This window comes from Tasmannia lanceolata, unplaced genomic scaffold, assembly GCF_043159265.1.
Source record: "Tasmannia lanceolata isolate RefF3 unplaced genomic scaffold, GAP_Taslan_0.1 ptg000023l, whole genome shotgun sequence".
Taxonomy (NCBI): Eukaryota; Viridiplantae; Streptophyta; class Magnoliopsida; order Canellales; family Winteraceae; genus Tasmannia; species Tasmannia lanceolata.
In genome coordinates, this window is record NW_027518700.1 from 2460000 (window position 1) to 2603070 (window position 143071).

General features: G+C 37.6%; 10 protein-coding genes and 1 long non-coding RNA gene across 17 annotated transcripts in view; 5 read left to right on the top strand and 6 right to left on the bottom strand.

Moving 5' to 3' along the window:
* The first annotated feature begins 6282 nt into the window (after positions 1-6282).
* Positions 6283-13642, top strand: NRPB7 (DNA-directed RNA polymerase II). Of its 2 annotated transcripts, none has more exons than XM_077366477.1 (7): positions 6283-6434; positions 6547-6677; positions 6789-6954; positions 7062-7112; positions 11481-11546; positions 12197-12265; positions 13378-13642. In XM_077366477.1, exons 2-7 carry the CDS (start codon positions 6562-6564, stop codon positions 13441-13443), a joined length of 534 nt encoding a protein of 177 aa, XP_077222592.1. In that variant the 5' UTR covers positions 6283-6434; positions 6547-6561; the 3' UTR covers positions 13444-13642. The 2 variants fall into 2 exon arrangements, with proteins under 2 accessions (XP_077222592.1, XP_077222593.1); XM_077366478.1 differs by having other exon boundaries at positions 6294-6434; positions 6555-6677.
* A 2463-nt stretch (positions 13643-16105) lies between these two features.
* LOC143856459 (protein RETICULATA-RELATED 1, chloroplastic-like) lies at positions 16106-24013 on the bottom strand. Of its 2 annotated transcripts, none has more exons than XM_077366685.1 (5): positions 23471-24013; positions 22648-22717; positions 22374-22453; positions 19139-19203; positions 16106-16547 (listed from the first exon to the last, which is right to left on the bottom strand). In XM_077366685.1, exons 1-5 carry the CDS (start codon positions 23515-23517, stop codon positions 16429-16431), a joined length of 381 nt encoding a protein of 126 aa, XP_077222800.1. In that variant the 5' UTR covers positions 23518-24013; the 3' UTR covers positions 16106-16428. The 2 variants fall into 2 exon arrangements, with proteins under 2 accessions (XP_077222800.1, XP_077222801.1); XM_077366686.1 differs by lacking the exon at positions 23471-24013 and adding an exon at positions 23090-23262.
* Positions 24014-25480: 1467 nt separating this feature from the next.
* Positions 25481-51231, top strand: LOC143856084 (ARM repeat superfamily protein). 4 transcript variants are annotated; one of them, XM_077366136.1, is made up of 33 exons: positions 25481-25844; positions 26179-26240; positions 26735-26827; positions 27653-27824; positions 27948-28063; positions 28191-28277; positions 28388-28504; positions 28631-28694; positions 28813-28955; positions 33029-33076; positions 33196-33264; positions 33667-33742; positions 34771-34901; positions 36018-36077; positions 36270-36339; positions 36438-36502; positions 36588-36649; positions 36862-36985; positions 37068-37125; positions 37506-37618; positions 41751-41828; positions 41911-41973; positions 42134-42229; positions 42329-42438; positions 43463-43652; positions 45118-45232; positions 47241-47353; positions 47430-47507; positions 50163-50228; positions 50317-50445; positions 50560-50616; positions 50709-50789; positions 50891-51231. In XM_077366136.1, the coding sequence occupies exons 1-33, from the start codon at positions 25721-25723 to the stop codon at positions 50939-50941; spliced, it is 3081 nt and encodes a 1026-aa protein (XP_077222251.1). In that variant the 5' UTR covers positions 25481-25720; the 3' UTR covers positions 50942-51231. The 4 variants fall into 4 exon arrangements, with proteins under 4 accessions (XP_077222251.1, XP_077222247.1, XP_077222249.1 ...); XM_077366132.1 differs by having other exon boundaries at positions 25483-25844; positions 26179-26827; positions 36438-36505; XM_077366134.1 differs by having other exon boundaries at positions 25483-25844; positions 26179-26827; positions 27657-27824; positions 36438-36505.
* A 2132-nt stretch (positions 51232-53363) lies between these two features.
* On the bottom strand, positions 53364-61219 carry TAFII15 (TBP-associated factor II 15). Its single transcript, XM_077366673.1, has 6 exons — positions 61027-61219; positions 60872-60936; positions 55854-55916; positions 54253-54310; positions 54093-54143; positions 53364-53708 (listed from the first exon to the last, which is right to left on the bottom strand). Exons 1-6 carry the CDS (start codon positions 61108-61110, stop codon positions 53628-53630), a joined length of 402 nt encoding a protein of 133 aa, XP_077222788.1. The 5' UTR covers positions 61111-61219; the 3' UTR covers positions 53364-53627.
* Positions 61220-63453: 2234 nt separating this feature from the next.
* On the bottom strand, positions 63454-72015 carry LOC143856199 (sarcolemmal membrane-associated protein). 2 transcript variants are annotated; one of them, XM_077366332.1, is made up of 5 exons: positions 71862-72015; positions 66004-66607; positions 65193-65329; positions 64977-65092; positions 63454-64200 (listed from the first exon to the last, which is right to left on the bottom strand). In XM_077366332.1, exons 2-5 carry the CDS (start codon positions 66585-66587, stop codon positions 63757-63759), a joined length of 1281 nt encoding a protein of 426 aa, XP_077222447.1. In that variant the 5' UTR covers positions 66588-66607; positions 71862-72015; the 3' UTR covers positions 63454-63756. The 2 variants fall into 2 exon arrangements, with proteins under 2 accessions (XP_077222447.1, XP_077222448.1); XM_077366333.1 differs by having other exon boundaries at positions 66004-66603; positions 71862-71985.
* Positions 72016-73780: 1765 nt separating this feature from the next.
* LOC143856552 (uncharacterized) lies at positions 73781-81647 on the top strand. The gene is made up of 7 exons (XM_077366803.1): positions 73781-73851; positions 74706-74848; positions 74959-75092; positions 77217-77418; positions 79300-79869; positions 80434-80610; positions 81318-81647. The coding sequence occupies exons 1-7, from the start codon at positions 73818-73820 to the stop codon at positions 81495-81497; spliced, it is 1440 nt and encodes a 479-aa protein (XP_077222918.1). The 5' UTR covers positions 73781-73817; the 3' UTR covers positions 81498-81647.
* Positions 81648-83026: 1379 nt separating this feature from the next.
* On the bottom strand, positions 83027-91628 carry LOC143856544 (protein CHAPERONE-LIKE PROTEIN OF POR1, chloroplastic-like). Its single transcript, XM_077366797.1, has 5 exons — positions 91472-91628; positions 91245-91327; positions 84252-84634; positions 83442-83518; positions 83027-83343 (listed from the first exon to the last, which is right to left on the bottom strand). The coding sequence occupies exons 1-5, from the start codon at positions 91534-91536 to the stop codon at positions 83193-83195; spliced, it is 759 nt and encodes a 252-aa protein (XP_077222912.1). The 5' UTR covers positions 91537-91628; the 3' UTR covers positions 83027-83192.
* Positions 91629-95201: 3573 nt separating this feature from the next.
* On the bottom strand, positions 95202-96617 carry LOC143856457 (uncharacterized). Its single transcript, XR_013238210.1, has 2 exons — positions 95690-96617; positions 95202-95592 (listed from the first exon to the last, which is right to left on the bottom strand). It is a non-coding gene; the product is annotated as an uncharacterized LOC143856457 (long non-coding RNA).
* A 9759-nt stretch (positions 96618-106376) lies between these two features.
* LOC143856804 (protein trichome birefringence-like 19) lies at positions 106377-110103 on the top strand. Its single transcript, XM_077367089.1, has 2 exons — positions 106377-106880; positions 109294-110103. Exons 1-2 carry the CDS (start codon positions 106377-106379, stop codon positions 110101-110103), a joined length of 1314 nt encoding a protein of 437 aa, XP_077223204.1.
* Positions 110104-125814: 15711 nt separating this feature from the next.
* LOC143856760 (protein trichome birefringence-like 19) lies at positions 125815-129458 on the top strand. Its single transcript, XM_077367033.1, has 2 exons — positions 125815-126470; positions 128469-129458. The coding sequence occupies exons 1-2, from the start codon at positions 126003-126005 to the stop codon at positions 129264-129266; spliced, it is 1266 nt and encodes a 421-aa protein (XP_077223148.1). The 5' UTR covers positions 125815-126002; the 3' UTR covers positions 129267-129458.
* Positions 129459-134265: 4807 nt separating this feature from the next.
* The window catches only part of AAE17 (acyl-activating enzyme 17), a 16471-nt gene continuing 7665 nt past the window's right edge, over positions 134266-143071 (bottom strand). The window contains exons 5-14 of the mRNA XM_077367032.1: positions 141985-142025; positions 141767-141892; positions 140172-140245; positions 137768-137988; positions 135864-135958; positions 135484-135700; positions 135238-135363; positions 135067-135165; positions 134758-134970; positions 134266-134660 (exon numbers count right to left, since the gene is read on the bottom strand). Coding sequence (XP_077223147.1) covers positions 134625-134660; positions 134758-134970; positions 135067-135165; positions 135238-135363; positions 135484-135700; positions 135864-135958; positions 137768-137988; positions 140172-140245; positions 141767-141892; positions 141985-142025 — 1248 coding nt within the window. The 3' untranslated portion in view covers positions 134266-134624. The remainder of the gene's footprint in view (positions 134661-134757; positions 134971-135066; positions 135166-135237; positions 135364-135483; positions 135701-135863; positions 135959-137767; positions 137989-140171; positions 140246-141766; positions 141893-141984; positions 142026-143071) is intronic.

Sequence of the window (143071 nt, forward strand, 5' to 3'; positions counted from 1 at the left end):
GTGGGCTGAGGATGAAAGAGACAAATGGATGATGGTGATTGAAAGAACATGGCATAGCTTCTGGAGAATTCTAAAGCAAAAAGGCCATCTAGGTCATTGATGGTAAATGGACGGCTCAGATCAATTTTTCAACTTAGGGTTAAATAAAAACCCAAAATGCAATTAAAAGATGAGACTTCTACGGTTTGTAAAGAGAAGAGAGGAGAAAGGAGGAGGCTGAGACACCATCTTCGGAATTCCTTGGTGCCTCCAACCCCACCAAAATCCACCGCCGCCCCTCTCCACCTTCTCATAGTCACCTCCATCACCGCCAGTCACCTCCATCTCTAACCCAATCCCCATCCCCATCTCCATCCACATTTCTCTTCATCTTCCACCATCAGTACTCCCACTTCCCCTATTCAAAATAGCCCAAACCCATTCCATTATACCAACAAAAAAAAAAAAAAAAAACCCAAAAACCACTATCAACACCATCATCTATTCCCACAGCCTCTCTCTCTCTCTGCCTTTGTTTTAAAAGGAAGAAGATGATCTCATATATTTTAGGGTTTGAGAATTAATTTTGTGAAGAGAAGGTAGAGGTATGGTTTTAGGATTTGGAAAATTCATTCGAGTAAGAATGAAAAGAAGATAAAGTGCTGCAATAAAATGTTCGAATTTATCGGATAAACAGATACAGATAATATCCGAATTCGAACAATATCCGACGGATACGAATTCGGTAATAGATATTAAATATCCGTCGAATTCGGATAGTGTATACTGTAATTGAATTTGGATATAGCCATATCCGCTTCGAATTCGATCCGTTTACACCCCTAGATTCTAGCAAACAATTTCCTTCTCAATCTAGGGAAAAACCAAATGAAATATTGGAATCACTAATCCATACCTTTTATCACTCCTAATAATTTCGCTCCCTTTTAATTTATACCAAAATTTTCATCAATTCATTATTACCATTTTTTCTATGGTGATGTGATAGATAAAATGGATGCCACATCTATAATACTTTTGTGACATTTTGTACCAATATTTTCATCAATTCTTTATAATCACTTTTTCTGGTGATCGATAAAAAAGGATGCCATATCCATATTACTTCTGTGATCTCTATGCGGATTGCTCATTTATGTCTATCAAGGGAATTAGTTATATAAGTTAGGTTAGGGAGTTTCTCAAGGGAGACATAATGGAAGTATACAGCAATGCATGAAATAAATATGCTACAGTTCTTTCATCTCCTCTCCACTTTTATTTCTTTTCATTCTCTGTTCCTCAATCTTTTAACTTGGGAAGCACTATAATTTTGGAGATTCATGAGTAGTCCCTTTTTTTGGTTGGTTAGCTAGAATCAAACTTGCGACCTCAAGGCTGAAAAACAAAGCCTCAACCATTGAGCTACAGGCTCAACCCCAGATTTATGTGTTCTTGCCAATGAGAGATTGATCCTGTTTTGAAAACTCAAGGTTGCCTCAGGCGATTCAGATAGTAAAACTGAAAAAATTGAAGAAAACTAAGAAATGTCTATATAAAATGGGGGATTAGTGAAGCTGCATGTGAGGTAATTATGGAATTCATCTGTACAGTTACAGCAACTAATCATAGTAAGATGTCATATAGCATATTTCTTCAGTTATTTGATATTTTTCTTCTTCCCATTTGCAGTTTCAATTGTTGTGTATTATTTGCATAAAGAAGGAACAAAATTCTGGCTTTGTTGCCATCAGTTTAAAGTCGGGGTTAATCATAGCGGTCCATTCCCCTTGCTCCAAATGGAGCATTTTATTTTGGGTTTCAAACAAAGCCAATATCATCAAGATAACTGCATTTTTTATCTCCTTTGAAGAATATTTTTTCTGTTAGAATATTAATTGTTTTCAAAATATAGCATTGTATACGGATTTCGTACTTTGCATCGCACTGGTTTTCCTTTAAGTTGATCTTGATGAGAACTGCTGTTTTTCTAAACCAATTTCCAAGCCTATATTCTATAGTCTATACCTTTCTTTCTCTATCATTCACACTGTGCATCGTGCATCGCACTGTTTGGTTTCGCTAAGAAATGTCTATATAAAATGATGATAGAAATTCTCTGTAAGTTTGGTTTCGCTAGGCTCTCTGTAAGTTTGCGTTGCTGCTCCAATGTTTATCTTTATTAAAGTAAATTTTCTAGGGAAATGATTTCAGTGCTCCAATGTTTTGATAAGCATGCGCACAACATGTTTGCCATGTAGTATTTAAAGGGCTTTTTGAGATCCTACTACACTATCAAAACATTCATTTCCATTTTTCTAATGGTAACAAATTTCATTGAGGAGCTCAAAACTACAACAAAAGAGCCTAATCAAGGCGATCATGTTCCCATAATTCATAGTCTAAGGCAATTACCAATAATCAAATGAAGAAATCAATGAAATCGAAAAAAAAAAAAACAGACCTTGCTACCAACCGGTTTACCACTTCTTCCTCTCCAAGGTCGCGGTATTGGAATCCTTTTTCATTCCCTTCCTACAATTCCACCAATCCATATATGACCATCTGATCATATGCCTATTACGCCATCGCCAGGTGGTGATTGCTGTCGACGGTGGCTACAAATCTTAAATTTGGAAGGAGGAATCCACCAGATTTGCTTATTTTCTGGTTGCCTACAAATCCTATTTACGGAAGGTGAATGCAGCCAGATTTGCTTCTTTTTTCTGGGTTGCCATAAATCATGGATTATTGATGAGATCTAGTGTTTTCTAAACCCATTTCCTAGCTTTTCTTATCTACCACGCGCTTCCTGATTTTAAGGAATTCTGTTTGTTTATGCCTTATGAAACGAAACGTTCCCCTCCAAGAGACATTTTACCTATTTCTTCTTGGTAAATGTGAACCAAACTCCAAAAAAAAGGATCAGAGAGTGGTGATGGTAGGGGTGGCAAAATTGGCCGAACCGGAACCGAGCCGACACCGAACCGAAAATTCAGTTTTGATTTGGTTAAACCAAACCGATTCAAATTTCGGTTTGGTTTGGTTTGGGGATCAAACCGAACCGAAACCGAATATCTCCAATAATTATGAGTAAGGGGTGGTAAAATTGGCAGAACCGAACCGAAACCGAACCGAAAATTCGATTTTGGTTCGGTTTCGGTTTGGTTCCAAACCGAAACCGATTCAAATTTTGGTTCGGTTCGGTTCGGTTTGAGGGTCAATCCGAACCGAAACCGAACCATTGCCACCCCTAGGTGATGGTCATACGTAAAAATCTGTTGTATGTGGCGTCAACACCTTCTAAATATAACCCTTCTCATCCGCATATAGAAAAATAAACCAAAACCCAGCAGCATGATTTGAAAAAAATTACTCAAGATGGGATAGGAAAAAACCACCAAAGCCAAACAACCTATTGACAGAAAGAGTGAAAGATTAACAAAAGTTACTTGGCAAAAAAAGTTACCTGGCAACTTTTTTTTCTCACGTTAGAGATAGAGGGAACTGGGAAGGAGAGATAGAGATTGAGAGAGAGAGATGGGGGTGGAGAGAAATAGAGGGAACTGGGAAGGAGAGAGAGAGAGAAGCCGAAAAATCGTGATAGAATTGCTAAAATTGTGGAACCAAATCTCTAAAATCTTGCAATTTTGGAAAGAGAGAAGAATTTTAAGTTGTGATTTTAAGGGTTTAGTATTTAGAATTAGGAATGGAAAAGGGGTTAGAATGTAATAAGTAGGTTTCCAAAAGTATCCCATCTCTCTCTAGCACAAAATCAGCAAAGAAATCAGGGTTGGATTTGGTTGTCTTTTCTACTTTGCTTCTTATTTCGTGGGATATACGGGATGTTATGGAAAACGAAAATTTTGAGTTGGCTTCCACGTAGATCAAACGTCGGATGGGGGAGCTGTCGACGCGGGCGTGAACAGTGAAACCCCCATCTAGCTATATTATAATAGATAATAGATATGAATAATTAATCAGCTCCTATTGACGAGGCTAGCTCCCTTTGGATAATTGAACAAGGGGTGCACTTGGTCGGGCTAAACCCGAACCCGATGGGTTCAACCCCATTTTTGGCTCGGGCTGGGTTATGGTTAGGGTTGCGAAAAGCCAACCCGATTTAATTTCGAGTTGGGATAGGGTTGAGGCCTTGACAACCTGACCAGCCTCTGTCCTCTAATTTTATCTCTATTTTCTTTTGAGTTATTACATTTTTTGTTTGGCTCTTGGTAAACTTGGACTCAACCCAACACCCCGACCTGATTTTGGGTTAGATGGGTTGGGTTAGGGTTGAGAGATTTAGAGGCGGATTGGGTTTGGTTAGGGTTGGGGAAATGCTATCTCGGGTTGTGTTAGGGTCGGCCTCATCCCGATCCAACCAGACCAGAGTTGCACATAGGGGTGCAACTTGGGTCGGGCTCAACTCGAACCCGACGGATTCAACCCGATTTTGGCTCGGGTTGGGTTGGGTTGGGTTAGGGTTGGGAAAAGCCAACCCGATTTAATTTCGAGGGTTGAGGCCTTGGCAACCCGACCTGATCCGAACCTGACCTCTATCCTTTAGTTTTCTCATGTTTTTCTAGTATTATGTTTTTTTCCTTGTATTTTTCTAGCTGTCCCAAGATGAACCCGACTCAACCCGAGCCGATTTGGAGGCGGGTTGGGTTAGAGTTGACATCCTCAACCTGAGGCTCAGGTTGGGTTGGGTTAGGGTTGGAGAATGCTATCTAGGGTTGGGTTAGGGTTGGCCTCAACCCTACCCGAGTTGCACACCCCCTCTACTGCTACTCCTAAGTATACTAGAGGGTGCTGTCCCAGGCAAAAAAGTAGGGAGGCGAATAAATCACTTCCCTTGAGAAGGGTACGCTCTAGGAATTAGACTCGGCAAAAAGTGACCCGGTCCCGCAGGTCCACCCGGCGCGCCCGTAATTTACGGAGTCCGGGTCACTAGTTAGTGACCTTTTGAAATTTGACCCAACCCGTACGGGTCACGTCAAAACTCGGCCGGGCCGACCCGCGGTGCCCATAAAAACCCAAGTGATTTAGATTTTATACGGTGTAAGGCATTATAATCCGTATTTTTCAGATTGTCATTGTACTGTACGGACTACATCTTAGGATGATCAAAACAATCCATCAGATGAAACAAAACTTCAATAGGCTGTGCCCCAAAAATCATTTACTTAGGATGATCCTAGCCCTCAGAGCTATAGAGGCTTCCATAAATAATAATATGTGATTCCTACATAGATCAGAGGGCTAGGATCATCCCATGGAAATGATTTTTTGGGCTCAACCTACTTACGTTATTGCATATCACAGGGGCAGTTTGGGTCATCCTATTATAGTTTGGGAATAAAACAGCAAAAATAAAAAATAAAAAACAGGGTGACCAGTCGGTCCACCAAGCCTGTACGGGTGGGGGGTCCGGGTTCACCAAATTGTGATCCGTAAAATCCCGTAACACGCTGACCTATACGGGTTGGGTGAAACCCGTCTACTCATAGGCTCATAGCTCATGACATAAGTTGAGGGGGTTGTCCAAGCGAAAAAGGAAGGGGGCGAATCGAAGAATTGACGTACAGCGGAATGAAAAACCACGCTTTCTAATAGGCTCTGTTCACTTGCCTTCTTGAGAAAGGAAAGGAGAAGAAAGTACACCAAATTTTCCAGTGATTGGACATGATTTGACATTATCCGCCGTTCACTTGTTTTCTCGGAAAAGCGGAATTACACAGGTGGAAAATATAAATAATGGCGTGGAAAACCAACTTTCTTGCACTTTTCCTCTAAATTTTCCCACCAAAAGGATGAGAAAATCACTTTCCTGATAAAACTACTTTGCCTACATACTTTCATTTCCTTTCTCGGCAAGTGAACGACGAAATTTTCTCACAAAAAGGAATTTTCTCAAAGTTTCTTTTTCTTTCTTTTCCAGTTTTCCACGTCAGCTTATTTTCCTGCAGCTAGAAAACATGTTAACAGAACCCGGCTCTGTTCACTTCTTTTCCCCGGAAAGGAAAGGAAAGGATTTCATTTTCATTTCCTTTCCAAGTGACATGGCAGAAGGAAAAGGAATTCAGGGAAACTGTTAAGGAAAAAGTTTTGTTTTCTTTGGAAAGCCTCTTTCCAATATATTTAATCGGAAACCAAATATCGAGTAACAGGAAAAAGTCAATTTCCACATCATTTTCAGCTTTTAAATAAGAAATTCCACATCTGATAATATTTTTCCTTGGAAAAGAAGTGAACACAGAAATTCTTTCTTGTCAATGAAAAAAAAAGGCTGTTTTTCAGGAAAAACAGCACCAGGAAAAAGAAGTGAACAGTACACGGCTTCAAAGTTCAAACCCTCAGTCTTTTTCTGTGAGAGAGGGACACAGAGTTGCAGATTCAGCAAAACGAAAAGAAAATCTTCTAAAAGAATAAACTCAATTCGATTTTCAGTTCAGGTACTTTTCCATTCACCCATCTTCTTGCTTCCCCCCCCCCCCTGTTTTCTTCTATCCAGATTCCCAAATCTCTAACATGCGCTTAGGTATTCCCATCTCTAACGTGCGCTAGGTGTTCAGGGTTAAGATGTTCTTCCACATGGTGTTGAACCGGAACATGCAACTCCATCCTCGCCACTTTGGTCCCAATCTTCGTGACAAGTTAATCGCAAAGCTCATGAAAGACGTCGAGGGCACTTGCAGGTTCAATTTTTTTTTAAACCTAATTAACAAACCCTAACTTCTCAAAACCCAATTTCCCCTTTTCTTTTTTACCAAATTCACGAACCCTAAATTTTTTTCTTCTCATTGCAGTGGCCGGCACGGATTCGTGGTGGCGATAACTGGCGTGGATGAAGTTGGCAAAGGATTGATTAGAGAAGGAACGGGTTTCGTGACGTTTCCTGTGAAATACCAGGCTGTTGTTTTTCGGCCGTTCAAGGGGGAGATCTTGGAAGCTGTAGTTACCATGGTTAATAAGGTCTGATTTATTATTATTAAGATCCTTATCTTTTATTCCTTTGAATTTTTGTTTTGTTACATTCGTATGGAAAATCATTAGTAATGGAAAATTGGGAATTTCTGCAGATGGGTTTCTTTGCTGAGGCTGGACCTGTCCAAATATTCGTTTCTAATCATGTGAGTACGAGTTGTTCTTTGGATTTGCACTTTATTGGATTCGTTTAGATGGAGTGAATCAAAGTGCTTGTTTATAAGCTTTGGTTCAATTACCAATCTGATTTATTTTCATGCTGATCATCATGGATAAACTATGTTAGTTTTTTTAATGAAAATCTGTGATGCTAGTACTCTTGGGTGGTGAACCTTGATTGTTGTGTTTATGCTTAAATAATTTGTGATTAACCACACTAATTTGTGATTAACCACACTGAATGGTTGAGAACTGAGAAGAATAGGAAGCAAAACAAACATAATCACTACACAATCACCGAAAATAGAGAGAGAGAATGTTAACACCATAAAATGTAGGAATCCAACACAAATAATGGAGAATCCAGTATTAAAAAGGAAAATTAAAAGGACACACTAAAGAGAATGAGAGTATGTGACTTATCTAAGGGTTTATAGTTGGTTCAAGGCTTTTTTACTGGGATTTCTAGGACTTTGAATCACGGAAAGGGTTAAGGAAACAAAGATAATCAAAGGATCTAAAAACTAAATTTTTAGGTTAGAAAAGAGGTTTTTTTTTATAAAAAAAATAAAAATAAAATTGGGCCTGAGGTTCTGCAGAGATCCAACTGTTGGTTCCTTTTAAAATGACACTATCTGAACTGCAATCAATGTTGAGGCGAAGGCATCTTTATAATTAAAAAAGAAAGGCATCTTTAGGAGCCTATTTGGTTTCGGCATCTTTAATTGGCGTCTAGAGGGGCAGCACATTATGGGTTGATGGTGATTCATAAAATATGATCAAGTGGGTTTTGCAACATAGCAATGATCCTTGGAGATTGGCATACGTCTTAAATGAAACTCATGGCATTTTTAGAGATTTGAACGTCTTAAATGAAACTCATTGCATTTTTAGAGATTTGAACGTCATCTTTCTCAGTATTGAGGGATGCTAGTTGACAACCTGATGCAGATATTAGGATTTATTTTTGTATTATTTAGTTTCTAGTATTTTTATTTCCATGTTATTAGTTTCTAGGATTTTATTTTCCATGTTTTTAGAATTAGGAAGTTTAGTCTTTTAGGGAATTCTTATTTTGGAAGGTTTCTATTTCTTAGGTTGCTTATTTGCCTATATATAGGCCCCTCTTTAGAGCTTTATTGTTAACTTTGATTGATATTGAATAAAGATTCTTCTCCCTCTAATTCTGGTTTTCTTCTTCCTCTTCTGATTTCTTCTCCTCTCCCTAAATTCGTCTATTCTTCTTCTTCTACTTATCCCTAAATTCGTCTCTTCTTCAGGTTATTTTCGTCTATTCTTCCCCTATTCTTCTAATTCTATCCCCTTTCGTCTATTTCTCTCCCCTTTCTTCTATTTCCCTTCACGGTGCTGCATCACAACCTTTCCAAAGAGGGTAAATGGAGAAATGATGATGCAGGACTAGTAGGGAAGATACTACTGCCATTAAAAAAATTGAGTAGAAACTAATAACTAGTTATTGTTGAACTAATTATCCAATATTGATTCTTTTTGCTCTGATATCCAATATGATGTAAAACTTATAGAGGAAAGCCAAATCCAATCTTTACTTTGACAAAATTATGGATCAATATTGAATGGAAACTAAAGAATTGAAGTCTTGTGCATGTGAAAGTGATTTCCCCCTTGATCGCGGGTTTGATGCAATAGACCCAACCATTGGAATGATTACATTGGTCCTTGGGAGTGACTCCATAGCTAGTTAGTGGTGTGATGCCGTAGTATATCCCATTTATAAGTAATCACTTATCCTGATTCCTCTCTTCCACATCTATTTTTTTTCTATTACCAAATTCTCCATCGTCTCAATATTGTGGAGAAATAGCCCTAGATCTGGGCAATTTTTGATCTCTCAAGATTCAACACATTTTTATGCAATTGGGAGAGGAAATACACTCTATATCCACTTCTCTATCTTTCCCTGGACCCATTATCCTTGGAAGACAAATGTTGAAAGCTTGATCCATGTAGTCGTAATTTCCACTCTTCCTTCTTTTACCTCTACTCAAGACATTCATGAGCAGTAAGAGCGAGAGAGTTGCTTTGTGTAAATTCGATTTGCGCCCCAGATCAAGCGAACTCCTTTCCCTTTCACTAGTTTGGGGCACCTCTAATACCGTGTTGGCAACTAAATTTTCACTTTTTCATCATATCCGAAAATTTGTCCATTTATCTTCATGTAAACAAACTTCCTTTAACTAACTTGAACTCCTCCTAGTCAAGCTGTTACAAAAAATCAAACTAAAACAAGGCTTCTAAAACTAGAAAATAATCTGTGTAAAATAACCCCGAAATCCCACTTTTGTCTTAACCCGTCATTATCGTCTATTCCTTGCCATCATTATAATCCTTTTGTATAGACATAAGAACTTCTAAACTGAAATTAGGAATTAAAACAATTTAAAATCAAGACTAAAGTGGTTTTTTATGGAATTGTTTTTTGTGGAAATCGACCAATCCAGTCGCCGTTATTCTCAATTTCTGGAAAAAAAAGTTAAGAAAGTCTCCAGAAATGACAACCAAATTTTCACTTTTTCATCATATCCAAAAATTCGTCCAATCATCTGCACATGCAAACAAACTTCCTTTAACTAACTCAAACTTGAACTCCTCCTAGTCAAGCGGTTACAAAAATCAAACTAAAACAAGGCTTCTAAAACTAGAAATTATTCTGTGTAAAATAACCCCTAAATCCACTTGAGTCTAAATACTTCATTATCGTCTATTCCTCGCCTTCATTATAATCCTTTTGTATAGACATAAGAACTTCTAAACTGAAATCAGTCAAAATTTCATCATTAATACCGTCACAGAACGTTGGCACGTATTTTAGGTCCCAAATTGGGGTATCTTGTAAAATAGATAGAAATACTTGTAGATCTTGAGCTTCAAAACAAGCTATAAATTTCTTAAAACCGGATATTACTTTGAGAAATGATGCCTTTATGAAGTGTCTGCATCAATTCGAAAGAAACCTTGTTTTCTAAGTGCATTACATCCAGAATCATTGAAGTTTTTAGGATATCAAGTTGTTCCATGTCTCTTAGATATTCTTCTTTGATCACATTATATGACAGCTATGCAATTCTCCAAACAAATACAGTTTAGCCTCCATCAACTAGTGGCTCGAGGCCATTTCAATATCAATTTCATGACATTAGTTGACTATCTCTCATATTTTTGGGTAGTCTTAGCCCTGGTACTGTACTAACCATAGTTAAACTCCCTTGCATCATCGTCAACCCCCTCGCGTCGCGTCATTTTTTTGGTTGGTCTAAAGTATAAACGTACTTTACTAACTAGTAGATATGTCTAAGTTTCTGCAAATGGGTTATAAAAAAGAGGTAAAATAGTGAAGGAAAGTGCATTTGGATTCCCTTGCCACTTGTTCTTTTTTACTTTTTTCCCTTGTAGGACATATTTCTATCTGCAAATGAGTCACCATGATATCCGTCCCTCAACAGTGAGTAATGTCCTTAAATGCTAAACACTTCTCCTGGGAATTTAGCCCCCTTATGTTCCTCCAAACTATCTTCATGGATGCGAAATGATGGTTATAGTTAAACCCTTTGACTGGCCCTAGGCCAATCTCCTTAATTCCCTTGACCCCTTACCTTCTCCTTTCCTTGTTTCAATTGCATTCAGCATTCTCCATGTTTCATTCTCGGTATCTTCAAATAGAATACCGGGGTCCCTACCCAGTTTTGACATGACTACTTCTTCGGATTGAGGTTGATCTCTGTCTAACGATGATTCCCTGCCCCCTTTGTTAAGTGCCGTAGCAACGGATTCCCTCAACTGTACCTCCAATGAGTCCTCTTTCTCTGAATTCTTACCTTTCCTCCTCTCTCACATTTGTCTGAATTCATACTTTGTAGCCTCTTATACGTCAAAAGTTCAAGACATCTACTGCCTAATAATCTTCCTTACCGAACGATATCTTTGATTGTAATATGATATAAATACCCTTTTCCCTAATTTACATATAATTTTTCTTTCTCCTTATTGATAACAAGCTTTCTTCAAGTAATAGAATCAAAGAGAACAAGGGAACAACCCAAGCCCCACTCCCCAATGCAAAGGCATCTTAAATCCAATGGAAATCTCTGCCTGTTAGACCTTTTAGCCAGGTATTAGTTTGCTTTTTGCACTTTATATTGATGTGTCCCGCAGGGAGAAGATATATGCATTTTCTATTTTGAAGTGTCTGAGTATCATTAGCAATACCTTCCTTCCAGTCCCATTAATATTAACTAACAGAGGTTCAACTGTATTGACTTTGCTCATTTCTATTGTAAATGTATTTGTGTTCTCTGATCTTCTTTTCCATTTTGTAGCTAATCCCAGATGATATGGAGTTCCAGTCCGGCGACATGCCGAATTATACAACATCAGATGGATCTGTACGTTTCAGCTCTCGACTTCTTTTCATGTCTATTGTTTCCATATATTACATATGACATGAACAATACAATTTGATATCAATCTCTCTTATTTGGCCATTATGTTGAATCTGTGCAACTAGGTTAGATTCTTTGATGTGAAGTCTAATTAAAGGCCTAATCAGTTTCTGGTTGTGGAATTGTAGTGGGAGTAAGTCTAGGTACTTTATCCTCACTTGACACATCAGCAGTGATGGATGTACTATCAGCACTCATATTTGTTTTCAAATTTCACGATCTTAAATGGTTTTGCAGAAACATATGGTGACCAGGAAACTAAGTGAATGCTACAACACAATAAGACGTAAAAGAAACCATAGCTAGGACCAAAATGAGGATAAGTATCACTATACATTTTCCTTGAAAAACAGTTCATCCGGCATCCGTTTTTAACTCGTTTGATATTGTTTTTAATTACACTAGAATGCACAAGAGTGTGTGAGCAAATTTCTTGTTTTTGAGAATTTGTATTTGCATCAGTGAATTGCCTTTTTCCTAGAAAAGAAGGTTATCTTTTTGTTATTTGGCATAATGTTTATTTTTGGCATAAAAATGTGAATTCTTTCCTAACCAAAGTTGAAGTTGTAACTGATATTTTGGACTATTTGCAGGTGAAGATTCAAAAGGACAGTGAAGTACGGTTAAAGATTATCGGGACTCGTGTCGATGCTACAGAAATTGTATGTACTTTGGCCATTTCTTATCTGTCACAATGTCCAAATCCTATGTACTAATTGCTCTATAGTGGACCATAACCTTTAAAAGTACTATGGTGCTTGTTAAAAAAATTAGGTTCAATCCCATTTATATTCAATATAATGTTTAGCTATTCACTTATGTTTTCTTTGCTTTTCACTGAATTGTTTCTATCATTGTTTAAAAAAAAATCTACAGCCATAATGAATATAAATAAGCAACGATTCAAAATATCTCATTTGTGGTTTTAGCATCTCCATCCGTAAGTTTGAAACTACCGTGAAGTGTTTTCTCTGCATTTTTGGGATCATTGCCTCTCTAATGCATGTGTCAAGCCTAATTGACTTGTATCTCTTACGATGCGGTGCAAGGTGTGTATATGAGGTGCATAGGCATTTCCAGGTGCTTCAACTGGAACCATGACTCTTGAGTTATGACAATAGAAGCTTTAATGGAGCCTAGAGTTTGGCATGTTTTCATGTACATTAAAATGCCTCCCTCTTTCATCATATGGACATGTTGAAAGAAGAAACAAGATAAAAGAATAGGATCTTAAGGGACTGTACTTATTACGCCTGCGTGATGCTTATAAGTTATAAACACCACTGAAATGTCAGTTGGTGGTCCCACTGTGACATGGAACAGCCAAAAGTTGAAGTAGCTAATTTTTTTCATCATTGCAATTTAGGGAAGTTATTTAGAATTTGGTGCATTGTTTTAAATTTCGGCCGAACTGACTTAGAGGGCAGTGTGTATACTGTGCGGCCACATTTTGTTTCTAGAATCGACCTTCATTTATTTCATGGTGGAGTTAAATATCTACATGGTACATATGCAGTTCATCCACAAAGTCTACTGATCCTTATAAAATCCTTGCTGTATGTTTGCCAATTTACTAGAGACCCTTCAAACTTTTCGTCCTCGCTCGAGCCAAACCTCACCGATTTTTACCTGGAACTGGAATGACCCGCATCATTTGATTCTTTTGTGCTTTTTGGCACACATGGCTCATTTATTTTGTAATGTTACCTTCATATCTGTAGAACTTCCGTTACTCGCCATACTTTTTATTTAACATTTTGGCTTTGCTGTGCAGTTCTGCATTGGTACCATAAAAGATGATTTCTTGGGTGTAATCAATGATCCGGGTGCAGCTTCTTAGTGGAAGACATAGTGACCAATTTTACTTTGCAAACATGCTGCATTTATACTGTGCACTCCAATTCCTCTTTCTGCTGTTTGTAGTTTTATTAAGTTAATTAATGGATTGCATCTTCAATTAGATGATGCCATTGTCCTTTCTTGTGGGCTAAATCTCACACTGCTGTACCCTTCATTGGAAAAGGTACAATCACACTGCATACCTGCTCCTTTTTTTCCTGAATAGTAGATCCTTTAAAGGTGACCCAGATGGTGAAGTGTAGATCGTTTCAAGGGGTCCCAGATGGTGAAGAAAATGAGATTTTATATGCTTTGTGGCCATATAATCCCGAATTTTTTCTGAAGGAACTATACGGCCCACTCCATAGGATGATCCAAACCGTCCTTTTGTTGGGCCACAACTTAAATAGTTTGTGCCCCAAAATCATTTCCATAGGATGATCCTAACACTCCAATCTATAGAGGTCTTTGCAGTCCCTTGGAGGGTTAGGATCATCTATGAAAATGATTTTTATGGCACAAAATGGACGGTTTGGATCATCCTATGGAGTGTGCCGTACAATATTTAAAAAAAAACGGGACCACACACCATATAAAAACTCCAATGGAAAAGGCATAGCACAACAAAAAAAATTTCATGAGGCTCGAATTGACTAAGCCTAATCCTGACATTGGTTGGGTTCGTCTCCGTGGATCATTTTCTTCCATTCTTTCCTATCTAAGGTCATGTTCTCTGTTATGTTCTTAGCCCTCAAGTCTTTCCTCACTGTTTCTACCAAGTCAGGACGACGGAGGAGGAGACGAGGGTTGGCATTAGTTTGGCAGCTGGCAGTAAACTTTACCACTTTTTTATGAAATGAATCCTATAGAAACGTAAAAAGTGTAGCTATATACACTATAGGGTGGTGGCCCAAGGAAGAAAAATGGGGCAGATATATCACTTCCCTTTTGAGTGATGTAATCTCAACCAAAGCCAATGAACTGGGCGGTTTAGATCAATCAAAGGTGGGGTCCACTATCCTCGTTCAGTTACTTTTGTAGGCATATGCAGCCTAAACATTAGATAGTTGGCCAATGTCTCGTGATAGTCTAACAGGATGGCCCACCAAACAATGATAAATTCGCACCCCTCTGGCTTGAATCCACGTTAAAAAGCGTTAGTCTGCCGCATACGGCCCTCCTCTAAAGTTTAAAGGGTGCGAATCATCCTACATGGGGTGCGAATTTATCATCGCCCTAATTAGAGCAAGATCTCCACGTGTATCATGAAGACCACTCGAGTAGAGAAGCACGTGCCTAAAGCGCAGTACTTGTAGGTGCGCAGCTTAATCAACTGCGCACCCAGCGTAAATTATGACTGACCGTCTAAAAAACTCAGCGATTCATACCATTTTTTTTTTTTTGGTATGAATCGCTTTCGTGCACTGCGCATGCTTACTCTAGTACTGATAAAAATGAAGTATCTCATTTGTTGTGCCACAACATATATAGACTGTAACCCATAGATCATCTCCATAGGATAATCTTAACCCTCCGATCTAAAGAGGTTATCCTATGTATGATCTACGGCAGGGGCGATGGCACATGAAAGGGAAGGGGGATAATTGCCCCCCTTAATTTTTTGGAAGAAAAAAAAAAGAGGAAGTCTAGCGTTTTGGGACTCTATTGGCCAATAGGGAAGGGGGACAATATGAAGCTATTCAGCACTCTATTGGCCATAATGTGCCTTGTTGGCTTTCCCTTCTAAAACTACAATTAATACATCGCAAAAAAATCGCCCATCTCCTCTTGACGCTAAAACTAAAAGGCCAGCATCATTTTTGAAATAAATCCTTCTCTTAAATACCATCAATAGAATCCTAAATAGTCGGCATTTTCCTCACAATCCAAACCGTTGATTTGTTGCGCCCTTGCCTATAAAATCATCTCCATTGGATGATCCTAACTCTTCAATCTATAGATATTTCTAAATGTAATTTATCTACATATTAGAGGGTTAGGATCATCCTATGGGGATGATTTTTTCACCTGTGATTCCTAAATCAAAGTGTACTAATAGGACACACGCATAATCTAATATTTGCACTCCATTTAATTGAAAGGGCTCAGATCCCTTGAGAGTCATCTTTCAAAAAGGGAGATTATATGATGGCCGGTCATGTATGAGGGTGCAGCCCAAACCCACCTTATTTGGGTGATCCAAACCGTTCATTTGTTGGGCCCTAATGTATATAAGATGTGCCCCAAAATATCTTCTCCATTGGATGATCCTAACCCTCCAATTTATGGAGGTTTAAAATTGACGGTACAATATAGAAATCTGCACATAACAGAGGGTGAGGGTTCGGATGAACAGTATGGAGACATTTTTTTGGGATACACCCTATCTACATCCACGTAAGGCCCAAAAATTAATGGTTTGGATCAGCCAAACGATCCGGGGCGGCCACCATATATAATCTCGTTAGAGAGGGGTTTTTTTGTTGACTCAAATAAACCCCAACAAGTTGACAAGTGATAAAATAGAAGTCTCAAGTAACTATATTTACTCCGTCAATGCCTGTCAAGAATAATGCTATAATGAGAAAGGCTCATTAAAGAATGGAGCATGGCCGACTATTTTGACCGATTTTTTTGCCGATGTATTAATCATAGTCAGAAAAGGGCAAACCAGCAAAGCGTATTATGGCCAATAGAATCCCGAGTACAAAATAAGTTTTAAATTTAAATTTTACCATTTTTATATCCCTTCCTTCTAAAAAATATCTTTTTCTCTTCCCAAGTGAGGGTTTTTCCCTTCCTTTTAAAAAAAATATGCCCCCCTTTTAGGAATATAAAAGGGATATAACAATGAACATATGAGGGTTCTTCATCCGGTACGGGACTATCTTTTCAACTACACTTCTACATCATTTTGTAAAAGCAAATCTTTCCAAGAAAACATTTTTTTTTCCCAAACGCTTTTGATAAAACATTTTCCAAAACACTAAAACATGCAAAATACATGATTTTGAAAATCCAAAATCACTAACAATGCTTCCACAACGCGTTCCAATCCATTAATAATTTGGTAACGAGTGTTGGAAGAAACTCCGAGAAACACACCTGAAAGTCGTAGGGAAAACCCATTAGTGAAATGATGAACTACAAACATGTACATCTCTTGATAGCAATCAATTTCACAAAAAAAGAACGAAGAAAAAAAAACCATCTTCCCTTGAGCAATAACTTCTACAAAGCAGCTACGAAATGCTAGCTTAGAGTAAGAGATAAACACGATTTACCAGGATTATTTTCCAAAAATCCTACTGTTTAACAGTATGGTATAGATCATGAATGGTCTATCGGAAGATGTTTACACCTAACCCCGTTTGACCAGCAGATTGATAAACAGAAAACGAAGAGAAAAATGGCAATAGAACAGAACTATAGCGACAAAATGGCAATAGCACCATTGGTTATACCGTCTCAGAATCAAATAAAGATGGAGTTTGCCAACTAGAATTGACGTTAATTGACATTTAATAACTAAACGTGTAGTATAGTAGTGTGGTTGCTAGTGCAAAGCAACGGATCTCAGTACAACACTTACGGTTTATCTTAGGTAAACCCAGATTAAAGGCAGTTATTATAGCATTCTTACCATCACAAAATGGAGATCAGTAAAATAATGTGACTACTAAGATTGACTGGAATATCATGAACCCAGACTGTATGTGTATAGGTACTAAACAACAGCTACAAATAATAACAGTACCGTAGTTCAAGCCATACCCAATTCGTCCTACAAATGCCAACCCAGACTGTTATGTTCATTTGAATTTGCAGTTGCTACTACTCTTTTTTGTGATGCTTCAATGAGGCAAGCTTCCTATCTTAAAGCCATGCTAAGATTATTTATTTTCTTTGAATGGTAACAAAATTATACAAAAAGAGCAAATGCCGCAACAAAGAAGCCTCAACCAAGACTTTATTATGATTCATGATCATTTTCTGTTAGGAAAAGCTCTCCATGAAACTATTTTGAAAGGCAAACCATAGGATAAACATTTGTTTTACAAGAGAAATTACAGGAGTGGTTTCACATCATTTGGATCAGATTTGAATGTGCTAGAAGCAAATCTATTAAGGTATTTTGACATTGCAAGAAACCATTTTTCTGTTTTTTAGAAGAAGATCAATTATTATTAGGTGAAAACTGTGCTTTATGTTTGGAGGCAGGAGAATCTGCATCCCCTCTTCTTCTCCATTGTAGAGTGGCGAGGGGCGTGCGGGAAAACCTTCTTAGTCGGTTTGGCATCCATTGGGTCTTTAAGGAAACTCTTGCTGTGTTGGTCTTTGTTCCCTTGGAGGAAAAAGGGAAGATATTGTGGCATGTTGCTTTGTTAGCTACATTTTGGGTATTATGGAAAGAAAGAAACACTAGATTATTCAAAGGATATGCTAGAGGAGCTAACTTCCACTTCATAAAGGTGTTAGCTCTAACTATTTCTTGGGTGAAAACCCTTCCAAAGTTCGCATTTGTTATCAGCGTATGCTTTGTGGGAAGGTTGGAGACATATGCATGAGTACGGAATGGAGGCGAAAGGTAGTACAGAAATGGGATTCCCTGCCTACGGGCTTCCTAAAGCTAAACTTTGATGGTTCGAGCTTTGGGAACCTGGGTCCGGCTGGCATAGGAGGGGAGCTAGGAGATGATCATGGAAATGTTATTTAGGCCTATCCGAGTCCTATTGGGTTAGGGGATGCTTCTGAAGCCAAGGTTGGAGCTGTTCATCAAGGAATAAATCTATTAGTTTCAAAAGGTGTTGATCAAGTGGTAGTAGAGAGAGATTCTCTAAATGTCATCACTTGGCTCCAAGTTCATCACAATAACCCATGGAGGTTCATCAGATTCTTTGATGAGATCTTTGAACACTGCAAATTTTTTACTCTCTTTCTCGCATATCCGGAGATCGGCAAACGAGGTGGCGGACAACTTGGCTAGATTGGAGGTTTCGAAAGAAGCTTTGGCTCTTTTTTATTCTTTACCTCCATAATGTATTCTTTCTTTGTTTCTACCTTCTTAATGATATGTCCCCCCTTTGTACCATGACAACCTCAGTCCTCTTGTTTTAATAAAATTGGCGATCATTCAAAAAAAAAAAAAGTTTCCACCTAAATTGAGGATCCCATGGATAACATGAGCTAATTGCCAGATTCCTAATCTACAACAAAGCATCCAAGCAAATGCATTCGAGGAGTCAGCTTCCACAAACGGGCAACCACCTAACTCTATGAATAATGCAAATGCCGGTGAGAGCACAAACATCCACCTTGCTCGAACCCTTTATCCAATAGGTTTGAAGGATGCCTTCAAAATCTCCCCTGGTCATTCCCAAACACTCCTACCATACCTAAGTTACGAAAGGAACTCCTGCGAGACTAAATTTGACCACATTGGTTGTATGAGTGTCCAGTTCACATTTTTAACAATCTTTGGAAGGCAGCTAAAATTATATTAAGAATGAGAAGATTTTCAAATGACAAATAGCTAAAGACTATCAGTAGATCCCATTCTTAGAGATCACTCAAAAGAGAACCAGAAGAATATGCATGTTCCAGTGAGCTAGTTGAAACCAATACTTACTATAAGTAAAAAATATAACAAGTTCAAATACTTAAAAAGGGATTATGAACACTGGTTGTATACATACCACAAAGAACTGCACTTTTCACAAGAGGTGGTACAGGTATGTCTCCTTCAGATTTTTTAATGCTCCTGAAACCATGGAAATAATATTAAAAAATAAGCATAACACAGTAATAACTTATAAGAACAAGCATAAGACAGTTATATAGAGGGAGCATAAGCATAAGATAGTTATATGGAGGGATAGTGCATTGTTCACAAACGATAGAATCAGAGCCTATCACAAAAGCGCCACAAACCAAAACACTGTGTATGATCGATAAGATAAATATAGAAGACTTATATTAAGCAATCATACATTTAAAAAATGAAATGATGTCAAAATGTAGCAGGTATCATTAAACATTGATAACAAGTCATGCATCCAGGATCCACCCAAGAATCAATTTCTGCTCGTCCAGGATCAGAAAATTCCATAATAAGTTCTATTTGTGGTCATTTTAGACTTCCCAAAATCTTCACAAAAGAAATGTAGGATCAATCGACCAAAGCACACATAGTAAGAAACACAATTCATCCAAAAGATAACCTACAACATGGACGTTTAGATCAAACTATCCTTTCATAAGCATTCTGGGGAACAGGATCAAGATCCATCCAAGAATCAATTTCTGCTTTCCCAGGATCAGAAAATTCCATAATAAGTTCTATTTGTGGTCATTTTAGACTTCCCAAAATCTTCACAAAAGAAATGTAGGATCAATCGACCAAAGCACAAATAGTAAGAAACACAACTCATCCAAAAGATAACCTACAACATGGACGTTTAGATCAAACTATCTTTTCATAAGCATTCTGAGGAACAAAACTCAGCTTTCAATCGCTGGCATAAGGATAGGCTTGCATTTTTTTCATAAACCATGCAGATTTAAGCGGCAAAACAAGACTAGCGGCTTTTGTTGCAAAGAAAAGAAACCAACAGAGAAGAGAAGGATGTTGTTTTACTCTAAACAACAGGTGATTGTTTCAAAATTTAGTAGCAAAAAATATTCATTTAAATTAATCAAGGGTGTTTTGGTTTTAATGATATGGTATAGAAATTTCATACTGTACATAATTTATTAAACAGAAGACATAATGGCAAATTTACTCAACTATAAACAAGCCAAATTTCACGGTTTAAGTTGACCCTGACCATGTAGAGGAAAGAGCCAAATTTCTACAACGTTGTTTGGTCACATGAGCAAAAAAGTGATTCTCAAGAGCGGGGCTGAATGGGTGGGCTTCTGTTAAGCGGGGGGTGTCGGAGGATTTTCAGGTGAGTAAATACAGTGATGGCCAGGTTACGATGATATGCCCCTCTTATCGATGGCGGACGAGATTTCGCCCAACGTAGATGTCGGTAGAGTATGTCTGATACTGAAGCTATCAAAGTGTGAGGAGGAAGACTCAACTCAACTCAACTGAGCCTTTTGTCCCAAACTAGTTGGGGTCGGCTAATGAATCCTTTAGAAAATTTTAAATTTAGAAGGTGAAAGAAATCTGTCCGGCTCAAATTGACTAAGTCTAATCTTGACACTAGTTTGGTTCATCTACATGGATCATTTTATTCCATTCTCTCCTATCCAAGGTCATGTTCTCTGTTATGTTCCTAGCCATCAAGTCTTTCCTCACTGTTTCTACCCAAGTTGTTTTCGGTCTGCCCCTACCTCTTTTTACTCCATCAACTTGGCACGAGTCACTTCTTCTCATTGGAGTATCCAAAGGCCTACGTTGGATATGCCCAAACCATCTAAAGCGATGCTCTCTCATCTTCTCCTCAATTGGTGCCACCTCCACCTTTCTACGGATGGCTTCATTTTTAATTCTATCTAACCTTGTGTGGCTGCACATTCATCCAAGCATTCGCATCTCCGCTACACTCATCTTATGCACATGCTGCTTCTTCGTGGCCCGACATTCTGAGCCGTACGGGATGGCTGGACTCACAGCGTGAGGAGGAAGACTGAAAGGAGAAAATAGTCAAGATTTTCACTTTGTTTTTATGGGCTCACTCTACACACATTGGAGCCTAAAGATAATCAGGGTTGTCACCTAGTACTTTCAGTTCTACGGGCTCCCTCTACACATGGGGACCTGAAGACACTGCTTGCCCTAGATGAATGGATAGGGATGGTATTGGGGGTCAACTTCAAGTTGACAAGTGACAAAAAACTATAACCTGCTAGTCTAATTGTGGATACCCGCCACTTTGGGCAAATTTCAACATCTAGAGCAGTGGAGACTGGTTCCGACGAGATCACGGTGAAGGTGGTGATAAAATGGTGTTCATAGGTGCCTGGAGTGATGTCAGATGAAGGAGAAGCTTGGATGTGGAAGAAACCCCCGAAACATTTTCGGACTGTGGTTGAAGACGATAATGGGGCCCCAATGGAACCAAACCTTGGGAAGCGATGGGCTAGGCAGATGCTTGGTGGACCAGTTGAACAGTTAAATTTGGGCTAATTGACACATTTACAAGCACTAACGAATTTGATTTTTCTGAAGTTAAATTATTATATAAATTGAGGACAAACTTGAAGTGCTGCTAACAAGAGAGAGTATATCACTCAATTCTATACAATGATTGAATTGTGCATAAATATGCTTCTAAGTTCTAACTTTGTGGCAGTGTATCATGCCGATAGGCTGGAGGTTCAATCCCAGCTTACCTACCAAAAAAAAAAGTATCGTGCCGATGTATTATGAAGAAAATATGATGCAGCAAAATAGAGGCTGGATGGTTTTGGAAGATATGGATCTTCTAAAAATTCAATATTTTTTAATATTTTCTTAACATTTCAAAAAAATATAGACAAAAAATAGATGCTATAATTCATTTCATGGTCAATTCAGGGCGGCCATCATACAACTTTATGACTCAATTCTATTAACTTCGCATTTTGAGAATGTGCTAGTTCAGATACATCTAGGAAACACAAATTCAATACAAAATTACATCATATTTTCAGCAACGAATGAAGTCCAGAGTTGTAGCCAATCTGTCCACTCAAATATGCTTCTTACCGCAGCCATCACTTTCCAACTATAACTAAAATGTAAAAAGCATAACACTAAAAATAAAATTGAATGCCAATAATCAAATCAAGAGAGCAAAAAGAAGCTTCGTAAACCTCACATATCCATAAACCTCAAATAAGCAACACGAAAGGATATGAGCAGTACAAGATCTAATAAACATGGTAGCCAATTGCATGAATCCAGAAACTGATACAGGACAAGTAAAGATGTAAGTATACCTTTTGGCAGTCATTATCAAATTTGCAATTCCTTGTCCTATAAGTCCACAAGCAAACCCAACTGATGCATACAGAACTCCCTGGATGCAGATTGTGTAAATAAACTATTTCAACTATTATGAACAATAAACAATGCCAAGTACTCGTTATAAAGCCACATAATTATTAAGAAATAGAAGAAAAAGTCAACAAGAAGACAGTTATTGTTCTACATATTGCTCCAAAAGGTCAAGAAAAAGTTTCATATTCAAAAGGGACAAGCAGAGCATGATACCTTGTAGAAGTATGTTCCAATCCGTTGATCGATAGAAAATTTGCATCCGGGCCTTTCAGCTTCAAAAACACTGCATAAGATAAGTTGGGACATTAAAGAGAATTCCTAATGATCATTTCAAGTTCTAAATGAGAAGAAAATGGAGAATATAGCCAACAACGAATACAAATGGCACTGACAATCACCAATAAAGACATTATGATTGTCTTCCTACACAATGCAACATTGGTACCCGATATAAATAAACGATTCAACAGTCAACAATTAATTAATAGAAAACAGTTTAGGCCCTGTTCCGTTTGAGATTGTGGCAACCGATTGTAGGCCCCAAACTGATTACAGTACTCAAAATTCAACGTAATTTTGAGTTTTGAAATCTTTATGAAAAAGGTTTCATGGAATTTCTAGAACTTGTTTAGGTGATGGTAAGGTTGCAACTTACCCTAAGTACTCTAGTTCAGGTTTAGAAATCATGGTTTGGTTTTCAGGTTGAAAAATAAGACCCAATCTGGGGTTGGCTTTAAAGAGAAAAAAAAACGAAAACTTGGCCCCATCCAAGCTTCATAAAAAAGAAGAAGAGGGCAACCCAGTGCACGAGGCTCCCGCCATTGTGGAGTCTAGAAAGGGCTAGATGTACGCAGCCTTATACCTGTTTCCGTGACTCAAACACGTGACCACCATGTCACAATTGAGCAAACCCATCCAAGCTTCATAACATGAAAATATTTCCCCAGTAATTCGTTTTTTTTTTTTTTTTTTTTGAATGGCTTCCTCACTTATTCGTTAAAACTTAAAAGATAAAACCCCAACACACTCCTCTTACTTGATAGCTAATGTCCCTCCACTTCTTCCTTGTTCAATCTCCTTCATTCCTCCAAACTCCAAAGTGAAAAGTATTAGCCACAACAAAGATGTCTTTATGAGAGAAGCATGTTAAAACCCAAAATTGTTAGTTGAATCCGCATTTGAACTATCGCTTCATGGCACATCATTCATACCATGCATTACTTGAGATAGTTTCTTGGGTAGGGTAAGGTTCCCCAAAACCTAAGAAACCATCTATCTCAGCAAGTAGTATTCACGGATTTCTATGAAGAATAAATCAATATTTGGATTGCTAGTAGGATCCACAGATTTCAATAAAAAAAGACCTAAAAAGTGGTAATGTGCCTATCGTTAAGGCCATGTTTGGCTGCTATGAATTTTTTTTCCATGGAATCTTACTTTATCAAGTGGTGAGAGTGGGATAGGGAGGGTGGAGGAGAGACTAGATAGGGCATGCTTAAGGAAAGGGTGAAAAAGGCTGAAGAACAAGATAAATAAAAACTCAAATCAAACATTTTACTTTTTCCCTGCTTTCTAGCCACTTCTTACCCTCTACTCATATAATCTCAAATCTCTTCATCCCCCACCCTGGCCGAATGGTAAAGTGGTAAACCCGATTCTGGATTTGTTAGAGGTTCTTAGAGAACATGGGAATCCCATTGTTCATGGGAAAGATTACACATATTATCATGAGTAGCCAATCTAGAAAATGACACCTTCCAGTTCAGTGACTAGTTCACCTGAACCTGGCAACACTGGCAGAACAGAGCAACTCTGGTTTGCCTTTGTCCCAAATTAGTCGGGGTCGGCTAATGAATCCTTTGCAAAAATTTCATGAGGCTCGAATTGAATAAGCCTAATCCTGACATTGGTTGGGTTCATCTCTGTGGATCATTTTCTTCCATTCTTTCCTATCTAAGGTCATATTCTCTGTTATGTTCCTAGCTCTCAAGTCTTTTCTCACTGTTTCTACCGAGGAAGAGAGGAGGGTTGGCGTTATTTTGGCAGCTGGCCGTAAACTTTACCACTTTTTTTATGAAAAGAATCCTATAGAAACGTAAAAAGTGTAGCTATATATACACTATAGGGTGGTGGCCCAAGGAAGAAAAATGGGGCGGATATATCACTTCCCTTTTGAGTGATGTAATCTCAACCAAAGCCAGTGAACTGGACGGTTTAGATCAATCAAAGGTGGGGTCCACTATCCTCGTTCAGTTACTTTGGTAGGCATATGCAGCCTAAACATTAGATAGTTGGCCAATGTCTCGTGATAGTCTATCAGGATGGCCCACCAGACAATGATAAATTTGCACCCCTCTGGCTTGAATCCACGTTAAAAAGCGTTAGTCTGCCGCATACGGGCCCTCCTTTAAAGTTTAAATGGTGCGAATTATCCTACATGGGGTGCGAATTTATCATCGCCCTAATTAGAGCGAGATCTCCACGTGTATCATAAAGACCACTCGAGTAGAGAAGCACGTGCCTAAAGCGCAGTACTTGTAGGAGCGCAGCTTAATCAACTACGCACCCAGCGTAAATTATGACTGACCGTCTAAAAAACTCAGCAAAAGCATTTGTAGGTAGGGGTGCAACTAGGGTCGGGTTGAGGCCAACCCTAACCCAACCCTCTCCTCAGGTTGAAGATGGTCAACCCTAACCCAACCCGCCTCCAAATCGGGTCGGGTTAAGTCAGGTTCATCTCGAGCCAAATAGAAAAATACAAGGAAAAAAAAGCATAATCCTAAAAAAACATGAGAAAACTAGAGGATAGAGGTCAGGTTCCGGTCGGATCGGGTTGCAAGGCCTCAACCATAACCCAGCCCGAAATTAAATCGGGCTGGCTTTTCCCAACCCTAACCCAACCTAACATGAGAAAATGCTAATCCAACCCAAGCCAAAATCGGGTTGAACCCGACCCAAGTTGCACCCACTTGTAGGCGTGCAGCTTAATCGGATACGCACCCAGCGCATGTTAAAATAGACCCTTTAAAAACCCCGGGACTCCACAGGGCGCCAAAAAGCCATGTCTCCCACGCGTCCTATATAAACCCTAATTTAAAGCTCTCTCTTATTCCAACCCGAGCTCCTACCCAAAGCGGGAAACCCTGTTTCTTCCATTCTGCCCCGTTGGAAACCCTCATAAACCGGGAAGTTAGGGTTTAGTTTGGGTTTTTCTTCCTTCAGTTCTATTTTGTTGATCTTGTTCGAGCTTTATTAAAGCTTTTCTTCTCTTGCATTAGGGCTTTAGATGGCCATTCCTGTTGATCAAGATCAGCAATGGCTGCTCAACTGCTTGACCGCAACACTCGACACCAATCACGAGATCCGATCCTTCGCAGAAACATCGCTTCATCAGGCATCTTTGCAGCCAGGTTTTGTAAATTGTTTTTTTTTTTTTTTTTTGCCTCTTTAGGTTTCTTTTCTTGGATTGCGGTTCTGTTTTTCTTGATCATTTTCTTGTCCGATTAGGTTGAAATTTCTCAATTCTCATTAATCATATGCGTTATGGATCGGTTTCGTGACTTAGTATTACTTTGCGTCCTATCTTATTCATTTTTTCAATGCTTGACGCTTCTCATTTGAGAACATCGACGGATATAATTTCAAAGAAATGCTTTCTGGTCATATACTCATTATCTTCTGTTATGATGTCTGTTAAATAGTTGTATGTACTAATGCCAACATGGTGTGTTTTTTTTTCTGAAGGTTTTGGAGTTGCATTATCGAAGGTCACAGTTAACAAGGAGCTTCCATTTGGGTTGCGCCAGATATCCTGAATGATTACATTTATCTATTTTCGAAGAACAATTACCTGAACTCACATATTACTCTGTTATTGACTAATTGGTATATGCTGTGGAAATCTTGTGTGCGCGTGTGTGTGTGTGTGTGTGGGCGTGCTAGGTTTTAAATTTCGGTTTCGGCATCGGTTTCGGTAGAAATTTCAGCTGAAATCTTGTAAAATTAAGTGAAAATCTTGTAAAATCCTAAAATTCAGTGGAAATCCATAAAATTTTGGTGGAAATCTTGAAAAAAAGGCAAGAAACGAAATTTCGGTTTAGCAGGCCGAAATTTTGCCGAATCTGGTAAAAAACGATTCCACGTGAATTTCGTATCAGTTTTTTTTTGTTTTTGTTTGAGACGGTAAAGAATTTCGTATCAGCTGAAATTTAAAATCTTGTGTGCGTGTATTTGTGTGAGGTAGGTAGGTAAGCTAGGGTTGCAAAAGTATGATGGCTTGTGAGACTTAACATTTTTTTACCTTGCAGCTGTCATACTAAAGCAGTTTGTTAAACAACATTGGCAGGAAGATGAAGAGAATTTTATACATCCTGTTGTGTCAACCACGGAAAAGGTCCATTCTATATTCTTTAGTCCTTATACATCTGCACCTGAATTTTGAGTAGTGATCTGCATGGGTGACACTGTATTTGAAACATAATAGCACTCAACTGTTGAACTTTGTTCAACCGTCTTGTACTATCCAAGGGTATTAATTATTTTTGATGAAAGATAACAAGATTTATTAAAACAGCATAAAAAGATTTAAAAGAGAGATCACTGTGCAGAAGATGCCCAGTATACACATGTTGTCTTGATCATAGTTTTAATACTCTCCCGCCTCATCGTGGACTCCCCGAGTCAACTCCTTTTCACCTTCGTCACGCTCCGCATTTTGCCCTACAGAGCCAATAAAAACTCCTTTGTCTTTACCAAATTATGGCCATGTCAACCGAGTACTCAGCTGGGTCAACTGAGTACTCGACCGCATCGTGCTGAGTCGACTAGGATTTTCTTTGGGGGCGTTCCGCCGCATCCGCGTTTTGAAGCACTGGTCTCTTGATGCTTCCTAACTTAGCCAACTTATCGGCAAGGTTGCACTCCTCGAAATTATGCCAAAAAAGATCTCCCATTCCCCACATAACTCTGATGTTCCATCAATAAATCTGGCCAGCCTCTGTGGTGCCAAATTATCCCCCTTGGGCCCGTGATGTCATGCTTAATGAATCTCCATCCACCTCTAATCTACCCTCATCTGATTGAAAAATAGTGAATAAAAGTGGACGCTTGTACCTCAGACTTCAATTTTTGTTTGTTCGAATGCCATGATTTTTTGAATTTTATTTTAAATGTCATCCTTATGGTGTTTGCACTTATTCTTTCGAAGTTACAATGTTAGGCAGTTATACGTGACCTTCTGCTCCTGGCTTTGGATGATCCTCATGGAAAAATCTGCACAGCAGTTGGCATGGCTATTGCATCCATTGCACAATATGATTGGCCAGAGAATTGGCCCGACTTACTGCCATTACTCTTGAAGCTGATCGGTGACCAAACCAATATGTACGGAGGTGAAGTCATAGGCTCTTTAAATATATCTTACACATATTGTATTCATTCTGCTTATTTTGTCGAGCCTATCCTGTAATTTGTCTGCGTATAAAATAGCCATATCATTGTCCCATTTTTTGCAGTTCGTGGAGCTCTAAGATGCTTGGCTCTTATTTCTGGTGATTTGGACGATAAGTTGATGCCAACATTAGTGCCTGTTTTATTCCCGTGCCTATATAGAATAATATCATCTCCACATGTTAGTGTGTATGCTTTATTACCTTTGTTTTGCTTATTTTGTACAAGAAAATTTTGGCTGTTTGAATGGTATGACTGCTTAATTGTGTTAGTATCTCATCCCTTTGCTACTGGATTTCATTCCCCAGATATATGAAAAACCTTTGCGGACAAAAGCTCTTTCTATACTTTACTCCTGCACTTCCATGCTAGGTGTAATGAGTGGCATATATAAGGTATCATTGGGCCATAATTCTTGGGCCATAATTCTTCAATATGATTGGATTTCTGTACCTTTTGGAATGTGATTCGAGTTTTGTTGACTGACCTAGCTCTGTTGGTTCAGGCAGAAATCAACGGATTGATGATGCCAATGCTTAAATTGTGGATGGAACAGTTCTCAGTTGTTTTACAACCTTCCGTGAAGTCTGAAGATCCTGATGACTGGAGCATCAAGATGGAGGTAGGTTTCTCTCGTCTGGTTTGCAGAAATCTTTCATCGAAACACACAGAAGTTTTGGATATGAAGAATAGAATAATAGAAAATTTGGGCATACATTGTTTCAGATTCTGATTCTTCCATCCTCAGGTATTGAAGTGTTTGATCCAGTTTGTTGTGGTTTTTCCAAGCCTTACAGAAGCCGAGCTTTCTGGTAAATGTACCTCACTCATAAAAAATATGACGTGCATTTTTCTTAGTTTCTAGATGGGCTCATTGATGTTTCTGTGCTACTTCAAAAATGATCCTATTGATATCCTATATTTTTCCAGTCACCCTGGGACCTTTGTGGCAGACATTTGTATCTTGTCTAGAAGTATATCAGTTATCATCAATTCAGGGTATAGATGATCCGTATTCAGGAAGAGTTGATTCAGATGGTGCAGAAAGAAGCCTTGAGTCATTTGCTATACAGGTATACACAGCTACTGGCAATGGGGGTTAACGACAATGGTTCTATTCCATATCTATTACTATGTCATTGGTTATCCAGAATAAGAGTGGAACATGTTTTAAAAATCCCATGTTCATCTTTACTCTCTCTCTCTCTCTCTCTATATATATATATATATATATATATATATATATATATATATATATATATATCAATCATATGTATGCATATATTTATACATACACACGGTTTAGGCAGACCAAAACTTGACAACATGGGACTAAATCCTGTGACCTTCCCTTACTATTGTGAATCTGTGATGCTCTTTATGACTCAAACACTGAGGACATTTGCATTTATAGTTTCTGCCGAAACAGAAATAGAATAATGATCACAATTTTCAACTTAAATTCAAACCCAAAACAAAATCGAGCACATCATGTGACTAATCCAATTTAAAACAGACCCAAAAGAGGGAGAGGCATAACTACTCACGTAACTTTCATTTTTCATGATATTATGAGACCAGTCAAACTAACCCTTATGTGAACCAAATACTTCTCCTATTGTGACCTCAAAATCGTCTCAAACTAAGGATTTCTGTTCCTAGACACTTTCCAAGTTTAAAACATATCCAAAAGACTTTTAATATAATTCATATTCTAGCTACACTTAAAAATACAAAAATGAAACCTAAAATTAGTCCCTAAATCAAATTGAGACTTTCTAAAATTCATAAAAATCCAAATAAAGATCAGAAATAAGCCGTTATGCTGACATACTAGTTAGGTGTTGGGCTGGCAACATCATAATCGCAATAAGGGTCTTGTTCAACCCCTCTTCTTTCCATTTTCTTGGCTAAGACTCCCCTTCTTGGGTATTAGGTTGGGACAACATCAATTCCCCTCAATTGAAAAATAAATAAATTACTTTGACAAATTAGCAACTGGCTTAAAAAAAGACAAATTGTCTTCAAGTTATCTTTGAAATATTTCAGATGGTGGATCATCTGCGATATCACAAGATGTTAGTTATTGACCACTTTGCCCTGTGTATAGGGGCAAGCAAAACGGTGGATCACTTTTGTCTTCATTGTAGGTTGGCCAAGGAGGTATGGAGCCTCATTCTAAAGAGATCCGGGTTGGTGATTCTGCTGTTGGATGTCTTAGGAAGGCATAGTGGAAGGTTGCTGGAAAAATTGATATGCAAGGAAAGTTCAGATGTTGATGGAGTTCTGCGAGATATTGGAGGAAGTTTGTATACAGTCTTTTATATTTTTTCTTTTGGGATCATCATACTATGCAATTTCTAGAGGGACTGCTGGTCCCCATGTATATTTTATGGTATGAATACATGGTCACTTTTTAGAGAGAGAGAGAGAGAGAGAGAGAGAGAGAGAGAGAGAGAGAGAGAGAGAGATCCGGGTTGTCGTGGGTGTTCAAGGCTCAAATAATTGATCTTCTCGCTTCTTGGAGAGAGAGAGAGAGAGAGAGAGATCCGGGTTGTCGTTGGTGTTCAAGGCTCAAATAATTGATCTTCTCGCTTCTTGGTCTTTCGACCCCTGGAGTAGGGGGAGGATCTTGTGGAGAGTCGTGCTACTGGCCACGATTCGGGTTATTTGGAAGGAAAGAAATGATAGTCTTTAGATTGCCACGAGATGTGGAGAGTCGTGGTACTGGCCACGATTCAGGTTATTTGTATAGAAAATCCATCTCGCTTACGATTGCCTTGGTTAAAATCCTCTCCGTTTTCCAGTTCATCTCGAGTTCTGATCTTTGGAGCTGTTAGAGAAAGGTTTGTTTTCCAAGGGAGTCGAAGCAGATTCCATCTTCTTGTTGGTCTCCTCTTGAGTAAGCGTTCTTGAAGCTCAACTTTGATGACTCAATCCTAAGTAATCTGGGGCCAATCGATGTTGGAGGAATTCTTAGGGATGATCAGGGATTGACTGGGTGGACTTTTTCTTGCCCCATTAGGAAAAAAATGAGGTAATATTGAGAGCGGTCCTGCAAGTTATAAGACATACAAAGGAGGTGGATTTAACCAGCTTGATTGGAGAGGGAGATTTGCTTAATGTAATTAGATAGATAGATGGTAGCTAGCCCCACCCTTGGAGATTTGCCGATATGGTTGACAAGTCGACAAGATTCAGGAGCAAGTGGCAGAGTCCCAAATTTTGTTTGGGCACATCTATAGATTAGCGAAATGCGATGCAGATAGACTTTTCAGAGCGGGAGTTAGTAGAGCGGCCTTGAAGATCTTTGATTTTCTTCCCCCATGAGGACCGATGCGTTTTTCCTTTAGCTACTGTCTGTTTTATCTCTTGTTTTCCAGACCACCTCGGTTGTGGGGCTTTCCCCAACTATTTCATCTAATAAAAATTTTTAACATTAAAAAATATATTTTTGAAATATAGTTCCATCTAGCTATTGCGATAAAATTATTATAGGGGTGGTGCCCATTTACATTCATGGGTACCCCCTTGCGCTAAATATTAAATATGATGTAATGGGAGTGGAGCCCATTTACGTTAAATGGCCCCCCTGCATTAAATATTAAATATGATGGAGTGGGGCCCATTTACGTTAAATGGGTCCTCCTCCCTTTTTGCTTTAAATGAAGTTTTCCCTTTTTCCACGATATGAATAAAAGAAGGTCATGGGTTGTGCTTCTCACAACCTCACGACTCATTTCGTATTCTCCTCTATTTTCCTTTTCTCAATTCCTTTCTCTACTCTTTCTCCTCCTCCTTCCTCCTTTCTCATAGTTTGATCTCTCTAACCTATATCAACTTGCCAAAGGGATTAGATCTGCTGTGCACATCTCCGAGCAACGCGTGGAAATCAAATCTACCAGTACCACCATGTGAAGATTTTTTTCATTGCCGATTTTATCAATAAGGATCAAATCTAATCCAGGTTAATAGGATTTATTACTGGTTGGTAGGATCCGATTTTTCTCAATCTTGTTATATTTGGACTGTTTTAAAGGTGTATGAGATGCTTTAAGAGTAATCGATAAAAGATATCTGAAAATACAGATTTGCTGTTTATCGATTGACAGTTTGGAAGATAATCATTTGAGTTTTTTCCCTTTCAGATCATTATTTATAAGTTAATGTATGGGCCTATTTTTTATTAGCATCAGTGGATGTTGTCTGTCTGGAGATTATACAACCCTTTATTTCCCGTCTTAAAGCCATTTTTTGATACATTGGAGTACATAAATGGTGCCGAATATAGTGGTGAAATGTGCATAACATTTTGATGTATGCTGAACATAAATTTTTTGGTTCTATGGGATTGATTCATGTACAACAGTCCCTGTTTACCTCTCGTTAGCCATTGTCGGGCTTGTTCATGGTGTGTACCGGTCCCTTGTTGTATTAAAGAGGCGATATGATCTATTTTTCCTTTGGAACTTCTCCAAATTCCAGCAAATCCTGAAAAATATTCCAGAAAAACAAGCCATCCTTTAAATCTTTTGAAAATACACTCCATACTGTAAATCTTTTGGAAACATTGTATTTTTTTTATCATCCAAATACCCTACTCCATCCTCTGCATTGTAGCATTTCCGTTGCCATATATCCCGCACTGTACGAAAGTAAGTTAGCATTGTGAGATATTTGGTTTGTTTGTTGCATTTAGGCTCATCCTCTTTCAAATCTGAACATTTTTTAGCCATTGCATTGTTGTGTAGGAAGTTTGTTTGTTTCTCTAACGAGTCTCATGGATTTGAGAAGGAATTTCAAAGCGCTATACTATATAAATCAAGTAATTAACTATGCTTTTCTTGTCGGAATTATCTTGTGGTCTGCAACACGATCACCCCAATTATGATCACTATTTGCTCCAATCTTATATTTTATCTACTTGAAATTGTGATGTAACATCTGAGTTCATCATTTTTAATTTCTAAAAATGTTCATTACATCCTGGAAGTCATTGATCCTCTATTGGTATCGTGGAGCCTTGGATATTGATTGAAAGATACCATTGACAAACTCTAGTAATTTCATATTTTTGTTGGTTTTAATGCTTAATTTTTCTGGCATTCAGATAAGAAATTTCTCACATATTATCTCTAATGTACAGTTATTTGAGTTTTTATTGACAATCGTGGGCAACCCCAGATTGGTAAAGGTAAGGCTACCTGCATTGTCGCTACCTGCATTGTCTCTCTTTCTTTTCATAACTTTATGAAGAGTTCTGTTATTTATGTTTGTAAATTAATTTCATGTTTTAAAATATGGTTGTTCTAGGTCATCGGCGGGAACTTTAAAGAGCTGGTGTATTATACTATTGCTTTTCTGCAGATGACAGAGGAACAGGTACGCTAAATAGTTCTTTATTCTTGTTTGATGAGTAGTTGCACAATGTGCAGTTTGTGATTTATAGGATCTTTTTTTTTAATGATAGATTTATAGGATTTATCTTACCTAATCGATAGTTATGATTAGGTAGGAATGCTAATCTTGGATCAAGTTTTTGGTCAAAGAACGTATATTTGGTTGTTTATAAATTCGACCCTTCTTTACCATATATGTGTAGATCATTTCTCATAATTCATCCAGTTGTAAACATGGCCGCATCTTCGATATGTATTTCATAATTTCATGGATTAGTTTTTATGTGCAAATATCTATGAGTATTCTTCATAAGTATTTAAATCTAATAGATCTTTTTTTCTTAAAAGTTCTGATTTTAATTTTACCTTTGTGATTTTCATATAGGTCCATACTTGGTCATTAGATGCTAACCAGTATGTTGCTGATGAGGATGATGCTACGTATAGTTGCAGGGTCTCAGGTTAGAAGCTTCTAGACCATATCACATGTTGGTGTTGCTTAGTTCATATAATACAGATCTGGGTATCTTTGTGACACAGGAATATGGTGGCCCATTTGGACATAATTCAGATATTTTCCTGCAGTAATTGGCCATTTCTTGGGAATATTAATGCTTGAACCTTATTTCCTGTTAGTTGATCTTTTTTCTTTATCATTACGTAGTTGGCCTAAAGTAGTCATATCAAGGGCATGCTAATGTCTTCGATAGAATCGTTCCTTCCCCTTGCTTTTAGTTTTGTTTCATGATAAGGTTATTTTTTTTCTTCGCTATATACGTCTATTTTACATTTCTTAGGTGGTCTTTGGATCTTGGGAAAATTTTATGGAATTTTTTTTACACAGTATTATTTCATGGAAAATAATTCCAGGCTCTAGTAGGTTTTCAACTTTCCTTGAATTTTTTCGAATTTGGAAAAAAATTCCATGGAAAATAAGTTTATCAAATGCTGGAAAATTAATTTTCCATGGAAAAAATTCCATACATTCAAACAGCCTCTTAGTTTCTATTAGTGATCTTTTTATTTCTTGATATGAGAAAATTCATCTCATTGTTGGCAACTTATGTAATTTTTTGGTCTAGTCTTCAAGGCATCTGCATGTTGGAATTCAAAGCAAGCCCTTTCTAGACATTTCATGACTCTTAGTTTACTAGCCTTTGGTTCATCTTTCTCAAACTACAATTTCTAATTAATTGCATAGGTTCTAGCTTCCATGCTTGCCGTATGGTTTGATGCTTTGTTGCATTAGTGCTTCAAACACTCTTGTATCGTGTCAGAGACTCAGACATGTATTGGTTTTGGTAGCTGGTTCTACAAATTTTTTTATTGCACATGTTTCCTAGGACTTAATAAGCTGTGAGATCTCGTGTGACGATTTGGATCTCATGTTGAATTCACTCTCGACATTTCATGCTTTTGGAGCTTGCTTTGGATGGCTGTATAATCTTTTTTTAACTCTTATGTCATCTATAAATGGAATTACCTTCAGGGATTTTGTTACTAGAAGAGGTGGTTACTGCTTATGGTGCTGAAGGAGTTGATGCAATAATAGAAGCTGCTCAAAAGCGATTTAATGAATCTTGTCAAGCGAAAATTGCTGGCTCCACAGATTGGTGGAGAGTGAGTATACTAGATTAAATTTTTTTTCCCCAAATGATCTAATTTGATTTCTCTGTTCTGCTGAGTTCGAGGTTCCCTTAGTTTGATTGTTGCTAGTACACTATAAGTCTGTTTTGTATTGTTTCTAAACAGACATTCCAATTTAAAAAAAAAGGTTTCCAAAGCACTACAATCATACAGTTTACTCCAATGCTAGAGTAGCGAGCTGGATAAATGATTACCTTGCCTTTGGCAATGCTTTGGTAGAGGTTCATAGGTTATTAGCCTGTTAATCTTCATGGTAATGTTGATTAGGACGCAAAGAAGAGAGAGAAATTGAAAATATATTGGTTAATCCCATTGAATAACCCAATTAGGTTATATTTATGTATTTGAGGTAAATAATTTTAATTCTCCTAAACATAAATCTAACATTGGTTAATCTAGCTCTAGCATTGATTTTTTAGTACAATGAAATCTAGTATTGATTATTAAGTACAATGAATACTTTTTTTCCTAATCTAGTAATAAGCTACAGCATGTACAACACCACCTTAACAGTCACTAGAATGAGATAAAGTGATAGTTTGTTTATCAAAAATCTACATGAACTGAAATAGGCCATTGATTTGGTTCTTCCAAAGATCTCCCCAAAGCATGTTTGGTTGTCATTTAGACCTTTGACCACTAGACAACTTCTAGACATCATTATTGCTTTTTATCCTAGGTGGCGCCTACGTGGCGGAGATGTTCCTCCCATAATCTTCTCCCCAAATTTCACCATTTTGGTGGAATTTGGGATCGCAAGAAGTTCTTGTCTTATTCTCTGTTCTCCCTTTCCTTCTCTTTCCTTTCTCTCTCTTCCACCCTTCATTTTGGTAATGTTACCTTACATCTTCCGCTAATCTTCTCGCGGATTGCTGCATAACCAAACACCACCGTACCAATCTTCGCATTTCTTCTCCCAATCTTCAATGCTTGTCTTCTCCCCTTTGACTACTTCTACTAATCTCCCACCCAACTTCAAGCAACCAAACAGAGCAATGGGTAAACCCATCTTACTTTGCCGCTGTTATCTCACTTATGTTGTCTTATTTAAGCTACTTTGTTTCAATTGCAAAATTTTCATTGTTGCAGTTGCGGGAAGCAGTCATTTTTGCATTGTTTTCTCTCTCCGAATCATTGTCTGACGGACTGGTATGATTTCTTTCTTTTTTATTGATAATTTTTCATTTCTATCATGATGTAAATTTTTATTCCTTGTTATTAAATTTCACTGAAGCCTGTATTAGTTTTCTATGACATGGGATTTCTCTGTGAGTCCAATAATGCATTTTTTTTCATTGGTAATTTGGATGGGTATTAATGTAAATTAGTTACATTTTACAGTTTCCAGAATCCAGCAAAGTCATTCTAGGAAGCTTTCTAGAGCAAATGCTCATTGAAATTGCAGGGACAGGTGGCATTTGTATTTCCTGCAGGTTTTCAGATAATTTTTTTTTCTCAGATAAATTGTTGATCCCCAGATTAACTGTCTGGTACCATTATAATGTGCAGGGGTGCATGAATATCCCTTTCTTCATGCCCGGGCATTTTCGGCAGTTTCCAAGCTTTCATCTGTGGTAGCTAGCATCTTTTCCTGTTCTTCTTTCATATCTTGACATCATTTTGTGCGCTGTATAACTAAGATTCATGGCATCTCTGCAGATCCGTCAGGAAGTTCTTGAGCAGTTTCTCTGTGCTTCTATTAAGGCAATTGCCGTAAATGTGTAAGCACTGCCTCTCCCTATGAAGACATTTGGTATCAAGGCCCTGTTCGTTTGAGATTGTTGCAGCCTATTATAGCAGCCAATTGTGATTATTTGAATCAAAATTACATTAATTTTGAGTCCAATAATCACAATTGGCTGCCACAATCCCAAAAGAACAGGGCCTAAGCAACAAGAAAGTGATTGGTGTGAATGGATTGTCATGTCAACAGGCCCCCGCCAGTAAAAGTAGGTGCCTGTCGGGTCATATCCCATCTCTTACCAGAATCAAACCAAAGTATTCTTCAGTCTCAGATATTGAGCTTGCTTTCGTCACTAACAGATCTTCTGAAGCAGGTAATGTATCTCTTTCTTAAAACTTTCCTTACCTAATTAGATTTAAGTAAAATTTAACGGGTGCAATAATTGTGCTTCACAGGCTTCCGATGAAACGCTACATCTGGTACTGGAAGCATTGCAAGCAGCAGTTAAGGCAGGTTCGTTTCAGGATAGTAGTTTTGAGCAAGATTTAAAATTTTGGTTTTGGTTTCGGACATAGCCGAAACCGAAATTTCGGCCGAAATTCGGTAAAAAAAGAAGAAGCAAATTTCATTATTGTGCCGAAATTTTGTTAATTTCGGCCGAAATTTTTTTAAAATTACTTCTTCCCGAAATTTCAGATTTAGGTGGTTTCGGTGTCGGTCCCAACTGAAATCCGAAATTTCGAAATTTCAGTATTTCGGCCGAAATTTAAAACCTTGGTTTTGATCGATTCTAGATCATGATTGTTGAAATAAGCTACTGAGTTCTTCTATGTTTTTTTTCCTATGTTTCTAATAAAAATATATCTTCTGATACACTGCTTGCTGAATCTTAGGTCAAGAAGTATCAGCATCTGTAGAGCAAATTATCTCCCCCATTATTCTTAACATGTGGGTAGAGCATGTTTCGGATCCATTCATCTGTGTTGATATTGTTGAGGTTTTGGAGGTAAGGATTTAGGGTGCATATGCAAATGGTATGTGATTGCGTTCTTGTATTTTCCATATGGGCATTGTACATACAAATATCCCTTACTACCTGTGCAGATTCATACATTCACAATCTATGCGTGTTGTTTACATACATAATGTATTTGTTGAAGTATGTGCACTTTTGTGTACAGTGTACATATTAGTTTTTCATATGTTATGAAATGCCATCTTAATAACTGTATGGCACTGAGTGATTTTAACTTGCCTTCCTCTAATCTATATTTCAAACAATCACCATGTTTACTTACAATGGGGGCAACATAGTATGAGTAGGGATTGGGCCTCTAGCTCAATGGTCAAGGCTTCGTTCTTCAACATGGCGGTCGGAGGTTCAATCCCAGGTTTCCCAGCTTATTTACTCATAAAAAACATAGTATGAGTAAATAATAGAGATTAATGAATAATGTTCCCTTTATAATAGTACACACATATACTAATACAAGGTTAAGTGTTCCGGTCACATTTTACAGTGCCATGACATCTGATATGCATGGAAAAAAGAGGCTAAGGGCCGTTGATCCTTTGGGGCCCTCTCCTTTGAATTCGAATTTCAAAATTCATTGCTCAGTTGAAGTGTCAGGAAATCTACAGGGTGAATTTCCTTCCCCCCCTCTGTTTCATTCTGTGCTTGAAGGATGTGCTTTGGGATCATTAAAAAAAAACAATCTGGACAAGAATGCCCTTTAACCACTATATCGGGTCCCACTAAAGAAGGTTTCAGGTTGAAGGGTCTTCATCCTAAACAATCACCTAGGCGTGCTAGGCGTACTAGTTTTGCACATATATTGATCCGGAAGGGTAGGGTTGCGAAGCCAAGGAAAGCTTTGGGAGTCACTAAACCTGGGACTTCTGGGCTATCTTTTACCTGGGCATCTTTAGGGTTAAACTCCAGATCTCGAAAGCTGAAACCTGGCTTTGCATGGAAGCAAAGATCCGAAGTGGAAGTGTCCGGCCGTCATGGGGGGTACCCTTGTGGAAAATTATCTATAAAAAAATCGGATGCTTCCAAGAAGCTTACTTCAGGGCTGAAGAACATAAAGAAAAATATTGCCACGACCCTTGTGAGCTATGGGTGGGCCTCCCAGCTACCCAAGGCATGTGCCGCTTGCGGATGAAGGTTATCTGGGGTCTCCCTAGCCCCTGGCTTGGGAGTTTTTTATGGTGCTTGGGATTGGGGATTGCATCGAGGAAGGTTACATTTAATATTTTTTTACTCTGATATTGGTACTATTGAGATGGTGCTACACGGAGGAATGATCACCTTTATTTAAAGAAAGGAAGAATTGAGTTTTCCGTTTTGGGATAAGCACTTGAGGCATTTTAAAATATTTTGATTAAAGTATTCAATTTTTGATGACTTTAATATCATGGGAAGTCGAAAAGGTCTCCTCGAGTTGGGTTGGATGGCAATGAGTAATACGACGCCATTAATGCCCATTTATGGCAGGATGAGATTTTTCGCCACAATGAGTGTGAGTATGGACACCTGGTCCTTGGTCAGTGGTCAGTTTGAGGCGGTGAATAAAAAAAGTAGGAATAGCCACCTTTCTCGTCTCGTCGCTTCCCTTGCAAATAGTAAGAGTAGATGAAAAGAAAACATACAAGAATACCAGATGGAAAATTTTAATGATACTTCCTTAGCCCGGTCCTCTTCCTCAAGTACTATGGTGTTGAGTCGGAAGAGGAAACGGACTGTGGACTTAATCGAGATGGAGGAAACTTTGAGCAGGATAAAGGTGATGGTCTACAATGAAGAGTTGGCTTCCAAATTATCGCCAACGCCTAGAGAAGTCATTAGGGACTTCTTGAAGAGACAATTGAAGCTCTTTAAAAAGGCGGCTAACAAGAGGCCGGAAGTATTTTTTAGTGTAACTGGGTCGCGCAATATTAAAGAAACTCACTCACCTATGCATAAACACCCCATCTTTACCAAGGTTTTGGTGGCTGAAAAGAATTTGAAGCTTCTACGATGGGAAAGAGATAAGGAGTCGGGATTCAGAAGTTGGAGGCTATGATCAAACGCTGAGGAACTCTCGGCTATTAGTGTCGACGAGGAGGTCTTTGCGTATGAGATTGAACGACTTCTGTCGGGCTTACAAAAATGCTCATCTTAAGGGGAACTTATTCAAGATTTTTAAGAGAAGGTTGTATAGGTTTTGACAAGTATATACTAAGGTTTTGAAAGTTTTTTTTTTTTTTTTTTTTTTTTCCAGGGTTCTTGGAATGGAGGTATTTTGTTTTTTGGATGATGATAGCTTTAGAATGATCTAACTTGATGGAAGGGATGATGCTGAAGTGACTCAAGGAATTTTTGGTTTTTCTTAAGGCTGAGTGGTGATCCCCTGGATCCCATACGTTGTAAATCAGAAAGTGACTTATGGTCCCTAACCTCTGTAATTCTCATATGATTTATAATATATGTCATTTTTCAACAAAAAAAAAATGCCAATTTACCTACGTTTCAAGCATCAGGCATTCTCATTTCCAGTTAATCTATGTTTATTCTTGATTATCAATCTACTTTAGACGTTTTTTTTCTGATCTAAATTAGGACTTTATTATTTATTTATTTTTTTGCATGATAGCCAAATTTTATGGCAAAAAGATTGATATGGTCAAATACAAGAGATACAGAATACATAATAGATAAAAGATAATCTCTATAATGGCAAAAAGAAATCAGGGCGGAAGGACTCGAACAAAACCAAGGCTTCTTTAGAAACCCCTTCCCTAGCTAGACTATCCGCCACCTTGTTGGCAGACCGACGAACATGCTGACACACAACAGAAGAGGAAGCCACCCAATCGTGCATTTGTCGAATAACCTATCAAATTGCCAAGGGTGCTTTTGAGAACCTTTGAGCTACTGAATGAGATTCATGGAGTCTCCTTCTACAACCACATTATCTAGACGATCTCTCTCCAATAACATTAATCATTGGTGGACAGCCCGCACCTCAGCTTCCGTAGCATTCGCCTCCCCTATGGGACCCACAAAGGCCCACGTCACCTCCCAAGATCGTTTCTAAGGACTCTGCCGATCCCAGCCGGACCAGGATTCCTCATGCTAGATCCATTGGAATTAAGCTTTAAATAACCGGCTCAGGGGGGACCCACTCTTGGACAATTTTTTGCTTATCGTCCACACTACGACACACTTCTCTCCAACCTTCCCAAAGGTCTTAGGCGGATACAAAATTGAAACATTGGAGAGATTTCGCCCATTAAATTGTCAAGACTACTACTTTGATAAAGAGAAAAGTAGGGCTTTTTGAAGTCCCTTTAAAAACTCTGCCATTCCTCTCTTTCCAAATCACCCAAATAGTAGCCAAGAATGACACATTCCATAGGATTTTTCCTTTTTTCCTCCAAGGTACTAAAGACCAACCTTAAAGACTAATCCTATAGACCAACCCTGAATTATACTTTATTCTGAATTTTCTATTCATATCTGCCTGAAAGCTCATGAGGTACCTCTCGAAAGAAAAAAAGGAGAAGGTCATTGATGGTATTATATTTGCTAGATTACAGTCCTTCCAGTTGCATACTGACTTGATTTATAAGTGTATACAAACGAGCCTTTTAAATGTTTATCCTCATTTGTGATTGTTTTCTTGGGCATTTTATTATCAGCTGACTACCAAACTGATGTACAATTTTGGTTGTCTTAAATTGATAAAATGTGTTGAATGTTCTACTGAAGTTTTTAGAATCGAAATAAGCTGCAAATCTACCATGTTTGATCAGCATGAGAAGCAATTACTATGCCAAATGAAAGGGTGAACTGGAAGCAATTCAATAGAAAATCACTCGAATTTTCAATAGTCCTTTTTATTTCTCATCAAAGAGTTTTTATGTGGTGCCTGACCATCAATTTCCGTGTGGGCGTTACCACTCGATATTTGATAAAAAACAGCTCACTTTTTAAGAGGCTGCTGTTTTTAATGTTTTGGACCTATTTGAAGCACTGAAGTACATCATAAGCAGTCTGCAAATTTTCACCCAGTACTTGTGATCCGAAGGGCTAGTGCCTGAATCAACTGTACGGATCATCTGTCTAACAATGTTGTTCCTTCCTATCTTTTCAGGCAATAAAATATGCTCCTGGATGTATGCGGCCTCTCATTTCTCGCATTTTACCTTATATTGGACCTATACTTGAAAAAGTAAGCCATCCTGAATAAAGTTACATTGTTACAAATCTTGGCAATTATATTCTATGGGTTACATCTTGTTGGCATGTATCAGCCCCAGCAGCAGCCTACTGGATTAGCTGCCGCATCATTGGATCTCTTGACTATGCTATTGAAGGTATGCTCTCTAGCTGGGGGTCTGTAATGATATTTTTCTTTTTGAAGGTTTTACTTTCTAAGTTTCAATTGAATTACATCAGCATTCATTCACATGACATTATAACACTGTCACCAGTTGGGGGTTATACTAATGCCATTTCTTGTGCACTATATTGCAGAATGCTCCTATTGATATTGTGAAAATAATGTATGACGTTTGCTTCAATCATGCTGTCCAGATAATCCTCCAAAGTGATGATCATAGTGAGATGCAGGTTGGCTTCTTATAATATAACTACATATTTTTATTTTTATCTTTTTTGTTTTATTTTTTGCTATTTTTTACTTTGTTATATACTCTGTGCTTCTGCCAGAATGCAACAGAATGTTTGGCAGCATTTGTGTTGGCAGGAAAACAAGAGTTGCTTGATTGGGGTGGTGATCCAGGGTTTACAATGAAAAGTCTTCTCAGTGCAGCTTCAAGGTAGGTTTTAGTAACTTGCTAATCTTGTATCCTAATATGCGATTTTTTTCATATGCTTAAAAACCATTGTAGTCTATGTAATGCAATAGAGATGCGGTGTGATTGCTTCTCTTTCTTCCCCACCTACCGTTTGTGCCTGATGTAGCATTTTCCTTGCCAATTGCTGCATGAACATGTATGGAGGGTAGGTCTAACGGGTTTTTAAAAACTTGTACTTAGACAAGAACTCACCAAGGTAAAACCGAGTAGACTCGGGCATGTCAATGTGCTTTTAAGCAGTGGGAAGGTTTAAAATTTCGGTTTCGGTGTTGGCTGCCGAAACCGAAATTTTGGCCGAAATCATGTAAAATTTGGGGAAATAATTTTGGTATTTTACCAGATTTCGGTAGAAATTTAGGTAATTTTGGCAATTTCGGTGGAAATTTGCCGAAATTTTGGCAAAATAATGTAACAGTTTGATTTTAGGTAAAATTTCGGCGAAATCTTGTAAATTTTCTTCTTGCTTAAGGTCTCATCATAATTATGGGAATAAAACCATGGATTTCATTGTCATCTCCTGGAAACTCATTTTGTCCCCTCTGTTCTTATTCAACTTGTAAGAGACGAGGGATTTTCACCAGTATAGTATGCCCATTGAAGTGAACGGCTACTTCAGCACCCTTTCCTCTCCAATTTTTCCCAATTTTGATCTGATTGGTTGCCATTCTCTCATTTATTTGAACTTTTGGCATAGTACTTTCAACAAGAGAACTTTCTTGTCTCGTTTCTTGTACTTATCCTTTGACCACCTACGGAGATGCAGTCTGATCGTATTTTTCTGTGTGCGATTATTATTGATTTTTTTCAGTGTCTTGTTATCTTTGTATACGTACTGTTATGTCATATATGAAAGTGGTCTTAAATGTCTTATGTTGGCTGTAATAGAACTTCCTGAATTTTTTCTAGACCTGATTTCACATTTATATGCTGGCTCTGCATATACCTGGTGGTTTTAGGTGCTAAATCTCGAGCAATCTACCTGCAGGCTTCTGGACCCTAATATGGAGAGCTCAGGATCACTTTTTGTTGGCACCTACATTCTGCAGCTTATTTTACATTTACCTTCACAAATGGCACATCACATTCGAGATCTCGTTGCTGCTCTTGTTAAGCGTATGCAGTCTTGTCAAATGCCAGAGTTGAAAAGTTCACTGCTACTTATCCTTGCTCGACTGGTAATGTTTTATTTTTAACCGTTTTCAATTGTGGGAGGGTAACTCAAAGTTTCTCTGGGGCCAGCTTGCAAAATGTTCTAAAGATTTGTCACTATTCACAACTTTCATTCACTGATTTTTCTGAATTTTGGCTTTTATATACCACGTTGGAGTAATTCCTACCATTTCTTTGGATGTTGATTTACCAATATTTTCCAGTTTTTTTTGTCTATTTATGAACTTTTCTGTATGACTGCTTTGGTAGTGTTTACATTGATGTTGCAATATCTCCTTGATTGATAAAACTATAGTGCTGTAGAAGGCAAATGGAGGGCAGAATACACAAAATCGAATGATGCGAACATGTGTTCACTTACTATTTTTTATCCATTTTTGCTGCATGTGCCTGTTTGGGCGAGAGAGTAATTTAGTTTCATGTATTGTTACATATGCACAATACATGAAGAAGGTTATAGAGCTTGCGGGCGTGAAAATTTGTTGACAAAATTAATCAGGCATGATGCTAAAATCAGATAACTGAATTAATGGGTATAGCTTTTAAATTGATACTTAGAAGTTAATTATTAGAAGATTATGTGATTAGTCTTTCAGTTAATCAATTTATTTCATGGATATAGCTCTCACACAGTCACACTTGGAATTAATTCAACTATATTATTTTGACTATGGCATGCTTGTTGGGTTAGTGCTTTGAAATTGGGGATTGGGAAGCAAATGCATAGAGCTGGACATAAGCCATCATACTACTGAAAATAGGATACTAGTCGTCAGAGAATTTTTTTAATAGGATATTTATAAAGATGCTCTAAGAAAGATACCAGTTGTCCTAACCGAAAGTAAACACTTGAATTTAGAGTGATCATTCTTTGGATCTTTTGCTATTTGGCTTGGCGCACAAATGGCATGTTAGAAGTAGCACTGAGTGGGTAAACAAAATTTTATACTGGGCAACCGAAGTACCATGCTTAGTCCACTGATTGTGGGTCTTTAATTAGAGCAAACTCTGATAATTTGTGGCACTGGAACACAACTTACTCTATAGATTATAGGGATGCAGCTTATAAGTTGCTATAACTTTTAAAAAAGTCTTCGTAGGTGCAGTTTAGAGATTGGTAGATCTACAGGCTGAACCGTAGGATGGGCCATGCACTACTCTATGTAAATCTCATAACATGTCTATAGTTGTTATTCACAATTAATGGAGCTTTAATTTTTCTATTTTTATTGGTTGCTCTGCTATTATAATTTGGGTGATGATATTTTCACTCCCCCTGCTGTACTTGCACACCCCCCTTATAACGTGATTTGACATAAAGTTGCCCACTTTTCATGTCAAATCAGGTTATAAGGGGGGTTTGCACGTAATGCGGGGGGGGGGGGGGGGGGATATCATCTCCCTATAATTTTTGTACCAATATATCAGTATTTTCATTTGTTCTTTGTTCTTTGTTCTTGTTGCATCTAGGTTCATCTCAGTGCCCCGAATGTTGGACAATTTGTTGACTTGCTCATCACGGTGCCTGCTGAAGGGCATGAAAATTCGCTTTCTTATGTGATGTCAGAATGGGTCAAACACCAAGGTAAGGATTCAGTTTACAAATTTGAGTCGAATACTTCTTGCTGTTGTCGTATTACACCACAATATGGCAGTTTTTTACCTTGGCACATTTGCAGAAGTTTACTGGAGATAAATGCGCTCAACTTGATTATAAATTTTACTCTTAATTGTGATCTTTCATTGTTTAATTGCTTTGTGTGCTCATGTTTGTGTCCTGAAGTGTCAGAATCAGGTGGCCAATTGACAGGGGGAAGCAAATAATAATAAGGAAAAACAAAAAAATAGCAACATAGCTGTGTGCTATCACCGATGCCAGTTTCCATGCATCCACTTAATTTGACCCACCCAACGGAGTCTCAACACGTCTATTTGTATAGGCATTCCCACTCCTTTGTGCTCAGTCAAGCATGTGGCTTCTTATAGTTGTGTTGTCCTCACATGTTTGCAATCCTAATTACATTTCCTGATTTTTTTGGTTGTTTTGGCTGCTGTCAAACATATGACCATGGTTTTAAATTTCCACCGAAACTGACACGAAAAGATCGAAATGTTTCCATTTCCATCTCCACTGAAACGAAATCTCAATGGATTCCTTCAACTCCATTATTTCTATCAAAATTTCGATAAAAACTTGACCGAAATGGTCGAAATGACCGAAATTCGATTGAAATGGTCGAAATTTCAACCGAAAGTTTCAGGCAAAAACTTGTCGTTGCCATCATTGTCACCATCTTTTCTTTAACTCGTTGAATTTATAGATAAATTTCCATTTGGATGTTGGTGCCAATACCAATTGGAATGGTAGAAAAACATTTAAGATTTTTCATCTTTGTCAACATACTTTGTGGATCCATCCTAGTTGAACCAAAGGTGGGGCCCACTTTTCATGTTAATGTGAAGAGTCACTAGAATTTCATATTTCAAAACCTAGCATCATATAAATGATGAGTCTCTGACAAAAAGCATAGAAAGGGGAAATGTTTTTTTGTAAGTCATTCTACTTTACATTTCATTTCATTTTATTGATGAGAAGAATGATAGTTGGTAGGCTACATTATTGGACTGCACAACAAAGTAAGAATATCTTATGCATAGGATGTCAGATCGGCATGGGACCAATACCACCTCGTAATTCTTTATGGTATTGACATAGAGTTGGGGTCCTTGGAGGGATTACTAGCCGTTGTACTTTCTTATACGTAATCACATTGTACTTCTTTATTAACTTTTCTGTCCGAGACATGTGTGACAACGCATGGCACTACCTGTTGGATGTGATTGCGCCATTTTGAATGGCTTTCTTGCTTACCCGATGGTTTCTAAGTGTGTATTTGTACTTATTCAAGTGTTTCGAAGTTTCATCTCAAAATTTCATATTTTGCATATGTTTTCGTGATTTTACAAGATTTCCACTGAAATTTGCAACCTAAGCCAAAATGTTTTCATTTCCGTGCTGACCAAAACCAAAATTTAAAACCTTGCAATGACCCTTGGACACTACATGTCTATTGGTAATATGTGTACTGTGGGCTAGTCTTTGTTGCAAGCCTTCATCACCTCTAAAGCTTTTGTTATTTTCTGAGACCTTTTGTTATTTTCTGAGATATTTGAATTAGCTTGAATCCGTTGTCAGCGTTTCATTGGAACTGCATTCACTATAACTTGCACATTTGTTGTTGATTTTCTTTTACAACAGCGGTTGATTAAGAATAGTTAAGTAAACCTAATATACCAGTCCACACAACCCGCACACACCACTTTCCAAAGACAGAAAAAGAAAAGGTAGAATTCTGCTGTTGTTGATGGCTTTATCTGTTTATCCTTTTACCCTTTTGTATCATCAACTAGATTTTGGGTCATTAGTAATGTTATCTATGCTTTATCTTCTGTTTTGTTTCTTGTGTTAATGGGGATTGATTAGTTATTAAGGTGTGAGGTGTTCCAATAGCATGTCTCTTTCTTGACGTGTAGAGGAAAATTATTAATTTTGTTATTTATGGGAGTACTATCCTATTGTCATTTGAGTGCAGGGGAAATTCAGGGAGCTTACCAGATAAAAGTTACGACAACTGCTTTGGCTCTATTGCTCTCCACGCAACATGTAGAATTGGCAAAAATTCATGTGCAAGGACATATCATTAAGGTTCACCATTACTACTTCTCTTCAACTAGTGGAAATTCACAGAAATCCTTTGAACTTACCTTGTCTGCATATTCAGACCACTGCAGGTATAACCACTCGTTCAATAGCTAAACTAGTTCCTGATCAATGGACTGTGATGCCGCTTCCTGCAAAGGTATATTTTGAATAACGATATTTTTATGAACCAACAGACTCAAAAAACACTCTAATCTTATAGTTGCAGGATGTGCATTAGGATGGGAAAGAGAAATATCTGGAAACATTTCCATTCGGTTTCCCTAATTTTGGTGAAATCTCTTGGAAATGATGGGGAAATGCGTGAATTATAGGAGAAAGCTAGGAAACCAAAGGAATTGAAAGATGAAAAAATTGCGAACAGTGGGCATTGGAGGATGGAAATGTGGGTATGGAGGGAGGGAAGTCAGTACAGAAACTTGCCCTTCGCTTTTGTTTCCTAAGAAATACAAAAACTGTTTCCTGTGAAACGTACTCTGATGAGAAGAAATCACTGGAACTTACCTTCAGTGAAGTTCCCACTGAGGCCTTTATTAACTCTCTCAAAAATCTGCAGCCAAAATTTGCACCAAAATTTCCTGGACCTCCTGCTGTAATGACCCTATGTTTTGTGAGGGGTTGTATAATAGGGTTTTAATGTTTCATAGTAGGGCCTTGATTGCATCCTTGGAAGGAGACTTACGCGTGGAAACTCTTTTTGGTATGCTCTGCCCATTTCTGTTTCTTAAAAAACCCGTACCCGAACCTGTTTCCTGAAAATACTAATGAAACACATCCAAAATTTCAGCAAACCGTTTCCTACTTTCCAAAAACTCTTTCCCCTGTTTTCAAATAACCGTTTCTGTATTTAAAGAAACCAATTTTCTTTGACTTTTTTCTTTCTTCAACTTAATTTTGTAATCCTTTGAATTTTTTGCTTGTAAAAACTGATGAAGATAATATTATTTTATTGATTTAATTGTATAGTTATTTTGATTTGCTACTCGACAAATAGTTGAGAATAGTAGATTTGGTAGTGTTAATTTGACATTAAAAATTAGGAATAGTACTTTAGATTCTCCAGTTGATTGAGTACAAGGGACAATGGTAGTAGAAGATAATAATACGAGTACAAATTCCATTGTGCATGTATTTTATAATTTATGTGTATATTTTGAATGAAGTTATGCTCCTATTTAAAAAAAATGACTTAAACCTAATGCCATACCAGAAATTTAATTCGGGAGCTTGTAGCTGTTCCCAGTTTTGTTTGCTTGTGGGTGGGCTGTCATATAGTGCCTGTCCCTAGGGGATCTATTTGTTTTGATCTGAGAAAACACTCAATAGAGAAACTTTGTTAGGGTTGAATCTTATTATCATTCGGTCAAGCTCACACTGTGACTGTTGATGGCCCACATTCCATCGTCATCCAATCCTGTTTGATAATGATAAAATTTACCCATACTGGGGAATGTTCCAGTGTGGGATAGAGATAGTGAAGCCACTGTTGGGGCATCCAAACAGTGAACATATACAGGGGAGAGGAAGGCTTTAAATTTCCACCGAAACCGACACAAAAAGACCGAAATGTTTCCGTTTCCATTCACACCGAAACAACCGAAATTCATAAACTGAAATAGTAAGTATAGTATTTGTATATATAATTATATTTATACAAATTGCATGAAAAATGTGTTGCATGCATTATTTATAAATATTTATATGAATTACATATGAAATTTGGTAAGTACTAAATTGTCAGAGATGCCGACGGTGCATGTCATTAGGTGTTTGATGTTTTTAAACCATTATAGATGGTTGACTTGCATATATGATGGTTTCTAAGTGTGTTTGTGTGCTTATTCTATCATCTCCGGAAGTTTCATCATTAAATTCTATCATTTTCATATGTTTATTTTACAGGATTTCCACCAAAATTTCCAACTGAAACCGAAACGTTTCCATTTCCATGGTGACCGAAATCAAAACCGAAACCGAAATTTAAAACCTTGCTGGCAACTATACTGTTATCCAAAAGAAGGAAATCTTCTGGTCCACTCAGTTTTGGATTATAATCTTATGGCTAGTTGGCTAATGCTCAATATCTGAACATTTGTTGCAAAATTTAAAACGCTCCTTGACTCAATTTCTTAACATCTGTTCTTTTTGGGTTTTCGAGCTTGATTTAACTGAAGCATAAAAAATCCCTGAAACACCGTTTTGTACAAATATTTGGCCAGATCGATGACTTGAATTATATATATATATATATATATATATATATATATATATATATATATATATATATATATAGAGAGAGAGAGAGAGAGAGAGAGAGAGAGAGGAAATGGTTTCTACGCACATGTGTAGACAAGTTATCTACACACTAGCTTAAAATACAGTGGAGGGCATATTGTTTGGGTGATCCAAACCATTCATTTGATTGGCCCTCACATAGATAGGGCGTCCATAAAAAATCAGCTCCATAGGATCATCCCAACCCTACGATTTGTGGAGGTAAAATGGACGTGTATAAACCTTCACAAATCTGTCCATTATTTGCCTCCACGGTTCGAAGGGTTAGGATGATCCTATGGAACTGATTTTTTGTAGACACCCTATCTATGTGAGGCCCAATCAAATGAATGGTTTGGATCACCCAAACAATGTGGGCCTCCAAAGTATTTTAAGCTAGTGTGTAGAAACCGTTTTCTCATATATATATATGTGTGTGTGTGTGTGTGTGTGTGTGTGTGTTAGTGTGTGTTATATCATTAGTTTCTCTAAACCTTTCTTGTTGGTTTGGGTCTTACAGATCCTTGCATTAGTGGCGGACATGTTAATTGAAATCCAAGAGCAAGATTTGGATGACAATGATGAGGTAGTCCATATCATTGTACCTTTTTGTCTGCCTAACTTGAGATATTGGGATGAAAAATCAGTTTCCTTCACGCCAATTGATGGTGCAGGATAGCGACTGGGAAGAAGTTCATGACACTGATACCGACCCTCACAACAAAATTCTATATTCAATGGGTTCCTCAAATGCCAGACCTACAATTGAGCATCTAGATGCCATGGCAAATGCTTTGAATGAGGTCCCTAAAATGGACAATTTGTTTCATTTGTTTCATTGTGAAATGCCATTCTCCCTTTAGAACGACTAACACCATCACTTGCTTCTTGCTTTTGTTCTGTTTATCAATTTACAGAGTGAAGATGAGAATTATGGAGATGACTTCTTAAAAGGGAGTGATCCTATTAATGAGGTCTGCCCTAAACAATAAAATCAACTACTTACATTCCTATGTGAGATATAGTTTAGGTTTCCCCTCTAAACATTTTATATCCTATATTGCAGATTAATCTGGCGAAGTATCTTTTGGATTTCTTTGCAAAGTTTTCTAATGGCAACAGAGCAGTGTTTGATCATCTTTGCCATGTATACTCTTTTAACTCCTTTTTGTTTAGCCTGTCTATGTATTCTATCTTTCTGGTATTCTCATTTCATTGTCTCATGAATGGAATTTTTTGAAATTGCAGAGTTTGACACCGGCGCAACGTAACGCCATACAAACAGTTCTGAAGCAGTGAGCCTGTCACTATTATTTTTCTCTCTCCAAATCATTTTTTATGTGTAATTCAATTCTTTTCAAACCTGCCTTTGTGTGGTGTGTTAAAGGCTGTTGAGTTGTAAAGCGAAACCATTGTTTTTGTGCCCTTGCTGCCATCCGGTTCTTCCGCAAGTGTACTTTGTTCTCTGTATTATTTCTACAATTTTGTTTCCATAGTACCGGGCTAAGCGTACACTGCGGATTTATTTCTTTCCCCATAACGAGGGTCCTGTACACAAGGCACCCATGAGATTTACTGTTCATTTTATAGACCAGCCATGGAAATCTTAATAGACCAAACATGGTTTTAATCTACCTTCTCTAATACAGAAGCCCCTGTAAAATCATATTTTTTTGGATTATTTTTAGGGAAGTGTATTCTCTCCTTTTCTTCCCGGGCCACCATCCACCACTGTATTTATGTTTACTCTTTTCGCACAAGGCGGTGAACCTGGGAAGAAAAGAGGGGGTGCATATATCATTTTCCTTATTTTTAAATATCAGTATCAATCTAGTGTTGGAACAGATTATCTGGGATTTTGTGCTTGGAAATAGTCCCAAGGACTCCTATTTTCAATGGTAAAAAGTTCTATTAAAGTGTTTTTTAAAGAATGTGAATTGCACATTTTGGGTTTTTCTCCATCAAAATTTTATAGTCCAATTATATGTAGTGTAATGTTTAAAAGATGACTTAATGTTGATTATTGGCCTTAAAATCATGTTCAAATATTAGGAAACCATGTTATTTTTCCAACATAGTTGGTGAAATTTGAAGTACATTAAAGACTTTACATGCTAAGATCTTAGGAAGTATTAGTGGAATGAGACACCATGTTATTTTTTCAAAATAGTAGGTGAAATTTGATACGCATTATAGACTTTTACATACTAAGATCTTAGTAAGTATTAGTGGAATGAGACACCATGTTACTAGACGAATGCTTGAGTCATCCCCATACTTGGAGATTTGTGCATTGGGTTGATGAGATTGAGGACTGTGGGAATTTTTCAGTTTCTTTTAAACAGGTCAGAAGATTAGCTACAAGATCTTAGTAGGTATTTGAATAAGGCGAGGAACACAATAAAAAAAAAAGTGCAGAAAACCCTTTTTTGTTAATATCTTGTAGATTTTTAATTTTATGATGATATATTGATAATCATGATATTTATTACCTAATAATAGCCTTCTATCGCACTATAATTTTTATTTGGGAAGTGATATTTACGCCCCTTTCGATCACTAGGGACACCCGGCGTTAGTGTATCAATGGCAAAAAAGGGGCTAATGTACTTCGTGTTAGAAAAATCCAATGGCTTTGATTGCAAAGTACACTGGCAAATGGGTGTCCCTGGTGATAAAAGGGGCGTAAATATTATTTCCCTTTTTATTGGATATTTAAAATGCTTTAGCCAATAGCAAGATCAATCACTCCATATATTTAGAAAAATTAACATTGACCAGTTTAGATTAATGCCCTAGTCTTTAATTCTATAGCTCAATCAAATGAAATATTTCAAATTTCTATTTGATGCCAGTTAGAACTGATCCAAATGCTCACACTTAGAAATAAATCCATTAGAATATAAGTAGTCAGATGGTAGTGAGTATTTATGCCATTTCTTGAAAGGGAAGTGATATATTCCTCTCTTTTTTTTCCTTATGGGAGAAGTTGATCGTTGAAATGATAATTGATACGACAGAAGTACAAGCTATCAATTCTTTTTCCATATCCGAACCAGATCCAAATCTTTAAAAGAAGGCTATGGCCTTATAAGGATGCTTGTCCCTATTTTTACTCCTGTACCGGGGATCACAATAGGGGTACTCGTGATTGTGTAGGTATAGCCCGATAGTGTAAAAGAGTAGTCATAAATACACTAGAGAGGGCTGCCCCAAGTAAAAAAGAGGTGAATATACTATTTTTACTCCTGTATCGGGGAGTAAAAAAATTGGGATGCTTGTCCCAAGTAAAAAAATAGGGATGCTTGTCCCTTTTTTTTACTCCTGTATCGGGGATCACAATAGGGGTACTCGTGATTGTGTGGGTACAGCCCCGCTAGTGTAAAAGAGTAGTCATAAATACACTAGAGAGGGCTGCCCCAAGTAAAAAAGAGGTGAATCTACCATTTTTTCTTCTTGAAATCTCTTATTCAAAATCGTGGCGTATCACTTTTTAGACTTGGGACAGCCCTCTCTAGTGCATTAATGACCACTCTAAGAAAACAGAGTGGGTAGAAGAGTAGCCATATAAATACACTCAAGTGACTAGAAAAACATGTTGCCATAGTAAACCAGACCTAACTTTCATCCCTAAAAACCACATTAATAATTATTTTCTAATGAAAAAAATACCCCTCATTCTTTTGATAAAATGATAAACCACTAGACATTATGCCTGCTGTTTGGGACAATAAAAAAACAACATTTTTTTTAAAGATAAAATAACATTCTCTTAGAACAGAACGGTAGTGTACACAAAAATAACTACTAAAACTAGGAAGTATTTCAGACATTATAGTACAGAAGAATCATCCATGCTTGTAATGCAGTAAGAAACAGTAAAAATCAAAGTTCACTGCTGATCATCTCATCCCCCATATGATCAACCAGTCTCTGTCCAGATTTCAGCCATTTGGAAGCATTTTGTCCATTTGAGTCTTCTTGGCTATTCATCTCTTGAAGTTGGATCCATCCCTGTTGTCGGGCTGTCCGCAAAATATTCTTGGTGTTTCACATTGACACCATACTGTTTATAAAGGGAATTGTCAATTATCAATTCAATGGGAAAAGAAAATGCAGAAATATTATTAGGGTGCAACTTGGTTCGAGTTGGGTTGAGCTTTTGCTAAAAAAATGAATTTGAATCAACCCAAACCCGGCCCAATTTTATAGTAAAAGCTCGACCCAAATTCCCAATCGACCCAAGTTGCAACCCTATGAAATAATGAAGACCCCTCGGAAATTAGAATCTCTATTGCTTCCCATGCTTACTATGATATTGCTGTAAGCATAGGATGATAAATTTTACATTTACTTCTCTAAAATTGCCACTTCTTGAACTTGAACCAGTTCCCAACAGAAAATTAAACAATTTCAAGCATTGGAGGATGGAGGGCCTTAATTTGCTCACCTCGCGCAACGCCTTAGATAGATCCTCCATTGTTAAGATCAAGCGCTTGTCCTGTTGTCAATTTCAGGTAAGAGTATATACATAGCTGTCTAAAAGTAAAAAAAAAATTTAATGGTTCTAAAAGTTGCCAAATACATTAATGAAATGATGGTTGCTGCACCTTTTGTTGCTTATCTCTCTTTTCTTTAACTACTGCTGACTGCCTTGCCTTGCACTGCCTGTTCAGAAGTACAAACAGTAAGCTTCAATCAATGCTAAGAAGATGAAGGAGAGACGGTAATGATCTACATAAATAAATTAACTTAATTGAATGGCTCAGCTGCATCAATCTTATAATCTACATTAACACCTTAGCTGTAATTACAAGGGAAATCCTAACACACCATGTCACAATGCAGCAACATAGTTGGCACATCAGGATAGCCTTTCTTCAATCATGGGCAGGTCTATCTGTAGTGTCACCACCAGAACAGTGTCTGGCTTCAATCCATTTGAAGTTTGAACTGAAGTGTATGTCTATAACTTTATGATTTGCATTTATTATTGTCAAATATTTTGGCCAAGAAAAAATATGAGGGGGCAAAGCACAAGTGGGGATTTTACTTGTTCAACGATCCAAACCATTTATTTTCTAGGGCTATTGATGAGACATGCACCAAAATCTACCCCCATAGGGCTATTCCAAGCCTTCAATTTGTGGAGGCTTTCCTGATGGATTTCAGACTCTTGCTATTCTACTTCCTAACCGTCCATTTAATGTCACAAATGGGAGACTTAGAATCATGTGATAGGGGTAGGTTTTGGCACATTGGCGCATGGGCCTTGCACATAAATAGTTTAGATCATTGAGAAAGTGGACAACTTTCACTCTTTTTTTTTTTGGGAAAAATATGCACATGTGTGACATAAGAACACTTGTTCTGTTACATGAAAAAAAAAAGGGCGGCCCAGTGCACGAGGCTCCCGCCATTGCGGGGCCTGGGGAGGGCTAGATGTACGCAGCCTTACCCCTGCTTTGCAGAGAGGCTGTTTCCATGACTCGAACCCGTGACCACCAGGTCACAATGGAGCAACCTTACCGTTGTGCCAAGGCTCACCCTCTGTTACATGATAGTACAAATAAAATTTGTTTTGTCTGCAGAACATGGGATACTGCACGCATGAGAAACACAGCAGTAGATCAATCAATTTAGCCATGTTTACTACAAACTAGCTCATGCAGATGAGCTAGATATCCCACATGAAAAGGGAGAAGGTTGACTGCTTACTGTAATATTTGTCACTATAAAATTCATGATTTCTAAAACAAACTCTATCAATCAAAAGATGTAAAGTTAAAAAAGTTTTACTTACCACTTCAAAAAAATAAAAAGTTTTACTTATAGGCATGAGCTATTAGCGTGAGACATTTACTCAACAGTATTGGAAGGGTATATTCATTTCTTCAACAAATGAAAGGTAATAATTGGAGTTCTTATTGAAACAGGATCTCATTGGAAAGAAAATGGATTTATAGGTAGAAGTAGAACCAATTCTACAGAAAAAGAAAGTATCAATGTGAGTTCAGTAAGTGCCGTGATGTGCTAAACCACACTAGCCAGTCTTCATTAAACATGCATATATCTTCATATGAGAATGTTTTAAAACTTATGGTCAAGCTTAGCAATAACAATGATAGATGGGTAATATTGTTTGGACAATATAAAATATGGACTTCACATATATAAATGGAAATTGGAAATAGAACGAGATGAAACATACTGAAGAGCATCACTTGCAACCTCGGCAATGAACTTTTGCGTAGCAACAGCTACCAGCCTTGTTCTGTGAAGATAAAAAAAAGAGAGTAACAGATAAATCCAGATGGAAATTTACACATGGAAAGCTCACAGGCAAGTGCTCGTCAAATCCAAAGGAAAGCACAGGGGAAATGCCAACAGAAACACAAGGAAATAAAAAAAATTAAATGTCGTAAAATTATGACTACATTGATGTGTGAAGAGAAGGAAGAGAAGGAAGACGGAAATAGAGACATCAGAAAGCTAATTCAAACCTGGTGAAAATACTTGTAAAAAATACTCCGGTAACAGAAATATAAAATAAATTTGGACTGAGGGTCTGAACTCTAAACACTCCCCAATTAGCCAAAGAGACAGCCTCCGTGGAAATTTTCACTTCTCACCCATTTGATAACATGGATCACCCTTGATCTCAATTGGCCCTATAAAACTGAACAGAAATCTAATATTCATTGTTTTCTTTTCAGTGACAATGAAAAACTTTATTGAGTAAAACAGAAGGTACAGCTAGAACGGGCTGAGTTATTCCAAAAGCAAAAAGCAAAGATGTACAGTAAAAAAAACCCTATCTAAAGCTGCAATACGATAGGTTGAGGCTTTCTAATGGATGACCATTCTTAATGGAATCAATACGCAAGATAGGTTGATAGCGCGACATTTTCATTTGGCGAACAAATGTTATATCTTATATGTGTGATTCGGATGAGGAATCAATTCACATATTTTCATCCATTGCAAAACGGCTTCATTCATTTGGGGTTAAGTTCTCATATGGTACGGGGTTGATTGGGTTTTCTCTAATTCTGTTCGAGAGTTACTTGTGGAGTTGGAGAACAACAGTCCTCAGTTCGCTTATGGCATCTCACACCTTTTGCTATCATCTGGATTATGTAGAAGGAGAGGAATTCCCGTATCATTGAAGGCAGAGTCTCATCTCCCATACGAATGGCTTGGAATATCAGATTTACAGTGGTTTCTTGGGCTCTGCAACAAGATTCATTTTTCAGCTATTTGGCGGACATCATTATAAGAAATTGGGATGCTATTTTGATAGGTAGCATACCAAAATCAAAAGTAGTAGCTAAATGGAACACCCCCCCCTAAGAAATGTCATTAAACTCAATATTGACGGTTGCTCCCTTGGCAACCCAGGCATAGTAAGTATTGGTGGCATTTTTAGGAATTCCATAGGTGATATTATTTACTCTTTTTCTGGACCTATCGGAACCGCTGATTCTTCAGAAGCCGAGGTCTGAGAGCTCCACCGGGGATTATCCATCTTCATTAACTAGATGGAAGAGAGTTTGGAAGTGGAAAGTGATTCATCCAACATTGTGTTGTGGTCAAAGGGATTAAAGACGATCCGTGGAGATTTTCCAATCTATTGAATGAGATTAGAGATCTTTGTATGCATGGTGCTTTCTCTTTTTCTCTCATACCTAGAAGTGCCAACAATTTGGCTGATTGCCTGGCTAAATTGGGAGCTTCTAGAGATACCTTGTATATGGGGCGGTCTCTACCCCCTGAAGTTGTAATCTCTTTTATTTAATAAATATTATCTTTCTTCAAAAAAAATCTAAAGCTGCAGTAAGCGGTGGTCTACATTAAATTGTATTGTCAATAGTCAAGGTATCCCTTTCCTTACCCTCTCTAGCTAGGCAGTCCACCAAATCATTTGCTGATCTTAAAAATACAAATAAAAGATGAGGGGTTTCCTGGGTGAAGTAAAGCATTTCCAAAATGAAACTCACTGGTCTTCATATCCACGGCAATAATCTATTAGTCCACTCCACCATATCAAATTCATCTGATCCTCTTCAAATATCAACAATCAGATAATTCCTCTTTGAATAAGCGCGGACAGGGAGGGTCCTCAATTCAATTTCACTTGAACCCACTATTCCAATTGGTCTGGATATGTTTATGATTCTCTCTGGGTCCAGATTACCATGAGAGCATCCATTAAGGTTGAGTTAAATGGATTTATGGGGAGGCGTGCACCATCTAGGATCCATTCTTAATATAGTTACTTTACTCATGGTTACCAACTTCCGATTTCTAAGGATATCCTCAACTTAGAAGCCCCAAAATACCTCCCTTGTACTAGTGCATCTAAAAATATTCATTGTGGAAGAGCTTCTTATTTTTAAGGATATCCTCACTTAAGAAGCCCCAAAAGATCTCCCTTGTCCTAGTTCACCCAATAATATTCATTGTAGAAGAGCTAAAGTTTTAGCTTGCATGAATCCTTAACACCAAGATACCAGAACAAACCAATATAATGTTGCCCATACTATCTCAAATAATTCCTATATTCCGGTCAACCTGGATCAATAAGTCAGCATTGATCGAAGTTTGAAGTTAGGATCCAACTTGGTGGACACTTCCAAGTTGACTTTCCAATACTTTAAATATCCTCACTTTTAATCTCATGAAATTCCTTCAAACCACTACCCACCATATGTTCCTAAAGTCCTATACTTGTGTTATTCTACTCTTTTCAAATAGAACACAAATTTGTGACCAAGATGAAGCAAAATCCAGCTCTAGATGGGGCAGACCACTTGACGCCCACACGGCTGTACCACACCAAATAAAGGGAGGAGAGAACGACACAATTTGGCTGCAAAAGAACAGAGGATGAGTGGATGATCCACCAACATTTAGTAGACAAAAAACATAATATGTCTGTCCTGAATAAAGCACAAGTCACTGTCGTGGAGATGATCAATTGTCAATTCTTATTCAAACTTGCAACCCAGAAAATGCAATAGCTGTACCTCAACACATCACAGATCCTAGATAACTAGTCATATTACACATACATCCTATTCCTAATCAGCTAATCCCTTTCATAAAGCAAGACATCACCAACTAAGTGCCATATAAAAGTGATATTGAAATTCAGTATCGCCTGGCATCATAAAAGGATGAATCGATATGATGAGAGAATGTATGAATAAGAAACAGGGGAATAGTATAGGAAAGACAAAATAAAATTTTATAGGGTAAGGTGCACCAATTAAGATACCATCTATAAGACAGTAATTTTCCCTCCACAAGTTTCCCAATAAATGCATGTGCACTCTTGAAAATTCTACCAAAGGATATAATAGTATAATACCCATACTCAAATATCAATTTTTTAAAGAGTGCACTCATAAACCCTATACTTTGAGAGACGTGCTGGTGCCCTTTGGTACCTCACACGACCACCTCGATGTATCTTGCATTTTTTTTATGCTGTCAGTAATTCCTGACAAAGAAGTTCAGTTTACTCTCTTACGTTAAACTTTTCCCCACCTATTTTATATGCAAAATAAAACCAGAAAAGAAGAAAGGCAGAACCTAGTTTTCGTGTAAGCAGTGAATACGGATGAAAGTCGTATGGTGATGAAGGAAAAAAAACTAGAGGGTGCCGATCAGCTGCGGGTCATCAGTCACGGCTGAAGAGGATAGTGTTTCTAGGTGCAGCCTTGAGAACCAAAAACTTAAAGAGGTTAATGCAACGAATGAGGTGATTTGGCCGTTCGATTCTTCGGCAATAGTATGACCAGTTCCTTCTCCGGTGAGGAAGTCAAAGGAACTCAAAGGCGGCAATAATCTCTTGAAAATAAAGCCGGCAAAAGAACCGGATGCCCAAATGCTCTGATACCACTATTTTTGAAAGGAGAATAAGATGATGGTTTAATGGGGGCAATGCTTAGCTGATTTTAGGGAGTTTTCTCTTAGATGATTTCCTTAGGTTGATCTATTGTGTGTGTGTATATGTGCTAGCCTATTGTTTCACCCCCCACTTTGCCGCATATACCGCAACTAACTCTCTTTCTAATGCGGGTGCTTAAGAGGGAATAAGAAGAGAAATTAGAAATCAAGAACACAACTTAGAGAGAAGAAGAAAATGGGAGCAAAGCTCAACCCAATTGATATTCCATGAATTACATAAGTTAATCAACATCCAAAATCCCCTTTAAAGATGGTTTCTAACTCTTTAAATAAAAGAAAACCAAAGCAAATTCGTTCAAGCTCCTCCACTAGCTAGCTTAGGGACTAACATAACATTAATTGCATTGAAACTCACTAACTTTGACTGTTTTGGGAACCCACAGACACAGTCCACAAAAACTGCAATAACTTTCTACCCTCTTGTCCAATTTTCGAGCACAAATACTTGTTGGAAAGATCTAAAAGAGACCTACAACTTTGTAGTTTGCCACTTTCCATAATTTTAGCATTTAGAGGTCCAAAAAAGAGATTCAAAAACAGGCCAGCAATATTACTGCAGGAATGCACCTTGGAACTCCACCAAAAACACCTAGGCTTGACATGGCTGCCATGTTGGCACTACATCACTTTCCAATCGTGAGAGGCCATGTGGCCACTACTCAAAAGAAATACACTTAGCCAATGACCAGGTTAGATTTGTATGTTCTATTTCCGCTGCAAAACTAAGACTATCAACGGTATGGGAGCCCTCCCTCCTACCTAAAATCAGTTCTCTTCTCTCCAAGGTTTTAAATTTCGGTTTTGGCATGAACTTCGGTCCTATCCGAGACCGAAATTTCAGGCTAAATTTGGTAGAAAGGCGTGATATGTCACTTTTTTGGGCCGAAATTTACGCCGAAATTTTGTAAACAAATAAAAATTAATATTTTAACTAAAATTTCGCCCCAAATTTCGCCCATTTTGGTTTCGGTCTTGAACGAAATCCAAAATTTCGGTCTTCGGTCGAAATTCAAAACCTTGCTTCTCTCTACCCCCAATTTCGTTTTCTTCCAAATAATTCCAATCAGAATGCGAGGAACCAACCAATTGAACCCAATTTTTTAACATAACAACAACCTAGCTCTCTGTTATTACCTATCTCCCTCAACCATATTTGTTCAACAAGAACAAAACAAAATAAATAATTTAAGAAGACCCAAATCAGGAAACAGAGGAATATAGCTAAATGAAGAGAGAAAGGAAAGAAATACCGACAATCGAACATCTGGGCATTGGAACCCACTCCTTGCAAGGTAATGCTCTACCAGTTCATCTGGGATCTGTAAAAGAGAAAAGAAAAGAAAATTAGGGCGAAATTGAGAGATAGAACGGAAAATTGAGAAAAAAAAAGAAGAGGATTTGTGATGTACAGTTGGGGTGTAATCCATGAGAGAAGAGAGAAAGTCGGAAAGCGCAGAATCATCGTCGTGTCTGCCTTCTCCTGAAGAATTCATGGCTGATTATGATCACAAAAAGATCTACGAAAACCCTAGAGTTAGGGTTTTTAGGGTTTTCAGGGTTTTGAGATCACTTGAAAAAACAAAACGAGAACAAGAGAGACAAGTCGCGTTAAGTGAGTCTATAAATATTTCATGGAAAAAAAGGGTGATGATTTTTTCGCTCCACTTGTAGGATAATTCGCCCCACTTTTAACGTGATTTGACGTCTAAAAACGTTAAAGTCTCCCCATTAAATGGGGGCGCATTATCCTACAGTGCGGCGAAAAAATCATCCCGAAAAATCATGGGGCCCTCCCGAATAAATATGAAATTTCACGTTACCAGGGGGGCGCATAATTCTACAGGGGGCGAAAAAATCATCTACCAATTTTAAATATCTTATAAGATTAGGATTTTTTAACGGACCGCAAGTTCGTAAAGGCTCCTGTTTCTTTCGCCGTAAAAATATACATAAAATTTGTTTTATGTTCTAGAAATGGAGATTTTATATGTTGTAAGGCCTTATAGACCCGTATTTTTCAAAAGTACAGTAAGGACCACATTATAGGATGATCCAAACCGTCCATGTGATGGAACACAATGTAAATAGGTTGTGCCCCAAAAATCATTTCCATAGGATGATCCTATCCCTCCGATCTATAAGGTTTCAATAGTATGCAGTTTCTCTATAGATCGGAGGGTTGTGATCATCCTATAGAAATGATTTTTTGGGCACAACCTATTTACGTTGTGGCCCATCACATGAACGGTTTGGATCATCCTATAGCGTAATTCAATGGGTCCCATCGACTCTAATTAATAGAGGTAATTATGTTAATCAGATAAAATGGATGAATCATAAAAATTGCCTATGGAGAACTCTGATTTATGATATGGGCACTAGCCATGGAACAGAATACACTCCCTACCCTTTCAACGTGATTTGACGTCAAAAAGTGTTAAAGTCGCACGTTTTAAGGGGGGCGCATGTGTACTGCAGGGGGTTGGTTGAAAATATCATCTCCCTTAAATTTTGATGGAAGTTAAAGAATGAAGTCAGGCCTTGCTAGAGTAGGGAGTGTATTCCGTGAGAATCATGAAGATAGTAATAAAAGCATATTTCTCATGATTGAAATGAAGCAAAAGTAGAGACATTATTTAGTAGACTATGGAACTCCGCATCATCAATGAAGGAAAATGTTAGGACCTTATAGGCAATTAAATTTCTTTAATAAAAACCCTGTTTGGTTGCCAAAAAAGTAGGACTTTTTGAAGCATTTGAACAGGATTTGAAATCCAATACCACTTTTGGTTGGTTTTTTCATTCAAAAGCACATTTGACTACTGGGATTGTCGGATCCTTGTCTGCTGACGTAGAAGGAAAACGGGAGCCGAATTGTAAACCATAAAATTGGAGTTTTTGTTTGTTTGTGGAATCTAAGTTAGAGCTCTGTTTGGTTGCTTGTAGATGGCTGGGAGAATAGGAGAAAAATAAGTCAAAGAGAATTAGACAAGAATGGAAGAGAATGGAAGATGGGGAGAATATTATGAGGGAGATTTGCAAGTAGTGTTTGGTTGCTCGAGGAAATTAGCGGAAGATGTAGGGTGTCATTATCAAAAAATAGGTGGAAGAGAGAGAAAAGTAAGAGAGAGAAAGAGAGAAAAATAATAAGACAAGAATTTCTCCTAATTCCCCAAACAAATTTTTCCATTTTTGTGAAAAAAAGGGGAGAAGATTATGGGGGGAAACATCTCCGCCACGTAGGCGCCACCTAGGATAAAAACCAATAATGATGTCTAGAAGTTGTCTAGTGGTCAAAGGTGTAAATAACAACCAAACATGCTTTGGGGAGATCTCTGGGAGATCTCATGCATTTGAAACTCCTACAATCCCTCCAAAACAAGCAACCAAACATAGCAAATGGGATTTTGAAATGACTCTTCAATAAATGAGTCTTTTCCCACCAAACTTCCACACTTTATCATGACAACCAAACAACCCGTTTTTAATACACTCCTAAAATCCCATTTGACTTCCATTCCACGGAAAGCCAGTTTGACTCCCTATTCGACATCCACCCGTGGAGCCATCCAGCAACCAAACATAATCGAAGTCGTGATTTCGTCCCTTGTTTGGAACTTTGGATTTGTAAGATGTGGAAGATATGGTGCAATTTTAGCCTGTTTCAATCAAATGAAGACGACCAAGCAAATGGTTTCAAGTTGTGAGAGTAAGCCGAAGCATTGCACTTCCCATATCTTCTACCCACTTAATTTGATATTCTCACTCTCAGAGCTCCCTTTTTTTACCCGTTTTGCTAGCAGCTGTTATAGTATAGAGAATTGATCATCACCCCATAACAAAGACCTTGAATGCATTTTACCAAACGATAAACCCACATCCACAACAATGCAAACAAAGTGGACAATAAAACAAAACAAATACATAGAGTAGAGAGCAGCACAGTATAGCTTTCACTCCCAATTTCAACCCTGATAACAAACTACTCACTGTGCTGAATATTTAAAGAATACTATCCTCTAAAACAAAGATGGTGCAAGTAATTTCCAGCTGATAAGAAAAAGATGTTGTAGAAGTTAGACAGTTTACCAGAAACTCGTCGAACTCTCGATATGGGTGTCTCAACACGAAGCACAAGCTCATCTACGAACGGGGTTTCCACCTCTGGGCGGGGCCTCATACCCTCCTCCGCCTTGTACTCCAGCACGAGTAGGTGTCACAGATGATCCATACGGGCCCACATTTCCAGCCACAACCGGCGCTTGGGGCCCACCTGCAGCTCTAGCCGCAGCATCATATCCAGTACCTCTAGGTGCCTCATAGGTGGGCCCTCTGGCTGCGTCATAGCCAGGCCCACCCCTGGCGGGTGCCTCATATCCAGCCCCTCCTCTGGCCGGTGGTGCATCATATCCAGCCCCTCCTCTTGCGGATGCATCGTATCCAGCAGCTGCTCCTCTGGGATTTGCATCGTATCCAGCTCGGGCGGGAGCCGCTCCAGGAGGAACCCCACCATAAGAGGCAGTACCGCCTTGAGGAGGAACCCCGCCATAAGAGGCAGTACCGCCTTGAGGGGGAACACGACCCTATGTGGAGACCAATGAACACATATTAGTCAGGTGCCTGTAGATTGCGCCTAATAAAACAGAAAAGGGATTTTCTAGGGACCATCGCATAAGGCATTTTGCGGGACGTCTGTGGCATGAGAGAGCAGCCACATAGGCGCACTTTTCAACAGATTTTTGTCATTAAACATAAGGTGGTTGCTCTCTCATGCAACAGACATTCCGTGAAATGCCTTTTGCGATGGTCCCTAGCAAATCCCAACAGAAAATAAGAGAGTTTAAACTTTTTAAAGTTGGACCACAACTAGTTAGATGCTCCATACCCCCACCCTGCCACCCCCACCCCTCCCCGACCCCCCAAGCTTACGTGATTTGATCCACCCAGTGGAGTCAACTTGGTTTTCTGCCCAAGTTGGCCGGTATCTAATAGCATTTTTGGGTTTTAAATTTTAACTGATTTGGGTAGGCCAGCATGAGTTTGATATTCATCTAGAAATTTGGGCTGTGTCATTATCAAAGGGCTGATTCTAAAGAGTTTGAGATCTGCATACGTGCGCTGACTGCAAGCACACACTAACAATGTCACTTTTGCAGGTGACCTATCTGTGCTTAAGGTTTCAGAGGTTCACAATCCAAAGAGCAAAGGAAATGAATTAGGGTAACAACCCTGAAGATTTTCCACTGATTTTCCTCCATTGGCAGTAAAGAATTTCCATCTTTTCTTCTCTGGTGAGTTTAAAACTTGAACAGACAAATTGTGCAACCCAAAGAGAAGAAGCTGAAGGATGATACCATACCTGAGGAACTCCATAGCTGTCCTCGTAAGCACTTTGTCCTAAAGCACTTTGTCCGACAGGATGATGCCCAGGAGTATCATTTTCCTTGTATGCACTAGCAACCCCATACGACCCACCTGTATCAAAATTTCCATACATGAACCATCTTTACAATCCAAAAATGGAACAGGATAAAGAAAACTTTATAGGAAAAGTAAGTCCTTTAGGAGTAGATACCACTTCTTCTCTCAGTATTAGTCAACTCTGCTCGAAGCTTTTCAACCTCTCTTGCCATAGAAATATAGTTCTTCTCCATCACCTGAAGTGTCTCGAGGTGGTCGTTGTATAATTTCTTTTCATAGTCATATGTAGCCCTACAAAACAAAAAAACACCAACATGAATGTGCGCACCTCTAATGCGACAACAGATCTGGTAAGTAGAAACATTTAGGCCATGTCTGGCAGCCAGGAATTTTTTTTTTCCTGATAAATTAGGGGCAGTTTGGATACATGGATTAGAATCCATGTTCTAGTTTGAAAGTGGTGTGAAATTCTGAATTTTACAATCCATTATCCTGGATTTTTAAGTAAGAAATCCCGGTTTTAGAAATCTCTCCCCCATCCTGAGATTTCTTAAACCTGGAAACAAGGGACGATCTCCTACTCTCTCGCACGACGGAAAGAAGGGCGAGAAAACAGAAAACGACGGACGGTCTCCTTCTCTCGTCTCCCCTCCAGGATTTTGAGCATATCCAAGATTCTAAAGTCCACGTATCCAAACGGCCCCTTAGTGTCTGCAAGTGGTGAGAGAGGGGTTGGGTGGGTGGGAGGAGAGAGATTTAAGAAGGCACGACTGAGATGAGGGTGCGAAGGAAAATGTTGATCATATTTTGAGTCGAGTTTTTTGTTTCCTGATTTTCAGGCTTTTCTTCCCATATCCTCACTCAGTCCTGGTATCTATCCCTCTCCCACCGTCCCTCACTATTGGGTAAGCTAATATTTCAGGAGAAAAAAATTCACGGTAGCCAACTGAAATAGAATCCACTACCTGCAGTGCTGATATTCCTGTCTAAGACCCTCAAGTTCAGACATCAAAGCAGGGATTTGCTGAGAATCCGCATGGCTCTTCTGAAGGTCCTGAGTGAGTTGTTGCACTTTAGAAATGAGTTCCTGTCTGGCAGAAATCAAACTTTGGGCATCATTTCGAGCCTGTTGCAACTCCATTTTAAGGGGTTCCGCAGCTTGTAGATCAACTTCCATCTTTGATATCTTATCCATAAGACCTCTCATCACTTGTTCTCTTTCATTCTTCATGGCACCCATGTGGGCTTGCAATCTCTGCAACTCTTGTTGGGCGGCAGCTAGCTCGTGCCTCAGCGCCGCATGAGTGGCGGCAAGCCTTTGATTCTCTGTTGCAAGTCTCTGCATTTCCACGTGTTGAGCTGCGGCTTTCTGTTCCATGAGTTCGGGAGGAGGCAGCATATCGAAAGGATAGCCGCCCGGTGCACGGATGCCAGGACCAAATGCGTCAGGGTGAATCATGCCAGCACCAAATGCGTCCGGGTGCATCATGCCCGGACCAGTAAGAGGCCGCCTAAGATGGGGAGGTGGCATACGACCTTTACTTCCCATGTCAATCGAGAAAGTACTACCTTTGATTAAGAGAAAAATGGAAACAGCCGAATAAGAGAGTTAGTTTTTCTTTCTTTTCTTGTTAAGTAAAAAAATAAAGCAGCTGCAGTGAGAGTCCCATCATCATCTGGGACAGCATAACTTCTATGTCAAAAGATTGAGGGGAACACTACAATTATTTAGAAGTCATGTCATACATGGAACCCAGCCTGACACTAAATCCACTTCCATTAATACAATTCTGTCTATTGCCAAATGCTGACCCAGTCTTATCATAGAGGGACACTGTGGTGGAAAGGGACAAAGTAATTCGAACATAAACACATAAGAGAGCTAAACTTCTAGAAGTAGCAAAGGTTGGCTTTCTTTCATTGCAGTTCTCAAGGGTCTCTATAATTTAAATATGGCATTTATAGTTACTCACTCCTCTTGATGGATGATAAAGTCACGCATAGAGTAAAGAAAAAACGAAGACGTGGGGTATCAAATCCCATTAAGAGTCATTACTGGAAATTCATACAGAAATTTTGGTAAGATATGTAAGCTAATCTCTACAAAGCCTAGTTAGATAAAAAGGAGTGAAGATCAAGGCTTCACAATTAAATATATAACAGAAAAAAGGCTATTTTACGCACACACAGACTTATTCCCAAGAATGAGATGGAAGAAGACTGGTAAGAGGATTTTATGGTTAGACCGATCAGATTGGTTAACAGCATATACGAGAGAGAAGCAAATGCTCTCTCTCAGGGAATATGATGTGCCCTTTAAGGATTCTTTTAGCTAGGGAGGGGCTGTCCCAGAATTGCTTGGTGGGCAAGCTCTAATCGTTCTTGATTAATATTTTTTCTTGTACATTTCAATTTTACATAAGATTCCTTCATTTATCATAAAAAGAACAAACTCCCGACACTTCGAAATGTGTCCCATTCACATGATCGTGTACCAATATTAGCCCACTCTTTACGTCACACCCTATACCAAACAGTAAAAATATTTAACTTACATTTTTTTAAAATGATGATGAAAATATCATAAAACAAAAGGAGAAGAACAGCAAGACCGAGGTACTGATATTAATATTTAACTTAAATGAATACCACAAAAAACATAAAAAAAGAAGAAGAACAGCAAGACCAAGGAGGTACTGATATTAATATTTAGCTTAATTTTTTTAATTATAATATTTAATTTAAATTAATAACATGACCATGTAAGTTTTTGAATTGTGACTTGTTTAGTTCTCCATTAAATGAAAACCCATTACTTCTGCCAACCTACACAAACATTTACAAACTTTCATATTTAACATTTTAAGTAGAGAAAACGGTTCCTTCACATATGTGTAGAGAGTTCTCTACACACTAGCTTAAAACACAGTGGGGGCCCACATTGTTTGGGTGATCCAAGCCATCCATTTTAAAGGCCCTCACATAGATAGGGTGTCTACAAAAAATCAGATCCATAGGATCATCCCAACCCTACGATTTGTGGAGGTAAAATGGATGTCTTTAAACCTTCACAAATTAGTCCATTTTTTGCCTCCACAGTTCGAATGGTTAGGATGATCCTATGGATCTGATTTTTTGTGGACACCCTATCTATGTGAGGGCCTTAAAAATGAATGGTTTGGATCACCCAAATAATGTGGCCCCCACTGTATTTTAAGCTAGTGTGTAGATAACTTATCTACACATATGTGTAGGAACCGTTCTCTCTTTTAAGTATGCATCTAACAAATTAAATATAAAAATGAGTACGAAATGAAATTGTTCATACCCATGTACCTTCTTCTTCAGAAGTTACCATGTCTAAGTATCCATATCCATGTCCTACTAGACACCCATACCATACTTCAGCAATATAACCCTTTTACAGCTCTTTAAATATAAAAGACAAGAAACATGAGCGTCATGTATCAAAACATGTTTGTGTTGAAGTCATTTCCCTAAATAAAAGAGGGAATTGTAAAAACAGAAAGTAAAGAACTTGGAATTTCAAAATAAAAACAAATACCAAATGCACCAATCAGCATCTGCACTCATAATAGAACTTTTAGAATTATCAACAAAATCATGGACAACATTGCAGAATTGCAGCTATATAAATCTGGTACTAAACTTACCATGAAAGGAAATGTTCCATCTTTTTAAGAAAAAGCGCATTGAGTAAATTGGATGGACTATTATACAAAAATTAAGATAAAGTGTGGTTGTTATTAACCTAATGTATTGGCATCTATGATACTCGGATCCTTCAAAAGTCTGGAGTATACGAGTATCGGATAAGAATAATTGACCAGGGGTAAGGGATACTCATTATTCCAAAAATAAAATCCTATTTGCTTTCCTATTTTCCAAACAATTCAAATATGGCTCAGTTTATGATACCCATAATAGATCTGTGCATTAATGCTTAGGATGAAAAATCAGATCCTTTTATCTCTTGATTAATTAATAAAAAATTTGAGGAATTCCTCCATGAGAGTCTGCTATTTGGCTTTTCATGCTATTTCATCACTTATTGTATCTCTCTTGGTCCAGAGAGATCCTTTTTCCTCACACACACACACACACACACACTACCATTCAAAAAAAAATTTGAGGAGTTGTGTCTTTGTCTAGTCACACTTGTGGTTAAAGAAGACACCATAGACTTTATAGAGAAACAAATTTAAAATTAATATAATTTAACCACACATTGATTTGTTTTTTATTTGTTTAGATCATAAATGTTATAGTACTTTTACTTTTTGATAGGTCAATTGTATAGTACTGATACTAATGCATGATTAGATTACTTCAATATTGTTCATTGACTTCTAATTAGTTCTTGCTCATTTTGTTTTTGAAGGATTAGTTCTTGCACATTTCCATAATTTCACTAATGTGGTATTAGAAATTTATCCCAATATCCTCAGTTTTAAGAATCCATACCATAGAGGTACCTTGTCCAATCCACCTGATGCAGTGTAACTTCGCAGCCAGATTCTAATTGCGGCCCAATTTTGATCGCAAGAACTAGATTGCCCGCAACCCTAATTTTTACTCAGATTTTGACCCAGGATTGAAGCAAAAGAGGGGCGGAAACCCATTGTTTGCGATCTAGGATTGGAGCTCAGTTAGCAATTATGGTTTTTTTTTTTGGAAGATTAAGACTCCAATTTTTTGAAGATTTCTACAGTAATATTCACCCAAATTTTCATGGGGTTTGCTCTACGATTATAGTTAAACCTAGATTAAATCCATTTTTGCAGCATATTTTCATCCTTTTGATTTGTTATCCTAGAAAATTTAGTTGTTATGATTTTCAGCAGTAACTACTCTTTTATTTGATTCCATATTTGAGGTGTCTTGTTGACAATTGTAATTGAGAAGTTACCCATTGACTCTTAGATTGGTATCAGAGCGTCGATCGAATATTTTTTGTAAATAACCACTACCCTGAGATCTGGGGGTTAATGTACCACTTTGCCTGATTGGTATACACGGCTTGGATTCAGATCTACAATTTGCAAATTGCCAATTAAGTAATGTCAATAGCCTCTTAGGGGGCCACTTAGCTCATTTTCAAAATGTTCAATTGACTAAGCTAGTTTGTGAATCAATCGCGCTTTAATTCACCATTAGCACAAATGTGAATATGCATGCACCTATGTACAGATTTTTTTTCTTTTTGAATGGTACCTAAGTACAAATTATTCCAAAACCAGATGCAAGCATACCATTTTCCAACATGTTAGGCTCCAATTTGTGATCTCAAACACAATTTTAAGCAAACCTGAGCAACTAAGGCCCAAACTAAGGGAGGTAACTATGACTCTGCTTTAGCCAAATCGGAGATAATTGTCTTGATTCATTGAGAGAAATGAATACTTCAATATTTGGCTAAAAGAAGGGTTTACAATAGAAGAAGAATTAATAATAAAAGAGGTAAATACAATATTCAATAATAAAACAGAATGTCACACTTCACACGGTACAAAAAACGAGTTGATACGCCCACATTATGTCTGACACTTCTATTGGTACATTTAAAAGTGTCGGAAGGAGTGACGACACGTGTGTCAACAATAAATTCAAAGTGTCAGCTAAATCATAGCTTCCAACATATTTCAAGACAAGAATTACTGAGTCATGCTGATTTTTGCCATTGTCGTATGGGCACAAAGAACGGACAGGAGCCAACTCCTTATTTAATGGTTCAAGAGACACATCAGTTTGGGCTTAAAAGTAATTGGTAGAAGTTGATCTGGTCGGCAATAAGTGCATAACTACTTGCTAAGAGTACAAGCTTCATTCATTCAGTAATACTTTAGCCGTTTAACTTCTGAAGGTAATACATTACTTTTTAAATCATATTTTCTTTGTCAGTTTGTCCTTTCATCCAACCTGTAATAAGACTCGATTGGCATTCTAATAATAAACCATAATTAACATATTATTTCACAAAATATTAATCTTTAATTCAGACAGAAATTATCAAATTGATTAGAACAGAGACATATACTAAAGCAGTAAAGTAGATAACAGCTCAACTGCAAACTGTGCCTGAATCAAACAAACTCATGGCAAAACTATATCACATAGGCATAAACAATGACGATGAAAACCCAAATGATCAAACCAAGGGGGATTTAAGCTGAAAACCAGTGAAAGTGGATAACACAGATAAGGCCAGGTCATGAGCTGTTAAACATTCCTTCAGAACTAAAGTCTGATTAGAGCCCGAATGGGCAATCACAATAAAAGTTATTGAGTTCTAAGAACAACCCATAAATTAAAGGATGACAAAACACCAGGAAGATAATAGGGAAATACAAGAAAATAAAGAAAATCACTAATTGGGTGCATCTTTCTTTTTTTTTTTCCCTTCTGAATGGCAAATTGGGTGCATCTGTTAATCTAAAAAATAAAAAGAAATGTAAGAACATACATTAAAAAGATCAAAACTAAAAAAGAAGAAGAAGAAGATAGGATATCTACTTATACTACACAAACCCTAACATCTGAACATCCACATGGGTAATGGAACAAAAAAAAATCTAAGTTTTCTCATTCTATTTCTCGTTGAAACAATAATTATAAATGTAAGAGGTAGGATTGATGATAAACCCTAGAAACATCGTAACCAACAAACCCTAACCCTAAAATGATAGAAAGCCAGACTCTTTCTCTCAGATACTAAAGCCCTATAGATACAAGATAAACACCTGAAACCCTAACGATAATTGAATAATGAAAAGCCTGTAGAGAGAGAGAGAGAGAGACTTACGGGTTTAGGGTTTCGATTTCGCTTGAGATTTGCAAAAACGAATCTGTTCACCTCGGAAAGAAAGAAAGCTCGTTTTGGGGTGCTAGATAAAGGGTGCGGATTTGCTCAACTTTGGGGTTTTCAGTTTTCAGTTTCACCCTCTTTAGTCTAGAGCCCACCCACTTACGGCACGTGTGTACTTGCTCGTGTCTTTGATCAAGGCAAAAGAAAAAAAAAAGGGACCTGATAAATTCGCACCCACTGTATGATGATTCGCACCCCTGGTAACATGAATTATGGCAGACTTTAACGCCTTTTTACGTCAAATTACGTTATAGGTGTGAATCATCCTATATAGGGTGCAAATTTATCATCACCCTAAACAAAATAAAAAATAAGAGGAATGATAGATGCAAGGGCGCCATTGCATAAAGAGACAGAAAAGGGCCCTTGATTGGATCGACGTCATTAAGTGCAACTGATTTTAGTTTCTCAACCTATTTTTAAATAGTTACCGAAAAATGACGTGATCCAATCAAGGGCACTTTTCCAGCTGTTTATGCAAGGGCGCCCTTGCATCTATCATTCCGCCTTACACAAAGAGACAGAAAAGGGCCCAGATTGGACGTGGATCCAATCCATGGCCCTTTTCTGTCTCTCTATGCAAGGGCGCCCTTGGATCTACCATTCCTCAAAAAAAGAAGGGGTATTTGGAAAATAAGTCTTCTAATTTCCTTTATTTGCAAAAAGACTGGATCCAATCTAGAGGGTTAGGATCAACCTATGCAAATGATTTTTGGGGCACAACCTATTTAGGCTGTGGCCCATCTAATGGATCGTTTGGATCATCCTATGGTGCGGGCCATACCGTACTTTTTAATAAAGTGAGCAGTGCGATCATCAAAATATGGTACTGGTGATATCATTGCCCTTTTTAAAAATACAGCATACTGTCTCTAGAGAAATTATATGGTGGCCGACTGTGTAGAAACAAAGGTGGAGAGAGAGAAAACTCCCCACCTTTGATTTTTGATCAAACAAAAAGTAAAAAAAAAAGGACTTTTGTTGGATCAAAAATCAAAAGTGCTATGGTTTTCTCTCTCTTACATGCAAAGATCAGCCACCATATAAAATCTCTCGTCTCTAATACACCTGGAAACATTAAGGCTCTGTTCACTTGTTTTCTAGCTGCAGGAAAAGAATCTGACGTGGAAAACTGGAAAAGAATCTGTGAGAAAATTCCGTTGTTCAATTGGCCGAGAAAGGAAAAGAAAGTATGCAAGTAAAGTGGCTTTCTCAGGAAAGTGATTTTCTCACCCTTAGTAAGAAAATTTAGAAGGAAAGTGCAAGAAAGTTGGTTTTCCGCGTCATTATTTATATTTTCCACCTGTATAATTATGCTTTCCCGAGAAAACAAGTGAACAGCGGAAAATGTCAAATCATGTCCAATCACAGGAAAATTTGGCTTACTTTCTTCTCCTTTCCTTTCTCAAGAAGGCAAGTGAACATAGCCTAACGGTGCGTTTGGATTCCTGGAAGCAGCATGCTATTTTAGTCACTCCCGTCTCTAATCAATGCTAATCACCAATTTTAGGAGAATTTATATGTCGTGTGCGTGTGGAGTCCATTAATTACCCTCAAGTACAGCGCGGCCCACTTCAAAAGATGATCCAAACCGTTCATTTAGATGCCCCTCATAAATCATCTTGATGATCCCAACCCTCCGATCTATAGAGGTTTCTATAATATGCATTCCCTATACAGATTGGAGGGTAAAACTCATCCAACGGAGATGATTTACGGGTTACAGCCTATTCACCCGCCCCAACAAATGAACGGTTCAGATCATCCTTTGCAGTCGGTCCCACTGTACATTTTGGGAAAAAAAAAACTGGACTTCACACGCACTCACCATATAAAGTCTCTGTTGCTCATTTCAAATTTCATTTCCCGGCCAAAAAAAAATAAAAAACCCTCATGGAAGATAAATCGTTCCAAGGCAAATTGCAAGGTAATTCCCCTTTTTTTCTTCTCTAAAACTTATTCTTCATTAATCTTCATCTGATTTTGAAATTTATTTTTCTAGGGTTTACAATCTCATAATCCTCATTGATACCTATAGCTAGAGATCTCAACATTATTCTTTAATTTTCATATTTTTTTTCTGTTTGATTTGTGGTTGAATCGGAGGGTCACGTGTTCATGTGGGTAATTTTTATTTTGGGATTTTATTTACTTTATAGTTATATTTTTCATATTTTTGTTATTTTTTGATTTGTTAGATACTTCTGATAGATGGTGTTTGGTTCCTTTTTTTTTGATTTGATGTGGTTTGAGTCACCTTAAAATCTTCATCATTTCTCAATTGACATTACTACTGATTTTTTTATATACTTTTCAACACGAATCGAGCAATGGTATTGTGTTATTGATTCCCTAGTTCTTAGTTATAGGCTGGTCTACTGTTTGTTTGTTTGTTTGTTTGTTTTGAATCCAACTCTAAAGAAGAAACCAATGAGCAATAAACTAAGCATAGCAATTCTACCAAATGGCCAATTGAAGTTTGATCCAACCCTCTATAATTAATAATTAGAATTGTTCATTTTTTTTTATTGAAGGGAAAAAGAATGAATGAAAGAGTATGTCATTTTTTGTTCTATCACTATATATAATGGGAAGGAAAGACCCATTATTGCTCGTCTACAAATATCCAAATTTGGATGCTTAATTCCCCATAGTTAGTTCGAAGTTGAACTGTATAGGAACAATGATCAATTTTATCTCGAATGGTTTGTAGAGGAACCCTACCTTCTTTATGTCAAATCTACACCTGACAATTTGTCGTACGTGGTGTTCTAATGTTAGGAAAATCGAATGTTCGAGGCATGGAATCTGTAGTTGCTACAGTCAGTGGCTATAGTGGGTTAGAGAGGTTTAGACTCATCAAGCTCATCACACAAGCTGGTGCTAACTATGTAGGGGCAATGACAAAATCGACAACCCATCTGGTGAGTTTCAATTTGTGTACATATATAATTATTGGTTATTTAAATTTTGCTCTTGCACAATTGATTGGAAGTTCTATGGTGATTACTATTTGTCATTTATGGATCGTTAGGTATGCTGGAAGTTTGAAGGAAAGAAATATGACCTGGCTAAGAAGTTTTCCACAGAAGTAGTTAACCATCGCTGGTTTGAGGATTGCATGAAGAAAGGGAAATGCCTTCCAGAGGATTCCTACACTACGCAGAGGTAACCTTTGGTATTTTCTATGATTTCTTGGTAAATCAGAGTTGGATTTTCTAGCTAGCATTTCAGAATTACTGTCTTTCAGAATTCAGACTCTGCAAATGGATATGCCAAATCGTGCGATTTCACTTAATTTAGTCAGTTCACCCACTCTTCTTTCTTTCTATCTGCTTGCTATCTTATTCTTTGTTTTCAACACTGACATTTTAATTGGGTATTTTGTATGTCCTAATATTGTTAGTGACATACAATTGGCCATTCATGATGGCATGAGTAACACATTGAGGACAATAGTGGATTCCAAAAACACAAGCAATCTATATGGGAAGGGTGTGATAGAACAATGTTATCAAAACAGAAAATAAGGAGGAAGAATAGAGTAGGAGAAAAATTGAGAAAACGGTGAGTTAATTCAAGGAAACTCAGTCCTCCAATGTGCTGAAAGCACCCTATGTGATTATTTCCTTGCTTTCAATAGCCACAAGGCATCTACACAACATAGAAGTGAAGAAGAGCAAAACGTGAAAAGAAATCAGCAAAATGGGAAACATAAAGAAGGGAACCTATTGCAATCTAGAAACATATTTGTAAGGAAAATAATCTAAACAAGGGAAACTGGTTGTAAGTGTAACAGGGTGTGAGGTAGGAGAGATTGTGGATAATAAGAACAAGTTCACACGTACACAAAGTTCAGGGAAGTTAAAAACAAAGCACAGGGAAGTAAACACAACGTACAGAGAATTTTCACGAGGAAATAGTCTCTGACAAGTGGTGTACTATATTTAATTGACTACTAAATAGTAAATAGTGGGATGGTGTACAGAGAACCGTTCAAGGTTACAAGTTCCTTAATCCAATGGGCTCAACCACTCCATGACAGATATACAGGCATAATCATTACACGTGATGAAGTAAACACTAATGGTATGGGCTGAATTTTTCCTCAACACTTCTGCCGGCTCAACATAATAGAATTTGAATTTTTAAATTTTATTATAGCCGGCATCACCTTTAGTTACAATGAATTTCCAAAGGTAATGCATTGATCTTCTTGGGAAGTTGCCTCAGTCTTTCCATTTCCTTCGATGAGTGTTTCACTAATGTTCCAATTTTGAAAAGGCTGCTCATAGCAGGTAGGGCATACATGATAATGAACAGTAGGGCCAATTAATCATGGATGCTGTTGACACAACTACATGGGGAATGTGATCGACATGAAAAGTTCATTCAGGGAATACTTTTTGGAGGTTCTTAATGTAAAAATGTAGATATAACATGCAAGAAAACTATGAAAACATTGTTGGAGAGCATTCGTAGAACCATGCTGGAAGCTTTAGAAGGAAGAAACAATATACAAGAAGCTTGGGGCTTCCAGGACATTGACTTTGTCACAATGTTTTCCAATTAAAGAGAGCTAGCAAACACTAAACAAGCATCCTAGTGTTCAATGATACCATCTCAATTGAAGGTTATGTTAAAAGCAAACTTTGTCTGCTCTCTTCGTGAAGAAGGGCCTGCATGACATGACTATCATCCTTATGCAGATGATATGATTTTGACTCGGTATGATAAGCTCGAAAGTGAATTCACAACAAGAATTCTTTATAGCTGTTTCAATGTGGCATGCCGATGGGATTGCTGTTCTTTCTAGGGATAGGTGATTTGGAATCTATCTGTTCGTTTTTGAGTTTCTTGTGGGCATGATCAAGTGACCACAAACTTTGTCCACTCTCTCCTTTTCTATTTTCACCTAAAAGTGATTTAACTAATCAAGAATCCTATTGGCTATTGTCAAACGTTGAAAAAACACTGGGAGGGGGGTGGGTGCTTCCAAAAACTTGACTAAAATACTCTTGTTTTCTATTCACGACAAAAGGGCAGTTCGATGTAAATTTGACTTGATATCCCAATTTTAAAGCTGTTTGGGTTTTCTGTACTTTTTTTTGGTGTTGCTCACAATTCATACCTTTGATACTCCAATTTGACTTCTTGTCTTTGTGTTCTAGTCTTATACTTGTAGTGACTCTCAAACAGTATGGTTCTGATGCATACGTAATTTGTAAGTTTGTAACTAATGGATAAATACCTTGCTGTATTTATATTTTGTACTCTTTTGACAATTTGTAGCGGGCAGCAAGTAGGACCCCTATTATTGGAACTGCCAGTCGTTGCAGATGCTCATGGAAAGAAAGAGCATCTCTTTACTATAAAGAAAGGAAAGGTGCTTTGTGATCGAACCAATACATTTGATGCCAAAGTGCTAGAGAATGATACGAGGTGTATGGATGTTGGATGCTCGACTTGGTCTGATTCTCGTTTATTAAGAGAGGTAATTGTGAATTCTGATAGCGTACTTCAACAACATCTCAACCCACTTGTTTGTCAGAAATGAGTCTGATAATATCTGTGAATTATAGTTAACAGGAAATCCGTTTTCCCTCCACAAATGCTGGTTTTTCGCTTCTCGTATTTTGCATTCACTTCATGCATCTGGCCAACTACTGCGACAATTGTTTAAAATGATATATTTCCAACGTTGTTTCACACTTTATTTCCTGCATTCATTTCAATCTGACAACTATTATTGTGTGCATTAACTGTTTAACATTGTTCAATTTAGAATGATTTCAAGTTCTTTATTTTAGACTGTATTTTGACTTTGCTCCAAAACATTTTTAAATGCCTGAAATTTTAAAGTACCTTTTCCTCAGATTTCTTGTGCTAAATTTTTTGGAATCCCGCGGTGGTGCCCTTAAAATTTAAGCTTCAAAGAAAGAACATGTCAATGCTCAGTTTTATGCAAGATATCTAGTTGAAGTCATGCCACATTCGATGGTTGGAAAAGATAAAACAGCCTTGCTCAATTATAGGGATTCAACATTATTGTAGATTTCAACTAATTCTTACTAATTCAAAGAACAGCTCAAGGCAACATACATGCCCAAAGAGTTTTCCATTATATGCTTCTGAAAGTGATGAAAGAAAACCCATGTTTATGGTAGTGATGTTAAACAGTCCTATTCTAGGATTGTATATCTAAATTACCCCCATGCTACAAAATAAAGTACATGACAACACTTGCCCTCAAGCTGCAGCATAAATGTAATCATTCCGATCTTACCCAATTATTCTGTAGTTTACTGTTCCTAAAATGAAATGAAAAATAAAAGGCAAAATGCTGTAGCTCTTTCTTTACAGAGCTTGAGTAAATTTATTACCCAATTGGCCCTCAAATTTCACATATTGAATAACCATGTCCTGAGACCTCTGCATTTTGTTTTTTAATTGAAAGTCAGTTTTCTAGCCAGGTTATTGCAGTACATTCCATTGGAAGAGGGACTTAATTTCCAACTTTGTAAAGAAGCACAAATTGCATGAGCTATTGCGCTGTAGTCACCTTTTGCATACAGCTTGCTAGCACATGTTATTTTCCATTTTCCGAGTTGTGTGGTTCTATTTAAAAAGTGTGTTTGAGGTAGTTTATTTGTGACTATGGGGCCCAGTATAACCTGATACAGGTAAGTTGAGTCACACAAGTGTCCAGTTTGGGCAGATAGTATCTCATTGCCTCCGAGGACTTGAGATATCTAAGGGTCTTCCATAATGCTGCTCAACGAGACACGCAAACACAAGCCAAGATCATCGAGTTAAAGTCATCTTGTAATAGGCTAGGAAGTTCCCCAATAATTCTTTGAATAGGTTTCAGGATCTGATTTCATTGTACTGTTTTGTACTGGCTTCTGCAGGTACACTTTGAGCATATGGTTCTACTTACATATACTCTTAGTTAATAAAGCTTATATCTCTGTTTACACCCAAAAGGAAAAAGACATGCAAGAAGTGCTCATAAATTTAACTTAGTGTAACTGTTAGGCAAGTGAGCTTACAAACACTTTCTGGTCATCCCTGGATCCTTCAACAATTGTCCGAGTCTTATGTTTTGATTCATCATTGTCTCCATGGTAGCACAGGTTCCACCTAATTTCTAGCAATCTATTGAGTGAAACTTACTCTTAAGAAAAGAAGATCGCAATTGGAGTCTCTTTATCTTCATTATGCTGTGAGTTTTTTTTAAGGATACTTTTAAATAGTTTTTCTGCCACATTTTTTGGTATTTTCTTTCTAAAACTAATTGCAGCCAGTATAAATACTATCTTGAGAATGGTAAAACATCTGGTTTCTGATTATGTGAATTATACTCTTTAAACAGCATGAAGAACCTGTATGTATTGCCAGAAACAAAAGGAATGCTTGCGCTGGTGTCGAAAGCACTGCTTCAACTAACCATGTTCGCAAAGGTCGTCGGCTTGTGAAAAGCAATGAATCTGGGCAGAAGTGTTACTCAACTGGCATTGGTATCCAACTCAACAACATGGATGATATATCCAATGATTCAAATAATCTGAGGAATGGGAATGATTCTCCATACCAACGAATGACTTCAGAAAATGAGTTCTGCAACTACAGAGGAAATAGAAATGTGGGGCTGGTTGAAGACATAGAAGAGTTGAATGACTTTCCTGCATCTAATGATTCAAATAAATTAGCGAATGAGATTCCATCACCTTCCCAAGAAACGACATCACAAAATTGTGATTCTAGGAAGAATAGGATTGAAGAGGTGAATGAAATTGATGACATTGGAGATCAAGTTGGTTTGCCAACCTCAACAGAATTATCGTGTGTTATTTGTTGGACAGATTTTAGTTCAATGAGGGGAATTTTACCATGTGGACACCGGTTCTGTTACTTGTGCATCCAAAGCTGGGCAGATCATATGGTATGCAAACTTCATATATTCCATTTTTTCTTTTTTCTTCATTAGGCTGCACATTTTCTTGAAGACACGCTCGTCCACTGATTTTCTTTTTTACATGTGTATGCCCTCTAGTATTGCAGAAATGGCCATTATATATATATATATATATATTTGAATGCTCATTACTATTGATGTTTTATACATGAGAATAGAACCCTACTGGCATTAACATACAATTCCATTATGACGAATTCTCCAAATATTGCGATCTTTACACAAATATGTGTTGATCAATAGTCTGCAAAAGTTCTGTTGAAACTGTTGCCCGCTAACTAGTCGATTGTGGGCTTTATTCTATTTATTACATTCAGTTATATTATTTTTAGATTGAATTTCATTCTAATTGATTTTTTTTCCCCCTAGTCTATTGTGGGATTTATTCTACAATGGCTGGAGCCTCGTGCACTGCCCCCCCCCCTTTTTAGTCTATTGTGGGATTTATTCTATTCTGCTACTTTCAGTTGTATTATTTTTAGATTGAATTCCATTCTAATGGCTCTCATGGATTGGTGATGGTTTCTGTAGGTTTCAAATGGAAAGGCCTCAACATGCCCTTTGTGCAAGTCTTCTTTTGTGAGCATTAAGAAAGTAGATGGTGCTGCTTCTTCTGATCAGAAAATATACTCACAGACACTTCCAAGTATGCCAAGTGAAGATATAATCATGCTTTTCAATGGAGAACTTCATGATTACGAAGGCCAGGTAAATACCTATCTTTTCTGTTCTAGAGGTGACAGGCTAAATTCTCTCTTATCATTTCAAAGAAATGGATAAAGTCTTGACAATTCCAGGATTATGAAACTGTGTATTTCCATGAAAAACATGGGCATGAAAAAGTACAGTGGAACACACCTATTTGGATGATCGAAACCGTTCATTTGTTGGTCCCCACAGTAGATATGTCGTGTCCAAAAAAATCTTCTCCATAGGATGATCCTAAGCCTCTGTTATGTTTTGTATTAAAGTGGTCATCCAACTAGGTGGGTCCACTGTAATTTTTTATGCCCTTGTATTGCCAGGGAAATATTCAGAGCATAGTCACAAAATTTAATAACAAAATTAAGTTAAAAGTAATATCATGATATTTTTTATGTTACGAAATAAAATATCAAAAATATTTTGATGATTTTTCAAAATCTCGTTTATCCAGTCTTTGTTAATGCTTGAAAGTTAGATAAAGTTCTAAAAAACCCAGTAAGCTGGCTTGAAGCAATCCAGGTATGTGGTGAGTTAATGGGTTAACTTGGTTTACTTGAAACCCGACTACTAAAAAAACTTGAAAATCTCTGTTAAGATCCAAACAAATGATTTGATTTGTTACTTGTTTTGAGAACTTATATTTATCATTGAATCCATGTAAGGTGTACTGATGTAAGTTGTCATTTTAATTGTTTCTGTGGTTTCTTAAGCGTTCATCACCGCCGGAGACTTGTTGCGAATGCCGGAATAGGGAACCGGAGGATCTCCTCGTAAGCTGTCGTATTTGCAGGAGTCAATGGGTACATTCATACTGTTTAGACCCTCCTTTGATTCCATGGACTTGCATTCATTGTCGCGATCTTCGAATGCTCTACCGACGCTTCCGTTAAATCTTCTAGTCTTCATGTTTATTGTATTTTTGAAGCAGAAAATGTTCTAAAAACAAAGAAGAACAATGTATCAATGCTTCCATGCACATGCATTCATTATTGGCGGGATCTTCTCCTAAGTTTTCAAATTATTGTGGTTGTTTTCATTTTTTCTTTCGCTTAACTCAGGTTGATAAAATCTTGCCAGGTTAGATCCTGTATTTAGTTCTCAATTGCTTAATTTTGGCTGATAAAATGTTACCAGGTTAGACGCTCTTTTCACTTCTCAATATATTACTTGCACTCAGCATGTCTTCTCTTTCTTTACTTGCACTCAGCATGTCTTCTCCTACAGTGCCCCATTAGTGATCTCAAGATCAGAGAAGATTTTGGGCTATAATCAATCCAAGATGAGTGCCAATATCAAATTCTCACTCAAATTCTGTTGTAATTATTATTATTTTTGAAATGGATTGAATTTAAATTTTGTTGTAATTAGTAAATTAATATTGTAAATTTATTCATGTCTTGTCTTATTTATTTCAGTCGCCTCGCTTCAAACCGTCTACACTCTACTTAAGGCCTTAAGGGAGTTTGTTTTGGATTCTGAGAACCAATTATGAGTCCATAGCTGATTATTGGAAACGCACAAAAATCCAACAGCGGGATTGCCCTATGGACCATACAATGTGGGGCCAACTAGATGAACGGTCCAGATTGATGAGCAAACATTAAGGCCTGTTCATTTGAGATTGTGACAACCGATTGAGAGCCCCAAACTGATTATTGGAGTCAAAAATCAAAATTACGTTTAATTTTGAGTACAATAGTCTGCATGGGCCTAACAATTGGTTGGGACAATCCCAAACGAACAAGGCCTTGGGCTAGTTTATTCCTCATGTGGAGAGGATCTATTCTGTAATGCAATGTGTGCGCATCCTGACTTAAGCATAGATGATCTGATCAAATCTTGACTGTCCACACAATGGGCCCACTGTGCACTTCCCATGGCTAAAACATCACTGTGAAATGATGGGAAGGTCCCATCTTTTTTGTGAGGTTAACAGCAATAAGCCCAAAACATAAGCCAGCAACCAAAAAAAAAAAAAAAAGGAAATTGAACTGCAACATTTCATAAAGAAAAGTCCAAAACAAAAAAGGGGTTGCAGTACCTGAGTGCTCAGATAGTCTATCTGAGCTAGCCACTATAAATACACAATCTACCATGTTGTTTGACTCATCCAACCCATTAATTCCATAGCATCTGACATAGATAGGGTGTTCCTAAGAAACCATCTCCACACAATCATTTTCTAGCCGTCCATTTTAAGCCTACATATCAATGCTTACCATGATCTTATGGAGATGATTTCTTAGGAACACCATATCTATGTTAGGTCCTACAAAACCAATATCTAACATAACCCAAACAACATAGGCACCCATTCTATTTAGAGTTTCTAAGCTTGAGCTTAGAAACCATTTACCAAACAAAAAAAGCCAATTGAATTGCCAAAACTCAAAAAATATGCCACATTTCACACAAAAAAAAAATCAACTGAGGCATCTAATATTTGATCAGAGTTGCCCAAAAGAAAGCCTCACATCTCATGATTTCCCATGATTACCGAATCAGTTGACCAAAATTGTAGTACAGTTTTTTTTTTAACTCATTAAACACGTACTGTAGAAAGGAGGAACAGTGTTTTGTGATGTTCACTTGAGAAAAGTACAAGCAAGAAACAAGAAAACATAGCACACTAGAGATGTGAGGAGTTCAAGAGTCCAAGTTGGCCGCAACAGAACAGATGGGATCATCGGAACTAGCAGAGATCCGCAAAACCAGCCGATTACAAGCGCCCCAAATCTGGAAGAGGCAATAAATGAAAGAATGAATGAATAACATATGTAAAACTATATGTTTATTCAGTGGCTGTACTTTCTTGAGTCTCAGTTGTTACTTACCCAAGAATGGAAGCTCTGGCTATGCTTTTGGTTTTGTCATTGAGGAAGTAAATGCATGCCGCTAAAGAGATGGCAACCTGTGACAAATCAAAACAAATTTGTTCTCTTAATGCTTAATGCTTAATGCTGATGAAATCTAGTACAAAAAAAACCCCGAATACATTGTCTATATGGAGGGGAATGATATTCGCATGCCAAGAATAAAATAACAGTACTTTGTTGTGTACAAACACAAGTCCGGGGGTGGTAACAGTTGCCGCAGCCAGTATTCCATTTGGTGCAACCCTACGGTTCGCGGATTGTTTTTTTCTGGGAACTTAGGAGCGTATAAATGGGTTCTTGTTTAATTTAATAATGCCGTGCATTCCCAAAACCAATTAACAGCCAGTAACAGTTGATAAACAGCCAAGATTTTAATAAAGATAAATATCTTTTGAAATTCCATTATCAGTAAAATTATCAATAAAATTAATCGACGAAATGAACTTCCAAGCAATGAGTTCGATTCAAGAATAACAGGTTACTAATCAATAATAATAAGCAGGTTTCTAAACAAGGTTGTCTCACAAAACAGATCTCAACTATCTATGAAGTTAGGGATTAGCAGGGTAAAGGTATATATGCAAAGGCAATAGTGATAGGGAGATAAAGATGGGCCAGATCAAGGCAAATAAAGGGTTGTAATATGCCAATGTAGAATGACACTAAAGTTCCATTCAGCTATATATAAGCGAAGTACAAAAATGTAGAACATACCTGGAATGCAGAATTCAGCTATATATAAGCAAAGTGCAAAAATGTAGAACATACTTGGAATGCAGGACCACCCTCGGTCGAATTCATTACACTCCAGGTCCCCATGAAAGCAAAGAGAAACGCTCTTCTAAGAATCACTTCAGTTGGGGGAAGTTCAACAAAATCGAGCAATCTTTTTACCCAAGGTGGAGACTCCTCTACTTTCTTCTTTAACCTGGTTTTCAAGTTGATTTTTGTTTTCTTCCTTTCTCTGAAGCTGGCCATTAGTATTTTCTCATAAGCTGCTTCTATAGACTCAACACTTCTCTCATGTCCAGCAAACTGTTCTGTGAGAAAATTCCGGGCACCTCGGATTTCTTCTTCAGAAGCATAAGGGCTTACCCCAAGGCGCTTATAAGGGTTCCATACGTTCGTTCGAGGAAATTTTGGAAGGTTGTCTGTGTAAAAAAGCTTTTTTAAGTTTTCTTCCACTAATATGAGAAAGAAAGATCTCAAAAGGATTATTTTTATCATTAATATATATATATATATCTGTGTGTGTGTGTGTGTGAAAGAGAGAGAGAGAGAGAATGAAAGAAAAGTCAAGTGTGAATGAATCAGCAACTAGTGAAGTCAACCCAATGAATGTGCCCAACAATCGTGCATAGATAGTGCATTGCAACTTTCATACAAGGGTTGCTCTCGAGCTGTAATTAACTTTCTTCTTTCCGGTCCATGTGAATTATGTCCCCTACCTCGATGAATATGAAGGAATTATTCCATTATCGATCACTAATAATAATGAAACCATTGGTTCCGAGTCAAAAATTGCTATGGTTTAGGTAAAAAAAGAGTTAAACTGAATTTACTTTTGCACATTGTTTTTTTTTTTTTTTTTTTGAATGAAATTTGCATATTGTTAGTTCATATTTTCTATATGATCAATAAGTTGGAGTTAAGTAAAATAATGTCATAGAGGAAGCATATTTGTGCCGTTCTACTTCTTTTCGGATTCATGTAATACATTTTGACACCATTCTACTTCTTTTTGGATTCATGTAATGCATTTTGACAGTTACATCACCAAGGACAAGCAGTTTTTTTAATAGTTATTTATGAAAAAAAGAAGCTTTTCTATGGTTCTCAAAACATTGTGTCTATATCTTGAGATTGATAATTGTTGAGAAACTGATGATTCTTGCATCTTATATAGATCTTGAACAAGGTAAATACGATCTTGGAAAAAAAATCTAAAAATAAAATTCCTAAAGTGCAAATCTGTTTCCCTCCCTTCACTTATTTCTCCCTCATCTTTCTTGCATAGATCCCGAACCTTGAGAATTAGATCTGTCTTTGCATGGATCCAAAAGCTTTTCGAAATAGTAAATCTCCCAAAGTTAAACTTCCCCAAGGCTACAAAATTCTGAAATAGAAAGTTCCCTAATATAAAAACCCTCCCATTCCCATCTGTCCATGAAAAAAAAGGAACATTTTTTGCACGGAACTAGTTTTTGTGCAAAATCCTTCTTGCACAAAGTTCAACAAACTGAATTGTTATTTCCAGGCCTAGATAGAAGAATCCTAAAAAAAATAACAAAAATTTGTCTAATGAATCATTTTCCTCTAATGGTCTTGAGAAGAACAAAGGACCTGTTCTTCACGGTCTCAAAGTCTCAAACTATACCACCTTCCTTACATACTAGGATTTCTAAAACCTGATTTATCAAAGTTTAGTACCACACCACCTCTCTCACACAATTTAAAAAAACATAACTTGTAACATATATCCTACATGATCTGTGAAGCTCTTCATGCTCGATGCCCACCCAACGATGATACAGCCAAGCACAATGTCCTTAATCACCCTCAAGTATAGAGCTTAGGGATTTGATCAATCTGGGATACTTTCATTAACAATGAACTGTGCTTAAATAAGCACTTAGAGATAAACATAAGAAGATCAATAGAATCCTAATCTTAACCGTCTGGAAATCTATCCTAACTACCAGTTATCCAACTCTCCAAGTCTCAAATCTTATCCAAATCTTATCTTACTCTAAAATGCCCCGTCAAACGTATGTGGATTGGAAATCTACATGCGTTTGATTACAATAAAAATATCCCCCAAATAATTACTACCCCAAAAATAATTAGGAAATAGTTTTTTTTAAAGGCATAATTAGCACATGTTGAATCTTGATGATCTGTCTGTTGAAGATGTTGCCTGATATATGTTGCTGATGTTGTTGAAGACGATCATTTCTGCCTGCTGCCGGATGACTGATGCTGATTGCCGAAGATAATGTCGCTTGGAAATGAGCCTTAATAGGCTTTGATGGGACTCTAGCCTCTATGGGCAAGTTTTCATGAATAGATTTTCAATATCGATCTTCAAGGATTGATCGGTTTTAGATACTGATCTTTAAGGGAATAGGCCAAAATGGACCAAGACTCCATGCACGAACCTCCAAGAACTGAGGCCCCTCAACCGAGTAGAGTTCCTATTTTAGGCACGCACCTCAAAGAGGTACCTCAACTGAAATGGATCAAAGAGGTAAATAAAATTGAAAGAAATTGGGAGAAAAAGAAAAGTAACGATATGAGCGACACTTAACGGCTTTGGAATAATGACAGCACCGGTAATAGAATGGCATTGCATAAAAATAGGGTGCAAATATCAAACATAGTGATTAATATTTGGGTAAAGACAATGGGGTGCTTTTATCAATATGAGAGCTGAGTTTATTGGAAACGAGTAAAGAAGGGATGCAAGATCAAGAAAATTGGAATGAAGGTGGTTGCCACTACCAATATTGTAGAGTGCAGCAAAGAAATTGAAAAACAGGGAGTGCCATTATCAATTTCTAAAGCATGCTGTATTGCTAAAGATAAAAGGATCGGGTGTATGCAATTAAGGATTGTTGTTGCCATTCCTTCTTATATCTTCTGACAAGAAAATATCTCTACCTTCCTTTTTTGTTGTTGTTTTGTATGCAATGCCAAACAGCACATCATGCTTTATCAAACAACACATCATGCGTTTGGATTTGCAGTACAGGCATCTTTTCAACCACCATGCTAAATGAAAATGACTAAGATGTTTCCGATGAAAATGGGTTTTGGAGTGTGGCTCGTCGTCTGGTTTGCTGGCCGATGAAAATGGGTTGAACGAGAGTACGACCATGGCTGCGGAAAGTGGAGAGCTTCCTTCCATTATTCACAAAACAGAGTAATAGAGAGAAGGATCATGAAAACGAAGATAAAAAAACAAAAGATGGAAATAAGTTTTCTTTCTCTTAAAGCCCGCTTGGGGTTCGCAGCGGACCAGCGGTGGCCAGGCTTGCGATGGGACATCATTACATCAATGGTGGCCGGCGGACGGCTAGATTGGCCGTTTGTCGGTGAGCGGTTCTTCTTGGGTTGTGGTCAAAGCATGATCGATGGCTCTGTGATGTGGGCTAAGGGAGGAGAAGTAGAAGAAAGAGGGGGAAAGAGAAGTAAAAAAAGGAAGAGAAGAAGAATAGAAGAAGGGGAGGGGAAGAGATTAGAAGAAAGAAGAGAGAAGACAAGAAATTAGAGGGGAGAAATATGAGAAAAGGAATGAGAAGAAGAGAAAGGGAAGAAGAAGAGGGATAGGAGAGAATTTATGTTCTCAATTCATTCATTCATCATCAAAATCTAAACCCAAATACAGGCAATTAAAATAGGCAATTATAGGCAATTAAAATACTTTGAAATAAAATAACATGGAAAATAAAATCCCTAAAAACTAAAACCTGAAAATAAAAATCCTAGAAACTAAATGACATGGAAATAAAAATCCTAAAAGCTCTAATGGGCAAATATGCCACCTATTGGGCCTACAATATGCATCACTCTGATACCATATAGAGTTTAGGGATTTGATCAATCTGGGATACCTTCATTAACTATGAACTGTGCTTAAATAAGCACTAAGAGATAAACATAAGAAAAAGATAAGATCAATAGAATCCTAATCTTAAGCATCTGCAAATCTATCCTAACTACCAGTGATCCAACTCTCCAACTTTCAAATTTAATCCAAATCTGATCTTACTCTAACATCAAGCACCTTGGTTTTCCTGGAATCTTCGGTTGTCAAAAAAATTCTTTCCAACAAGTCCAAGGAGTAGCTATTTGGCCCAATCAGGGCATGCTTCCCATTATAGAAATGTGAGACAAGGACAAAGTCTAGAAGATCAATTATTGAGCTTGGCATGGCCCATTGGATCAAAAGGAGATATAGCTATTCCCAAAGCTTGCAAGTGAAATAGCAACAATGGAAAGACGTTTAATTGATTATTTAGAAGCACACGACATAATGCCTCAATTTCGTATGTCTTTTCCTCGACGGTTCAAACAATTCTTTTATACCACTTGAGCCAAAGAATAAAGATCCAATTACCACCACCACCCAAATCCCAGACCCCTGACAAGCTTGCTAGGTGTTCAGCCTAAAAACCCCTAAGGGTCAAACTGAAAGATAATTTCCAAACCACACTCTCTGGTTCCCATCAAATGACTCGCTAAGCTTAAAACCCTTTGAGGACACCAATCCAAATAAGGATCTGAAGGACGTTTTCAAGGGTACATCACTAGACTCCGGTTCCTTCCAAAACCAACCACACCAATCTTATATCTAATATCAAGATTAAAAGACCCCACCAACCCACTTATTGCTATAAATACCTCAATCCAAAGACCTGTTCGCTCCCTTGGCTGCAAAGAAGTGTGCTCTACACATGCTCGATAGTAATACTAAAATGTTGGGAAGCCATGTGACTTGCTAAAAGAGAAAAATAAAGGCGATCTGAAAAATAAAGGCTATCTTTTGGGTTAGAATTATCCCCAGCTTCTCTTTTGTTTCGGCATATGACCTTTGGTATGGCTGAAATGTGATTTGCATTGGAGCTAAGGAAGCCACTACTGTGGATCAAGTTTGGGAACCTCCTGGTCAGGGATCGTTAAAATTTAACTTTGATGGTTCAAGTTTGGGGAACCCAGGACCATCAGGAGTCGGAGGTGTTCTGAGAGATGACCATGGTCGTGTTATATGGGCTTTCTCAGGGCCTATTGGTGTGTCAGACTCCAGCGAGGCTGAGGTTTGTGCTATTCATTATGGTATCAAGTTATTAGCATCCATGGATCTCTCTAAAGTATAAATTGAAGGGGGCTCTAAGAACGTGATCAGCTGGTTCAATAAAACGCATTCCTTTCCTTGGAGATTTGCTAGGTGGTTTGATGAGATTCAAGATATCATTGAGGAGTCTAGTGCCCAGGCATATGATGTAAGAAGATCTGCTAATGGTGTGGCATACAAATTAGCCAAGGATGGAGTTATTAGCATTCAATTGTTTGGCTTTCTCCCTCCTTGATTACTCTATTCTCATGTTGTATCTATTACTTTTATGTTCTTTTTATGGGCTCCGGCCCTTATATTAATATAATCACCATTCAAAATAATAAAAAAATAAACACGACCTAATTCATAATGTCATGATTAGTGCAGGACTAGACACTAAAGAGTTTATCCATCTCTCAATCATCCAGTTATGTGCCTAATTGTCTGCTTAATTGTCTGCAATAAAAATAAACAGAGAAAAATATAGAAAAGAGGGGGAGAAAGGTTGATTCGAGCAACCAGACCTCCTAATGGTTCAATTCGAGCGGAACCATGACTCTCCTGAAATAAAAGTTTCCTTTTTGGTTGCAAAATTCTGTCTATTTTCATTAGAACACAACTTCTTAAATACAAACACACAAAGATAGTACCACATCGCAAGACTATTTACCCACTTACCGGACACATAATTAATAACTACCACCCAAAGCCTTAAAATACATAACCCTAGCTATAACCATATGTAACTACCTCATATACACCAAAACAACACGCACATATCATTCCTTTCCCCTTATAGATGAACTTATCTCCAAAGTCAAATTATTGGAGAAAATACTTTATTCTACCAGAGTCCAAAATCCTCTTCGGCATAATTTTGTTGAACAACACAATTGACGTTAAACATCTAAGATCTCCAAAAATAGCGATCGAGATCTTTTTGACCCCACTTTGAAAATCCATTGTGATCAAAATTGGAAGAAAATACGATTTTTCATGAAGGCCCATCAAAATGTGGAATGATCAAATGGGTCGGCAAAATCAAGATGGCCCATGACAATGTATTCAACTATATCATCTTCGTTGCCATTAATTCTCACATTTTTCTCTACTTGAACATCAATTCAAGATTCAACTTTCCTAAATCTTTGCGCATTTTCTCGATCGCTATGTTAATTTTGTTTAAGCCTTTTGCAAATCATCTTTGCCCTTCAATTTTGAAACAAGTGCTTTGATCTTCTAAAAATCATCATGTTTGGAATCCAAAATCGTCCAAGATGCATGATCGAGGCTCTGATACCAATTGTTATCAACCTAATTGGCCGTAATATAGATAAACCAAGAAAAAGATATAAAAGAGGGGGAGAGAGATTGATTCAAAGCAACCGGAATACATAATAGTTCAATTTGACAGGAACCATGACTCTCCTAAAATATAATTTTCCTTTTTTTATTGAAAAATTCTCTCTAAGTTCATTAAAATAAAACTTCTTAAATACAAGCATAAAGGCAGTAGCACATCACAAGCCATTTTACCAACTTATAGGACGCATAATCAATAACTAAACCTATAACCCAAAAATACAAAACCATAACCATACGTAACTAAACTACTTTGTAACTACTAAACTACTTAGTAACTACCTCATATACACCACAACAACACAACAAAGTATACATCAAGTCTCACATGACCAATGCCATTGGAGTAGACATGCATGACCCAGAACACCCTCTTGGTTTTGTATGCAAAGTTCATTTTCAATCAACTAAAACACCCTTCTAACAATTTCATTTCTATTTTCAACCAAAAGATTTCAATTGCTCTACACTAAAATTCTTCAAGATCAAGCAAAAACCCATCAACATAGACAACTAATAATTTAAAAACAAAATAATAAATTTGAAAAATTTCATAATCATACCTAAGTTGCCACCAAACGAGGTATCCATTGTACATCTAGGGCTTCTCATAAGCAATCCGTACCTCCTCGTCTTCTTCCCATTTCTGCAAAAGACCCATATAAACAAATTACCTAAAAGGGGGGGCGAGAAAACCAAATATGTCTGAAAAAAGAAAATTGTCTTATCAATTTTAGAAAAACCCATCCAGAAAAAAACGAATTGGAAAAAAAATTGAGAGAGGGATTACGATTTTAATCCGAAATCGAGGTTGGGTCGAGAAAAGTTAGGGTTTGTGAGAAGAAGTGCGTCCATTTTTGTGCAAGATGAAACCCTAGAATTCCTTCCTCGACACCCTTCGCTTAACCAGAATCAAACTTGAGAGAGAGAGAGAGAGAGAGACGATAATATAAAAATAATAAAAAGATAGTGCTAGGATTTCTTATGTTACATTTGGCCCATGGATGTGGTGATCTGAACCGTTAATCTAGTGGGCCATAGTATTTTGACTTCCATCGCTTATTTCCTTCTATTTTAAGCAGCTATCCTGTCCCTTCGATCAATAGATGTTCCCTTCATAGGTTACCTTGCCTATGTGGGCCCACAATAAAAACAAAAAATGCTATGGGTGCGTTTGGATTGTCGGAACTCGGAATCAAAGCGTAGGAATAGAAATCTGATTCCAAGTCTCCCGATTTTGGCGTTTGCTTAAAAACAAAGAACGAAATCGAGAGGGTGGAATTGACATCAGGGCAGAGCAGGGCAGGGCAGAATTAGAGGGGGAAATGGCGGAATCTGTTTCCCACCCCAAGATCTGTATCCCTATTCCTGTGATAAGGTTAGTGTTTTGTATGCTGATTGTAACGTCTTTCACTTTCTAATAAACCGGTAGGGTCCCCGCCAAATCCCAACTTACCTGCCCAAAGAAAAAAAGAAAAAAGAAAAAAAAGGCTTTGTACACCTATTTTCCGTTCGATTTCAATATCTTTCTCATTCGGTTCGGTGGTCGGCAAATGGGGAGGTTGATAGGCTTGCTCGGGCGGGAATTGAATTACTGTCATTAGAGATATTTAATTATCTTCCTCCTTGATTATTTTTTGTTCTCTTTTGTTGATCTCTTTGTCTTTGTTCTCATTGTGCTCTCAAACCTCGCAGTTGTGAATTGTGATCCCTTCTTTATCGTTAATAAATCATTACTATTTGAAAAAAAAAAAAAAACTTTCCTTCTTGGAAGTGATAAGCCAATTTATCAAATGATAAAATATCACATACGTGATTCATGTGAGACTTTCCTTCTTGAACACAAGGAGTGTAGAATTCAAAGATAGAAATCAAATCTAACTGGAATATGGATGCAATTTGTATGTCAATTAGACCTGGCAAATGGGTGGACCGGGCCGGGGTTGGGCCGGGTTTCACCCGACCCGTACGGGTCCGGCTCAAACGGGCCGGGTAAAAAATGACCCGAAATTTACGGGTCACTAAGTGGTTAACCCGGACCCCACTCGTACGGGCTGGGTGGACCGGCGGGTCACCTGTTTTTTTTTAATGATTTTTTTCTGGTTTTTTTAAGTTTTTTGTTATTTTTATAGGGATTTGCTAGCCACCTTCGCTAAAGGCTACTTCGCGCCCATCCTTTGCAATTGCATGTCATCATGTGATGATAGCCATTTATGTTGACTTTTTGGCAGATTCGTCTTATTCATTGACGTGGTTCAAACTGCAAAGGATGGGGAAGTAAGTTTATGCAAAGGTGGCTAGCAATAATAATCACACAGGTAAGGTATTAAGTTTTGGAGAAAAATTATCAGAAAAAGGCTTCAAATTAGAAAAACTATGAAAAAAATACTGAGAGAGGTACCTCTATAGAAAAATTACGGAAAACACTAAAAAGAAATGCATTAAAATATGAAAACTACGGGGAAAAAGGCCCAAAATAAAATGTTGTTTACTTCTCTACGGGCACCCGCAGGTCCACCCGGACCGTCCCAATTTTTACGGCACGGGTGGACCTGCAGGTCGTTTTAAAACCGGTCACAAATGAGTGACTAAGACATGGAAAATATGGGCGGACATGGTCGACCCACAGGTCCGTGTCACTTCTTGCCAGGTCTAATGTCAATTTACGATTAGTTTACTCACAAATTGGGCCCCACATTTAAAATAGAGTTTCTATAAGTGCAGCAATTGGGACTGGCACAAAATTGCCCAAAAGTAGTTGATCTACAGGACTACAGATCTAGTATGCCCTAAGTAGTTGATCTAGTAGCCCCACCATAGAAATGCCACAGATCGAAATTCGTCATGATCAGGAAACCCTAAACATCCTATGGAAGGCTCATTTTCCCACTGAATCTAGACAGTGGGTGTTATTGTTTTAAAGTGACCATTTGTAAATGGATGGTTAAGATTGTCTGATCAGAGTGATTATTGGGTCGATGAATGGTCCAGATAATATGTTCATGTGAGTTGGACCTTGTTGGCCCTGTCAAGAATAGAAGATAATATGAAAATTTTGTTCCAAAGGTAACTGTCTGATGAACTCACATTGCATTAAAAGAAATTTTTGGCAACCATAAAAATAATATTCCATGGAATATTAGTTTGTCCAATTGTGTGATAGGAGCTGAGGGAGTGAAGGAGATTTGAGGGGGAAGGAATGGAGAGAGTATGAGAAATCCCTTAATCCCACCTTCTCAAGTCACTGTTTTGTGGGGATTTCACATACTCTCTCCACTTATGCCCTCTCAAGCCTCTCCCCGTGCCTACTTTTCAGCCCCTTTTTACAATTTGGCCCACAAATATTCCATGGAATAATTTCTCATGGTTGCCCCCACATACCCTAAGATGCTACCATCCCCAATAACCATTCCTTTTTTTTGCAAGGAATCATAAAAGAAGTATTGTCATGAACCATGACCTTATGTTTCTTGTGGCTGTTTGGATACCTGGATTTTAGAATCCAGGTTTAGTTTGAAAGCAGTGTAATATTTTGGATTTTACTATCCATTATCTTGGATTTTAAGTAAGAAATATAGATTTTAGAAATCTCTCCCCCATCTTGATATTTCGACGATCTCCTATTCTCTCGCTCGATGGACGATCTCCTTCTTCTCTAGTCTCCCATCCAAAATTTTGAGGAGATCCAAGATTCTAAAATATGTGTATTCAAATGGGCCCCGTAGTGTATAAGGTTCTGATGTCAAAAGCTCATGGCAGATCTGTCCAAGCCTAGAAAAGCTATGGATATAAAACAAGACTATCAGAAGGTAATTCAAGCATGCTTGGTTTTTTTTGGGTCTTCTAGGTGGATTAGATGCTGAGGATCAATTTGCGGATCCCACATGGGAACATGTATGTTTAATCGACACGTTGATCTCATAGACCATCACGAGGGGACCCACATGATCCTGGTCCTACACGGCACGCACATCCCATCTGTAAGACCAAAAGTGACTGCTAGGAAAGAGCCTAACATCCATTATTTCTTTTAGAGGATAGAATTCCATTCAATGGGTTTTTGGGCATGTTTGAAATTTTTAGATAGACAATCTAACTATCCAAAATATCACAATAAAATTTATCTAATTCTCCAATTACCTGTTTAATGCTCTGAAAATTCATATTAGTAAAATTACTTATTTCTTTTAGAGGATAGAATTTCATTCAATGGGGTTTTGGGCACTTTTTTTTATCTCTCCAACTACAATTTTATCTAGAGAAGCCACCATACTTGATATAATTTTTATAGTTAGTAAAATTGCCAAATTGGTGCATGTGTTTTATTGAGAGAGAGAGAGAGAGAGAGCCTTGTTATCGCCTTAAAGAAACATAACATGGTGTACACATATCGATAAAAAAGAGTATATAGTATGTTACACCTAGATCGGTTCGCAACGGTTTTGATCTTCTTAAAGGGAAGATCGGCCTTTGATCCACTTCGAGGGAAGGATCAATCCTCTTTTATGCACAAGACACAATTTCTGTAACAAATTTCTTTATTCATCAAAAAGTCTGCATACATGAAATTTATAGAAAATCTCTAATCTAACTAACCCCTATCAATAACACTCCTACTTATCCAAAACAACTAGAAAGGAAATCCCAAAAGCAACAAAATCTAAAATTTATTTCTCCCAAGTGGGTACGTAACATAGTAACTAAAAAGCATTGCTTTTGTTCCCTGCTGAGTCTGCAATCTTGAGAGTCTCTGCTATGAGCTTCTGAGCTTTCTTGCTTCTTATTTCTACCCTCATGCTCTCACTCTTGTCTATCTTATCATATGGTTTCTTCATCTTCATAGCTTTCCATTTAGATTTCAGACTCCCCACCCATTTCACCAGACGATTAACCATTATCACCATTGCAGACCTGCGCAGTACAGAACACAAGGAGTTGAAAGTTTGAAACTAATGGTATATAAAAGAAGGAAAAAATGACAGAAAATTTATACAACAAAAATACCCACCTGGATAAAGAGAATAAAAGTTGGGATTTTTTCAACAAAACTAAATACCGGCGTAGCCGGAAACGCGAAGAACGAGTCGAGGTTGATTAATTTCAACACCGATAGGAATAAGCCTTCGAATCCACGAAGGGATGTTCAACGAATCCACGAAGAACGAAGCAAATTTGCTATTCAATAAAGCAAATTTCTATTTCATATAACAAAATCAATTGTAAAAAACGTCCAAACAAGCTCTCGACGTGAGCTTTTATAATAGTTTTGTAACCCTTTTCCAACTTTGAGTCAAATACCAAAAGCCTACTTCAACTCAACAATCTAAATTTAGTAGGAACCAATTACCCGACTACTGAATCTATTTGGATTCTATTACTAAAACTACTTGGAATAAAAAACTAATTAAAACAATAATCTGATTTTAGCTTGAATTCCTTTTCCTTGTGTGACAAGGAGAAGTGGACCTTGTCAAATACACATGTAACAAAAATATTTTCAAAGGAGAAGAAAGAGTGGTGAATGAACTTTTAGAAGGAGGGTCTTGAGAAGAACAAGTGAGGAAACAAACCCTGTAATGGTTGGATGTTAAGAGGGAGAAAGGCAGACCATGCAATTAATAGGAACGAGAGGTACAAGGGGAAGACTTATATGGATAGGATGGGAGACATCCAAAATACCCCTCTGGTTTAAAAAGATTGCCGAGGATATCTTTCTCATGTTTTGGTAAAAAGCCATAAAACAAATGGAGTTTAAGTAAAACAAGAAAACTCCACGCCCTGTGGGCAAACATTAATCATGCTCAAATACGTGCTTTTATGGCTAAATGCTTGTAGGAGGGATAAAGAGGCAGAGAAAACAAAATTTAAATGTGTAAGTCATTTACAAAGCTAAATGCTTGTTTTGATTTCTATCATTTGCAAATCTTGATCCAGTAGATGAGATCAATGTTTCCCTTGGGACCAATGAATCTTAAACAATCCATCGATATTTCACCGTATGGATTTCCTAATCAGTAATCACCTCGCAAACATGGCACATGATCAGCTTGCTAATGTAAAAAATATCATTGGTACTTAGGGACAGTTTTGGTATAGGGACACGGTAATAGGACACAAAAGTGAGTCCTACTGCCCCACCCATTTGATAATGTCTAATTCTCTAAGGTTTTAGGGAATATACAATCCCTTAATAACCCTATTGCTTAGGAGTAACAACAAGAAAGCCTTGGCATTTTACCTTTGGAAATGAACCAAATGGAGGCTATGAAGTGAGGTTCTTCACGTGTTTCTTTCACCTTTAAGAAAATCTATCAGCTTTTGTCTTTGGGTTTTAAAGGTGAGAGCTAAAAAAGCACCGACACTTCCACTTGGCAAGAAAGATCCATGGCCCTACCATTTTTCTTCATGGGTCATTTTAATTTCAGTATCAGTGGTGGGCTCCATATGCAAATTAATTGCTAAGCAGAGCCGTGAACCATTCACCTCTTCAATGCCCACCTCTCCTTTCCCATCCTCATTCAATTGCCACGCTTTGTTTTACAAGTTCTACTTTGGTCACCATCTCTTTGGATCCTTTCTCTTGTCACCTATGTTTTTGGGATCTGACACAGAGATACAGACATTAGATTTCTCTAGTTTGGTCAAACATACCTCTTCTTAATTAGTCTGTTCTATGGGGTTAGAGTTTGGACTTTTCATCACCGCACTCGATCTTTTATCTGCGGTGAGACTTACGGGTGCAACTTGGGTTGGGTTCAACCCGATTTTGGCTTGGGTTGGATTGGCATTTCCTCGGGTTAGGTTAGGGTTAGGGTTGAAGCCTTAGGCAACCCGCCCTACCCAAACCTGACCCTTGTCCTCTAATTTTATCATGATTTAGGGATTTGCTAAGGTCCATCGCAAAAGGCTTTTCGTGGCTGGTCTCTCGCACGTCAGACCAGCCACCTCGTGAATGGAGACAAAAGCTGTTGTCTTCATTCACAAGGTGGTTGGTTTGACATGCGACAGACCAGCCGCGAAAACCCTTTTGTGATGGACACTAGCAATTCCCCTTATTAGGGCTATGTTTTTTTTTTTTTTTTTTTTTTTATTTGTCTGCTTACAACTGCAACCCAACTCAACCCGACCTGATTTGAAAAAAACAGGTTGGATCGGGTTAGGGTTGAGGGAGTGCTATTTTGGGCTGGGATAGGGTTGACCTCAGCCCGATCCAAACCGATAAGAGTTGCACCCCTAGTCATGAGGCTATGTACCATGGACTAGAATTGCGGTGGCTCACCATATCAATGGTTTTCTTTTTGTAGACTTGTAGGACTGGCACTCTTAGATCCCCTATCTATCCCTCCTAAATGAAAATAGACGGTCTATTAGTATTACACGAGAGCGGACAATGGAATCAGTGGCAAAGATTAATTTTTAGGTTTCAAAAGGGGACATGAATATCAATCCAGACTGTTGATTTTGTCGAACATCATGAGGTGACCCACATAGTCTTGTTCTCATGGCGAATGAAAATCCCATGCTAAGATAAAGGACTACAAAAATCAACTGTTTAGCTTTTGTTGGATTAACCCTAAATGAAGCTTGATGGATCAAAGTGTTCTCAATGGCATTCCCGGGGGATGCCAAATCTGTTTCCAACCCTAAGAGGTGGTATTCTGATTCTGCCCAAATGAGAATAAAATTGTTTTTATTAAAAAAAAATTGTTTAAATTTTTTATTCCATTTACAGGAGAATCAGAATATAATCGAAATAGGATGCGGAATCATACTCCAAACACAACATGAGGGGCTTTGTTTATACATGGTGTGTCCACAAGAGATGCATCCCCCTAAAACCATACTAGAGACAATCCATTCCACGATGCTGTCATAAAGCAAAGGAGTTGGCACTCTTTCTTTAAAATTGAATACTGAGTAACAATCAGGACTGATTAGAGGTAAAAAATGGGCCTGCCGAATACATGTTGGCACACTTTTGCCTTGGGTGAGCCACCCATTTCTATAACAATCTAACCAAATCCTTTGTTTTTAGTGAATAATGACATAAAGAACCACATTGTTCTTGCTTTTTTGCTGAACAGAAGTCTGGCCAACTTGCACACATGCAGTGATTGGCTCCTCTATCTAAGGGTCTGTTTGGTTGCACAAAAAGTAGGGAGGCTTGGGAATTTTACTTGGCATTTGAGTGCCACTTCAGCAAGATTCCATGCTCTGAAATCCTTGGAGACTCCCAATGATGTCTCCTAGCTAATCATTGCATTAATGTGTCACTCTTGTCCCCTCCCTGTGAAATTCAATCCAAAATCCACAAAAAAGGTGGAACTTTGCTTGGATTTCTTCGGAATGGTGCTTTTCTCTCTCTCTCTCTCTCTCTCTTCCCTCTCTCTATATCGGTATATCGGTAATGACACCTCCCACCACTATTCTCCGAGGTTGACAGCCAAACACTACATGCCACTATTCTCCCAGGTAAGTTCCATATAAATCCAATGTTTGTCTCCTCCCGGTTGACTACCAAGGCCACAACTCTCCGAGGTAAATACGGATCTCCGCATTTCGAGCTCATTCCCTTTGGCACGAGACAGTGATCCTAAGCCGTTGATCAAAACCTTCGAAAAGAAAATCACTTTTACACTCTTTCCTAAAAGACATCTATTGGGACCCAGTTTCGCCCTATTTCTGTGATCAGATCTGTTGATGTGAACGACGGCCATAAGTCTGTCCTAGTACCGTTGAGAACACCTTGGTTGGATGATTCTAGACCCTTGATCTATCAAGAGTATGTTGAATTTTGCAGTCCTTTTGCTCTGTTCACTTGCGTTCTCGGGAAATCAAATCCCGGGAAAATACCTTTTTTTTTCCCGAGAAAGCTAAAATAGTGGTGTTCACTTGTTTTCCCGAGAAACTAACAGGGTTAGGTGGAAAATGTCAAAAATGACATGGAAAATCTCACAAATGATGTGGAAAAGAGTCTTTTCTCACAAGTGTGAGGAACCATCACCCACCATTTTGATGAGATTTGCTTTCCCGGGAAAACAAGTGAAAAACGATGGGCAAGCAGTTTCTCGGGAAACCTTTTCCTGCACATTTCCTGCGCCCGTGAACAGGCACATGAAACCTTTTCCTGCACAGTTTCTCTGGATTTCTTTTCCTTTTGCCACGTCAGTTTCTCGGGCATCATTTTCTAGGGATTTCTTTTCCTTTCCCCGGGAAAACAAGTGAACGGAGCCTTTATGTAAAGCAAGGGATTTCTGTTCGTGATGAGACCCAAGACCATGTGGGTCCGCTTGTGATGTTTACAAAATCAAAGGTCTTGATTTCACATACATGGTCTCGTATGAACCCACTATAGGACCCAGTAATTCTCATTCTTTTTCTGCTCTTTTTTTATATGAAGATATTGAACAACATAAAAAAAAGGAGAAATTATATGCTGAAAGGGCGTACGAACACATAAAGGTGGATGGCCGTGCATGCACGTGCAGCCCAAAAATACAGTGGGGCTCACGTTGCTTGGGTGATCCAAACCATTGATTTGTTGGGCCTTGACATAGATAAGATGTGTCTCGAAAATCTTCTCTATAGGATGAACTTAACCCTCCGATCTGCGTGGTTTTTACATTGTGCTGTCCATTTTAAACCTCCACAAATCGGAGGGTTAGAATCATCCTATGGAGACGATTTTCTGGGCAAACCCTATCTACGTCAAGGCCAAACAAATGAATGGTTTGGATCAGTTACATAATGTGAGCCCTACTGTATTTTTGGGCTGCACGTGCATACACGGCCTTGCACCATATCGTTTGTCAAGGCTAGGATTGCCTGGCTTAGGACTCTTCCTGGCCATCCATTGCAGGGACTATCAAATGAATGGCTTGGATCCCTCCACAGACACCATAGAACTAGATCATTGTACCAAATGATCTAATGCATGCTTCGATTGGTGGAAGTGATGGGACCCACTACCTTCGTGGGTTTAACCTAATTGTGTTGCATAAAATCAAAGTAACACACGTGTTTGGGTTCGAGAGGTAGTCCCGTAGTCAGCAAAACTCCGTTTTAAACTCCGTATTTTTTTTTAAAAAAAAACACGTTTTATTGGTATGCTGTTTAAAACGCTGTTTAAAACTTTCACAACGAATAAAACTCCGTTTTTTTTGAGGCAAACGTTTTAAACACGTTTAAAATGCGTTTTAAACATGTTTTTTTGGCCACTCTCCAATTTTCCCCACCATATTTTGCAAATTACAAAATTCTAAACTCATTTTCTTGTGTTTCCGTTTTTTTGACTAAGTTTTTTTTGAACCAGTACCGTATTAAACTCGAATTTTTGCCGTCCCCTTTTTTTGGCGAATCGCGTTTTGCTAACTATGGGTAGTCCTACATTTTGGGCCCACTAAGATAGGCCAAATATGGGTTTGCTATTGCTTTGTGATGGATAATATCAAGGCCCAAGCTTGGTTAGATCTAGTTCCAAGACCTATTAAATAGGTGGACTAGACTAAGATGAAATACTATGCTTAAGGTGTAGAAAGGCCCAGTTGTTGTTACAAGTCTGGGCCCATTCCACTAACAGGCTGGATTCAGGACCCATAGAGATAAATGAATTAAAATGTGAAGTCCGAATCTGGACCGTTCAACCCACTGTCCCCATATGTTCAGATTAGTGAATATTTTGGCTGTTGGCAATCTAGGCCAATCAAAGATGGGTCCCACCTATATAATATAGTGGGCCCACATATACAATAAGAGCCCAGCTCATATTATTATATTGAGAACACACATATAAACACCATTACTCTTAATAATACGAAATCAAGATGTTTGGTGAAAGCCATAGCTACTAACCACAATCTTATAGGTGGTGAGAAAATAATCTTATTTAGGATTTTTAAGAGCAGTAAAAATGAAATACGAGCTTTCAAAAGTAAATTAAGGCGGTAAAAAAATATTAAGAGAAATAAATTTATTTATTTGCAGCAAAACTTATTCAGGGTTTTTAAGAGGAGTGCAAGTTAAATAAGAGGCATTAAAATTTAAGACCTGTAAAAACTGATTTAAAAAAAATAAAAAATTATTTCTTTCTGGTCCCTTTCTTTTTGCTATTTTTGTATCTCTTCTTCTTCTTCTTCCACTATTTTTATTGAAATGGTGATGATTTATTAATTAGAAAAAGAAAGGTACACAACCAAGGGGGTTGAGAGCACAGACATAGCAAAAAATACAAAAATACAATAGAAGTCATGGAAGCAAGGAACCGAATATCTCCAACGTCGATCGGTCAACTCCAGACCTAGCAAGCCTATCTGCCTCCCTATTAGCCGATCTACGAGCAAGTTGGAATCGGACTAAGAGACCCTCCACATGCATGATCAAATATATCATCTATCATCTCTAAAAATCTCCATGAGGGAGTGTGAGACCCGTCTAACCATTTGTTTACGTTAAGTGAATCACCCTCCACAATAATGTTATCAATGGCTCCTCTAGTCAACAGTCTAATGCCTTGGAGAGCGGTCCTTACTTCCGCTTCATTGGAATCCTTGATGCTAATAGGCCCAGAGTATGCCCACTTTATATCATCAGTCTTATATCCGATGAGGCCTCCAATGCCATCCGAGCATCTCTTCTTCTTCATCTTCTTTTACACTATTTTTTATTTGTTTTTCCTGTTTTTCTTCTTGCTATACTCAATAATATTTTGAAGATATTTTTACCTAGTTTCTCCCTTTTTCTTCTTGCTGTATACTCAAATAACATATGAGGTGTGCATGTGCTATGGGACTAGGATAAAATAAGCTATCTCTTGGGGACCAACCAAATCAAGGGTCATGATCACACATGTATGCTATATAAGACCCAAGTTTGATCATTAAGATCATATATATTAATAATGATCATCTGAGTAGTGAACTCATAAATGGAAGCTCTCAATGCTTATCATCTTTATTTTATTCTCACAAAAAAGCTTAGTCATACAATCACATATTTTTGCATGAACTATCTTCGCGCACAGCACATATTGTTATTTTGATAATGGCACTACTCACTTTGTTTTACACTTTTCTGATTAGATGTTGATGGCACTTGAGTTCGCCGCGAAAATCTAATTAAAAAAGTGTAAGCAAACTGACTACGCCATTATCGAAATATGGTAGTGCCTGTATCATTCCCCTTTCTATAGCTATTAAATATTTGAGGAATTCTAGACTGAAGGGAGCCCTTGCAAAAAAGAGGTGAAATGGCCCATGCTATATTGCTATGCATGGGGGAGCCATTTCACCTCTTTTTTGCAAGGGCTCCCTTCAGTTTAGACTTCCTCTAAATATTTATACATGTAAATTTCTCTATAGCTGTCAAATAGCTTACAGACTTAAATTTATTAATAACTTACTTCTTAAAAGTCATATTTTATGAACAAACAATGTCCATGCGTATCATATGCCATTTTATTGCATAATGTAAACAAAAAATGGCACTTGGTGCACATGCAATTTGCAAAAGTCAATTAATTTTCTAGGGAAGTGATATATTCGCCCTCTTTTCTTCCCGACGCCATCCCTACAATTGTATTTTTTACTATTCTTTTCCAACCGCAAGGGGGTGGCCCAGGTAAGAAATTAAGGGAACGAATTTATCATTAACCAATTTTAAATACACCTCATGGTATCCCTTTTAGTATGGCAAGTAGCTACTAAACTGGATTTAGATCTCTGAGAATCCGAGTCTTATTAGAAATTTTCTAGTAATTTATTGTTTTTTTAATCTTTGAGATCTAAATTTCTCACATTAAAATTCCTGTAATCAAATATAATAAGGGCACGTTTCGATACCTCCCATTTTGCGTTTGGATTTGGATTTGAGTTTTGAATACAAATTGAATAGATCCAGCAGCTCATGTAGAGGTAGACAGAGAAGGAAGGGGTACATCCTAGTGGAGGGGAGAAGTTGAGGAGCAAAGAGGGTGAAGGAAACTACCAGATCTGTGGATTTCCAATTTCTTATTTCCAAAACAAATTTAGAAATCTTATTTTTTCTACTGTAAGCTGCTGAATTAGAAATCCAAGAATTTGATCCGATCCAAATTACAATGCAAAAAGGGCTGCAAATGTGAGAAATCCAAATCAAAATCTTCTCGATCTGCTTCCAAACGGACCTTAATGAGATTTCTGTAAATAATCCATGGAGTCTGATTAGACTATGGAGTCAATTCTAACTATGAAATTTAAATCCCACATGGCCACATGCATGGGGACATGCATGTGTATTCCAGACTGTTATTTTTGTTAAATACAACCCAACTATCTCAAATTGCAAGATCAGTTTTGGTTGACTGCAATTCAATTGGATTCTAATCTCATTTGTTAATTTGCAAAAGCAGTATGTTTTGACTTGTTGAAATGCCTTAGAAGTTTCCATTCAAATGTTCTTCACTGCTCCTCTGACTAAAATTAAGTGTAATTTAATCCAAATATTAGTTCAAATGAAATAAGATAAGATTGTATATACTGTGTCAAGACTTATATTTCTAAAGAAAAGTAAGGGAGGGTGAAAAAAGTAGAAGTAGTTACCACTTTTCCAATGATCCAAACCATTCATTCGTGGAACCCCACCGGCCACCGTAGATGAGCAGTGCCACAAAAATCATGTCAATTTTTATTAAATACTTTTTGTCTGTCGCACATCAGACTAGCCACCTTGTGAATGGAGACAACAACTTTTGTCTCCATTCACGAGGTGGCTGGTCTGATGTGTGACAGACCAGCCCCGAAAAGCCTTTTGCGATGGACGCTAGCAAATCCCATATAAATATATAATCACATATAGTAACTTGGGATTTGCTAGGGACCAATGCAAAAGGGCATTTTGGGGCTGGCTGTTGCATGTGAGAGCAGCCACAGTGGCTCACTTTTGAGTAGATTTTGTCTTATTCATCTCAAGTGGATGCTCTCACATGCAACAGCCAGCAGCGAAATGTCTTTCTGCAATTGTCTGTGGCAAATCCCTAATAACTAACTAAAGAAGTGTGAAAGAAATAGATGAGTAACATTATTAAAACAGGGGAGTGGAGACATCATGTTCTGTATAGGAAGCTTCGTTTGAAGCAATCCAAGAATCTCATCGAATCTACGAAATAGAAGAAGAGGGGGAAAAAATAAGATAAATTATGTTTCTTAAATTACTAAATAGTAAATACCCTTCTATTTTTTTAATGTTTACACATATGCTACCATTCTTTGGCCATGCTATATGCATGGGTGTTAAATAATGGGCCCCACCCCATCAAAAATGAGGTCTAAAATGGTGGGACCCACCTTATGCATGGGCTTGGGAGCAAATTGTGGGGCCCACCCAGTAAAAAAAAAAAGGGTAAAATGGTGGGCTACACAATATGCATGGGTTGAATTGGGTAGAGATGATGGGCCCTACAATATCAAAACATGAGTTCTAAATTGGTAGGCCCCACTCATGCTTTGCATTGGGTGTACTGTAAAATGATGGGCCTCACCTTATCAAAATATATGATGGCCCCACTCATGTTGCATGAGGTGTAAAAAAATCCATTTTAGAAAAAATCCAGTAATTTTTTTTCATGATAAAAGTTTTCTAATAAAAATTCTCCATGCAAACAGGACTTAGTGATATTTTATATGGTGAAGGCCATCATAGTCCACTATTTTGTTAAAAGTACAGCTTACACCATAGGATGATCCAGACCGTCCATTTGATGGGCCACAACGTAAATAAGTTGCATGTGCCCGAAAAAATTATTTCCATAGGATGATTCCATAATATGGAGTTCCTCTATAGATCCGAGGGCTAGGATCATCATATGGAAATGATTTTTCGGGCACAACCTATTTATGCTGTGACCCATCAAATGGACGGTTTGGATCAACCTATGGTGTTAGCCGTACAGTACTTTTGAAAAAAATACAAGCTCCAGTTCCTTTTCCAGCATTTTAGCTGCATCTACAGTCGTTTTTTTTTTTGTCTTTTCCTGGAAATAAGCTCATTTTCAATAAAAAAGCATAAAAGGGGTGGAAATAACAATTCTCTTAGGGCCCGTTTGGATGCCGAGAAGATTTTGATTTGGATTTCTCACATTTGCAGCCCTTTTTGCATTGTAATTTGGATTGGATCAAATTCTTGGATTTCTAATTCAGCAGCTGACAGTGAAAAGAATCAGATTTCTAAATTTGCTGTAGAAATAAGAAATTAGAAATCCACAGATCTGGCAGTTTCCTTCAACCTCGTTGCTAATCAACCTCTCCCCTCCCCTAGGTAGGAACTACTCCCTTCCCTCTTTCTCTCTCCCTCTACATGAGCTGCCGGATCTATTCAAGTTCTATTCAAAACTCAATTCCAAATCCAAATACAAAAATGGGAGGTATCCAAACGGGCCCTTACATTCAAGAGAGTGCCTATCACCATTGACATGCTATATACACCTAGTTTCTGTCAATAATCCATGCATTAGACTCCAATTATCAAAGGGCCGAAACCAGCAATTTCTGTATAAAATTCAACTCACCAACATTATATTTAAGTCATGCCAGCCATGAAGCTATATAAAATAAAAATTCAACCCACCAACTTGATATTTTTCTATTAGACCTCTTCTAAGTTCTAACTCCCATATATATTGCACATAAGCCTCTCACGTACAACGCCAATCTCCTTCCTCTCCCATGAAGCTTCATGCCATGGAGCTTCCCTCGTTGGGAAAGAAGAAAGCTCTACAATACACCCCAAAGATAGTTCTCTTATTGACTCTATACCTAATACTTCACACCCTTGTTACATTTTGTTACCCTTTGTCAAGTACTTCATTTTTATGGAAGACTTCTCCTCCTTCATCTTCATCTTCTTCTCGAGCCGCCTCAATAATTTCTTCATATACCAAGATAATGTCTAAAACGTGCGATATATCTAGGGGGGGATGGGTTCCGAATCCGGGCGGACCATATTACACAAATGCGACTTGTTGGGCAATACATGATCACCAAAATTGCATGAGAAATGGGAGACCCGACACAGATTTTTTGAAATGGCGGTGGCAACCCGATGAGTGCGAGCTACCTCTCTTTGATGCAGCTCAATTCTTGGAGCTTGTTAGAGGGAAGTCCTTGGCTTTTGTTGGAGACTCTGTAGCAAGAAACCAAATGCAATCCTTGATCTGCCTCTTACAAAGGGTAAAATTCTCTACTAACATCTTACCATAGTAATCAAAGAGGAAATACATATAATTATCGCGACATTTGATGATTGCTTACGATTATTTTTATAGTAATTTATCATTACATTTGATGATTTTACATAATCATTGCCATGAGAGCTGTGAAATTTCACCCAGCATAAATACACAGGATCCCATCAGAACCCCGAAGGTAAAGCCTGCATAGGCGAGAATAGTACTAGGATGGGTGACCTCGCGGGGAGTCCTCTTGTTGCACCCTACCTCTTTTTAACCATTAAAAAAAATTGCACTCTTGAAACCCTAATGTCAAATTCATTACTTTTGACACTTTTTTTGCTTCGATCAACTCAATCCTTTCTCGTTTGTAAACCAACTTCTTTTTTACTTAAGGAGCTATTACTTGAAAAGTCTCGTATTGCCTTAAGACGTGCATTATTTTTCCATTATTTTCCAAGTGACATGGAGCTGAGCTTCTTGAAGAACGCATTGTCAAAGGTTAAAGTAGAATATATTTTCCTTAAAAATGAATTAAGAATTGACTTTGCCAGCTTTGGTGATTTGGCATATGGTGTTTGGCATTCAAACAATCGTGCATATACGTGCATTAATAACTTATTATGTGCATAATTAACTTTTTAATTCTAATGCTCATCATCTCCCATTTTATTGTTTTCTCTGATTAGGTAGACAAAATGTAAGATTAATATCCTCCAAAAAGTTAAAAGGGATTTGCTAGCGTCCGTCGCAGAAGGCTTGTGTCTGTGTGGGCGCGTGCCTGTGTATCTCTAGGGGAGTAAGAGATAGAATAAAAAAATCTCTAAAAACTAGTGAAAAGAAAATACCTATTTAGAGTTGGTTTTCTGTTTTCCGGATTTTTAGAAGTCTTTCATGCTCGGCTCACTCCCACCTTCTCAAGCTCTCCATCTCCCGCTCATCTCTCTCATAACTAGCCCCACAAATATTCAATGAAATATTTTTTCATGGTGGCCAAACATGACCTTATTATGTTAGGGCCCGTTTGGATGCCGAGAACATTTTGATTTGGAATTCTCATATTTGCAGCCCTTTTTGCGTTGACATTTGGATCCCGATCAAATCCTTGAATTTCCAATTCAGCGACTGACAGTTAAAAAAAAAGCAGATTTCCAAATAAGCTGTGGAAATAAGAAATTGGAAATCCACAAATCTGGCAGTTTCCTTCACCCTCATTTCTCCTCAACCTCTCCCCTGCAGCAGGAATTACCCCTTCACTCTCTGTCTCCCCCAACATGAGCTGGCGGATCTATTCATTTTGTACTAAAAACTTAATTCCAAATCCAAATACAAAATCTGAGGTATCCAAACGGGCCCTTACTGCAGTGAGGAATCATGGAATCTAGAAATCATTCTAATAGAGCATGGAATTGTACAAGTGACTACTTTTCGCGCCAGAAAACTCGGCCTAGAATGTGCTTTTGGAATGAAAATTCGGTCTTCGATCATTTTACCAACACTATTCTTAATTTTTTATTCGCTACGGTGAATTAATAAAAAAATTGCTCCAGAGAAGGGTTACCAAACACACCAAAAAGGTTTGGGTTTGTAAGAATAAAGTCACCATGAAAAGTATAATGGTCATTTTATAAAAATATTTGCATGATATTATAAACTTTGGCACGATCATTTATGATATATAGCATGGAAAATGTTAGATTAATATAGACATTCTGCAAGTGAAAAATTAAGGGCATTTTGAGATATTATATATAGAAAACCTCAGAAATAGAAAAGCGAAATCAATTAAAAAACTGCGAGAATTCATGAATTATTCGGGATTTTTTTATGTTTAAAGGGGAACATGAGAATTACGGATTTTTCGAGAAATTTTGAATTACAAGGAAAACTCAGATCATAAATTCATTTAACATTGTCATACTGACAAATGGAAATTTTCTAATTAAATTAAAGAAATGGGGTGGAAAGTACCAAAACTACCATTTTCCTGATAGATATATAAAAAGACATGTTAAATTGTTGGGAAAGGGAGATGATTCCCCCCACTACCATAGGATTATGCGCCCCCCTTGTAACATGAATTGTGGGTAGACGTAGCGCTTTTTGACGTCCAATCACGTCAAAAGGGGGGCGCATAATCTTACAAGGGGGAGGGGGAAATTCATTGCCCTAAATTGTGATGTATTTATGTTTAGGGGCTTGTGCAAAGGGAAGTGATATATCCACTTATTAACTTGGGACAGCTGCCTCTTGTGTATCTATGACTATTCTTTTACACTAGAAAGGCCTGAGTATTTAAAAAGGGGGCGAATATATCATTTCCTAGCTTTACAATTTATAAACAAAATCTTTCATATTTGAGTGAATTTTGTGTTTATATTTCTTTACAAAAGTCATCTTCTTTGTATTTTCAGGTGGCTTACCCAATAGATGTTTCCTATACACAAGATGATAAATTCAAACGGTTAAAATACACTAATTACGACTTCACACTTGCAAGCTTCTGGTCACCTCATCTAGTGAGAGCCAAGGTATCAGACGCCAATGGTCCAACCCTGGACCACCTATACCTAGACGAATTTGACGAGCAATGGACGGCCCAGATCGAAGAATTTAACTACGTGATCATCTCCTCCGGACATTGGTTTTTCCGGCCATCTATGATGTACGTAGCGGGCCAAGTCGTCGGGTGCAACCACTGCCTAAAAAAGAATGTCACTGATCTCAACATGTTCTACGCTTACCGAAAGGCCTTTCGAACGGCTTTTCGAGCCCTCAATGACCTAAAGAAGTTCAAGGGAATGGTGTTTCTAAGGACATTCTCTCCCCAACACTTTGAGAATGGGTCGTGGAACGAGGGAGGGAATTGTGATAGGAAAAGGCCTTTCAAGAGGAGTGAAACACAGTTGGAGGGGCATAATATGGAGCTTTATAAGACACAAGTGGAGGAATTTAGGGCTGCAGAGAGGAAGGGGGAAAAGAGAGGATTGAAGTATAGATTGCTTGATACTACAAGGGCAATGTTGGTGAGACCAGATGGGCACCCTAACCATTATGGGCACTTGCCAAATGAGAATAAGAATTTTTATAATGATTGCGCGCACTGGTGCTTGCCTGGTCCTATTGATGCATGGAATGATTTCCTCCTCTATGTATTGAAGATGGAAAGTGAGCATGGAGATGAGAAGTTTTACCAAAGTGAAAGGAAGCTAAAAATTAGATAACCTAGAAAAAATTTGTGCGTCTTTTAATGAATTTTTTGTAAGAATTTGCTTTGACGAATTGTTATTTCAAAAAAGTTATTTGTGGGCCCGCACTTGACATAGTTGAAAATAGAGCCCACCAACTCCATCCTCTGAATCTTTACCTTTTTTTGTATTTGATGTGACATGGGTCTTACAATTTTTCCTTTATTAGGCTCCATTCAGTTGCATTCCATTAGGTGGAATCCCTCTAAAATGACATGATGAGAAGGAAAGGGGAGTAGCTGAAAAGCAGAGTCAAGGGAAATTTCAAACTTTTCTAGTACAAACTCTCTCTTTTTCAAATGCAAGGGTCACAATACAAAGGAATCCAATCATCCAAGGGCTGAAACCAGCAATTTTCTATAAAACGGGGGTCACTTTGTAAGCTCAGCCAGCCAAGAAACTATAAAAAATTCAACCCACCAACTTGATATTTCTCTAGTAGTCCTCCTCAATGATGCCACCTCCTCTGGGCTCATAGTTTCCCCTTACTCTTGCAGAAAATTCCAACTCTCCCACCTACTCTTTGCTGATGACATTCTTATATTTGCAATTCCCAATCCTCAAGTTGCTAGAAATATCACAGATTGCATCAAAAAGTTTAATCAATGCTCTGGCCTACATATGAATGTTCAGAAAAGTGAGATCTTCTATTCTGAAAGCTCCATGCATCTCAAAAGTCTCATTGCTCCAATTCTTAGCTTCTCCGAGGGCCATCTGCCAATAAAATACTTGGGCCTTCCACTCACCTCCAACCGCTTAACCTCAGTTGATTGCAATCCCTTGATTGGAAAGATTGAAAAACGATTGGCAAGCTGGTCGAGCAAACTTCTCACTAGAGCTGGGAGGGTTGAGCTCACTAGAACAGTTCTCAATTCTTTCCAACTCTACTGGTCTTCTTCTTTCAATTTGCTTATTGGAGTCCTTGATAGAATTGATAAGATAACAAGAAATTCCATATGGGCTGGGAGTACTGTAAAAAAGAAATACCACTTGATAGCATGGCACAAGATCTGTAATCCGAAACTGGAAGGAGGGCTTGGGCTCAGAAAAACCAAAGAAGTCAACACTGCCTGCCAACTGAAGCTTCTCTGGAACATCATAAACAGCTCAAGATCCCTTTGGAAAGCTTGGTTTCACTCCAAATACCTAAAAAACAAATCCATCTGGCAGGCTCCAATCCCTTGGAATTCCTCATGGGGTACCAGAAGCATTTTTCGTGTGAGAGATCTTGCAAAACCTCACATATGCTATCAAATTGGTAAGGGGAAAGGAATAAATTTTTGGAAAGACCCTTGGCACCCAAATGGCCCCATCATATCTCAGTACCCCGATAGCAGACCTCTCATTGCCATCGCTCAAACCTCCTCAATTGATCAAATCTACTCTAATGGAGAATGGCTCCCTTCACGTCTAGCTTCACTCCCAAACATCAACTCCATTCTCAATGCAGCAATTCTGATTCCTAGTTGTGAAGACTTCCCAATTTGGAAACCAAACCCAGATGGGAGGTTATCCAATAAGAGTGCCTGGAACATCACTTGAATCTCTCATCCAAAAATTCCTTGGGCCTCCACTGTTTGGTTCAAAGGCTCAATCCCAAAGCAGAGCTTTACCTCCTGGCAAGCTCTCCTATACAAGCTCAGCACTAGGGACATATTACTTTTTCTTGGATCTTCCAGAGAAACAAGATGCCCTCTGTGCCTGAATGACAGAGAAACTCATGATCACTTATTCTTCAGATGTTCTTTCTCCTCATGGATATGGAGATCGATACTATGGCGCTTCTCCACCCGAAGGAAACCTCTCAAATCTATCGAAGAGGAGGAGGAATGGATCAGAAAAGAATTCTGCTATTCATCACATTTGGCTCGAAAGAAACAACAGTGTCTTCGAAGGAAAGAAAAACCATAAGCAAATCATCCTACGGGAGATCCTAGCTAATATCAGAATTCGAATAATTCACTTGGTAATGACAGATTCCCCCAACCCCAGAAGCCTCCTGTTTGCAAAGTCTTTCAATCTCAATGTCGACCCTTCAGACATTCCTGAGAAATTCTCTAAATGGATCCCTCTAGCTAAAGGTAGATCCAAACTAAATATTGATGCCTCTCTCTAAGAAAACAGAGCATCTATTGGAGGCATCATTCGAAATGAAAAAGGTATGGCCTCCATTGCATTCTCTGTTAACACCTCGGAAAAAAGCATCCCGCAGCTTGAAATGGAAGCAATTCATAAAGGAATCCATCTGGCCTCTGATGAAGGAATTGAAAATCTCTGGATTGAATCAGACTCCCTCACTTCAGGTCTAAACATCTTGGGCACAGTCAGATGTCACTGGATGCAGAGACCACTCCTTCATTCAATTCACTCCAAACTGATTAGTTTCAAATCCTGGGAAATCACTCATGTCTGGAGAGAATCTAATGGTGCTGCTGATTACCTCTCAAAGGTAGAGTGCCCCATCAAAGGAGAAAGACTTCTACCCTCTTCATTCACGACGGATCTTCTCCAAACCATATCCAGTGATGCTCAAGGAACTCTCTACAAACGGCAGAAATGACTCCCATCCTCATCATGTTGTGGCTACTATCAGAAAGAGACCTATTCTCTTGTTGCTTTAGATGGCTCCATTGCCCCCTCTGTCTTGCTCAATCCTTGCCTGAAGTCATGGGAGTTTCTTCTCAGTTGATTATTCCTATTTCTTCTAGCTTTCTTTTACTTCTTTTTGATATATCTTTTCTAGCTTGGCGCCGATTCAGGGTCCCGTGTATCTCTGTTTTATATTTATTTTAATGAATCTCTGGTCGGGGTCCGCCTAACCCCAGCTTACCGATCAAAAAATAAAATAAAACTCCCTTATATATTAAACAGAAGCCTCATCTTCGCTCACGTATGTTGTTTTTCTCCTTTCTCCCTATATCTACTACTTTTCACCCTTGTTACATTTTGTTATACTTTGCTAAGTTCTTCATTCCTGTGGAAGACTTCATCTCCTTCTCCTTTATCTTTATCTCCATCATCATCATCTTCTTCTTCTTCTTCTTCTTATTATTATGAGAATATTGACACATCATAGATGGGAATAGTGGCTAAAAAGTGCGACATATTTAACGGGGAATGGGTTCCGAATCCGGATGTACCTTATTACACGAATGCGACTTGTTGGGCAATACATGATCACCAATATTGCATGAGGAATGGGAGGCCCAACACCGATTTCTTGAAATGGCGATGGAAACCTGATGAGTACGAGCTACCTCTCTTCGATCCAGCTCAATTCTTGGAGCTTGTTAGAGGGAAGTCCTTGGCCTTTGTTGAGGACTCTTGTAGACACCCCATTTTGACCGTACCCCAATCCCTCCAAGTTTGAGCAAAACCCTATCAAACCAATGCTTTAGGATCCCAAATTTCATCCCAAGGTAGGTTAGGGTCCCAGCTAGGTCCCCATAAAATTTCGTGGAAATCAGAGTGCGTTTGCTTAGCGAGAGAGCCGAGAGAGGACCGCAATGTAATCAGAAAAAGGGGGGTGAATTTATCCTGAGCGGTGTTGATCGTGGTTCGAATGGGACACGATCCAATCGCGCGCCTCATCAAGTTTTCCGTCAACCGCGCGCTTCATCAAAGTGGAGTGTCAATATCAACTCTCACTTTTCCTTATAAGTAGCCATTTAATCTCTTTTAAAAGAAAAGAGGAGAGAAAAATTTCGTTTCAGAGAGAGAGAGAGCGAGAGTTTTCCCCAAATCCCGAACCCTAATTTCCATTTTTTTCTTCCATTTTTTTTCTTTCCGATCAGCTCCAGCTAGCTCCGGCAAATTTCAGCTATTGTTTTACTTTTTTCCTTTGTTACCATCATCTTTCACCTATTTTGAACTCTAGCCGACCTTCTTCTCCGATGAGCTACTCTTTTCCGATCAAAGCTCCGATCAATTCCGGCCGTTCATCTCGCTACTAGCAAGTGTTCTAATACATCGTTTCTGCTTTATTATATCATAAGTTCTTCATTTTTCTAGCTTTAAACCCTAGATCTATACTCCTAGACCTTAGATCTATGATCTCTAACCCTACCCTGCAACTCTTATTTTCTGATCAAGAAATCACCTAGTTCCGATATTTTTTTTCTTCTTCCGATCTTAGATCTGAAATTCTCCGTCCGACACGAATTCAACTTCAGCTGGTGCAAATCTTACCTTCGATTATCTCAAGCAATTTGCAAGGTAATTCTCGAGGAAGAAGAGCAACAGAAAAAGGTGAGTTCATCTTGTTGATTTCTTATGATTGAGTTTTTGTGATTATTTGTTTCTTGAATTTACTCAAGTTAATCTAATAGTGATTATTTAAAATTTAATTGTTTGTCACCTGCTTTATTTTGTTTCACATAGAGTTTTTTTTTTTTTTTTTTTTTTTTGTGAAGTATATAATCTCGTTTTTAGTTCATTATATTTTGAGGTTATAAAAGCATTAATTATCATAATATGTTATTCATTTGGTTTTAAATATGTTAAACTCAGGATAAAGGATCTAATTCCTTAAGTTTATTGAGTTTAAGCTTAAAATTTTGCTCTATAGCTTGAATCTTGGTGTATGTATGTCTTAAGACCTGTATAACCTGAATTATATACATTTTGCAAATTGAATCAGTGTTGTATCTTTAGGTTAGTTCTTTAAATTGAGATAAAGTGATTCAAAGATAACTCGGAGCTTAAATAAGTTCAGGAGACGTCAGTTGTTTTCTTTGATGTTTAACTCGTGATTCAGAGCTTGAATTTTACTTATTTTTATTTGAAGGATATAGAACATAGGGTTCATTGTGTTAGTTAATCTCCTTTCAGTTTTGATAGTAATTTATCCTTTAATATTTTTATAGCTATAAGAGGTTTTGGTTGAAACATGGTAGTGCTTGTACTAATTTTTTTTTTATCAACTGATGCTTACATTGTTATGACTCCATAATGACATGAAGTATCAAACTAGTAAGTATAACATAACAATTTTCTTGCATGTTAACCCTAAGGCGTGTGAAAATGATCTTTTTCTAATTGAACAAAAATAGTTTTGCTAAAAGATAAGTTATATTATTTTTGAGTAGCATGTTAGTCCTTTGAGTGCTAGAAAATAGAGTTGTGACAAGTCAGTTTGTTCATTTGTTTGAGTTAACCTAGCCTCATAGTTTATCTGGTTTCAATTTATCTATGAATTAGTTGGTCTGAGTTGGTTTTGTCCTCAAAGGTATCATAATGTTTTGATGTTCTAATCTAATGAATAAAAAAATGACTTGATTCCATCTTATCTTTTATATTATCTGATTGTGCAGGGGGTATAGTATTTATGCTTGTGCTTGTCTTTGTGTCCCATATAATTTTGTTTCTTGTATGCCTCATTTAAATATATTTTTTTATATTATTGTCCAAAGTCATAAATACTTTTTTTAATTACTGTGTTTTGAAAATGAGACAGACTTTGTAACTCTTCCTTGATTTCAATGATTTATTTTGATAAGCCTTATGATCTATTAAAAGAGATAGATCAGGCTAAATGTTACTATATAAACATGGTGTGCTGATGTTGGCCTTTGAATATATTCGCCCTTGTTCTTTGATTATTTCACTAATTCTGTTTTCATTTGTCTTTTGATTTGCCAAAGTCAGTAATAAATTCCCAAAGAAAAGTGTAAACCTTTTGACATTTACAGTTTCTTATTTTGTTGTTCTTTGAGGTATCATTTCAAAAAGGACAAGAGACAATGAAGGTGTAAGGATAGCCAGTAGTTGTAATCTTACCTTACTTGTTAGGCTTTCAGAATATTCAGCACTCCCAGGGTACATGACCCTAATGTTTCCCTTTTTAAGGTCATGTCTGTACTTAATGTGTTCTTGCTTGCATGGCTTAGTTGAGAGCTTCTCTTCATGATAGAAATATATTCCCATGCTTTGGTTTTATGTCAATTTTCTTTCCTTGTATGGGATAATACTGGCTTTGAAATCCTGATAAGGAAGTGTTACCCCTATCTGATTATGTGTGCTAAAAATATTTCTTTGAGTTATAAATATGATAGTTTTGATCAAAATTATTATTATTATTATTTTATTTTATTTTTTAAAGTAAGTTTATAAAATCCTTGAATGTGTAATGTCTCATGTGTGGTAATTTTAGGATGTTATCATGAATTTGAGAGATAACTCTAGATACTTGGATTATTTTGGCATATATAAAAAAGAGAGAGAGAAGAGTGGATTTTATAAGACTTTTGTTTTGAAAAGTTGTATTATGTTGTAGCTGTTAACGCTAGCTTAGAAGATAAGAAGTAAAGCCTATAATTGTTGTTCAATTTTGTTTTTGAGCTCGTGTTAATTAGCACCACATGAATCGCTTGATTATTATACAGTAAGATGTTCTGTTACTTTAGGAATGCTTATTATTCATATCCTTCTAAATTTTATGATTGAAGAGTTTATTTTAAATGAATTCATCTGCTTGTGATGTTCATTTTCTTTATTTTGACCACTCAGTTCCTGATTTAAAATCAAAACCATTGTTAACTGTCTTAGGTGATTTCTGTATGTTTTTCCTCATGTTTTGGATGACGTTTAGTTATTCATATTTTAATAGGGTTATGGGTTAAATAGGTTTGTTTTCAATAGGTTTGTAAATTGAATGATAAAAATCATGCTATGTTAAATATTATAGTTGTGACGATGCTTCATTTCTTTTAGTCTCTTGGTATAAGATCATTTTGTAAGAACAACTTAAAACTGGTTCGAGTAGCTTATCTATAGCCTTTGGTTATATTTCAATTTAGTGTAAAAAAAGGGGGGGTTCAGTTTACTGATGCTTATACCACTTTAGTTTGAGAACCATAGGTACTCATTATTTCAATGGATTGTTTCTGTACATACTTGTCTCATTTGTAGCTAAAATTCTTATAACAATATTAATAGAAGTCATTGTCGAATTCATTGTCAAGAATTACTATTGGTATTGTTTATATATATAACATTTCTTCCTTTCATTTAGTAGAATCTCATAGATGCCACTGCCCAAAAATTGCTCATCATTATATCACATTTGTCTGGAATGATTAGTTCAGTTGAGAATTCATTTAGAAAATACCGTTGTGTCCACCATGGTCTGATATGTACATACTTTTGCCATAATGTGTGTTGAGAATATTTCTTATCATGTCATGAATTGAATATGAGAATATTTCTTGTCATGTCATGAGTTGATAGCATATGTCTGTGTTCATAGAAATTATTTAGGATTTTAATTTGTTGAGGTTTTGAGGGTAGTCATTACCAAATTGATAGGATTAATAGTGCTTTGTTTTGAGGCATTTTCTGGGGATTAGTTAGCTTCACAAAATATTCCAATCGGTTATGATCGCACAAAAATTAGTTTTGTTTTATTTTCGTATCTAGGTGTGGAGATTAGTTAAATGACTGTACTCGCATGATAAGGTTATTGCCTTCATGGAAATACATAGAAGGAATATTATTTTCATTTCAGTCAAGGATTTAATGCTGCCAACTAAATAAGAGAATGAAGAGGGATAATTTTTTTTAGGATGATAATAAAAATATAGACAGGTCTGTATGATTAATGTTCATAAGGGTGTTTACACTATCATTATATGGTTCTTTATAGTAAGCTTGCATGAGTATTAGCTAAGATTAGTGAGTCTTGTTTGTATGGAGTGTTCTTTTCGTACTAAAAGGTCCATTTATCATGTTAAAATTATTAGATTGCAAATTCTTTTTATTTGTGGGGGTTTATATAATTAATGTTATTGTTCTTGGATTTATGTTTAGTAATTCCGGGCGATGAAGGCGTTAGCCCAAGCCCATCTTTAGAGAGACTTGCCTAGTCGTGGTGGTACTCCCTTCTTTCTTCATTTCTCTCTATAGGCTTGCATAGTCTTTAGAAACCCTTAGAATTTGTCCTTGTTCAATGCAAAGGCGATGAAAGAGTTATCTAGAGCCTTTTTAGGGAGACAAGCTATGTCTCAGCATGAATGTCTTACCCTATTAGGAGACAAGCTATGTCTCATGCAGAAATGTCTTATCTTGTTAGGAGACATGCTTTGTCTCATAGAAAGTCTCACCCTTTTAGAGAGACATACTTTGTCTCATAGAAAGATTACCTTTTAGGGAGACAAGCTATATCTCAGCAGAAAAGTCGAATATTTTGGAGACAGGCTTTGTCTCATTGGTCATAACGTTCTCTGTGTTTAGGAGACTTGCCCAGTCTCACTAGCACCCTTATTTGTTTTCTCTTTCATAGGAGACAGGCCATGTCTCATAAGCATCAGTTGTCATCTCTCTTTTAGGAGACTAGCCTAGTCTCATTAGCCTCTTTCTCTCATTTTATAGAGCTTTTAATTTTGAGTCTACTCCATTAGCATAGGAGTCTGTCCTTAGCCAGAAAGTCTTTTTCATTAGCATAGGAATCTCTCCTTAGCTAGAGAGTCAGTCCTTCAATTTCAGGAGCCAGTCCTATCATCATAGGGGTTAGGATTCTTTCCAACCTCTTATCAAGTCATGTGATTTTTATCCGCTCCTGTAAGGTATAGGATGCTGTCCAACCCTTGCAGAGTTGTTATTCTGTTCATTCTCCCCGCAAAGCATATGATGTTGTCCAACCTTTGCGGGATATCAAGAGTCTGTCTTACCTTTTTGATGATATGAGTTCGTCTTCTTGAGTCAAAAAGAACAAAAAAAATACTTGAAAACATCTAAAAAAATCAAAAATCTCAAAAGTCTTGAGTCTTAGAGTAATTAGGAAAATCAGACCCGAACTACGTGGACCTGATCCCCAGCTCTTCAGGGGCACGTAGGCAACCTGATCAACTCAGGATCGGTCAAACCTTTGGGATAAAAATTAAATCATCCCTCTTTCAAAATTTTGAAGCTAAAAAGCTAAACTATTCTTTGTTAAAAAAAAAGATCTTCCTCTAGAGTTAGGAGTCTGTCCTAGCTGTTTGGGGTGTTTTAGAGTTAGGAGTTTGTCCTGATTTGTTTGATATGGTGTGTCATATCGTGTGAGTGTCCCTAGAGTTAGGAGGCCTCGAGTCGATCGGTTAGACATTTAGTCGAACCGATGGCTAGACTAGGAAGCATATAGTCAGCCCATAGTTTTCCTTAGGATGCACAGCCTAGTTACACATAGGATATAGGGCCCACCTGCATTAGCTTAAGGCTAATCAACTTGCATTAGTTAGGGCATATAGAGAGTCCTAAAAATTACAATTCACCTGAACTTAAACAATTGTACAAAAAGCTTTAAAAATCAGTAGAGTCTAGTGGATCGAGTCTAGGATAGCGGTTCTAGATGGTTAGGCATCGTAGTTAGAATAGGTCGTCGAACTACGTTGACTCCGATTCTTCCCGAGGCCGGGATACGTAGAGCAGCTGGGATGGACGGCCATCTTGGTCCGAGTCAAGTCGCATTAGAGTTAGGATTTGTCTTGTCCTGTCATATATAGGATTGATTTGTGTTTTATGTTTTCTTACTTTCATGTACAGATCCTATACCTTTAGCTATAGCATGCATGTGTATGTCCACCAGAACTTAGACACCAATTAGGTATGACATTCATAACTTAGTTATTCTCAGGTGACACTACTTTCATCTATTTTGTGTGTGCTTATTATTCCTCCGAGACATGCATGATTAGATAGACGTCTTCTCGGAGATATGTGTTCCCATTTCGTATGACTTTCGCCCAAAATTCTTCAAAATCAATAATAAATGGCATAAGAGACCAGGTGCTTGCACTTGGGCGGACGAGGTGCTCTTCGGACCTTCCAAATTCGTAACCAGGCACGAACCTTCTTTTATATCTCTAGTTATCCGTTGCAACAGAGCATAGTATGGGATCCTTGGCCCACTTCCTTGGATGACGACTCTTCTTTGTTTAAGGTACGCCTCGAATCTGGGCTAGTCCCTGAATCGAGAGGTATCTCACCCTTTGTATCGCCACTCATGCTGTGAGAGACATTTTCTTTCGAGAGTTCCTTGGTAGAGCTCTCCATTCATGTGGATGATCCATAGAGACCGCGTGTGGGGCCCGTCCCCCGCCTCTCTCGGATCGGGGTCTACAACTCTGTGGCAAGCAACCAAATGCAATCCCTGGTCTGCCTCCTACAAAGGGTAAAAATCTCTACTAACCATATTTCCATACTTATCAAAGAGGAAATACATATAATTATCGCGACATTTGATGATTGGGTACGATTATTTTCTTAGTAATTAATCAAGGCATTTGATGATTTTGCATAATTATCGTCGTGAGAGCTGCGAAATTGCACTCTTGAAATTAATTTACTTGAAAAGTTACATTAAGGCCATGTGACAACCATGAAAAATTATTCCATGGAATGTTCGCGGGTCCAACTGTGTGTGAGGGTCTGAAAAGGAAGGAGGAGTGAATTGAGTGGGCGGGAGTAGAGATAGCATAAAAAATCCCTAAAAACTAGTGAAAAGGAAATACCTATTTTGAAGGGCAATTGGTATTTTGTTTTCCTCACTCTCATTAGCTTGTCATGCTCCCCTCACTCCCACCCTCTCAAGTCTCTAAACCTGGCAAAATGACACCCGTACCCGCGGGTACACCCGGCCAGTAGTGAAATCCGCGGCCAGGCCAGGCCCGGGTGCCCACGGGTTTACCCGTAAGTGTTAAAGTGCCATTACAGGTTCATTCAAATGTCTCAAGTTCCTGTGAATCAGTGCCATTACAGGTGACTGGTATCTTTGGTTGTACCAAAACAAACACTTGTTAAAGTAAATGAGAAATTGTATGATGAATGGGTGTATAAACATGTACTCATCATCCCATCCTTGATATTTGATCCAACAGCAGCTGACTTGTTAAGAAGCTGTTGTTGGATTAAATATCTCCATCGTACCACCTTTATGTGTTCATACACCCATTCATCATATAATTTCTTTTGGTAAATATATATAGATGGTTTCTTTGATTTTCTTTGTATTAAAGATGGTATAACGTCTGGAGAATCAGTTTCTACCACCCGCTAATTATCATGTTTTGGTGCACACATTCTTGGAGAATTCTTCAAGATAAAAAAAAGTTTCTTCATTATTTTCCTTTGGGTGAGTTTAAATTTTCTTCTTTAAATTTGCCGGGTTACCCGCGGGTATCCCAACCCGCCTGGGTGGGTTCCGGGTTCATGAAAGGCTACCCATACCCGCGCCGGTATTCCTTACCCGTACCCGCACGGGTTGTACCCGTACCCGTGTGTAATTTTCCCTTTTAGGAACATTGATCAAGGCTCGTGGTTCGTCGTGTACAAGGGCCACTCTTTTGGTTTTTCTCACAAGGGCTTTCCTTACGTTGTTAATGTGGGTGTGAGCCAAGGGCCATCTTCATGTGGGGCCCACTCCGTTGGACAAAGATTGGAATGAAGGCAAGGCTTTGGCCAGGTGGGGCCCCTTTTTGTGTGTTTGGGCATCATTCAAGGGGTCGGATCTTGTCGAGGTGACCCACTTACGGGGCCTATGGAGTGGGAGTCCCTCTTTACGGCTTGGGCTAAAGGGCCATGACATGGGCATCAATTGGGAATGTTTCTGCCTTGGGGCAGAAATGATATCAACACCCCCCTTTTATATATGCAATTAATCACTTAATGGGGAATATTACTATGTTTGTGCTATTTCTTCCTTCATGCTAAAATGATAAGGGCACCCATTTTTAGTGTGGCCATGTTTGGGCAAAGGCTACTCACTTTTGGGTATTTTCACAAGAGCATTAGAATGATATTGGCACCCCATTTGCTGAGTGGAAGGCTTTGTTAGTACGGACCAAGAAGGGCACAATCATGCAAGGGGTTCTTTGGCTAATCTAATTAAGATGTTGAAATGATATTGACAATCACATGGGATTTTGGTGGGCATCTTGCAAACATATATAAGATGGGTCAATTGAGAAAGGAAATTATGCTTGCTTATTATCTCCATGTCTCGAAGTGAAGTTGGCTAGTGTAGCCGATCAGCCGTGGTAGTGAGATAGTGCATCTCCTACATGGTGAAGGTGCAGTGAGCACCCCATCTATCCTCCATCCCCCATCCCCCATCCTCCTTGCAGCAGTGTGGACTTGGAGATCACCCATCTTCCACAATCATTCAAGAGAACACCCCCTCCATGAGCAGTGCGCCCTTGGATGCGGCAACCATCTATCCTTCCCCATCTACTCTTCTCCTTCCCTACATATTCTCCACAACATCCCTCCATGTAATGCCCTCAATCTTTTGTATGTGACTGAATTGATACATGAAGAGTTAACTTCAGATTGCCCATCTTTCACCTATCTTTATATTGTGTTTTTGCATATGGTATATTAAATGGAGTGCTGCCATTAGTGCTATATGAATGCAATGCAGTCTTTTTCTTGAGTGTTTAGTGTTCTTTATAGAGGTTGAAGAAAAGAGTCATTACACCGTGCGGGTTACCCGTTTGCCAGGTCTACAAGTCTCTCCATCTCTCACAACTAGACCCACAAATATTCCATGTAAAGTATTTTCATGGTTGCCAAGCATGGCCTACGCATTCATTATATAAGTGCGAAATTTGACCACTTTCAAGACAGGTAATCAATGCATTTATACACGTAAAAATCCATCTTTTCAATGTTGTCTATCAGTGAAAAATATGGTTTGCCATAGCTTGTTTTATAAATCAATCCTTTCCTCATTTGTAAATTAACTTCTTTTGGACTTAAGTAGCTACTACTTGAAAAGTCTCGCATTGCTTAAGACTTGCATTATTTTTCCTTTATTCTCCATAGGACATGGAGTTGGGCTTCTTAAAAACAGGCATTATGGAAGGTTAACTTAGAATATATTTTCCTTAAAACTTGTATTTGGATTTGAATTTGGATTATTAAACGCAAATCCAGCGTTTGCCAAATGTTTTTGACGTTTGGATTCGGATTTGAGCCAAATCTACATTAATTCCAAATTATTTAGTTAGTAGAAAACTTTTAATTTGTAAATTCGTTCTGAGAGAGGCTATTTATAAATCTAAATCCGACCTATAAGGGGTAAAATGACTAAAATATCCCTAAGTTGTGGAAAATGACTTAAATACCCACATGATATAAAAATCATCAAAATACGTCGTATCAGGTAAAATGACCAAAATACTACATCATGAAAAATGACTGAAATACGCCTATATCGGGTGGAAATGACCAAAATACCCCCAAATCATGGAAAATGACTAAAATACCATCATGACATAAAAATGATCAAAATACCCCCATATCAGGTAAAAATGGCTAGAATATCCCAAAGTCCCCATGATAGAAAAAATGATCAAACTACGCCATAGCGTGTCAAAATGATCAGAATACTCAGGGTGTAACTCGAGTCAGGTTGGGTCGGGTTGAGGCCAACCCGAACCTGACCTGAGGAACCATTTACTCAACCCCAACCCAACCCGAGTTGCAACCCGATGAGGTTCAACTTGACGCAACCAGAGGAACCCATTTTTCCAACCCGAACCGAACTCAACCCGGGTCGGAAAAACTCAACCCGACCGGAGTTGCACCCCTATAGAATACCCGAGTTATGAAAATGACCAAAATACCCCCAGGTATGGAAAATGACATAAATACCCCGTGACATAAAAATGATACAAATACCACATACTAAATAACCTAGTCATGGAAAATGACAAAAATACCCCTTATATCAGGTAAAATGGCCAAAGTACTTAAGTCGTGGAAAATGACTTAAATACCTCCAAGATATAGAAAAATGATTAAAATACCTACTATCAGATAAAAATGACTAGAGTGCCCTTGAGTAATGAAAAATTACTAAAATACCCAGTCACAAAAAAATGACTAAAATATCACGACATAAAAAAGATCAAAATACCACACATCATGTCAAAATAACCCTGAGTCATGAAAAATGACAAATGCTATATGGGTAAAACGACCAAAATACCCCTGAGTCATGGACAATGACTAAAATACCCTCATAACATTAAAACGATCCAAATACCTCATATCGAGTAAAATGACTAAAGTACCCTTGGGTCATTGAAAATGACTAAAATACCCCTATGGTATAAAATGATCAAAATATCTCATTGGATTTGCATTGGGCATATTTTAGTAATTTTCCATAAGATTAGGGTATTTTGGATTTGTAAGATTTCAAATCCAGATCCAAAGATTTTTTTAAATTTAGATTTGAAATTCAAATCTTTACATGGTCCATCCAAACGGTACTATTTATAAATTTAATCTTTCCATGGTCATCCAAACGGTACTATTTATAAATTTGTGAATTTTAAAATTGTAGATTTCAATCCTACAAATTTTTGAAATCCAAATTCAACTCCAAATCCAAGGTGTATCAAAATGGGCCCTTAACTTTGTCAAACTAACTAATGGAAAAGTTCTAATTAAATTAACAAATGGGGTGGCAAGTACCAAACATGTGTGTGACACTATTTTCCTAATAGATATATAGAAAGACATGTTACATTGTTATGCATTTATGTTTATGGGTTTTTTTGCAAAGGTAAGTGATTGCATTTGCCCTTTTTTTAAACTTGGGACAGCCTCCCCTCTATTCTATTTACGACTACCCTCTTACACTAGATGGGGTTCTCCCAAGTATAAAAAAGAGGGTGAATGTCAAATCTATGAATTATGGGGAGAAGTTGAATAAGAAAACAAATCTATGACTATGAAAATGTCAAATCCAGCCATTACATATATAGTAGATGATTAATATGGTGTACCAACGATGTGATGTATACAATAAGACCAGTGTCGTCAACTATGAGTTTTACCCTTTGGTTTTAGAGACGTTTTATCTGTTTTTTAAGTTTCTTGTGCTTTTTGGACTACTGAAATTCTTTTCCGTGCATCTAAACAGCCCCTTGGTCTTTATATAAAGGTGTTTTCAAGTCAAGTACACTGAAATTCCGGTGTATAAGCCATCTCTATGATCCAATATTGGGTTCGCATTTCCCCGATCTACACCATTCAGTTGATATCCCAACACATTGATCAAACTACCCATGTTCACCAATCTATCTAAAGCCCATTATCTATCAAACTTGCCATCTCTTGTAACTTTGCAAGTTATTCAAAAGAAAGATATGATCAGATAGTTTTTCGGATATGATCAGATTTTTTTTTTTTTTTTTTTTTGATAAATTGATGGGACATAGGGCTGAATCTCAGTGGATTGTAGTAGGAAAGCTCATGGTTTAAAATTTCTATTTCGGTAACCGTTTCAGACCCCACCGAAAACCAAAATTTCAGCGAAATACGAAATTTCGGACACAAATTTTGTAACACTTTTTTTTAAATAAATAATGGCCTTTAACCAAAATTTTGGACCGAAATTCGGTAAATGGCGAAAAATGAAATTTCAGTAAATTCCGGTATCCAAAATTTCGGATTTCGGTCGAAATTTAAAACCATGGGAAAGCTACAGCGTTTTACAACACCCTGTCATGAATGGTGCAAAATATTGGGTCCCACCCATCCAAGAGGAGGCCTATCTCTTGGACAGTCTGGATCAATAGGTATGTGCAGTAGTTACACCTTAGAGATGGTATATATACCAAGTTTCACTGTATGCTCTATACATAATACTCTCTCTCTCTCTCTCTCTCTTTTTCTCAATCCAAGTGCCACAATCGCAAGGAATCCAAGGAGTGTTAATTTTGTAACTTGGCCAACCAAGAAGCTATATAAAATTCAACAAACACCTTGGTATTTCAATATTTGACCATTAAACACCCATATATACACACAAGCCTCAACTATTCCCTCACACATATGGTCTCCATTGCCAATCTCCTTCCTAAAGCTCTTTCATTAAGCTTCATACCATGGAGCTTCCCTTGGGTAAGAAACCTCTACACCCAAATATAGTTCTCTTATTAACACTAATCCTAGTAATTTTCACCATTGTCCCCTTATGTTACCCTTTGCTAACTCCTTCCTTCCTGTGGAAGAGTTCTTCTCCTTCATCTTCATCTCCATCTCCGTCTCCATCTTCTTCTTTTGCAAGATTGGATAGAAATTGTGATATATTTAGCGGCGAATGGGTTCCAAATCCTGAGGCGCCTTATTACACGAATGTGACATGTTGGGCAATACATGAGCACCAAAATTGTATGAAGTATGGGAGACCCGACACCGAGTTCATGAAATGGCGATGGAAACCAGATGAATGTGAGCTTCCTCTCTTCAATCCAGCTCAGTTCTTAGAGATTGTTAGAGGGAAATCCATGGCCTTTGTTGGAGACTCTGTGGGAAGAAACCAAATTCAATCCTTAATCTGCCTCTTATCTAAGGTAAATTATCTAGAAACTACATATAATTATCACAATTTTTATGATTGTGTTCAATACTTTTACGAATTTATCATGATATTTGATGATTTTATATTGTATAATTATTGCATTACATTTAAATTATAATAATTCAGTGTGAAATTTGATTTTTTTATTTTTTATGTAGAATTAGAAAATAATACGCCTGGTGATGAATGGTGGGTGATTAGTGTATTAATACAGCTAATTATCGTCTTCCGAATGTTATCTAACAGTTCAAAAATTATTTTTATCATTAATTTTGACCCGTAATTTGCTTCTTTTATTAACTCAAATCAATTTCTTATTTGTAAATTAACATATTGTTTGGTTAAGTAGGTAAGATTAGTTGAAAAGATCTCTCATTGGAATCAGAATTACTAAATTAATGAATTGGTTGTGTTACTTGTGTACAGATTAAATTACTTGTATAAGTACATATTACTAAATTAATACATGGGTTGTGTAGAGATTAAGTTACTTGTAAATGCAAATCATCCTGTGATTAGAAAAAACGTGCTCCTTGGCATGTGTGTTGAGCAGAAGGTTAAGGACTTAAGGTAGAGTAGCTTTTATTTAACAAGTAGAGAAGAATAGACTTTGCCAGCTATGAGGATTTGGCCTTTTGTAATTTGACATTTTAACTTCCTCTGCATATTAATTACTAAACATTTATGAATGATTAATGTTGGGATGATGGTGCTTAGGAGGAATTTGGTGTCCTACTTTGGAAATATGTGCATAATTAAGAATTTTTTAACCAAAGTTCTTACATTCTCCCATAGTTTTCTGTGATTAGGCCAACAAAATGTATGGGTTAACTTATTTACTGGGTTTTTTTAAGGTAAGTCCCATGAAACAATACCCTCTTAAAATTTAAAATAAGGATCACACTTCCAAGATGGGATCCCGTTTTGACCAAAAAATTGACTAGAAAAGGGACCCCTCGTCAACTAATTAAAATTTTAAACCTGCAATAAGGGTATTTTTGTCATTTTACTAAATGCAAGATTTAACCTCGATTGACCCAAGGCTTCTTACCTGTTTTTTTTTTTTTTAGTTCATCTGTACCTATCATCTCCTCCCATTCTTTTAGAAGCTCTCTTAAAATAATAATGAAACAAATTACATTCTACATTAAGGGTGTCAATTTTGGCTCGGGCTCGGAGGCTCGCTCGAGCTCGGCTCGAATCCTTAACGAGCCGAGCCCAATTTAGGCCAGGCTCGGCTCGGCTCGGCTCGTTAAGGCTGGTTAAGAATTTAATATATTTAAATATATATATATATATTATATTAATTTATACATTAAAAGGGTTGTCCAGGGAGTGAAAGGGGGGGCAAAATATGTCACTTCATTTTTGGAACCCCATTTGTTACTAGGACCACCCCCCATAGTGTAAAAAAAGTGGTCAAATTACACTAATAGGGCTGTCCAGGGAAGATGAGGGGTGTGAACATAATATAACCCGAGCTCGGTAAGGCTCGCGAGCCTGGCCGAGCCTGGCTTGGCTCGGCTCGGCTCGTTTACACCCCTATTCTACATCATTCCAAAATACCCTAATAAAGAGTTTACTGGAAAAAAAAATGTTTGTGTTGCTGAGGTGGCTGTTGTCTCCTGCAAAAGTGAGGTGAGAAATGGCTGTCCGCGAAATTGCCTAGCAATTCCCATAAATGTAATTTTTTAAAGACACAAGGATTGACTGCCTATGGAAATGCTATATATGAAATCTCTCAGGTGTAAATAGCATGTATACAAGTAGAAGTAAGGTATGTGTATAGTACATAAATTCATGTAACTTTGGTCATATGAGCCAAGGGAAAAGTTCTATATTAAATGGATGGGGTGGAAAGTAAGAAAATAAGTAGGTAGCATAGAAACAAATGTTAAATTGTTGTGTATTTATGTGTATGTATGTATCTGTGATTATTTTTGTGTTTATTATTTTACAAAAGTTGGCTTCCCTGTATTTCTATTTTCAGGTAGCTTACCCAGTAGATGTTTCATATACACCAGAAGAGAAATTCAAAAGGTGGCTATACACTGATTATAACTTCACCCTTGCAAGCTTCTGGTCACCATATCTAGTGAGAAACAAGGAAGCAGACCCCAATGGTCCCACTCTCACTGGCCTATTCAATCTCTACCTTGATGAATTTGATGAGGACTGGACAACCCAAATCAGCGAGTTTGACTACGTTATTGTATCCGCCGGACACTGGTTTTTCCGGCCATCTATGATGTATGAGAGCGGCCAGGTTGTTGGGTGCAACTACTGCCTAGAAAAGAATGTCACTGATCTAACCATGTACTATGCTTACCGAAAGGCCTTTCGAACAGCTTTTCGAGCCATTAATGGCCTAGAGAACTTCAAGGGCATGGTGTTTCTGAGGACATTCGCACCCTCGCACTTTGAGAATGGGATATGGAACAAGGGAGGGAACTGTGTGAGGAGGAGGCCTTTCATGAGTAATGAAACTCAGTTGGAGGGTTTTAATATGGAGCTTTATATGACCCAGATGGAGGAATTCAGGGCTGCAGAGAGGGAGGGGAGAAAGAGAGGATTGAAGTTTAGATTGCTTGATACAACAAAGGCAATGTGGCTGAGGCCAGATGGGCACCCTAGTCGTTATGGGCACTGGCCAAATGAGAATGTGACCTTGTATAATGATTGTGTGCACTGGTGCTTACCTGGCCCTATTGATTCATGGAATGACTTTCTCCTCCATATGTTGAAGATAGAAGGTGGCCATGGGGATGGGAAGCTAAGAATCACATAGCTTTTGTCTACTTTTCAAAGTTTTTTTTTTCCAATTTTTTAGCATTTTGTGTGGAATTTGACTAGTAGAGGTGGCGGTCTGGCGTGAGGACATGTGTTGATGTAAATGGTTGAAGGGTTGATGTAAATAAAGTGAATAAACCTCAGCATGCATTTCTTTCATGAAATTGGCGCAATTCATTGGATGGTTAAAAATCATGTGATTTTTGAGATTTATAGCCCATCCAAGAGATGGGCCATCAATTAGACAGTTAAGATTTGATGAGATGACATTATGGTTTCATAATTTAGACACTGGAACTTCCCTTTCATTTTACACTAACTCCAATTTCTCATGCATGTTATAGAGATTTTGTTTTTTTCATTCTTGATTTTCAAGCCATTTTTCATGAATGCCTAAGCTACATCTAGGGGTGTAAACGGATCGAATTCGGAGCGGATATGGCTATATCCGAATTCGATTACAGAATAAACTATCCGAATTCGGATTCGGATTCGACGGATATTTAATATCTATTACCGAATTCGTATCCGTCGGATATTGTTCGAATTCGGATATTATCCGTATCCGTTTATCCGGTAAATTCGAACATTTTATTGTAGCACTTTATCTTTTTTTCTCCTACTTACTTGAATGAATTTTCCAAACCTTAAAACTAGACCTCTACATTCTCTTCACAAAATTAACTCTCAAACCCTAAAATATATGAGATCCTCTTCTTCCTTTTAAAACAAAGGCAGAGAGAGAGAGAGAGGAAGGCGTTGGGGACGGATGATAGTGTTGGTAGTGGTCTTTGGGTTTTTCCTTTTTTTTGGTATATGATGGAATGAGTTTGGGCTATTTTGATGGAATGGGTTTGGGCTATTTTTGTTTTTATATTTTTTTTCTAAAAAGAATATTCACTTTTCTTATAGAAACAAAAGATAGTGTGTTACTAAAAATAAATATTAATGATATTATTAATAATAAATAATAAGGATTTACTTCTCGAATTCGGATGTTAAACGGATCGGATATACCATTTACCAGATTCGCATCCGCTAAGAGCCGGATATACTATTTACCAGATTCGCATCCGCTAAGAGCCGGATATCTCATAAACAGATTCAGATAATATCCGCTTGAAACGGATTCGGATAATATTCGCTTTAAACGGATTCGGATGCGGACGGTAATCGAATTTCCGAATATCCATTTACACCCCTAGCTACATCTATTGAGGGGGTGATAATCATGAAATAACAAAATGTATGTGTATACATGTATTATGCGTGTATATATGAAGCTAGCCTGGTCAAGAGAATGAATGATGTATCAACTCTCAACATCCAGAGCCAGAAAGGCCTCAGCTGTTCTATAATTATCCCTAGATTATTGTCAAGCTTTATATTTTTAATAGATGTTGTACCTAACATTCGTTCTCAAGCATATGGCTTCTCACTTCAAAGATAATTTAACTCATGAAGATTCCTCGTAGTGAGAAAAGGACATCTCTACTTAAAGGAGAAAGACAAAGTCACTGCAATAGTTAGTCGACAATTGGCTAAAAGAAATATCAAGAAACACAGGCAGCAAAGAAAAATTCAGAGACATTGCCATAGGTGTAACAGTGATAAATACCCAACACATGATGATATATAAAGAAGAATGATCCGATACTATAAGCTTGCATCTAATCTTTAATATAAAGGACATACATTACAATATATATATATATATATATATATAGGAAAATGATTTCGGCGCTCCATTGTTTTAATAAACATGCGCTCCACATGTTTGTCGTGTAGTATTTAAAAGCTTTTTGAGAACCGTAATATTCCTCTGATAGCCCATTAAATTCTACACGATAAAAATTGGAGCGCCTGTTATCAAAACATTGGAGCCCCCAGAAATCATTTCCCTACACACACGCATATATATATATATATATATATATATATATATAGAGAGAGAGAGAGAGAGAGAGAGAGAGAGAGAACGGTTCCTACACATATGTGTAGAGAGTTCTCTACACACTAGCTTAAAATACAGTGGGGGCCCACATTGTTTGGGTGATCCAAGCCATCCATTTTAAAGACCGTCACATAGATAAGGTGTCTACAAAAAATCAGATCCATAGGATCATCCCAACCCTACGATTTGTGGAGGTAAATGGATGTCTTTAAACCTTCACAAATTAGTCCATTTTTTGCCTCCACAGTTCGACTGGTTAGGATGATCCTATGGATCTGATTTTTTGTGGACACCCTATCTATGTGAGGGCCTTAAAAATGAATGGTTTGGATCACCCAAATAATGTGGCCCCCACTGTATTTTAAGCTAGTGTGCAGATAACTTATCTACACATATGTGTATGAACCATTTTCTCATATATATATATATATATATATATATATATATATATATGAGGAAACTGTTGGTGCGCTTAAGCTCACCAAGCTTACGGTGCGCTTAAGCGTCCAATCACATGGGTCCCACATTTTCTGTGGTGATCCAAACCATTCATTTGCAAGGTCCTTACATAGATGGGGGGTGTACCAAAAATCAGCTCCATAGAATCATCCTAACCCATCCATTTTTGGAGAATCATCCTAACCCATCCACAAATCTGCCCAAATTTGTCCTCCACAAATGGAGGGGTTAGGATGATCCTATGGAGCTGATTTTTGGTACACCCCCTATCTACGATAGGACCTTGCAAATGAATGGTTTGGATCACCACAGAAAATGTGGGACCCATGTGATTGGACACTTAAGCGCACCATAAGCTTGGTGAGCTTAAGCACCAACAGTTTCCTCTATATAGGAAATGGTTTGTGAGCAGCTGCTCAGATAGATAAGCTTATCTGAGCTGAGCTCACAAACCATAGGAGGGCCACATTATTTGGATGATCCAAAGCATTCATCTGATAGGCCCTCATATAGATAGGATGTGACCCAAAAATCAGCTCCATGGGATCATCCTAACCCTTCAAACCGTGGAAGCAAAATATGGACAAATTTGTGAAGGTTTATACACGTCAATTTTTAACTCCGCAAATCGTAGGGTTGGGATCATCTTATGGAGCTGATTTTTTGGGCACACCCTATCTATATGAGGGCCTATCAAATGAATGCTGTGGATCATCCAAACAATGTGGCCCCCCCTATGGTTTGTGAGCTTTGCTCAGATAAGCTCATCTGAGCAGTTGCTCACAAACCATTTCCTCTCTCTCTCTCTCTCTCTCTCTCTATATATATATATATATATATAGACACGCACACGGACAAGTGGAAAACAAACTCAGAACCTGACAAAAGGACTTGCCCCTACATTAATGTAATAATGCAGAAAGATATACAACTACATCAATATTAGTTCAATAAAGCACAAGATATGGAAACAGAAATGATATCCACACTACTTTGTTTAGATAATGTCACTCTTCACTTTATTAAAACCTTCTGATTGGATGTTAATAGCTATTTGAGAATTATTACAACCTTTAACAGTTAAATTTTTTTGAACAGTGACAGTCCCTATCGCAGTAAGATGAATTACAGCAGAAGAGCAAAAACAAAACTCACCAGGGGACGAGCTATCACTAATACAACCAAAATACACTAATGTGTGATAATCCCTCGAATTTTACACCTTCAATCCACAAATTGCGACCCCCCCCCCCCAAAAAAAAAAAAAAAAAACCCTCCAACAGCCCCACCAGGTACCAACCACTTGCCAGGACTGTTCTATAATGGGAATGAGTTGCCGGTGACCAAATCCTCACTATCTACTCCTTCCTTTGTTAGCTGGTCGGCCATCTCGTTATCAGATCTCAGTTTGTGCTGCATCAATGGATTAACCTTGAGACATATCAAGGATTTCCACAATAATTCCAGCTTATCTCCTTGGCACCGCAATAATATAGCATCTTGATTGAGTCTCCTTCAATGATTGTCCACTTAAAGATGAAACAAAGGTCATTAAACCATAAAGTAACGCTCCCACTTCGCTTCTTTAGAATCGCATATTCTCCGGCTAGCCCAGAGAAGGCCAATAAAACATGACCACTTGAATCGCTGAAGACCAATATTTTCACACTGGCTTGGCCTGGTTTCCCTTTGGAGCTACCATCGAAATTGGGTTTAATCCACTCACTAGAAGGGACCATCTACTTGGTAGATCGTATAGTTTTCAATCCTTTTTCCCAAATGATATTTTCTCTAATTCCTAATTATCTCTTTAAATGATCTAAGCAAAAGCATTCCTAAGAATCACACCCAAATTGTAAGCTCCCATGTTTATTGCAACATTCCAAAGGACCAGAGCTTCAAGCATCTCCCCTAGAGCAACACCCCCCAATCGACTAATCTTGGTTGCTTTATCCACTGAATCTAGCCAAAACAGGATTTCATGCTTATTTAGCTTTCTGGGTTTTGATCTCAGAGGGTCATTTCATGTCCAAGAAGTCTATCTCTTCCACACTTTATAACTCTACTTATCAAACACGATCCGAGAATTGTCACGCAATCTTCAACATATGCAACTCTACTCCAAATAAGACCATTGAATGATAATCATTCTCTTCCCCAATTTGGGCATTTCCTCCTAGCCAAAATCTCACATTTTAAACTTCTCTCTGCCGCATCTTGTTATTTTGGCCCTTCACTCTAGATTTAGCTTTTTTTCAAACAATAGCGTCATAGCAACACCTCGATCTCCTTTTGACATTATAGTATCCAAAGGAAACACATCTCCAATCCCCTGGGAGAAAAAGTAGTCTATTAGCAGGGGGTTGGGGAAGTTGTCTCCTTTTTCTTGATCTTCAGACTTCCCATCCTTCAATATCCATCTCTGTAGTTCTGTGCAGACCATCCTTCCATTAACTATTTTCAAGTCAAATTCTCAAACTATTTAACAGTTAATTTGAAAAGCTAAACAAAGTGCCATTATAAAAACAACAGTGCAAAATGTCATTTGTTACTAGAAAGGAAGGGAATAGCATAACACATCACAGGTCAAACCACTTTATGCTTTCCTTTTGGTAAAAAGAAACACAATGTAAATGTATAAATAATACTGAATTAACAAGAGAACATAATTTCCTCAGCGCTAGCACATACAAATCACAAGTTCTCATAATATTCATAAAATTTAAAAATTACCCTGATTTTTCACCCAAAGCTTCTGTAAGAAGTTTAGATCTTCATACTTTCCTGACAGAAACTGGGGTGTGGAGTGTATCACATTCTACATATTTGAGAGGTTGCTTGGATAGGAGAGAAACAAATGATTATAACTCATAATTTAGGACTAGTGTAAAGTTCAGCAAATTGCTTTCGCAAAACCCTCCTCATGACCTTATTTGAAGCTGTTCAAGGAAGAGAGGGAATGATCACGACCCCTGAAACCTGCATAAAACAGAACTTATGCAGTCAAAATATTATTCTAGTAACACATAAATTATTTTACCATTAATGAAGCTTCCATTAATCAAAATATAAGTACCCTGAACAAGGGATTCAGTTTCTTTTGCAGCAAGGAATTGAACGTGAGTCTCAATTGGTCTACATTTACTTCTTGGTAATTTTGATCCTTGAAAACCACAGCAATAACCAACTGTTCGGGACCGCCTCCTAATGGTGGGACCCCAACAGCAGCCGTCTCGAGAACAGCATCATCAACTCCATTACAGATGCGTTCTATCTCAATGGAACTCACCTAAGCAGGATTAACCGGCACAGAAATATTAGATTGTTCCAACTAAAATTGTTTTTTTAAGCAAAGAGAAGTAGAAGCCATCTGGGGAAACCACACCTTAATGCCCCCGAGATTCATGGTATCATCTGCACGACCGTGTGCCCGGTAGTACCCCCCAGCAGTGCGCTCAAATTCATCCCCATGCCTACGAAGAACCTGCGGGGAAAACAATTATAAAAGTTTGAAATACACATAAACTCAATAGGTGGGGAAAATTCATAGGCTTACCTTCCCATTCCAAACTGGCATGCCTCTGAAGTAGACATCATAGTGATTAGCATTCAATAACGTCGTTGAAGCTCCAAACATGATGGGATCAAGGGCCAGCTCCCCAATTCCTGGTGTGGTTGGCGGCTGTGGAAAAAGAGTAGAAAATTATCAGACCGTATTATTTATGAAAGCATTTGCATGTAAAACGGAAAATGTATGTAAGTTAGCCATAATCATAATAAGAGATCATTTAACAACGCTTACAAGGGGATATCCATCACTGTCGAGGATCAACAACGTGCAGCCCATAGCTGGTGTACTGAATGCTGCCAATGATTGGGATTGCAACATTGACCCAGTAACAAATCCCCCACCAATCTCAGTGCCACCACAATACTCAATGACAGGCTTGTAGTAAGCTCTTCCCATCAGCCACAGGTACTCATCTACAGTTGACGCCTCACCCGTGGAGCTAAAGCATCTGGCAGATTTCACAGAAATAAGAATATTTTTCATTAAGGTTGCTTTCAGGAGCCGAATTTCGTGCATATAATGCATTGTGCTTAAAGAGAACACAAATAAAATTCAGATACAAAGAAACTCAATCTGCATGATATATTAGTACTGTCTAGAACTTGACTTACCGAATAGCAGACCAGTCAAGGCCGTTAGTGCAATTTGTATTTTTCCAAGCCCGAACAATACTTGGGACCACACCGAGCATTGTTACCTTAGCATCCTGGGGAAGTTGCAGTTAAGAAAATAATCAAGTACAGATTCATATAAGCAAGAAACAAAATGTTTAACTGCTGAAGAATAGAACTGTAACTGATCATTTATCATTTAAAGAGAGGACTATGGAGTATGGACTATTAAACGGGAATGTCAAAAATAACACACCTGATCACGGTAATAACCGTTTACATGAAGAATCTTGCACACCAATGGATATTTACGTGTTAGCTTGATAGATTTTCCGTATCTGTCTTTTAAGATGGTTCTTATAAATTCAGTCACATTAATGGTTATTCCATAAAGTTGCTCATATTTCAAAAATAATAATACATTATTATTATAATGAAGTTGTCGACTGAATTCACAAGTGAACAAAGTAACAACTACATCAAGTTGTCGACTTTCAAAATTCCAACACCATTCTAGTATGGTATGTTTGTAACGTTGTATCCTTTTCATTTCTAAAAATTCAAAGTTTATGAATTTATAGTCCCAATACTACAGATCAAGATGAAAATTGATCATTCCAATACCTTTGCAGTAGTGGTATACTGACGCAAATATTAACAGGTGCATAATCATTGTGAATTATGAGAAAGTGTAAGGTATAGCAAAGCTCCACTAGCTTTTCATATTTCCCATGTATATACAAGCTACTAGTAGGTGCCATATTTACAAAGAAATATTTCATATACCTATTAGCAGCAGAACTCTGAAAAATATATAATTCAAAATGTTTCCATTCGTAGTTAAGTTTTTATTCAATATAGATATTATTATTACCATGCTGAAAGTGAGTGGTGGTAGCTAATCCTCCGCACCAGTCAGAACCTCTCAAACCAGATTCAGGTATACGGTTTAATTCTCATGTTGTTTCTGTTGAGCCTATTACTGTCTCTGCGCCTGTTGAACAACTGAATAATCTTGACCTTCCTATTGCCTTACACAAAGGAAAGTGTATCTCAATCTCATTATCCACAACTCTTTTGCAAGCGTCGTAGCAAGAAATGAGAGATTCCGTTAAAGAAAGTCTTCCATGTAAAATTGCTTTGAATGGGTAAATCAATCATTTGTCCCGCTGTATCAGGCCTTGGTACGGCCTCTACATCCAGCCTCTTTTGGGATTTCCTTGCATTAGGGTGTACCCCTGGCATTTAGGTATGTAGGGCCGGTGCACACCATGTGGCTGAAAAAATGCTCCAAAGAGAGTTGCTGGCGGATCCCATGATCCATTTTGGAATCAAGTAGTGTTTTTGGCGTAATTTTTTTCCTTATCACTGTATGGATATAACTCACCATAACAGTGGAAAGAGTGAAAATCTCATATTCTGTATCTCAATAAATATCTTAGAAGGATCAAAGAGCAAAGTTACGGCTTTAGGGATAGATGCTAAGAAAATTGTGATTGCTGCTGGGGATATTCCCAACCCCAACCCCATCTCTGATTCTCTCTTCCTTCTCCTCTCTCTTCTGTTCTTTTTTGTCTTTCCTTCTTTACATAGTTGATTATTACTAACAACTATATGGAACATAACCCATTAGCAAAAAGTTGATATAAGAAGATATAGTTGCTGAAACGCAAAATGACCAAGTGTTCCTTGTTTGACATATAAATCATCTAAAATGATCGTTATTTTATTCGAAATTATTTTCTATGGTTCTATTTTTTTCCCTCGATAAGGTGCAATGGTCGTCATAAAAAAGTCAGTCCTAGTCATCCAATTGAAAAATACTGCAGTAGCAAGAAGGACTATCAAAGAAAAGAATGGTGATCGGTAGATTAATATAATGCACAAATAATGAATGATTTTACCTGTACAAACTTTGCGAATCCAGAACCAAGGGGGGATCCATCATATAGAGCCATGGAAGCCCCATTCAATAGAGTGGCATAAACAAGCCAGGGGCCCATCATCCAACCAAGATTAGTAGGCCAAGCAACAACATCACCTTTACGAATATCCATGTGACACCATGCATCGGCAGCAGCCTTGAGAGGAGTTGCATGTGTCCATGGAATCGCCTTTGGTTCCCCTATACCAAATAGAGAGCAATAATATCAACATTTATGTTGTTTGATCTGTAACAATTAAAACAAGAACTTGACTAAATGTTAATAAAAGGGCTTAATCTGCAGATATGTAGTATGCAAAGAGGGGCAGAATCTGTAATTGCATAAATCAAGGACATGGATTGTTTTTGAATAATGATAAAACTTTATTAAAGAGGAAGAAGAATACACAACATGCTCATCAAGGTCACAACTTCTCAAGTCGGGTAAACTGATTTTTGAGTCCACAATGCATGAATCTTATAGATATCACTAAGGAAGCCAACTATGGTACTAAATTTCAATCCGAAATGTTTCAGTCTCCACAAGAGACAAAACAAAATTGCACTAGATTCGAAAAATTACAAAATTTCTGTTTTGATCTGATCATGTCAATTTAAGTGTTACACTTTAAGCTTATATCTTACATTGTTTCAGTCAAACCTTGAAACAAAGTTGATTTTCATAGGAAATTTCGGTGAAAGCCCTTAAAATCATGGAAACATAGAGAAACATATGCATACTATAAAATTTTAAGATGAAACTTCAAGAAATGCTAGAAAATATTTTATTTTATTTTAAAATAGGGAAAAAATTAATTTCATATATTTTCTTTTAGAATGATAATTAATTTCTTGTAGTAGAAATATTTGAAAATAATAAATAATATTTAAAAATAATAAAAATAAGAATATACAAGAAAATTATATAAATAACACAATTCATACTATTGAATTGTTATATATTGTATTTTATAATACCATAACTTTTTTTTTGAATTTTTATTAAAAATAAAAATTATTAAACATTTAAATAAATTAACAAAATCAAGGCATAGGCAGATTTAGCCATTTCCAGTTAGACATAAAATGAGAGCTGAATTTTCTCACTATTTCTATTCTTGTCTTAAATTTTTAACAAAATGCTAAAATAATTTTAAAAAATTGTTTCCATTTAGTGTAATATTTGGTATAATATGCTAGTATGTGTCACATAATTATATTTATATGAATTACATGTGAAACGTGGTGTGAATTAACTAAGACATGTGCGACGATGCATGTGACTAGGTGTTCGATATTAAACCATTATGGACAGTTGTCTTGCTTACGTGATGGTTTTTAGGTATGTATTTGTGTTGATTCTAGCATTTCCTGAAGTTTATTCTTAAATGTCTATCATTTGCATACGTTTCCCTACATTTCTATGATTTTACAGAATTTCCACTGAAATTTCCAACAAAAATCAACATGTTTCTATTTCCGTGGCAACGAAAATACATTGAAACCAAAACCTGAAATCTTGAATCCCACAAATCAAATCTTTTATCCAAGCCTTGAAAATAGAGCACTTGATACCCAAATTCCAAGTCTTGGTTCTCTTCAAGATCATAAAATCTTCAACACGGTCCACGCTGCCAGCTTTCTTCCTTCAATATTTGTTATCAAGTGGTTTAACTAGCCCTCGATATTAAGCAAAGCAACATAAAAACCATATTATCTATACATGACCATCAAACCAACGCTATCTTTCTTGTTCTCTTTTTTTTTTCACTTGGGAGGTCATTTGCCCATATATCTTCTTACATGTCCTTTTCAATTACAAGCATGACTCATGAGAGAAGAAGTGTTAAAAATTTTGCACTGCCTTGAAAATTGACAGAATAGGTCAGTGTTCTTCCTTCTACATACTGAAACATTAAAAGCAACACTGCTTGAGAATAAGTAGAGTCAATCAGTAAGCAACAGGAAGGGTAAGTCACGACATCACAAAAACCAATTCTTGAGCCTAATAAAGGTTCCAAATAAGACCAGATTATGTAACTTGTTGATCACAAATGAGATTCAGGTCCCAGCGAGTTTGGCACATTAGATTGAAAAATGACTCTTTCTTGAAGGGTTTAATAAATTCTAAAATTTCATTTGTAAATTTCAGCATAAATTATAACTCTAGTAGAACTGTTTCCTATTTGACCTAATATACAGTTTGGACTGTGGTTATTAAGACAGATGCCAGAGAGAGTGAGTCTCTATTTAGAATGTAACTAACAGGCTCGATTAGAATATAACGAAAAGAATACCAAAATATAGTCAATAGAAAGAGATAGAACAAACAAGGCAAAAATCACAACAGTTCTGAGATGCTAAGGTTCGTATGAGCTATTTACCTGTAGTTCCAGATGAGAAAAGAATATTTGTGAATGCTTCTATAGGCTGTTCTACCACAGTATAATCATTAGCTCTGCAATATTTACAGGAGAGCACACTTAGAACCCACAACACCGACATGGCATACACAACACATTTTTTTCTCAAGTTAAAGAACTAATGATTCAATCCATTCAGACACAATTAATATCTGTCACAGAGCATGTACAGATATAAATGGAAACTTGGCTTTGGTTAGGTGATGCCAAGTCTGAAACACATTCATAACAGGGATTTATGGCAATAGATGTACGATATAACTCTTTAGCTAGTAATATGTTAATCATTTTTAATCATATTCTATAATTTATTTCTCCTCTTGGAGCATTAATTTAAAATGAACATGTTGGCTGCTCAGCGAGACTCACAGGGTTGGTATACTAAGGGGAAAGGGTCTTGCATATTGGACCTCCAAGGGTGGGTGCGAGTATATAATCAATGCTCACAATGTTCACAATGTTGGGTTTGGTGAAGCTGTTGTTTACATGTGTGGGATGACTTGTCCCCGTCCTTGTAATCCGGTTACTATATTTCAATAAAATTCATATCTTAGAAAAAAACATGTTTCATAACTTTCTCATAAGCTTCATATTCAACTAATGGGACACCTTTTTCTTTTCTTTTCTTTTCTTTTTATTCATACACCAAGAGTATTGCAAACATATGTGGATGTCAAGACTATAGTGTCTGGTATCATATTGGTTCATAGGTAGGCTAAGAGTGCATGAGTCCCTTATGAACAAGCATCTCAGAATCATAAAAAATCAGAGATCTTCATGTAAAATATTTGCTACATTATCACTTTATCTTAGCTTCCCTGCTTATCCATATGAGATGATTGATTAATTAATCTTCTCAAATAATTTTCTCAACCAATTACATGTATGGCAGACACAATTCTACATTTTATGGGTGCAAATTATCGACTCCACTAAAATTAATTCATTTACTACATAGACTAGTTCCACAAAAAAAAAAAAAAAAAAATAGTTCAACTTAGTTCAATATGGATATTCATGACAAAAATCATAGAAATGACGAGGTATGTGTCTTACGTTGACTTTTTATATGGCTAAACTTCAACAAATTATACAATTTAATAACTTCCTCAACTTTTCATTTTCTTTTCTTTCCTTTTTTCTAATTGTTGTTTTTAGAATCCAAGATGAAAGAATCTTCCAAAAAATGACTACGGCTTGAAACACCACACTTATGCATTGGATTTGAAACATTGATATTTTACATCTATACAATATGTAATATAAATTTGCAAGCGTCCATTTTAAAATTCTTAAACTCCAATATGGCAATATTTATCTAAGATGAATTGTTTGAATGATATTGATAACCATTATCTTTATCCTGAATTTCTCAATTCTTCATGTCATAATCTTATATATCCCAGTCTCATAACCATGCTCAAGTAATGCAGTTAAGAGAACCTCATAAAATAAAGCATAAAGGTGAGCCATGAGATCTAAAATGTCTAAAACAAATAAGACATGGTTGCATGTAAATGGAAAAGGAAAGAAAACATACTCATAAGAGTCCATACTTGGAATGACTGACTCTTTCTAAAAAAGCATGCCAAGATAAGTCACAGTCACGCAATTCCATTGTGAAGGTGGAGCCTCTAGTAGGGACAACAATGGCCGAGGGAGCATGGGCATCAACAACTCTCCTGCAATAGTCAAGCTACAATGAGAAATGTAACCCTTTGGACAGAAAAAAAAAAAAAAAGTATTCGTCCACAAGGGTAAAATGGAACATTACCTATATAAGGGTAGCTTTTTGTCACCACGAACAATAAAATCCTAACAAACGAACATTTGGGCAAAGTTATGTAGGCAAAGATATTCTTAGAACAGTTTATAGATACAACGAAATAAATTAGCATAGCAACAATGCAGGTGTGAGGTATCATTTCTAAATAAAAAAGGCTAAGATAGAGAAGCAAAAATATTAAAAAAATATCTAGGGAGTTAGAAGACAAAAACTTATAACACAAAGTTACAGGGAAATTTACTGGCAAAAGCAAGCCGTCGAAGCCTTCAATATCATGTCAAAAACTTCAAGGTGGAACAATTTGCAGAAATGTTCTAAATCATGAGATCGGCAAGGGTACTGCCAATAAACAGCTTTCAAGCGCACATTAAAGCTTAAAAAATCCTTCTATTACAGTATAAAAGACACCAAAAAAGGCACCTAAGGGTGCGCGTTCTATAATCATTCTTTAGAGTGCTTTTTATAATTTTTCCCTGATTTTTCCCTCTAAAGAAAGAAAAAAACAAAAAATCGTGTTCTTTAATCATTTTTAAGGAATGACTTTTTTTCGATTCAAATTTAAAAAATAAGAAACCCTCCCTCCCTCCCTCCCCTGTTGCATTTCTGCTTCTTGATTTTCGGGGATCTCCCTCAATTAAGATTATTGATCGTTGTAAGGGTATCTATCGAATGGGGTTTGATTTCAGTTTCTATGGTTTTCGTTTATGCAATTTTTTGCAGCAAGGAATGTGGATCATTTTGAGTACATTGTTGCAAAAGGAGGTTTTTATTTCCAATATGTATGGTTACCATTTCCTCCTCTTTATCTCAAGCTACTACCCTCGTGTTCCCACACAGATAAGGAAATTAGGGTTTCCCAATATATATCTTCTTTGGTGAGCAGTCTTTATTCGGAAACTAGTGTTTCTTCGCGTTGATCATTTGATCTCTCTTTGTTAGTTCGATTTGAATTGCAATGGCTTCTCGGCTCTCAACACAGGGTAAGAGTGACACTAGGGAGGGGATTGAGTATGGGGAAGTAACCGAGAACGGTGTCGATGCGAGTGAAGCTTTTGGTTTGGGGTTTAATCATTGG

Coding starts and splice junctions, on each gene's coding strand:
- LOC143856084 (XM_077366136.1), top strand. CDS start 25,721: ATGGCCATTCCTGTTGATCAAGATCAGCAATGGCTGCTCAACTGCTTG. Junction 28,278..28,387: donor TAATGAGTGGCATATATAAG/GTATCATTGGGC, acceptor CTGTTGGTTCAG/GCAGAAATCAACGGATTGAT. Junction 41,829..41,910: donor TTGGACCTATACTTGAAAAA/GTAAGCCATCCT, acceptor GGCATGTATCAG/CCCCAGCAGCAGCCTACTGG.
- LOC143856199 (XM_077366332.1), bottom strand. CDS start 66,587: ATGGGAAGTAAAGGTCGTATGCCACCTCCCCATCTTAGGCGGCCTCTT. Junction 65,093..65,192: donor TAATACTGAGAGAAGAAGTG/GTATCTACTCCT, acceptor ATTTTGATACAG/GTGGGTCGTATGGGGTTGCT. Junction 64,201..64,976: donor ACAGCTATGGAGTTCCTCAG/GTATGGTATCAT, acceptor GTCTCCACATAG/GGTCGTGTTCCCCCTCAAGG.
- LOC143856760 (XM_077367033.1), top strand. CDS start 126,003: ATGGAGCTTCCCTTGGGTAAGAAACCTCTACACCCAAATATAGTTCTC. Junction 126,471..128,468: donor TAATCTGCCTCTTATCTAAG/GTAAATTATCTA, acceptor TTCTATTTTCAG/GTAGCTTACCCAGTAGATGT.
- LOC143856804 (XM_077367089.1), top strand. CDS start 106,377: ATGAAGCTTCATGCCATGGAGCTTCCCTCGTTGGGAAAGAAGAAAGCT. Junction 106,881..109,293: donor TGATCTGCCTCTTACAAAGG/GTAAAATTCTCT, acceptor TTGTATTTTCAG/GTGGCTTACCCAATAGATGT.
- NRPB7 (XM_077366477.1), top strand. CDS start 6,562: ATGTTCTTCCACATGGTGTTGAACCGGAACATGCAACTCCATCCTCGC. Junction 6,678..6,788: donor GACGTCGAGGGCACTTGCAG/GTTCAATTTTTT, acceptor TTCTCATTGCAG/TGGCCGGCACGGATTCGTGG. Junction 11,547..12,196: donor ATACAACATCAGATGGATCT/GTACGTTTCAGC, acceptor GACTATTTGCAG/GTGAAGATTCAAAAGGACAG.
- LOC143856459 (XM_077366685.1), bottom strand. CDS start 23,517: ATGAAGGAGATTGAACAAGGAAGAAGTGGAGGGACATTAGCTATCAA. Junction 22,454..22,647: donor TTGGAACATACTTCTACAAG/GTATCATGCTCT, acceptor ATCTGCATCCAG/GGAGTTCTGTATGCATCAGT. Junction 19,204..22,373: donor TTGATAATGACTGCCAAAAG/GTATACTTACAT, acceptor CCATGGTTTCAG/GAGCATTAAAAAATCTGAAG.
- LOC143856544 (XM_077366797.1), bottom strand. CDS start 91,536: ATGGACGCACTTCTTCTCACAAACCCTAACTTTTCTCGACCCAACCTC. Junction 83,519..84,251: donor AGGGTGGTCCTGCATTCCAA/GTATGTTCTACA, acceptor GATTTGTCACAG/GTTGCCATCTCTTTAGCGGC. Junction 83,344..83,441: donor GCCAGAGCTTCCATTCTTGG/GTAAGTAACAAC, acceptor TGCCTCTTCCAG/ATTTGGGGCGCTTGTAATCG.
- LOC143856552 (XM_077366803.1), top strand. CDS start 73,818: ATGGAAGATAAATCGTTCCAAGGCAAATTGCAAG. Junction 73,852..74,705: donor GTTCCAAGGCAAATTGCAAG/GTAATTCCCCTT, acceptor TTCTAATGTTAG/GAAAATCGAATGTTCGAGGC. Junction 77,419..79,299: donor ATTCTCGTTTATTAAGAGAG/GTAATTGTGAAT, acceptor CTCTTTAAACAG/CATGAAGAACCTGTATGTAT.
- TAFII15 (XM_077366673.1), bottom strand. CDS start 61,110: ATGAATTCTTCAGGAGAAGGCAGACACGACGATGATTCTGCGCTTTCC. Junction 55,917..60,871: donor CAATGCCCAGATGTTCGATT/GTCGGTATTTCT, acceptor TTATCTTCACAG/AACAAGGCTGGTAGCTGTTG. Junction 53,709..54,092: donor TATCTAAGGCGTTGCGCGAG/GTGAGCAAATTA, acceptor CTTTATAAACAG/TATGGTGTCAATGTGAAACA.